Raw genomic sequence first — 144,179 nt, forward strand, 5'->3', positions numbered from 1 at the left:
ATGTTTCCTTAAAAGGCACCCTAGGTGGTCAGGCGGTGTCATTTCTGAATATTTACTTTCCGCCAGTACAGTCTAACGACTTTATTGCTCATACTTTCTCTTCCTTTTCTGATTGGGTTTGTGATAATTCTGTGATAGCCGGTGATTTTAACTGTTATTTTTCTACAACTAAGGACAGATCCCCTCCTAAACAAATTCAAATGTCTACAAGGGCCAAAGCACTTTTAGATACTTGTAACGAACTTGATCTGGTTGATACCTGGCGGACTCTTCATCCTAACGATAAAGAATTTACTTTTTTTTCCGGTGTTCATAGAACAAGTAGTAGGATCGATCTCGTTTTCACCCCCAAGCGATCACTGGGAAACATTTTGAGATGTACAATAGGTGATATTATTATATCAGATCATGCGCCGGTTTTTGTTCAGCTAAGTGATCTAAATCCTGTCCCTCGGTCTCATACCTGGAGATTTAACAATTTTTTGATTCACGACCCAAAATTCAAAATATTTTTAAATGATCAGCTTGAACATTTTTTAAAGGTCAATGCAACCCCTGAAGTTTCTCCAGGCCTGCTTTGGGACACCCTGAAGGCTTACACCCGTGGACTGATTATATCATATTCAGCAGGCCTGAAGCGGAAAAATCAGATGGAACAACGGAAATTGGAACTGGAATTGCACGAACTGCAAGCTAAACATAATGAATCACCTTCAGAGCAATTAAGGAATGAAATTCAGGTGGTTAAAACAGCTTTGGAGGCACTATTGACAAGAAAGGCTGAGAAATCTCTTTTCTTCATGAGGCAGAGGTTATATGAGTTTGCTAATAAACCTAACCGCTATCTGGCCAATCTTCTTCATAATAAGGGTGCTGGTTGTAATATCCCATGTGTTAGAGACTCATCTGGTTTACCTAAATATGACAATTTAATTATTAATGATACTTTTAAAACTTTTTATAAGCAGTTATATACCTCCCAGTTTAAACCAACATTGGAACAAGGTATGCATCACTTCTTCTTAGGACTAAATTTACCTAAAGTTACTGAAATCCAAAGGGATGATTTATGTAAACCTATAACGCAAAGTGAAATTTTGAAAGTTATTCAGATGCTTCCAAATAACAAAGCCCCGGGTCCAGACGGGTTCACGGGGGAATTCTTTAAGAAATTTAGTAAGATTCTGACTTCCTCACTGTATAAGATGCTTCTGTCCTCTTTTGAGGCAGGCACTCTCCCCCCCTCCTTAATGGAGGCTAATATTTCGCTAATTCTGAAGAAGGGGAAACCTCCAGAAGAATGCGCCTCCTATAGGCCTATATCTGTTTTAAATCTTGATTTGAAGATACTTGCTAAGGTCCTGGCTGTACGTCTTGAGCCAATACTACCTTCGATCATTGAGAATGATCAAACTGGTTTTATACGAGGGCGGTATTCCACACATAGCGTGAGGCGCCTACTTAACATTATTCAGCACTCATCTTTGTTTAACCCTGAGGCTCTAGTCATCTCACTTGACGCTGAAAAGGCCTTTGACCGTCTGGAATGGCCGTTTCTTCTTTTCACACTTCAAGAATTTGGTTTACGTGACAACTTCGTTAAATGGATCCAGATCCTTTATACTTCCCCTCTTTCGGCAGTGATTACCAATGGTTATAGGTCAGACAATTTCAGTATTGAACGTGGCAGTCGACAGGGCTGTCCGCTGAGCCCTTTGTTATTCGCCCTGGCTATGGAACCCCTTGCCACAGCCATTAGGAAGGATGCTGCTATTGAAGGACTCTGTTTGAACAATTCTCAACATAAGATTTCACTTTATGCAGATGACGTCTTAATTTTTCTAAATTCTCCTGCTCACTCAATTCCTAGATTAGTTGCGTTAATTTCCCAATACGGCTCCTTCTCAGGCTACAAGATCAATTTTTCTAAAAGTGAGGCTATGCCCCTCTCTGTTCTAAATGAGGTTGATCCAAACATTTCTCAGCCTTTTCGTTGGTCTCCCTCCGGTTTCACTTATTTAGGGGTAAAGATTTCACCGAATCTAAAAGAAATGTATAGTCTGAACTACACCCCTTTAATTCAGACCATCAATCGCGATTTGGGTAGGTGGTGCAGCCTCCCTCTGTCTCTCTTAGGTCGTATTCATCTGGTCAAGATGAATATCCTCCCTCGCCTCTTGTATTTATTCCAGATGTTACCGCTTGCTCTGTCCAAAAAGGTTTTGTCAAAATTAAATGGTTCAATTATTTCTTTTATATGGCGTAAGAAAAGACCTAGGCTGAGATACAGTTTTCTGTGTTTGCCTGTTCAGAAAGGCGGTCTTGCCACTCCCTCCTTCCCACAATACCTCTTGGCTGCACAGTTTAAATTTCTTACAGAATGGTTTATGGACGATCCGGATTCCATTTACCTCAGCGCTGAGTCCGCTTCTTTAAAGGGTATCCGTTGCGGAACCTGCTATATATTTCCTCAGGTAAAGCCACAGTTCTAACACAAGATAATATGGTGCTAAAGAATATGCTCGTTATTTGGCGCAAAGTCAGGCGCCTGGAAGGATATTATAATTGTTTCTCCCTTCTTACTCCTATTCATGAAAACCCTGACTTCTTACCTGGTCTTCAGGCTGGTTTTGCGGACTGGTCTCAAAAAGGGATTAATACAGTGGGTGATCTTGTTCATGAGAACTCTCTTCTTACTTTTAATCAACTGAAAAGCAAGTTTGGTCTGACCAATAAGGATTTTTTGAAGTACTTTCAGGTAAAGCACTATATTACTTCTAAATTGAAGGATTTGAATGGAGGGTTTGGTCTTTCTCCTATAGAATCACTCATGGTAAAAACTACCCAACTAAAATGTATCACTAAAAAGATTTATAACATTCTCTCTGATCTTAGAATGGATAACTCTAACAAAATCAAGGGCCAATGGGAATCAGACGTAGGCGCTATAGATGCTGAAGCTTGGGATGAGTTGTGTTGTCGTCCTTTTAAAGCCTTGGCATCTAATTCTATTTGGGAAAGGCAGTTTAAACTTATAAATAGGCTTTATATTACACCCGAGAAGAGACACATAATGTATCCAGCTTTGCCTAATCTCTGTAACAAATGTCAGTCTGCTGTTGGTTCCTTTTTTCATTGTCTGTGGAGCTGCCCTGTTATTCTACAGTTTTGGAGATCACTTATAGACAAGCTATGTACTATATTTAATTGCCGACTGCATCTGGGTCCAAGGACTTGCCTGTTAGGACTGAACGATGAGCTACCTGCCGGCTTTCGCAGCAAAGATCTCCTTCACATACTGCTGCACTACGCTCGAAAGTGCATTATGGTACTGTGGATTTCTGATAAGGCCCCATCTGTCAACCAGTGGCTACAGTCTGTGATATGTATCATGCCAATGGAAGCCTTCTCTACAGCACTTAAGGACAAACCTTTCCTTTTCTATCGCATATGGGATCCTTTTTTGGCCCACCTGAACACTCCTTCTGCTCAGAGGTTGAAATCGGGCTTACGGGATTTAGCCTGGCAACAAAGGGACGATTGTTAACCTTTTTCATTGTTTATTAATATTGCTGTTGGCTTTCTCTTTCTGCCTCCCACGTCCTGCTATACATGTAGATGCATCTTTGTCCTGTGTATGTATATGCTGGTGACTGCTGTTTTCCTGCTCTGCAATTAAAAGTTCAAAAAAAGAAAAAAAAAACTGAGCATAAAAGTGTGCTTTACTTGTTTAACAAGGAGTAATGAGTACGTTTCAAAATTGTTTTTGCCAACCTGGCAAGAGTTGATTTCTGTATTTGAAGTTCTCACCTTCAAAGGCGGTTTTTGAGTACATTAAAGTAGATTATAAACCAGTGCGATCTGCAAAGTTAAACCATGGTCATCTCAAGAGGTTTTAGACATGATTGCACAGTGATTATAGAAATCTCAGAGTCCAACTTTTAATAGTTCAGCTGAACCAGATGTTTTCTGTTGTTTATTTTAAACTAGCAATTCAATTTTGCGGAGGACTGGAATGGACTCCAGTTCCCTTGGATAAGTGGAAGAGGGTGGATGGATGGATGGATGGATGGATGGATGGATGGATGGATTTTATCGGATTTTACCAGCAATGGTACAAATAAACACTATGAGACGAAAACCAACCTTAGAATAAGGTTAGATTTTATTATACATCTGTCAACCTTTAGATGAATCATGATAAGAGATCACCAGCCCTGCAGCGAATCCCCAGTTTTCCTTGTAAAATCAGGTGGCTTTTCTACCTATCCAATTTCCGTCAGCCTTTGAAAATAATCAACTTCCTGTAATACAAAATGGACCAATTTAATTCCACATGGGCTTAATCACTACCTGCTTTTATACTGGTTAGAATATTGTAAGGTTAATAATGAATGACTGAGTTGAGTACATATTCAAGCTTTAAGCAAAGAGATGTTAAATTATTGTCACGCCATAGCCTAAAGCCATTTTTGTACATGCACTGCAGCCCAACATTTCTACATGGGTACCACATTACCCTCACATGCAGAGATGCGTGTGAGACCATAAACATCCAGTACAGAGCCTGCCAGCTCACTATTGCCAGTTCTGTGTTATGTCTGATTGTGCCAATCTGCGATGATATGAGAGCCGTCTGATAACAGTCAGATCTGTTCACAGCAACTGAATCCTGCCTCCTGTGCACTGCCTAAACTTAACTAAAAACTACCAAAGTTGCAACATTTGACAATGAAAGCTTTCAAATAATGTCTCGATCTGATTCTCCTGAAATATTGTGAACAAGCTTATATTAGCTGCACACATCCTTACCATCCACAGAGACAAGCTGACTGACCAGTCTGATATCGTGGCATGAAAGGGCAACTTCCGATTGGTTCACATTGATGTGCACTGCAGTAGACTAACAATTAGCTGTTCAAAAGACTTGCAAAGCCGTTTGCAAAGACAGGGGCCTTCCATTACTTACTATCACGTTAGAATTAGATGGAAACCTTGGGCTCTAGTAGGAAATCAGTTGTGTCACAAGGTAGAAAAGGAGTGTGATGCAATGCCATTTCAGTGTGATGTCAGACTAGCTAATCAGTAAACAACACTTATGAAGCTTTAATAGGGTTTTTTGACCTAGCTGTAGTCAGGAGCTGTTATAATGAAGTTATAGTACTGCAAAGCCTCTTAAGAAGGAGATCAGGGATGGTGTGTGATTCAAGAAGTAATTACTGTTTGCATAGTGTTGTTGGTCTCATTCTAATGTTAAAAAAAATAAGGTTAGATATGGAAAAATCACCAGACTTAAACCACTGATGTAGCAAATCACAAAGTTTTCCATTTCTGGCTGTCATTGTTCTTCATCCAGCAGGTGTTAATTGCCGTGTTTAGTGCCTTGTTAGCGTTTTAATTGTTATTTGTGTTTCAGGGTAAATGTAATCTTATTGGTGTCCAGTCAATGTGGGCCCCACAGACTGCTGATCTATGGTGTGCACTCTCCACAGAAAGCCACCGTGCTGTCAATTACGTTGTTTACCACAGCTCGATGACCAATTTCATTGAATCTAGTGTCTGTTTCTTTGCGCTGGAGAAGTTTAATTGCTTTATTATTACTAGACCATCTGTTCTTAATAATTAACAGCATTAATATGTTAATCTCCACTGGATCGGGAAGGGATGATAAGGCAGAAATGGTGAAGTTACCGATTTGTCATAAATTAGACCTGCATGTTACCTCTGTGCCACACTGCTGATTCAATCTTAAAATCCTACACCATGTGGAAACAAGACAAACATCCCCGATCCACAAACAGCAAAGTAAAGCTCATTAGTTTCCATCGGCGGTGGTGCACGAGGCAGTGTCAGCCGACTCCTCAGCCACCTGTCAAAAAGTTGGGGGGAGTTCATTTGAAGTTTGCCTTTTGTTTTCACTCTTCCTTGTCTCGCTGTAACATTTCAGTGGCATTTTGACGGGTTTATCTGTATTGGAGGCTGATGAGGCAAACCTTGGCGTGTTTGGACTTCCTGATTAGTTGACACAAAACAGGGAGATTGTGGCATGTGGTGAGAAAGCTCGGCGCTGTTATGGGAAATGCACCTGTTCAAGTTGAGTGAATTTCTCTCTGGCTTTGCCTCTGCCTCGCTTGTTCCTCGCTCTGTTTCTCCCTTTTCAGTGGAACTTGTGCAGCCTTCATGTTGTGGTAGACCTATCAATACCATTTTTTAAGGAAAAATAGAGAAATCCTGATAAAATGGGGTAAAAGGTGTAACAACTTACCACATTGTGCGCATTGAACTCTTTGCTCATTTTAACCTTGTCCCTGCCTCTGCAGAATAAATAAGTAAAAGCAGGTAGTTGCATTGATTACATGTAGTGTGACACATGCAGGCGCGTGAGTCTGAGCTTATAAGAGCAACAATGCTTTAGTGCTCGAACGCTGGTTGAGTACCTTCGGTGTGAGTAATACGCCCATCACTCCACCAAATGATATGTTGTCAGCGATCAGTCATTTCGCTTTGTCCTCAGAAATATGATCATATAAGTAAGTTTAAAGGACTTAAAGGGAAAATATAAAGCATGCAAAGACCTGATGAAAGGATGTAATCAAAGAATTCCACGTGCATCACCCATTTTTCCCATGTGAACAGGACACAGTTAAATGCTTGCAAGGGCTGAATTGAAAAAAAAAATACATCCATGTGCAGTGGAGTCGCAGGCTTTGAGTTGCCACGCTCGCTTCCTCGCTCTCTATCTATGTAGGGCAGCCCGTGGATCAGCTGACATCCCCATCCTCCCACACACCCACACAATCTTGTTAAAGCATGCAGTTAATCTGAAGAGGAAAAGGACTCTCATCACAACCAAGCTTTCATCACCCTATTGTATTGCCCACATCAAGCTGTCACAGGAATATCGGATTCTCCCCAAACTCAGGTGCTTAGGACGAGCGGCACCCTCCCATTGGCTCTGTGTGATGTCATTTGCCTGGGAGTGACTTCGTAAACCGGGCATTATCTAGTACTAGAAAGCATAAATGGCAGAATTAACATCCCAGTGGGAACTTTCTATTATTATTTTCTCTTCTTTTCTCTTAAAAGTCGACTCTGCCTTTGATATTTTGAACCGAAGCGCTGCCACAGAGGAAATACGGCAGCGCTCTACAGGAAGTCCTCCAGAGGTGGCCCACAGTCATCGTTTTAGGGAATCTTTCCTCATAATCTATGCATTGGACAACAGAGGGAGGAAAACACTCAAATGCTCTCTTCCACTCTCCTCCAGCACTTCACGGTTCTGTCGCTCTTTCATCGAGAGCTCGTTGAAAACAAAGAGTCCCAACTCGTCCAGAGCCCCAACAGCTCCTATCATCACCTTGGAGGCCAGGTGAAGTGCAGCAATTTGATGAAAAACAGATACGGGGCATGTGCTGGAAAGGCCTCTGATTGAATTGCCACTCTATGCCACAGCCGCTCTTCATTCTCAACCTGCGCAACACAGCGTTGCAGGCGCGGAGTGAGAGGGTCATCACGGACCTCGTTCCACAGGAGAGGCAATGTCTGAATGGGAGGTTTGGGGGGGTGAGGAGGGGAGGGGTGCAGCTGTTTATCCCCCCCTACCACCACCGTCAACCCCCCAGCTTGAAGTGGCTCGAAAACCTTGAGACTCTGGGCTTCAGCTCAAACATTTCATTGTCCTTTTAGGCTCTCAAAGAGCAGTCTCTCTTTTGTGGGCTGTGGAGCAATATCTCAAAAGCACCTTCCATCTCTCTGTATAGAGAGAAGGCGAGAGCAAATCATGTTGAACTCAAACAACTCCCACATAATCACGAGTGTGCTTTTTCAGACATAATAAAAATGCGCCGAGCTCTCAAACAGACTTCCATGGTCTGATTGTGCTCAAGAGGAAAATGAAACCTTGAAAAGTGAAGCAAGCCTCTTCACTCTTTATGAAACGTCTCCACATCGACTGCATTTGACTATTAAGTACAAGCCCGCTGCCCGAAGGTGCCTACATCTTTCTAATTCATTCATCACGTGCAGTCCTGCCACCATCGAGCCCTACAGAGAGACTCAAAGAAGACGATATTATACCAAAACCAGACAAATGCCTCCTGCCGCTGCTGCTGATGCTGCTGTGGTGTTGCTGTCTCACTGTTTTGGTTTTTTTTTCCCTCTGTGTAACTATAGCATGTATGTTACAGTCAAGTAAACAAAGCAGATGCTTGCTGTGCCTTGGTTGACTTGGCAACACTGCCATCTCATGGCGAGCAGAACAAAACAAACAGCACTGTGCTTTCCTCATATATCTTTATTAGAAAATGCTCATCCACCAGCAAGAAAAGACACATCATCAAATTTAAAAAAAAAATTATTACATAGAACATCGAATGCCATGATTACCAACCTTATTTGGTTAAAAACAAGGACATATCATGATGCAGTCATACTATTCCATATACTAAGCTCTTGTTTATTGAGACCAGTTTGTTGAAGTGTAAAGTTCCCCGATGTATTTATTTTGTTTCAGCTACCTTGTTATTTGCTTCATACTATTAAAGAGATTGACAGTTCTTTGGAACTGATTTTCTCGAGCAGAGAAAGCTCCCGTGATGGAAACACCACTTTTATCAAAGGGAGTTGCATAAATTCATCTCTGATCTTTTCAATGGGGACTTACTCTCTTTTCTTGTGCTCTGTTTCTAGTCGCTGAACCTCCAGAGAGCTGAGACTGTCTCTAAACGAGGCTGAGATGTAAGAGATGGCAGATGGGTTTAGACTTCATTCTTGGTGAAAGCTATTCCCTCCCTCCTGGGGGCCGGAGTCATGCCTCACGACATTTTGAGCCTTTCTATACCTGAACACCTTTCTGATCTTCCTCCCTCTCGGTCCCCTTCTTCATGTCTATATGACAGCTCTGCTCTTCCCAACATTCGTCTTTACCCACTTCTTCTTCCACCTCCTCCTCCTCCCTGCTGCCCCCATGTGCTTGACACTGGAGCACCAGAGCAGTGCATCTCTCCAGCCCAGATACCTGCTGCTCACACTGCACCACAAATATTCTGTAGAGCTCCAAAAGAACAATGAGGATATTCTTGCAGGTGAAGAAAATCATCAGCTGGTTGAGCACCTGCTCTTGCACCATGAGGTAGAACCGGTAGAGCAGGAACGGGCCATCTTGGAGTCCCACTGTGAGCAGCAAGCTCCAGACTTCGCTGGAGCAGCAGGAGGTGAATGAGGGTGGAGCCCTGGAGCAGCAGAAGGGACCACCCTTGCTGTCTTGAGAAGGCCCCGCCTTTGGGGGTCGTGTCTGAGTGAGAACCAGAGGAAACTGCATGAGCGCCCAAGAGAACAGGGCCAAGCCGATGATGACAACTGCCTGGTTGGTTTTGACTTCGGGCTCCTTGAAGGTGTCGAAGATGTCCAGGATGTCAGCACCCAGTCCCACATTCACCATGAGAAGCTGTGAGAGTTGGTCACGTGACATGTCCCCCTTGGGCATGAGCCAGCGACCCAGAACCAAGACTATCAGCATGGTTTGCTCCAGGCCAGCTACCCAGTTCTCTGGGTCCAGATCCTTAATCCCCTGGATAAATAAAACAGTGGAAGTCTAGTCATGTTGAAAGTGTTTGCAAGGGTTCAGTGTTAATGAATAATCAAATAAACCAGCCATCTCCTCTCTGTTTTTAATATAAGTCGACTGTTTTGTGTCAAGGTTCATTACGTTTATCCTGAAAGCACCCACCCTCCCCCTTGATATTCTACAATATTCCCAAAACGGGAAGATCTTCACGTTTCAAAAGCTGCCACCCAGCCTTGAGTACAGCCATGGGGCAAAAAGCTCCCAAATCCTACGTGAAAGAAATTTCACTAAGACCATCTCACAAGGGAAGAGATCTAAGAATTTTTCAAGCAGGAGCCTATCTGGACTTCATCTCTGTGTGTCTATTACACATTTCCTGCAACTAATAGTTTATCCACCCCCTTGCTAGATTTAAATCTTATCTGATATCAGGTGTTGCTTTAATGTGGCTGCGTGGAGGGTTGAGGCAGGCAGGGCAGTTTTGTTGGTGGGACGCCTACCGCTGAGATCGGGATGTGAGCCAGCAAATGAAGCTCATGGCCCGAGGAATTGTTGAAAGGCAGCTTGGACTGTAGCAGGCTCAGCTCCAGAAACCAAATGGACGGGATGACAGTACTGAGGTACAGGAAAACCATGGGGGAGAACCTAAAAGAGGATCACCAAAGGAGAGGGAAAGAGGGGGTTAGGTTATTTATAGAAATTTGCTTCTTCTTTTTTTGCCACCCACTAAAGAAGAAAGAGTCCCTTTTTCCCCATAGGAAGCATCGAATTTCAGACAGGCAATTATTCTCATCATATATGCAAATCCCACTTGACAGTGCAAAGCCTTCTCCATGAGGACAGAACTTCAAAGTAAGACTCAGTGAGAAAGAGAGAGGCCCGAAGAAAGCTCGCATCTGACGATGTTCAGTTCGTGAGCTTTTGAATAAGACATAGCTTGGTGTTGAATGAGGTGTGACACTAAATGCTCATATCCATTTGAAGTCGGTTGATGTTTTTTTTTTTCCTTTCTTTCTTTCTTTCTTTCTTTAAAAAAAAAAAAAGCTTGTTGGTCAAAAATGAGTCGAGCCAGAAGGAGACATTTACTCCGTGAGTGGATAGGAGAGGCTGTGACATTGATGTGATGGTAGGCTCATAATACAGTTCAGTGAAAGACAGCAGTAATACAGCAGAGGAATATGTTTGTCTTTGATGGACAGTGAAAGAGAGAAAGAGCTGCGGATGATAAGAGAGAATTTAGTGGCACAGAATATCGCAGGCCTTTACAAAAGCCGCCTCGGGCAGATGGGTTGTAAAGAGTTTGCAGCTACAAGTTTAGGAGTTATTTACTCCCTAACACCAAACAGGTTTATAAAGTCTGCCTGCATCTCACTCACCATCCTCCCAAATCTGTTCTGTGCTTTGTACAGTGACCTTGGGTTTTAGAAAGGTGCCCACAAATTAAAATGTATTATTATTGTTATTATTTAGGAAGAAGCAGAGGGCTAACATCTGGCTTAAAATTGACTGAGCCTCAGTGTGTTATGCAGAAAGGAAAATCATGTCAAATGTGTTTTACCATTTCCACTCTGCATTACGGGTGCATTTCAGAGTGATGGCCATTTCCACACCCAACAGAGCCACGCCTGTCAGCAGCAGCCAATAGAGCGGCTCCTCTTTAACAGCTACAACTCGCCACACCGTCACCACCCCGTGGACAGCAAATAGGAAGCGGCTCAGCAAGGCCAGCAAGACATTCAGGAGGCGACACATGGTGCACCAGAGAAAACCTGCAGAGAAGATCACTTTAGAAGCACAGAAGTGACTTTATTATCATATGTACATTTGAATATTACTAGACAATGAATATCGTATTTTTTCCGCACTCCCTTCACACGTTGTTATTTATTACATTTATTATACATCATTAGGTTTTCTGAAGATCGCTCTTTGTTATTATGATAATTAAGGGTTTAAATTATTAGCTTAGATTTAGTAACCTGGGGGAAAAAATACTGTAAAAATTATGTTATTAAATTGAGACATAAAATGAAATAAAATAAAATGAATCACAAAATATACAAAACAGCTGCAAGTGAAAAATCAAATCACTTTGACCAAAAGAAAATTTACATTTGTCTATTTACAAAAAACTAAAAGCTTACAAGTTTACAACAGCGAGTCTTTAATGTTGTTTCAAACCTTCTACAGTGTTGTGTTTGCATTATTATTGCATTTTTGAATGCAATCATAGTCCCACATGGTTCCTGCAGAGTAAAGAATGGACTACTTTAAAACAATTTGATTTTTGCAATGAAAAATTTGCGAAATAAAAGCCACTTAACCACACTCATCATTAACCGCTGCTCATCATCACCCAGTTCAGGCTTCATTATCAGTAACTATTGCACGATGTGCGCAAACAGCCCTCGCTGTCAGTTAGTTAGCCAGGAGGATGAAAGCCTCTGAGCTTTGGGGGAAATCAAAGCAAGCAGTGATTAGTAAGGAAGAGTTAGACAAACTGATCTGCAGTCAATATTAAAGCACTCCCAGAGGCTTTGCACAGGCTTGCTGGAATTTGATCCCTGAATCGCCATGGATTATCGTGATGACTTGAAAGTGGTACCAAAATGGGAGCACCCTGGTTTTGTAGTTATAAAGATGCATCATGCCATACCTGCAGGTTTAACTCCGACCCTCTCTCACACCCAGTACCTCCCTTCCACAGGCATATATATATATATATATATATATATATATATATATATATGTATATGTATATGTATGTGTGTCAAAAACCGAGCCGTGTGTGTTAGTGTTTTAGAGTTTGAAAAAGAATTCATGCACTATGTATTGTGCAGCTGCATGCAGTACAAACCTACAGGATAAGCCGGGAGTCCTTCTTGAGATCAGTCTCTTCAGTGTATTTTCCAAAAGTTTTAGATGCTGTGCAGTGGAAAGTGACAGTAACCCAACAGTCACCCACAGTGACCTGCCCTCTGTGTCTGATTTATGCCTTTTAACTGACAGCCACCTCCTAGACCCTGCGGAAGAGTGAACATGTCAGAGGTGTGTATTCCCGCACGTACGTATGTGTGTTCAGTGGGGAGTGACTACTGTTCGAGTTCACTGGAGTATCAGCGAGGAGCAGTGTGATCCACAAGTGTTTATGTGCATGTGTGTGTCTCCATCCTCTCGGTGCCATCATGTGAGATAAAGCTTCCTGCTCCTTGCGCCCACATCTTCATTGCCATCCGTCATGATGTCATCTCCCCTGGCCCAGAACAAAGTTATCTCCTTGGGAGAAGCCAGCCTGTCGCACTCCCTGTTCGGAGTGCACGCAGCCCTGCCCTGCTCCCACCCATGCCTGCTCTGTAACTGCAGCGCTGGTCCTGATAACTGCCCCACTCCGTGGCCTCTGTGCACACAAAAACATGGAGCAACAAGAGGAAAAGGAGATGCTGATGGGCCTCTGAACAAGCAACTGCAGGAGTGTGTGGGTATGTTACTGCGGTTGCATCAGAATGAGGATGCTGCGTGGGTGGAAGCTGTCCAGGAACGTCAATCTACTAAACCAGCGAAGCGAAGACAGATGACTGACAATCATAACAGAGAGGAGATTGCTCTTCCCTGCAAATGAGGCATTTTTAAACCTGCAGCATTTGGTTGGTTTTGTTTGACTATTTGGGGACTGAGAAAGCTATTGTTTTAACATTAGCACCACTTGGAGTTTCATCATCATCATCATTAAATCTCACATTTGTTCTCTGTTCAAGCTCTACCATCTCTATCCAAAATATTTGCCTCTGAAGCTGCTGCCGCTGCATTCAGCAACAGCTCATCAGCTTTATTGGTTGGGTGGTCTGAGTAGATGCCTTTATATGAGGCTATCACTTTTGACTGAACTTGTTTTCCTGCGGCATCTCGGGTGGAAAAAATGAAAAATGCAAAGTTAGTGACTGTATGACCAAAATAATGAGCTGAAAAGAAAAAAAGACAGATTGATTGAGTCATTGGAGTGAATTTAATCATCTTATTTGATATTTATTAATGTAAAAATACTGACTACTGATGCTACGAGGTGTGTCCCTACTGATTACTACGCACAAAAACACAACTAGACCGCGTGCTCTTGTTCCAAAACTGAGACGAGATGAGTGATATTCACACTTCTCCTGAGGCTTTGCTTATTGCATTGTATGAACATCTATAGTGCTGGTGGTAAGCAGACTGATGGAGTATACATTGGAGGTGGCTGCTCAAATGTTTTATTTTCATTTATTTATTTATTTCAAGCATTTATTTTTATCTTTATTTATTTATTTTTATCAGTTATATCCGAGAGCCTCACCTGAGATCGTCATGGAGAAGAAAGTCAGATGAGCACAATGATGGGCACGACCTAATTCTCTTCCCTAGGCTGGAGCCTATCCTAGCTGCCATAGGGCCACACACCCTGGACAGGTTGCCGGTCTGTTGCAGGGCTAACATTTAACACGTGTCAATCAAAATTTTGCAGAAATATATAAATATAACCCAGAATCACGGCAAAACGTGTAACAGACACGCCGGTCCATCGTGTCAATTTCCCGCTTTGCCTCTCCAAAACGTCAAAGGGACACATGCAGACGTTGCATTACCAGCAGGGGGAGATGATAAATGTAAAGGCAAGAAGTCGATAGCAAGCTAAACGCGTGAAGTACGTTCAAAGTCCTTAATCATCAGAAGCGATTAAGCTGGTGGCTTTACGTGTAAATGTGTTAATAATGTCTGTTTAAATGCTTTGCTGTGATTATTTTCATGTTGGCTTGAAATAAAATATTTGTACTGCCACTTACTGCATGTGAGTGTCGTTTTCACACTTTAGAAAGGCAACATGTGAAATGGATATTGTGGACCATCGTGTCTATCACACACTTTGCAGTGATATCGGGTTGGTGTTTACACCACTCTTCGGACTAGGAAGCTACAGTAATGTGTAACAGTGTTGAGCCAACCCTCATTTCCTCTGCAAGGAAAATGGGAAATATGTGCAGTGTTATTGAAACATGTACAAACATACATGGAAATACAGTATATATGGCAAAAATAGAGTTTGTACAATCCTAACGAGCCTTTATTCTCCAACTTAGTCTGAACTCTTGTCATTTCCTAAAGTTTCTTCGGGAATAGTTCTCCAGGCTTCTTGAAGGATATTCAAAGCTCTTCTTTGTATGTTGGCTGCCTTTTGGTCTGTTCTCAGTCAATGCTTCAATAATGTTGATGTCCAGGCTGTGGGGAGGCTGATCCATGACTGGCAGGCAGTGTGTTAGGGATCATTGTCATGCTGAAAAATGAAGTTGTTGTCAATCAGAAGCTTTCTAAATGGCATGGCAGATCACTGACTGTACTTTTCTGTGGTCATATTTCCATCAGTTTTGATTGCCAACACTACCGGCTGAAATACAGCCCCACATGCTGAATTCCTTCTGCCACGATCTCAGCTATTAGCTCTCTGGGAATCGCTTTGTTGGTTTTGTGTCTGTCAAACTGTGTTACTGTTGGTATTTTTTTTTGTTTTTGCCACAGGCTGCTAGTAATAAAGTCCCAAAAGATACAATTTAAAACTGCTATTTTGCTTGGTTGTCTCTTATCTGTATACACAACATTGGTTCATCCCTTGAGTCAGGTGCCATTTTTGTGCTTGAATGATTCCTAGGTTAGTGTTAAGTGGCTTAAGAAATCAAAAAACTTTCCTCTGACATGGTCAGGTACAGGTACTTGAAAAAGCAGCCAATATCCAAAGAAAAACTTTGAAAGACCTTCAGAAAACTGAAGAACTGTTGCTGTTAATTAAAAAAAATTACTGGAAAGTCTGGCTCCTGGGAAGGAAAATATAAAGAAATGAAGTGTGGCTTGAGACTTTTGTACAGTATTGTAAATCTGTGGACACCACACTTTGTTACAACTGATTACAACATTCAGAGTTACTGGCTGATGTGTCCACCTTGAACCTTTCATCAAAGAAGCAAAGAAAACTGATGACTTAATCAAAGATGCAGTTTCATTCTGATTCAAGAAGCTGAAATGCTCAAACTGGAGGTCACATAATACACTGTATTTAATGTAGTGACTGAATAAGAAAACTAAAGAGCTGTGGTGCCTTCTAATCCACGAGTCTCCTGAAATCAATTTCCCAGTTCAGACAAAGGACGGGCACGAGTAGGAAATTATTAATAGAGCAAAGTATAATTGATAAGTTAATTATTCATAACCCCTTAAAATTTTGCATGTTCGGACCTGCCAGATGGGATTTCAAGCAGCTTCGTCTTCTTTTGAATATACCTAACCAACATGGATTTAGCTTTCAAGAGATCATTTGGCGCTAAGATAGAGAAACACAAACACACGCACACAGGTAGTGGAGGAAGTCCTTTAATGGCAAGGAAACAGGCAGAACTGGCAGAGGGAGATAAGACCCTCCAGTCGGTGTCCTAAACGTGAAAATAAACAGGAAAAAAAAAGGGTGGGGGACCAAAGGAGAGGGAGAGAGAGAGGGGATAGCAGTGGCGGGAGGGGAGAGGGGGTAATGAGTTCTCAGCCATGCAGAATAGCAGTACACCTCATCTCGTTATCCTCTTGTCTGGGTGGTGTTTTTGCTTTGTGAGATAACAAGTGGTTCACTGATTGTGGAGTTAGACAGGCTAAGTATGCTTATTTGTATTTGTTTAGAGGAGAGCTTGTGGTCAGTGCGGCTGTTTTGGTGGACGTGAGGTCTGGTGTCTCGTGTTAAGTCGGCTTATATAACAGGTCGATGTGGAAGTGTTTGTTGTTAGTTAAACTGTATTAAATGTGTGCTGTATGTCTTCCACAGGCAACATAGTCCTTCGCCTTTGCAGGACATTGTTTGTGTTTAAATATATTTTAATCCTCTTAAAACTTCTTAAACTTCTACGTACTTCCAGTAATTACCATATTTCCATATTCACAGGCCATTATACTTTATTTTGTCTTTTGTCTGACGAGTTCTCGCCTTTACTGAAGGCTGCAGTATATTTCTGCTGCACCAGTCTGCCAGCATTAAAGTGGCACAGCTCCAGCAGTTTCTTATATACAGCTCTGGATGGCAGCCAGTCGCTCAGACCCGCTGCCTCCTCTTCACATGGTGTACGCCACCCAGTAGATCACATTCACCACGGCGAAAGTGAAAGGAAACACGGCCCTGGCATAGATGTCGATGGTATCTGCATCAATGGGCTTGCAGACACACTTGGAACAGCACTTCTTCTTCTCTTCCTCGCGCTCCTCCGGTTGCCTGGATCTTCTCCGCCTCGGCTCCGTCTCCTCCGTTCCACCCTCCCCGGGAATTTCGCTGCTGGAACGCTGGGCTCGACCGTGGCGGCTGGAAATGACCACGCCCTGATTCATGCCGGTGACTGACAGGGAAAACAGAACCATTGCCTGTTTGCCGTTCTTTACAATAGACTGTGGAGAGGAGGAGACAGAGAAGCATCTAAGCATTTACCTGACAGAGCTCTATTCTGGCAAATTTGGCAAAAGTGACAATTCAACCCCTTTGCATTCATGAGGTCTACTACTATAACTTATAACTACTTTATAAGCAAAAGCTCTTAAGTATTTGGTCCATCCTGGTACTTTATATTTTATAATGCTTCATTTTTTTTAAATAAACACACGACTAACCCTAACCCTGTCAGTGGTTAAGGTAAGGGTTAATTGTGTGGTATTAATGATTATCATCTCTTTTGGCAGTTTTGATTACACCGTACTCACTAGAGCATAAGCGATCAGACCAATGTTGTCAGCTCATTTGCAAAACTATTGTTTCTGCATTTGTAATAGACAATTAATATAAATGTAAGTAAAGAAGAGGCACGTCAACCATTTTTTGAGTGTTGATGTTGCATAGTTTGTCCACCAGAGGGCGCTGAGCTGAGTTGAGCGGAAGGTAAACAAGTAAATAAATAACTAAATAAAACAAAGGCTTGAGAAATCTGTTTATGTTTCGTATGTTTGAAAGAAAATTACATCGGCCATTTTATTGTAATATTATATTTTAAAATACTTTGATATCTGCATCAGTATCAATGTAAAATACCCTATATCAGTTTGGCTCCTTTTTTTCCACAATCACTCCACTGCAACATTTAATTTTAATCGCTTCACTGCTCTGACAGGTAATCTGGTACGTTTAATATTTCTGAACTCATAGTTTTATAGCAGGTGCGGCCACTGTTATTCTGAAGGTTTACCTCAGTTATGATGGACACCAGCAACTTAAGAAGCTGACAGTATGATGAGAATCACTATTGCTTCCTGTGGGGCGATCATCTATTTTCCCATTATGGTCTATAGAGATTCATGTCCTGCTGAAGGTCAGTGGGATGGATGCTTGTCAGCACCAAGGCCTGATGTCCGGCCTAGGTTTATGTTTAAGAGGTGCGCACAATTTAGTAGCAACACCCCCACCCTACCGCCCCGAAGCTCCAGATTGAAAGGTCTGCTGACAGGTGTACATGACGGAAATGATCGAATGAGTGATCCTCACCTCGGAGCTGAGCTTGCTGGCCTTGACCTTGGCTTTCTCTTTGAGTCGGTAGTCAGCGTTGTAGTGAGCAAAGGCGTACTCGATGAGGGCCGCGAACACAAACACGTAACAGATCCAGAAGTAGACATCTAACGCCTTGATGGCTGACGCTCGGGGCAAGGACGAGCGAGCGCTTACCATCAGCGTGGTCATGGTTAGAACAGTTGTAATCCCTGAAAACAAAGCAAAAATTTGACTTCTGTGGATGTGGGGCTCTTGATTAGTGTTCTCAGACTGTAGGTTGGTTGGTCCCCTACTGTAGTCTAGACAACAGTATAAACTGTCAGTTAGGTGGTTAATCTAAGGTTTCCTAAGGGAACACTATCCCCTTTCTGTTGGTAGCTTTAAACAAAATGAGGAACAGGATTTTCAAAAATATTTGGTGTACATATTCATCTTTCTCTCAGAGTGAATGTTGCTCATGTCCCATCATCTGGTCCAAATCTTCCATTTAAACTTAAAAAGACAGCCTCATCGGGCTGTCTGATGAGGCTGTCTTTTCTTGCTTTAACTAGAATGTTTGCAGCTCATCAGTGATTCTGTTGGCACATTCTGCAGAATTTTAGTCTTGAGAGGACATGAACGTTTGACTTGTCTCATCCTCATGCGTCAAATTCAAGGCCGGAGGGCCCGATCCCCCAAAATTTTAATTTAGCCTGCATGCAAATTTAGCATTTTGATATATTTTGGCCCACCAAGTTGTCTAGCTGTTGTCTGCATAGCATGTCCCCCAGTGTGTGCAGCCAAACAGAGGGGCACAACTTCATTGCACCTGCAAGTTAATAAGCTGCTTAACACTGACTGAAACAGACAGGACCATCGAGAGAGGTGGGAACTGAGAAGCTCTTTAGCTGTATCCATACTACATCAAGAAATATATATCTTCTTCTTCTTTGAGTAAAATCTCAACATGAGCAAGCAGAGGGGATGGTTGAGGCAGGTGGGCAATTTTCAGACAGGAAACTGCAAAGTTCAATTGCGAAATTAAGGCTTACGTGCGTCTGATTTCATAGCAGAAGGTAAGGCTGCATGGCATATGTAAAATACTTAATCATAAATCCTTTTTAATTAACAAAAAAATAATAATAATAATAAATACATTTTATTTATAAAGCGCCTTTCAAGACACCCAAGGACGCTGTACAATAGGATAAAATACATAATAGAACAATGACACAATGAAGGACAATAAAACAAAAGCACAAGATAAAATGAACAAACAGTGGGTTCACAGTGAATATGCAGATTTGAACAGATGGTTTTGAGTTGAGATTTAAACTGGGGGAGAGAACCAATGTTTCTTATATCTGGGGGGTAGAGATAACATATTCAGGCCTGTGAGGACATCTGTGTGAGACCTGAAGAAATATGTGCAGGAACTGAATTAAAGATTTATTATTTTTGCTTTAACATCAGCATGTATTGAGCTATGTTGTATCCTGTGATGGTCATCAATAGGCTGCTATGAGTTCCTTGTAACCACAATGCATTAGTTTGAATGTAACCCCACACGCAGTAAGACTCTAAGAAAAGAAAACTGTCATTTATGTGGTTTAACCTTTCAGAGGACGAACGAGCACCAACCTTCACTGAAATAACCCCTTTCGAAATGTTCAAATATACTTCATCCAATTAATACTAACCTAAGGATACACGAGCAGGAACTGCTGATTGGCTGATCCAGAAGGACACCCAGGACATTGCAACCAGTAATATCGAAGGCATGTACGACTGGATGATGTAGACACCTCGATTACGTCTCAGCTGGAAGCGAAGACTGAGCCTCGGAAAGCGCCCCGCTGTGAAGCAGACAACAAGTCACTTTGTTTCAAACCAAACATGCTAATTATTTATCATAAAGAGGCCATTGTTCTTCACAGGCTCTGACGCTAGGCAACATCTTTTGCCTCGCTTTTGCCCCTAGTGGCACAACTTCAAGATTTAACGCATAAAATGGTGTTGCAGCTGCATCTTCCCAGCAGCTACTGCTCTCATCTCCTAAATCTCCTGCCTGGCTCAGCAGCAAGTCTGCCTTGATGCATTTCGTCTACGAATAGAATACAACCACAGAAGTGCCTCTGGTTGAAAAAAAGAAGTCATGCTTCAAGAAGTATGTGTAGAGTTCTCCAATACAAGAGGGACCAAAGTCCAAAACCACCACATACGTGTAAAACATAATACAGGCACAAAACAACACAAAAGAGGGATGCTCACCTGATTTGAAATTCATCATCTCAGTGTCAAAGCGATAGTCTGTGATGGTGAACTGGGAAAGCTCTAATTTGTCCAAACCGTGAATGTGTCTCTGACTCTCCGACCAGTGATACACAATGTCCTCTGAGGAGTAACCATCTAGAAAAACAACAACAACAACAACAAAGACATTTACCCGTCCAGCCGACACAGATGTGCGAGGTTCGCTCAACATTTAGCATTTTCATCCTGTCACAGACACTGTAACCTTTCACAAATGTCACCGTGCTCGCACAATGAAATGTTTCAGCAATAAACTGAAATAACATTTTTAACCCATAAAGATGAATGTAGGAAAGAAGAAATGAACATTTAAGATAAATCCCAACTCACAGCTTTCCAAATCCAGCATGCATTCCTGTTCGTCCATGGGATACTTGGTAAGGTCCATGTCACACGCCACTGTCGAAGTGATTCTAGGAACAAAACGGCTCGCTTAATCAAACCCTGACATAGATGCTATTACAGTTTCTTCAATTTGTCATTTTTCAAATAAAAACTAATTTTCTTTTATCTTCTTTTTGCATGTTCATCAATACATCCTTCATTATTTAACTCCTGGTATAAAAATCTGACTCTTTTACAAAAAGTCCATTTAGTTACTATTCATGCATTCTTATTTTTATTTTTTTGCTCAAAACAGCCTGCATCCAAACACAGCGCTAATGAGAACTGTTATATTTAACCAAAACAGTGCAGTCTGATCAAAACAATGACGAAAGACAGTGAAAATTTCTGGTGTGCTAAGATGAAACTGCAGAATTGTCTTATAATTTTCTGTAGGCAAAAGAAAGAGAAGACAATGATCTGTTTGTTTATACCGGCTACTATATAGAATCACTCCGTTAGGCTGCAGGCGGATCAGCTTGTTCTCTACGGTCACATCGTGAAACCAAGCAGATTTGGCGTTAACGATGAAGGTGTCGGGCAGCCACAGCTTGTCCACAAACCGACTGTCCAGTCCAAGAGTCTTGTTAGTGTGATTGTAGGACAGGCGGTCATCGTGCCAGCTCTGCCGCAGGAACACAGTCATGGTGTATTCCTGTCAGGAACACCACGGAATGTAAAACGGGAGACAGACTGTTAGGAATATTAGGTTCAATTATATTTACTTTGTATTTTTAAAAATATATTTAATTTATTTCATTATTCTGGACGGTTTTGGGAATAACTTATTTATATAGGAAAAATCGTTGGTGAGATTGTGTCAAAATATGAAATTATTTAGAAAAGAAAAGTAATTACTCAATAAGAATTTTTAGTAAGAAGAGATTTTGGCCCTTCAATTAATGATGAATGCAACATTTAATTAAAGGGTCCAAACACATTTCTTTTCAGACATAACCCTAAAACTGATATCACCGTTAAAATGCTGTTAATTATTGTTATAATCGCAAAATTGAAAAAGAATAATAACTCTTTTGTCACTATATTGTAGATTTGAATTAAATATTTTCTTCCTATTGCAAGAGATTTCAGCAAAATGTGACACTGAACTTCCTACCAAACAGAAATATAGAAAGAAAAGAAAACACAAAAAGCCATCTTCAAACGCCTGGTGAGCCACACAAATGCAGATCTGGCTGCAAATGCAGAAAAACACAACCAAAGAGTGAAATACCGCAATTAGCATCAAACAGCATAAACCACCAGAGAGGAGGCTGAAAAAGAAGCAAACAATGCTGGAGCACACATGCCGCACTGGCTGGTGACGTGAGTAACTACTGTGGTGCTTTTTTACTATTCTGCTTGCATAATTCAGATATTACTGCAGCAGTTCAGTGTCCGGTTGTGTTTTATGTGTCCTCACAGCATAAAAGCAATAAAGCACTTGGCTTTATTGTCTTACTTTGCAGCCTTTCCCTGAATACTGTGCACTTTGTGTTTGTGTTTTAGTTTCATTGCTCTTTTGGCTACCACACTTTGGACTTTATTTCAGATGTTAAGCAAAAAAAAAAACATATTGAATTGAAGCGTTTTAAGATTAAACTCCTTCTTTCATGATAGACATGGCGCCGCTCACGATTACAAGGTTACGCAAAATGATATTTGTGCAAAACATGAATTGCCCCATTGGATTTGATATTTCACTTTACAAAATCCATGAAAGTCTGAAATTATCCAACAACTCGCCCGATGTGTCACAAATGTTCACACTGAATGCGTTTAAACCTTCGAGTGGGATATGTCAGGATTATGCAAATAGTAAATCTTTGATCGTTGCGACAGTTGTGAAGTGATGATAGAGAATCTCGGTGCAGAAAGAAGGAGCGAGTGTCTGTTCTTTACCATGTTGGCTTCAGAGATGTGGTCAATGCTGGCTACTTCTATAGCCATGGCCACGTTCACGGGCGGACCTGCAGAGGAAATGGTGAGAAAAAAAAAGGGCAAACCTTTGCCCTCCCCATCTCAAACACCCACCCACGCCACTTCTCTGATTCCCATTCTGGTCCCTCCCATCCTAACTCCATAACCCATCTGTTTTTCTCCCATCCACCTTCCTCCCACGTCCAAACACTCCTACGGTGCATAGAGATTAAGCATTATCCAGTTTAGCCATGCGAAGTGGCACATCACACAATGGGCATTCATAAACAACACTGGGCTTTCATGGACTTGCACAGAGAGAGCTTCTGCCAACATTCACACGCACGCACACATACGCTGTAGCGTTCACTCAACAGTTTGCCATATGATTAGCATGGAGCGTGCAGCAGTCATCGAATGCTAGAGGGCAGAAACTACAGGGGGGGGGGCTCAGTGATGCAGAACAGAAAGGCTATTTAAAATATATTAAACATTAAGGAATCATTTCCCATCATTCAACACCTCCCCATGCCATTTTGGGTAATTTATATTTTCAACACCAAATGCAAGTGAATGGGAAAAGGTTTTCAGTTGTATGCTTATTGTATGTTGATGTAAATGGGAGAGTTTAGAGGGCAATGTGATTCTATTCTCCAGCGCAGGTACAAAGATGACTATAACATTTGTTAAACAGCTATTTTACCAACTCTGGTTAGTAAATATAATAGAAAATATTTCGCTGTATATTAGAATGAAGCACAATGTGTAGCATTACCATAGAAACGTGGCATTGATTTTGTTTGCTACCACTCTAATTATGCAAATAGATTAAAATTCCAGAAAAATGTTTTACAGCATTATCAGTTCAGAAACTTTGCATTTGCAAATAGGCTTTGCACTCTGGAAACCTTGGCAGCACATATTGATGTTTACAGTGGGAAAAGTTGTTACTGTATATTAGTTTCTTGCATTATATAAAAAGAGACTCCACTTCCACTGCAGAACTAATCCTCCCTTACTGTTAAAATGATGTGAGATTGGAAACATTCAGACACTTTGGTTCATAATATGGTTTTCAACTTTCAAATCAGGTTTTGTGTAGTTATCAATTCTTCTAATATTCAGTGTTCAAGTGAGGCGATAACAAGATCCATAAATTTTATGTAAAGAAAAAAATACATTGTGCTTTTTTTATGAAACAATCTGTCTGTCACGTCTTTTCTTTACATCTTGTGCATCACTATCCTTACAAATTATATTTATCTTGCAAAAACATTTTTCATAATTATCATATATTTAAGGCCCTGTTATTGCTCCATATTAATAGCATGGGGTGGGATTTGAGTGAAAGAAACTGCCCCGAAATAACAGACATGATTCCCCAGTGGTCACAACAGCCTTCCATTTAGCTTCCTTTTTCAACACATTAAAATGTGACATAAATAGAAATGCAGTGACCACATGATGTTGCATTATGATTCTCTGCATCATGCACAGGGTGGTATGTGTGTGGCGATAGCGGCACTCTTGCCCCACATTTTCACCTTTCCTCAGCTGAGTTAAGCTGTGAGATTGAGAAATCTATTGCTGTGGTCATTGAATGTTTCACATTTGGCAGCCATTCTTAGCAAATTCTCCAGAGCAGCACACAATGTTTGTGCCACCGCTCCACTCCGGCGTGTCCTCCTGCAAAGCCTCTCTTTAATAAATGTTTTTTGTGTGTGTCCTTAACAAACTGTTCACCTGTCAGCATATGTATTTGTTAGGGGTGCAACGATACACAAAATTCACGGTTCGGTTCGGTTCGATACTTTGGTGTCACGGTTCGATATTTTTTCGATACAAAAAAAATGTTCATGCCTTTTTAATTTGTCATTTATTAAAATTATAAATATATATTTTAACTCAAAAGTACAGTTTTTAAATTTAACCCTAACCCTTGTGCGTGTTTTTTATTTTGACAGCGAATGCGCACCTGCGGACCACTTATGTGCAGCCCTGGTTATTTAGCTCGTCATATTGCAGCCACAGAAATTATTTTGTCCATGAAACCATAAAGCTGCACTTTCTTTTTGCCTTATAGTCTGATTTGTCATAACTTCTCCGTTTTGTGGTAAGCTTTTCTTTGGCTGTCACTTCTTCACCCTGACCTGTCTTATTTGGCTCAGCAGAACTAAAATATATATCTGTCTGTGAAGGTTCTCAGTCATCCAGGTCATCGTAGTCAAATATAAATCCTGCTGCTTTTACACACGGACTCACATAAGCTCAGCGATTCTCTGCGCGATCAACCTCTCACATGTTTAACCTTCCTGCCTTCTTGGGACCTTTTTGTTCCACTGCTATGTGTTAAATGGCTGCCATTTCCACTGTGTTCAGTGGAATATAACCAAACTTGCCACAGGATAGTTTTTACCTGTCAATGTTAATATTCCAGTGTGAATTCCTTAAATCAGCCTAAAATGGCTGAGCAGCAGAAATCCCCACACCCATCACCCTGGGGACCATTTTCTGCCCATTGACTTCCATTATAAATGCTATTTTTCAACCCCAAATTATCATCATATGATTTTATTTTTTCTTCTTTTCTTGGATGTCAATGAAGACTCAGGGCCTTGAAGTTTTAATTTTTAAATTGCAAAAAAAATGCAAAAAAATAATGGCAGGTCAAAATGTATGTTGGTGCCAATCTTTGGTCCATCTAAAGGCCTACTTATAATGACAATCACATATTACTTCAACTGGTTTTTTGTGGAAATATTTAGTTTCGTTTTTTGGTTTTTGGGGCTTATAACACAGGGCGCTCATGTAATAACACTGGGATTTGAAGGGTTAAAACAACGAAAATATAATTAAAACTTTACATGAATATTTCAGGGAGAAGTAGTTTTACAAGGTTGGCTAATTTAAAGTGGAATAAGATATGGATATATGGTCTTTTTATGGCGTGGCTGAGAATGGTCCCTAGGGTGATGGGTGTGAGTTTTTTAAAGGATGGCAGGAGGGTTAAGCTGCGGGAGATTTCACTTGTCATGTTTGCATAGTAAGCTAACGATTAATAAGACGATGTCAGAGGAATTGGTGCACAAATTATCATCACTCACAGATCAGTGCTGTCGCTCTCTATACACAGTTCGCACATTGCAAAGTGAAAGCAAAAAACAAGCGCAAATTCAAACTCGATTTCAATATGTCACATATTGACAGTGGCTCACCGATGCCAATGACATAATTACCCAGCTACATTTCTGAAAGAATGCAAAAGCATTGACATATATTTTTCCTTCTTACAATAGCCCGACGGGCAGGGAAGAGATAGATTTTGGTAGCCCGACTGAAAAAATCGCTAGCCCCAGGACGTCAGGCTAGCGATATTGCAAGCCCTGTATCTGATTGAGGAATCATGCATCTTTGGAAAAGAGAGTTTATTACAGAGAAATGTCTCTTTCCAAAATAAAAGCTATACTATCTGCTTCTTCTGGGCTATATTCTCAGCAGCATAAGGAGAATCACGTGCTAACAGCTGTCTAAATGACTCGGCTAAAGTTAGTAGCATGCTTGTTGTTTTTGTCTTTGCACTAGGATGATGTCGGCGTAAATGTGCAGTCATATTCGTTGTGTTCCCACTAGTGCTTTCAGGTTAATCTCGTTGAAATGACCTTAACACCACAACATGGCAAATCTCCGTTAACGAGCTACCGCCGATCGCCCCGTGCATGGGGCTAGACGGCCAACACGTTAACGAGCTAACTGCGCTAACACACTAGTTCCCACCCATGTAATTGAGCATTGCATGGCACATCCAACATACTGTTTTACTTTAGTCCATGACTCGCTTACCTTCAGGGTCATACGTCACATGAAAACCAAAATAATTCCAAACGCCAGATCTGAATGAGGGTGGGGGAGGTGCCCTGCGCTCTTCCTTCTGACTATGCTGTCTGTGTGGAGCGCTCAGTGGATCTGCGCTTGACAGTGCAGCCTAGGCGGAGTAGTCGAACGCAGATTCACTGAGCGCCCCACACAGACAGCATCGTCAGAAGGAAAGTTGATAAAATAAATTACAAATGTTGTATTGTTCGATACATACGCGTACCGAACCGAAAGCACTGTATTGAACGGTTCACTATCGATACGAATATTGTTGCACCCCTAGTATTTGTATGAGGTAAACAGAGCCTTGTTTTAATGTCGTACAGGAAAAGCCAAACCAAAGGCGCCTCTCGGGATAATGGAATTGGAAGATGAAGTGCAATCCATGCTCCTGTACTTAGGACTTCGGTTGGGTGATGCTAAGGATGGCTGTAAATGTGAGGCGGTGAAATGTAACCCAACGCCACAAGCAGTAGATCTCATACTCACCTCCTATCCCAGGGCGAAAATTTCTGGCATAGCCCTTCATTAAATCATCCAGATTAGGTAACCAGGATATTTCAATGTCTGTACCTACATAGTCCCCAACGTCACTCAGCATGGCCCTAAAGAAAACAAACACAGCAGCCTTCAGTGGTTGTCCTGTCACACGTCCACAGGAAAAGCCTGGCAGAACTTCAGATAGAGTTAGTAGCATACGTAAAAGTATCTCAAAATTTGACACAATAACCACTTTTTCAAACATAAATAAGATTCATTATTTAAATCGTTAATTTTTCCTATTACGGAGTTCCACAGGATTCTGTGCTAGGACCAAGTCTATTTGGATTACACTTGATTCCCTTAGGCAGTATTATAAGAAGGCATAGTATACATTTTCATTGCTATGCAGATGATACCCAGGTTTGTCGATCCATGAAGCTAGATGGCACACACCAATTAGCTAAGCTTCTCTTCATTGGCTGCCTGTTAAATCCATAATTAAATTTAAAACCCTTCTTCTCACTTACCAGGTCTTAAATAATCAATCTCCATCTTTTCTTAAAGACCTCATGATACCATATCATCCCAAAAGAGCACTTCACTCTCAGACTGCAGACGTACTTGGATATTTCAAAGTAGAATGGGAGGCTTTCAGGCCCCTCTTCTGTAGAGCCAGCTCCCAGGTTGGATTCAGGAGAGACACACCATCTCTACTTTTAAGATTAGGCTTAATACTTTCCATCTTAAAAAAGCATATAGTTAGAGCTGGATCAGAAGACCCTGACCAACCCTTAGTTACGCTGCAATAGGCCTATACTGCTGAGGGTTTCCCACGAGGCACAGAATATTTCTTCCTTACTCACCTTTTTTCTTTCGCTATGTATTTATACACCACCTTGCAAATAATCATTATTTATTATTAATCTCTGACCATCTTCCAAAGCGTGTTGTTTGGTCATGGCAGATCGCTGATCCTCGCTAAGCCTGGTTCTTCCTGTTAAGAGGGAGTTTTTCCTTCCCACTGTCACTAAGGCGTCATCTGATTGTTGGGGTTGGCTCTCTGTTATTTTGGGTATTTACCTTAGAATATCAAACGCCTTGAGGTGACTGTTGTTATAAAATTAATTGAAGTGAATTTCATTTGATTAAAGTAATTTAGACTCAGGTCACACTTATATCAGTGTTGGCAACAGAGAACCTTAGGGATCTTTGTGTCTAGTGAAGTGTACCCACACTTGACTATGCTGTGGAAAAATCTCGAGCAACCTTTCATCTCTTTAAAGTTTGTCAGAAAAACGTAACATAGGTGCACTTAAAATGTACACGGAAATATAGTATATAAGGTAAAAATTGAATGTGTGCGATTCTAATGCTTGAAAATTAATACTTGGTATGACCACTTTTATTCTTCAACACAGGCTTGGACAGGCTTTCTCATAATTTCTTTAGCTAGTATTCAGGAATAGTTCTCCAGGCTTCCTGAAGGGCGTTCTGAGCTCTTCTTTATATGTTGGCTGCCATTATCGTGGAAGTCTTTGTCAATCAGATCCTTCCAGATGGTACTGGTGGTGGATCCCTAACACCACTGGTTGAAATGGAACCTTAGCCCACAATACAGTTTCCACCATGTTAGGTTTTTGCTAGATTTTTTCCTGTTTGAATTTCAGATAGTGGTATTCTACTGTATATAGATTTTAGACGTGCAACTTCTTCTTTTATCCTTCACTTGTCTAGTTGTCTAGTAAATTTTTAACAACACACTGCACTCTATGCTGAAATATGCCAGGTTTTCATGTAATAGCTCTTTGGGAATCAGCTTTTTAGTGCAAAAATGCAACTTCGTGCCTTTTGAACTGTGTTAGTTTATCAAAAAACTGGGAGCAAATTATATATTTTGTATAATCCTGACACGCTACTAGCAAGAAAATTGCCTCTTTGCTAAATTTTATGCTCGAATGATTCATAGGTGAGTTTTAAGTGGCTTAACAAAAAATAAGAAAGTTCCTCTGAAAATGCTCAGGTCAAGAACTGGACTGAAAATGAGTCAGAAAGCAGACAGTGCAAAAGAAAAAAAAAGGATCAGAAGACCTTCAGACTGAAGAAGAAGCCTGAAGAATTGTTGCTCAAGACCAGTTTAAAAATGACTAGAAAGTCTGGCTCTTTGACAGCAAATTATAAAGAAGTGAGGCATGATTCAAGAATTCTGCACAGTATTGTAAATGTCTAATTGTATCTGTGATCTATTGCCACTGTGATCTTTGTGTTTCTTTGTGCAACTCTGTGTGTGCCTGTAATATGTGAGAGACTTTCCCTTGACATTCATACAAAGGCTCCTTGAGGAGGAGCCCTCTCTTCTGAATTGACGACAATATAAAATGATGAAAGCCCCCCTGTTATGGCAAAACATAGATCAAATGTCACTCTCATAAACAATTATGCTGAGCAACTCATACAGAGCACGAGATTTATGTCCAGTCATAATCAGCAGTTCAGTTTTGTGTTTGTAAATGTCACCAGGTCCATCACAGCAGAAGTGACCAGGTCGTGCATCCAGACATGAAGCTGAAATGTTCAGAATCTGTCAGATTAATGGAAGGAATTCATGTTAGCCGTTGACTATCCTGTAATCGAGGCCGGCCAGTATACAATTTGTAGTACCAGTACCTATATGGGGTGATTTATAAGCCAATATTCCAATATATAGCCCAATATTTTTTATTCTTTCAGACACACAAACCACAAATGCTCTTTTTCTGACGTTGTATTTTTAGTTTTACTCAGTTATTTGTATTTTATAACGAATAAAACGTGTGTGTTTTTTAATATCTTGCTGCATTTTGTATAAGTTGATACTCAAGTTTTAAAAAAACAAGCAAAACTAAAGCTATTCTGTTATACCTGTATGCAAAAAATACACTGCACCCAAAATATTTCATAGATGAGCAATACTGATCAATCTAATAAACTTAAATCCTGAACATCCTCCCTATTCTGGTATTTTAAAGAGTACAACCTAACTAATAGGGTTGCCAACTCCCAGCCAAAACAAAAGGGGAACCACACCCCACCCTCCACCTAATAATGCTTAATTAACGTAATCGACTTTAATTTAATGCACGTGTTAAAAAATTTTTTTAAATGCACAGAAATCAATTATTTTTCTACAATAATTAGATTCAACATCTTTCTTCAACAGAACTGCAGACTGCACAGATGGTATCTTCCCAAAGGAAAAAGTACTATAGCTTACTAGGGTATATATTAGACTTAATAGTTACTATATACAATAACGTATTTCTATACATTTTACATCAGATGAATACTTTGGTTGTAAGATTCAGATAATTATTTATTACAAGCTAGACATGAGAATAAGAAAGAAAAGTATTTCTTTGTGACCCCCTTTCCCTGTTAATGCCCTACCTGCCCCCCTGGCTAAACCTTGCTAGGCCCGCCCCTGCACAGTTACCATTCTAACAACAGCTTATCAAGCTTAAAGGTGCTGCTGTTGTGTATCCACTGGTTTCCTCTTTCTGGTGCAAAGTGGGCCAAAAACAAACAAGAGAGACGGGAGTCACGACAGAAAAGCCGATCAGCTGATCATTGATCAGTTTCATGATTGAAGTAGCAGCAGGAGAGGGAGAGAGAGAGGCAGTCGCTCCATATACAGTATCGGTTGGTAAGCTTAACGTGGGAATGCTTTAGAAACATTCAGAGATTAACTTACAAACTTGCTTTACTTCTCTGGGATAACTTTCTCGGAGATGAAATGCTGGTTTGGTAGCGAGGCTCTAAATGCTCAACCAGACCGCCAACTGGTCTCGCACGTCACATCCGCTCTATCACGTGATGCTTACTCCTCCGACGTGCTAAGGTTATGAGCTGAGTTATGCCATGTCGCACGTTTTGTGAGGTGCTTTTGTGATATTTAATGGATATTATTACATTTTTTATTTCTCTCCGATATCTAATCCAGTAATTTAGGTCAGCATCGCACCGATACCGATATGTGATATCGGTGATATCCATCTCTACTTTTCAACTGTATAAAATTGGAGGGAAAATATTTGATGTAACAAAAGGTCCCCAAAAAAAGAGCAACGTGAGCTCAAATTGTTAATCGTTTGCAGATGTTTACACATTTACATGACATAGAGTAACAGGGTAATAGTCAAGCCCCAGCAGCTACCACCAGCTAAAAACAGAAATAGTTCTCTTTTTAGCTGACTAAAGCAAACAATAGGGAAACAAAGAGGAAAAAGAGAGAAGGAAAAGGCTAAGGGAGTTGAAAATGAAGTCATCCATACCGGCTACACCTTCTACTTTTAATTTAGTGCTTTTATAAAAGACTGATGCTGCTTTAAATACAGTGTTTATTTATGAAAATGAAGGAACCTTCACTTTAATTATCATTTTTAGTCCTATAACTTGTCAGCATGTGCTTTTGAAAAAGATGGAGCGCAAAAACACGACTTTTATTAATAACATGTTTTCCAAAACTCTCCTGCATCCTTGAATTATTCATCGCTGATTTAGGAAATCACATTTTCTCAAGATTCAAACATTAAGAAAAAAACGTGTGCGTGCAATTATTTGGTCATTCATTTTCACCCAAAGCAACTCGTCCTTTGTTTGTTTGTTTTGTTTCCTCTTTGCATGAAAATGATTAAATCCTGAATGTCAAAGATGCTGAATGTCAGCGCAAAATTACATCTCTCAGGGGTGTCCTTTCAAAAAGTTTTTTTTTTAAAAAGTCTGTGCTTGTTTCAGCATTCAAAAGCCACGCTGATTAAAGCCTGGCTGACATATTTTTCCTCAGTCGTGTTTCCACAGCGTGCTTTTGTCCACAAGGAGTCTGACAGCAGATCCAAATCTAACAGCGTAGCCTCAGATTCCACACAGCGCATAATAAACAAAATGCTGCGCCTCACTCCACAAACCTCCAAATCGCTGTATTTCACTGAAAATAGGCTCTCATTACACTGTGGACTTTTATTCTGAACAACATACCTTTGTGCATGCATTGTTTTGCATTCAATTCAAACTGCCCCCATGCACTGCCACCTCTGTGTATGTGCCAGGAGCGGAATAACAGCAACATTTAAAGCTATTGTCTGTTTTAAGGATCCGGAAATCACTTAGTGCTGCCTGAGGGCAGAAAGGTAACACTGTGAGCAGCAACAGCAGGAGCCTCTGTGAAGGATTTCACAAACGTAGCACAGCTGAGATACCACCAGGTGGCAGTTTTGTATTCTGAAACACTCATACACAGATCCATACACATAGATTTAGAGGGGAGTTTAAAAATGAGAAGTCCATGTTGAAAAGAGGCATGGCTTGTTAGACATCACCATGAAAAAGACACATGGAGATGAATCAAATGTTAGAAGCAAAGCTATCGTGCAAAATTGAAGGTGCTGACTGTTTTTGCTACAAACAAATACGATTTTTCTGACATCCAAAGGCCGGCGGTGGGGGTATCGACAGGGAAATGGACCGCATGGGGGGTTCGTGGAAGGTGTTCAGATCGTTCGACAATGAAAAGCCGCGAGCTGACCTTTGAAATCGGGCTGACATTTGAAGAAAGTCGACGTGCCCGAGAGCACAGCATTATGCCATACGGAAACTATTCACCAAAATGTAACGGCTGGTTAACTGAATATGAAATAAAATAAATAAACATTTCTGCCATGCCATTAACATTTTCTCGGTGGATCTGTTTTGCAGAGGCAGATGTATTTTTAGTCTGGCAATCACTGTCATGACTAAAAAAATGGGAGCACTGAGTGAATTAATTAATCACTAAGTGACTCCTGGATTTCTGCGCTAATTGGGAGTTTCTAAATCTGGAAATAAAGAGCGTTTCTTTCAAGTCATTTGTTAACACACCAAGGTCAAACAGACCTCTGTCTGGAGAGGAGGAGAAAGCGGGTGGAAATGTATATCACACAAATCCTATAGTAGAACTCTATTTATTGCAATTTAACACTCATTTTACAGTTGTTAACTGTTTTAGGATTTAAAGATTTAAGGCCCTGGTGCCTTTATTCTCTGCAGTTCCCACACAGCTGTGAATATTTAGTGTGAAGGAGTTGTATGTAATAACTAAGACTCTTTTCTGTCATGGTGTGGTTGTTGCACAGCATCTTTTTTTAATTTTTCTCCCTCTTTATATGATGGGGGCTGCTCGTGTGCAGCGCTGCTTCGATTTACTCTAAAACACATGCGAAGAAATGTTAATCCAAGGGTCCAAAATCCCGACTAAAAGCTTTTATCGACTCAATTAATCTGGCTTTACTGACTTTCACATATACATATATAATTTTTCACATTTGCCACAGATTATTGCTTTTATTGCAAGCTGTTCTCTTAACACCAAATGTTCTCCTTCTCTACAAACATATCAGTTTGCTTAAGGAGGAAAAAACAACTTCACTTCTTCTCCAAAGAAAAATCAAATGTATTCTGTTGAAAGACGCACTGGTCTGAACATTTGATTGCTTTCTTGGATTTACGAAACATTTGCGCCTCTTCATTTTCCCACCCCTCCATCCATGACAAGCAGTTGAGAGGGTGTGCATTTGCAGACGCTCCTAATCCTTTTATATTTCGCTTTCACTAAACGTCTCTCTCAGGGCTCGGATCTGCCGTCTGTTTGTGAGCTAACATTAAACAGTTGGGGAGAAAAACAAAGAGAAGCGGCTTCACTCAAATTTATGGTGTCTTTTTGTGTATGCAAAGCACAGCACACACCAACAACCCTAATCAGTATCGTATAATCGCTCAAATCGATACCTGGACTACCTATCAGCGCCCTGATCTAACGGTTTCTATTAGTTCTGTGGTGAAATGAATCAAACTGGGATAAATATTAAATAAAACATGAATAAATAGATAGTTAAATCACTGAACAGCTGCTTCACATTTATAGGTGTGGGTTTCTAACGGTGTTCGCACTGCATTAGCAGTCATAATTAAGGGTCTGTGCTGCGCTGCCATGCGGCAAACAGATGTTTTATTGACCAGATTTGCACTCAAATAATGTTTGTCAGTCTTAATCGCATTCCAGAGTGCTCCATTTCCTTCTGCACATCCATTTTTTTTAATACAAGTATCAATAGATAATGTAGAGTACATTCAAAAGAAAGAGTCCCAAATTTAAAAACAAACTTCTCTTTTTTTTCTTGTTAAAAGTATTCAAGTTTCTCCCAACATTTGTGTTTTTAAACATTAAAGTTTCTAATGTCTAAGAATATATATTTTTATACTAATAATAATTTGTGTTAGCGAGTGTGGCATTGTTTATTTATTTGCTTATCACTGTGAGCATTTTGAAAGCTTAAAAATTATTCTATCATTAAAACTATTTCTTCATTATGATGGTAAAAAGCAACATTTATCCCCATTAGACAGAGTTGGGCTTGGTGGGGCGGATTGTTGTGATAACTGGGGGTTAAATTAGGGTTTGGCAGGTGGAGGAAACACTGAGATCAGGTGTAGTCATGCATCACGGGGAAAAGAATTAATTATAAGTCACAAAGCCGTCTTTCTGCAAGGCTGTGATTGGCTGACCTGTGCACCAGTGTCACTGCTTTTTGTGGAATTAGCCAACTGAAGCTTACAAGATGTAAACAGTTGTTTCGTGAGCTATATGTGCTAAAGTGCCTGCTATGTTCATGCAACCTTTGAATAAAACAAAATAAAATTAGTATACTTGACAAAAAACATAATTCAGCAACACGTCGTGTATAGATCGTTCCTTTAACCCTCAATGATTAGGTAATGCATGGACAAATTACTGCTTTATCTTTCACTTTATCTCTTTCCTGTATGATGGTCTAGAACTGAAGTTTATCCAAGCTAAAAAAAAAAGCGAAAGGAATAGAAAAAGAAGAAAAAGATCATTTATGGTAGACTAAATTTATGTCTGAAACAAAAAAAAGATAAGTTGCTGTTTCTAAATCTGTGAGCCTTGCACCCTTTCCATTTCTTCTCATTGATACCAAGACATGTGTTGCTCTCCTCCCTCTGCAGGAAGCTCAAAGGTCAGCTGCAAGACAGCTGGGAGGGATTCGATGTCTTGCTCAAGGGCACTTCATATGTATGAATCCTGATACTCTAGTTACATAATGGTGTCTCTAAACACAGGGCTTCAGTCTCTGCCTCTCATAAAAATAAAATAAAAAAACTGTGATGGAGTCTGTGGGATGATCATGCTGTACAGTGCTGCTGTTAGAGAGGTCCTTATCTGAACGGAAAATGCTGCAGGACTCGCGTTCAGGTCAGTGAATATCCTGCGCTATTTTAAAGAGCCCGAAGACCCAGAACATCTCCAAACTCGGATAGTTTGTCACGGACTAGCTTTCGTCACACATCACGTTGCCGACACATCACACCTCCGCTGGATAAAATAAAGCAAATCATTTTGACATTTGCTTTGAATATAATGATCATAGAAGGAACTGCAGGAAATGCACAGGAAATTCTGTTACGCACTGGTTTCCAAAGCACTCACATTAAAGTTTGAGTGTAACCAGTGCAAAATACCCAACGCAGAACTGCTGTATCACAGCCTTGTCCATTCTCATGGGGATTAGATACTGCTGGTATTTATCATTAGGTTAATTTCATTGCGTTTAACATACTTATCAAAGTGACATGCAAACTGCTAAATAAATTCATGTATAATTATCTAGAAATTAATGAAATCAGCAAAACTCTCCTAAACTGTTTCCTTTTCCCATTTACGTGTGATATGTCAACATAAATTGAGTAGGCGGCTTCTAGCTGAGGCGCTGAGGTGTGCCTGCATCACCCTGTAGCCAGCTCACAGTCAGGCTTCGGAGCCAGCTCATGCAGCCGGGGGAACATGATCAAAACACAGCGTTACTGGAAAATGTAGTCTCCGGACGGTGGGGGGATTTATCCGCTGAGTCAGTCTCTCATGCGGATTAGTCAGGACAAGGGCTTCACCTGAGTGCAGGTTTAAGGACAAGTGTGACAAGCCAGAAAAGATGATAAAATGTGGAGTTTAAATCCTCCTGCATGAAGCAGGGGCAGCCACCTGCTCCTAAACTACACGTCCGCATGAAAACAAAGGTGGGGAGTGACCTCCTGTGCATGTCCTTCTGAAAAGGTAAATAATGACACTAAAATTCTCTTCCCGGGTGTGCTCTAAGCTAAACTGCTCGACTAGCAGTTAAAATAAAATATGATTAGCTGCATCGTGGGGCCAGGTTGACCTGCAGCAAGGCCCCGAGAATAGGATGGACCCACACTCCTTACAATCTGTGCATTTTAGTCCATAAATGCCACAACTGGGCTCTTAAAGAGTGCTTTAGACTCAGCTTTGCTCTGTCAGTAATCCAACACTTTTCCCCGGGGGGTTAGTCAGCCTGCAGGTGAGTCTCTTGTTCTATTTGTGTTCAGTTTTTAATGCATTTCGTTTACAACAAAGGCCCTATTTAAAGGAGGCCTTATATACTTAATAGACTGGAGCTCAGGAGGTAGAACAGGTCATCTGCTAATCACAAAGTTGTTGGTTTGATCCCTGGCTGCTCCAGTCTGGATGCCAAAGTACCCTCAGGCAAGATACCAAAACCCAAGTTTCTCTCTGATGCGTTCAGAGTGTGAATGTTAGACAGAAAAGCATTCAGATATAGAAAAAAGTGCATGGGTATGAATGAGTGAACAATGTGTGTTGTGTAAATCACTTTAAGTGCTTAAGTATAGTAGAAAAGCACTGCATGAAAACCAATCCATTTACCATTTGCTCATAACTTGGAGTTTACTAAAATGGCTTTGTATTTACAACTCAAACTAATCCTTACATCAGATCCTTATCATCCATTTTAACTCACTTCCCACTCTCTTTAAGCTAACTTTTATACAATTGGCTAGGTTTGAACAGCATGTCAGCGGGTCTTCTGCGCTCACAGCCAGCCACACTGTATTAAGGATATCCCTCTATGAGGACATTAAACTCTGAGAAGTAGAAAATCTGAGAAGTATCAAGCCTAAACTTTGAGTTCACAGGGATTATGTGTGCATTACTTCATTATTTCATATGAGAATCCACCACAATTACCAGTATAAATAAGAGAGGAGAAAATGTAATGCATAATAGGACTGCTTAAATCTCTTTTGGTCCTCATTTCTTTCAAAGATTAGCTTTGCTGGACTTAATCAGTATTTTTTTTCTCCCCCGCACTCTTATTGTCACATTTCTTGGTCTTTGAGATATCGCTGTTGTAGCGCACAATCTGTGAATCTCCTTTCAACCTCCAGTCAGCTGGTGATAACCACACACCGACATGCATGAAAGTATTATGTGTAATCTGGCTGTGCAGCCACCTGTGTCGGTATGTTCAGCTATCTTTAGTAGCACCTGCGTGTCACGGGAGTCGGGTCTGGTTAGAGTTTTGATTTATGTTCCTGTCTTTGTGACCAGATAGCAGCCTCGCTGTTGACTTATCTCCTGCAATCAGAGCTGAATGAAGTCTAATTATAATAACACTGCAGACTCGACACTTTATATAGCTGCTGCGTCACAATAAAGTCTTACAACTGGTAAACCACTGGAAGTCAGGTTAATCATGTATATGGATTTTTTTTTTTGTCAGTGTCAGTTCTGAAATAATGACCTAGCTGACCTTTCAAGGTTTCGTTTCTTTTTAAAAACATGATCTTTGGCCCTTGTGATAGAAATCCACTGTGGACTGTGACAGCAGCAAGAACACGGGTGGAATTAATGACTAGACATACATATAACAGAGCCACCATTATTATATTAGTCATACCTTTGCTGGTACAAAAAAGACTAAAACACATTAATCCTTTTTCATAGTGACAAAAGCTAATGAAAAGGCTTAGCCTGTGTTTGAATCAACTCAACCAGTGTAGTGCGGTAAATTAACTCCCTGCCATCTTGTATGAATGTCAGTTCTGTACAGTTCCCTTAATGTTTCCCACACTGGAAGAAAGCAATGCATCGCCCATTATGACAGGTTCACTGCATTTTGCTAACAAGCCCGATCCAATAAAAAATCAAAAATCTGCAATTTGTAGACATGAAAATTTAAACTGTCATGCAACACTTGCAGAAAATTATACAGTCGATCATTTGCAATATTCGTGCACTGAGGCAGAGGTGAATGAGGTGGGGATTAGCGTTAGTCGCTTTCTTAACTCACTCTGTATTCCAGGTGTCGTGCCAAAAAGTGACTCCTGATGTTTCGGTGTGGTTTTTATGTCTAATATATTTGCTTGTATTGGTACATATCTGTATACAACATGACTGACAAAATGAGTTAAATATAAAATAAAGAAGGAAAGAAAAAAATGAGCTGTTTCGCAGGTATCTTTGTGACTGTGTGTTATTCCAGCGCTTTTTGGTGCCTTAAAGTACGTTTATAGAACTGAAGTGTTGTGTTTCTTCCTATTTCTGCTGCCCTCTTTGTCAAATCTCTCTTGAAAACAACACTTTTAATATCAGTGACACTTTCATCTGCAGAAATAAAAAATGTGTAAAAAAAGACATGTCACTTTAGTAAAGTGCAGCTTCTACATTGTGACAGCAATGTTCTCCCTGGCTTAAAGTGACTTGATATTATTAATGAGAGATATGTGTGAGAGAGTACAGGCCAACAACTTATTTGCAATGGTTTAAATACTACCAGGCACTTTTTGTGAAATACCCGAAGACCTAAATCTTTAAAAACAAGTTGTACATTATAGTTTTACTTTTCTAAAACGACTAAGATCATCCCTGAAAAGATTAAGCATGATAGATTTTTAAAAGCATTTACTGGGCAGTACTTTCAGGGATGGATTAACACATATCTGGCACTCTATTTAACAGTTACCATTTCAAGACAATTTTTATCTCGGGCTACTGATGACCAAAGGATGATGCTTTTCTCTACTACGCAATAGCATGTTTTCTAGCCCACTCCTCTGTTACAGACATTATACAGTCCATTTAGATGCAGATTGTACTCTGTAAAGTGAAGGGTAAGTGACACTTCAGCTGTAAAGAAAAAACTGTGAAATTCATGCAACACCAAAGGTGGTGAGGCGCAACTTAGCTAAGCAACTTTTGTGAAATGGATAAACGAGGAGCTAAAAAAAGAGAATCAGGGTGATTCTGTGCAGAGCAGGAGCGAGGAAAGAAAGCGGCGTGCAGGTTTCCTCTGCAAAGTGTGTGTGTGTGTGTGTGTGTGTGTGTGTGTGTGTGTGTGTGTGTGTGTGTGTGTGTGTGTGTGTGTGTGTGTGTGTGTGTGTGAGAGAGAGAAAGAGAGAGAGATGACACATAATGAGGTGCAAGAAAAAGCCTACACTCTGCATTGTACTGAGAACAAAATAATAATAACAGCAGTGACTGGAGGCAGGAAAATCCAATTACAATAGCTATTACTCCCTCTACTGGTGAACAGCCAAGAGGGACAATAGAGGTGATTTTCCCCAATTTTCCTCAGAGTTTCACCCTTTGCCCTTTTCAGTGTGAAAGCAAGTACTGAAACTGAAGCTCTGTAGTAGATGCTGATTATCCCGTGAACTGAATGCCGATGAATGCAGGCCTCTGTCAAAAACGAAGCACTGTAAACTAGTTTAGACAGACCTGACCTGCTCCTTGGTGAGAAGGTAATTTATCCTCAGAGTCAGCACAATGGTCCTGATAAATCTTTTCAAATGGCTGAAATCTGAACCGCTGCTGAATAGGACTGGATCACTCTTAAGAATTTTTTTTTACCTTATAATACACAACCTGGAATAATCCTACTTCAGAGACGCATTCACGACTGAAGCTCCCAGCAGCACCTACACCTTTTTTTTTTATTTAACCTCCCAAATTGAGCACCTTAGTGATATTCTATTTAAATGTACTGTGTTTACTGCAGTATGAGGCCTGCATCATGGGATCATCTGATGTATTTGATCCCTTACGTGGCAGATAATGTCACCCCCTGGAGGTTCGTGACATTATCTGACACGCGCGCGCGCACGCAAACGCTTCCACTCAGCTGGTATTCATCACCAGGGGAGGGGGGGATAGAAAACAATCACCTCTTACTATGCATATGCATTATGCAAATGGTGTCATCAGGTTCATGCAAGCGGGGAAGAAAGCAGACTTCAGATTGTGGGTGTCTATAAGTAGTTTTATGTAAGCCTGTAGAAGTCCGTTTATCCACGAGTGAACGTGAACGTGAGTTTTGCTAGCACTGAGTCGTGGGAGGCGGTTGCACAACAAGCAGGACTTCAACTGACGCGAGACTTTAAATCAATAAGAAGAGCAGTTTATTGCTCCTAAATAGATGATATCACAGTGCCTTTCCTTGTTTTATCGTTCTAGTTTGTTGCTTTCTTATTATTATTAATACCGTTTATAATTTGACGGCTAACTTCTTCCGGAATATTCATAGCGCTCCGCAGTGGGAAGCACATAAGACACCTGCAAGAAGTTAAAAAAAACAAACAAAAGCACAGCTGATCTCACCTGGTGAAAATATCTCCTCCGACGAAGAGCAGAGCGAGACTCGAAAACAGGAAAGTTGGGATCTCCATTCCACACGCTGTCAGATTAATATATGCGTAATGCTAAGAGAAAAGTTCCCCCGCAATGTAATTCGACGACAAAGCCCACAAGAGGATTTTTTTGTTAGCTTTTTTTGTTTGTTTTTTAGTTATTATTATTTTAGTGCGCTCTCCTCCAGATCCAGCGCCGCGGAGAACAAAGTAAAGTGTGGTGGTGAAGGTGATGGTGACCCCATGGTCGTGAGCTCCCCGATTCCTCCGCGTCCAGGAGCGCACAAGAGAAGAGCGCGCTTATGAAAAAGATGAAGACAAAACTCCGGGTCCGACCGAAACAAGGAGCCGATCCACCGCCTGACATCCACCAACAGCGCAGAAAGCGAGTGAGAGAGAAAAGGATGGAGAGAGGCAGAGGGAGAGAAAGAGAGGGAGGGTGGGAGAGAGGGAGGGAGACTCGCTAATCTGTCGATCCCTCCGTCGCTTGGCCTCTAAACGTCAGATTGAATCTGGACACAGAAGGCGGGGGTGGGTGGGGGGTGGCAGGAATGGCATCATAAGCAAAGGACTTCAATATATTATGTAATGTTTGACACATTTGACTCATCTCCATTAGGTAATTAGTGGCTCACATAAAGTTGTGATTCTTTCTGTTGGAATAAGATCAAACTGGGAGGGGGGCTGCCCAAAGTGTGCGCAGAGGTCCTTTCTTTGGAGGTGGACAATAGTGTCGCTAGTATTGTTACCGAGTCGATACTAGCGCGATAGGACCGATACTTTGTTTTTGTTTTTTCTTTTCTAAATTCAGCATGAAGCCCACTCAACTGTCTTAAATAAATTATTTATTCTTTTTTTAAATGTAATTAATGTTTTTTCTTGGAAATGAACCTCAAACATGCACTATGAAAAATGTCTGAAACTTTTTGTGTTGACTGTCATGTCTATTTTAGCCTGTAGCACATAAGCTGAACTAACATGCTTTAGAGACAGAAACTTTAACATTCCAGGTCTCCAAAAACAAAAACAGTTTTAAAAAATGAGCTCACAAATCATGACCCATGCTCTCCTCTACACAAGCTGCCTTTATAGCTTAAATATATTGGTATATGCAATAGACTCTGTACTTACTTGGTATCGGACCAACACCAAAATTTGGGGCCTTCCATCAATTCGCTCAGCATATTGAATTTATGGTGAGTATTGCCTCTCTAACTGTGAAATTTAAAAATAAAAGACATATTGTATGTATAGGAGTGACAAAAACAAAATGCATGTACTAATGCATAAAAGAACAACTGTTTAGTTTAATCTTGTAATGTCCTCCCTCGCAGTGTAAACGTAATCACAGACTGTGTTTGTTGTGTTGCAAACCCAGCTGTTAAAAGCCTTATAGAGTGGATCTGGAATATGCCCTCCAAAACCTGGTTGCATGTGTTGCTAGGTTTTTGTGAAATAAGCCTACAGTATGTACACTTTTACATCCACGCCTCCACCCCAGACTGTTATATAATTCTTTTCTAAAGCACATGCAGATCAGACTGTTTCTCAGGGATCAAACATTTTCTGGTGTATGAGATCAAAGGCCACAGTTTCACGAGATTTAGCCTCTAAAGGAACTGAATAGAGATTAGATAAGACATCAGTACAGTAAGTTGACAGAAAAGTCATATTAGAGAATACAGGGATGGGAGGGATGAGGATTCCTACACTGGCACTCCTCATGTCTTGCTCCTCCTCTACTTTCCTGTCATACCTACTTTCGAGTAACGCATTTCTAAAAATTCCTGGAAAAACACTCATTATGTCTCATTAAGCAAAGCAGCAACTGTGAATATGGTCAGGCAAAGCAGATTCGAATGTGATGCAGTAATCCTCGCCATGCAGACAAAACAGAAACAATGCTGTTTAAGAGGATAATATATACATCAAATACAAGTTAATGAAGTTGAACTAGTCATTAGTTTCTTTCTGAATCTGGTTGATACATTTTTCCTGAAGTGTGGTTGTTTTTGTTCTGTGAGTCCACTTTTCCAAAGTTTTGTAACTCAATTATTTTTCAAGCTCTCTCCATTAGGTGGGTGCTTATATTTATTGTCAACCGCACCATAAAGGTCAGCATGGCCAGGGGCTGTAGATCCACTCCACCCTCCTGGCCACCCCTTCTCTTGGAGTTGGACTGTAAGGGCTTTTGATGTGGAAAATGTTAGGTTGTCGTACATACTCCAGTGCATTTAACAGGACTGCATTTGTTGGATTCCTCATCCACAAACTCCTCCTTTTTCCTGTTAGGCTCCTTTTTTCACCATCATGTATTCTCTCTCTTATCTTTCTGTTTTTCTCCAGCTGATCCCTCCTTAATATCGGCCGAGCTCCTTTTTCTACTCAAGTCACTTTTCTTCCCTTTATCTCAAAAAACAAAACAAAAAAAGTCTCCCTCCCATTCATCACAGTCACGCATCCTCACACTATTTATTTACCAGGCCTCCTATGGTAATACAACTTATTCCTCTAGGCCTGTCACATGACTTCAGTGTGATATACAGTAAGAACACACATTTCTCCTTCCTCTTGTGAATTCCACTTCAAAATTATGATGAGCTCGATGAAAGCTTAATAATGGCAAAAAGAAAAAGAAGCCTTGTGATGGTGCAATAACCCACCAATCTACTAGAAAATGCACGCCTGTTTCCCGTGGGGTTATGCATGCTTGACAAAAGACTTTGCATAACACAGACATATCATTCTCTCTAAATCAGCTGAGATGTTTTGTGCTCTCTGGCTTCTTGACTGTTGTCAGGCCAGAGAAAAAAAGACGGTGAATGGCAATGTGCAATGTTGTAAGAACGAAAGAAAGTCATTTTAGATATTAAAACCTTTACATTTTTATATTTCGTGTTGAATTAAAGTCTTATAATGTCTGTCACAGTTTGCCATGTCATTACCGTACAACGACAGACTTTTCTTTTGGATCATTTCGACAGGTAAATCGATTTTTGATGCTGTCGGTACTATTTTGCCACCAACGGTTAATTTCTGTCGCACCTGCAAGGTTTCAGCGGGCAGTACGACTCCGCCCCTCGCGTCACGTTTCCTTGGAAACACCAGCAAACATGGCTGCTTTGAGAAAAAGTGATGTTGAGAAGCCGTTTTTATAAGAGGAAAGACGAGCTACAAAAGGTAACCGTTTTTTTAATGTTTTGTTTTTATCGTAAGAGTGACACAGAGCAAACACTGTATTATTATTATTATTTGCTTTAGCTGGCCCCACTTTCTTGCTCTTCAAGCTAGCTCAACTCGAATAAAAGACAGATCAGTTTTCTTTTAGGATTATTCTGATTGAATGTTATGGTGGTTGGGACAAATGTCACACTGGCACTACGGAAATATAACCTAACCCTACTAAACCGCCAAAAAGAGCCGCTTAAAACTACATTTAAATTTCAGCAATAGTGGCCAGTTTTTAATATTAATTTATTTTCCTGTTGCGTGAAAGAACTGGCTCTCCGTCATTGAATGACTTCACCTGGATTTAACAGATTTGCTATGTCTATTTCTGTATGCCGTTATCATTAAGGCTTGCTCGGTAATGTAGTCCTGTGCCCTTCATAAGTAAGGTGACATGGAGGTAGAAGACAGGAGAAGCCCCGCAGAGGTGGAGCCTGACAGGTGTGGACAGCTGGATGTCCACCTCAGTCCAGGTGAGGAGAGTAAATGGTAAATACCAGATCCTGCTGCTTCATGTAGCTTTCAGAAAAAAAACCTTTAAGTCTCACAGATATACATTACTTTATCCATAACTACACCTATATAAAACAGCCCTTTTTTAGCTTGAGACTGAGATATGCTGATTTATTTCAGATGATCCAAGTGATGAAACCTTTAAAGCCGAAGAGTCAGATGTGCCTGCTGATTTGGACTGGTTAGAAGAATTGTCTGAGTGGGTGTTTGCTATTTTTTTTTTTTTTTTTTTTTTTTTGAGAACTATTGGGCAGTTAAATCCAAATGGCAGTGTGTCTTGTATTCAAAACCACGGTGCTTGTTTCGGTCAGATATTGTTATACAAAGCAATAAAGTTCAATTTCTGTTTTTTATTTCAGCATCTGTTGAAAGTCTGTTACATCATATACTTCCATACATGAAAGACAGTCTGTGAATAATAGTGTGTGTATCTAAGAGTTTGCATCACATAAGGAGCCTTTTCTAAATGTAATTCTGCATCTGCCCCAAGAGAGGATGATGGTGTTGACGATGGTGACCTTGCGGCTATGGCTGACGGTTGTAAGAAGAGGAGTTATGCCGAGACAGCACGGATGTTCAAGCTGAGACGAAACCTCGACCAGCTGGACTGCTTTCACGGACAGAAGGAGCATGACGTGCTGAAAGCCAGGTCTGAACCTGGCACTGACAGACCTCTAGAGCTACAGAAGCTCCTTACCTACATTTTGTGAACCTTTCTAGACTCCACACAAACCAGTACCAGTAGAAAAGCTTTTTTATGAGAATTTTTTTTAAAAATACACAGGCTTTTGCCCAGTCTTTTCAAAAATGTTCCCCTGTTTTATTCCATTTTTTTCTGCTCCTGCCCTTTTCACACAAGGCCAATCATATCTGTTCCAACTGATTCGGCAATTTGTAGAAAATGATTTCAGCCGAGGACAGAACATTTCTTATAATGTCCTTTCTCCCCACTTTCCTTCCGTCTTTTTATTTGTCTGGACCATGAGCCATTGAGCACCTGATGAACTGTGATGCAGTTCCATGGAAAATGTCTGTCATCTTCCTTTAGCACAGAGCATCAGCGGTCAGCGTGGAGTTATACTTCAGCCACAGTAAACGTGTGTTTAATGGGAACCTAAATGCACCTATCTTTCAACCTGTCTGCAGGCCTTGTCATACCACGTGCCACAATTTTCTTTTTATGACGGTCTTTTGCCACAGCCGCAGATTGTTGTGTTGCACACCATTAGACTGCAAAAGGAACATTGGGCAATTCAAAGCTGTTACAGTGTGTGTCCACTCTCAGCTTTCTAATATCTTCATTTGATTACCTTGTTAGGACACAGAATTACCTCCCTGTTGTTGCAGTGGCCTCAAGGAAATCCATTAGCCAGTGCTCTGTACGCATCCTATTTTAAGTGCCTTGAAAATGTTCACGTTTTTGGTGTTTCTCTATGTCAGCACTGCAGCTTGTCTTCTTTATCCTGTGTTTTTTTTTTCTTCAGAGAAAAGCTAAAACTCTGTCAACAGAATATTCAAAGTTTGTTGGAGCAGAGGGATAACTTGGAGAGAGAGATAGAACAACAGAAAGTAACAGACAACAGGTGAGTTTAAAATAAACCAACTGGTCTTTGGTACTTTTATTTTGACTAATTTTTTTTGTCTTTCTGTTTAAAATTGTCAGCGTGGCTTTGTTTCGACTGCGAGCCCAGCATAAGCACCTATGTCAAAAGCTGCAGAGTGAGGAGGAGCTCGAGGGCCACGTCAACATTGAGCTGAAGCAACTAGAGTGAGTCCAAGAAGAAAACAGGTCTTGATCTAAGAGGCATTAGTACTGCTAGAAAAGGCCAGCACCCTTATTTGCCGCAATTATACCACTGCTTTGACACTGAGAGCAAACACAGAGGGTGGCAGATAATTTTGTTGCAAGAACAGTGTATTTGTGTTTTGGTTTTTTTGCAGTTGTCAGCATGTAACCAAACGGATTTGCTGTGTTTGGGTGTCTGATAAAGCTTCAAACTCAAAAATGTATTTTTCTAACTGGTCTTCATGGATTGTATTTCAGCACTTCAGTGGTATCCTAGAAAACACACCCACAGCTCTGCAGCCCCTTGTGGGTTTTTTGTGCACTTTTTAGTCATAAAGCCTGGTTACTCAATACAGTAATAAAGGCTGTGTAAAAAATCTGTAAGGAATCCTTTCTCATTCTGCTGTTAGGAAGTGTGGGTTTTTCTAGAGGGAAATAAAATACTGTAATGGTTTCAGTGCAGGTTTAGAAGCTTTTTAAACAATCATACAGCCAGGTTTAAGCTGGCCTCTTATTTGAACGAGATTTATAAGATTAAAAAAAAATAACAGTTTAGAAATAGGATAGAATAGGAATACTTTGGGTGTTTCACAGTGCAGTGCAAATCTCTGCGTGGTCAAGCTGACTATAAGCTTACAGCTTGTAATGAGAGTATTTCAGTCAGTTAAAAAATGTCAGTATGAAATGTCTCAGAACAGTGTGAAACTGTTAAAGTCAAAACTTTGTATGAAAAGTGTCACCTCTTGGTGAAACTGCCATTGAAAGAAAAGGGCGTGTTTATAGTTTAAAGTAGAGGGATCGGGGATTTTTAATTGCATGTGTTTTCAGGGCTGACAGCTGGCTGATATTGAGGTGGTAATATTCATCGTATTGACTCTACAGATACTTAGTGTTTTTAGAGTTCTCCCATTCATTTTATTCCATCTGCATGCATTTGTCCTTGCTCCTCAGACTGGAGCTGAGTGAGGTGGAAGTTGAGCTTGGCAGATGCTCCTTGCTCCGGCAGGAGGTGCAGGAAGAGGAGCAGCTCTTCCAGGTTCTTAAAGCCCAGAAGGCAGCAACGAGGCTGCAGCAGGAGAGGGAAGCCAGCCAAAACCTGCAACTCAAGATGAAGAATCTGAGGGAGTATGGAAAACAGCCATATTTACCCTCCTAAAAGCTTTGCTTTTTCCCCTGATTTGTTGTCCTTATTATGCATAGACAATTCAAAGCGATTTGTCATTATGTGAATAACTAAGAGTGATGTGTTGCACATAACCTGAGTGAAATGACTCTTGTAGGCACATTTTGTTCCTGTGTATCCATTATATTTAAAGCATGTGATTATTTTCGTGAGAAGCCTCTATCACAAGCCAAAAATAGCCATGTGATGATAACACTCTGTGTGTAAGTGTCTGTGATTCTCTTCTGATAGTAAACAGGCAGCCATGCTAAAGAAAGAGAAGACTGAATGTCAGACGAAAATCGAAGAGGGCCGAGAGAGCCGCAAAATAGCTGCCAAGTACTTGAAACAGACTGTAAAAAGGTAATCAGCTTTCAAACCAATAAACAGTGTCAGAGGGGTAAAACAAAGATGTGAATTATCTCAGAGGACTCATTGGAGAGCTGGCACGTCCTATTGATCATTCGCACATCCTGGCAAATTGCATTACAAGCAGAGTAGACATGACACTTGAAAGAGCTCAGATTTATACATCATTGATCTAGCTGAAAGTGATCTGAGAAGACAAAAAATCTATTCAAATCTTGATTTTTCTAAAAATCACTAATTACTCAAGCCATTAGAGTCTGTTCTGGTGTATAATAATTTTGCATGATATTTCACAAATGTAAATTTTAGCACAATCTACACTTCAATTGAACCCATTGTGGAAATGTAGTGAGACCATCATAGGTCCTATTGTATATATTTTTTTATTTGTTAATGGAAACAAATTCTACACAGAAATAGCTGGTGCCTAGAAAGCCAAAAACTATAAAAACTCCAATAAGCCAATAGTTGACCTTGTGGAAATCCCATTTATACATTATGAACACACAATTTTATTAAAGGTTGTAAAAACTACACATACAATTGTATGTATGCTTACCAAATATGTATTTGTCTGTGGCTGAAGATAATCTGAAAATATTTGCTGTTACTTCCAAGTTTATTCCACCTATAAGTTGACTTGAATTCTGTCCTTTTGTACTACTTACGATGTCACCAGTGTAAATTTGGCTCAACCTTGGGTTTTTAATGCCAGGCAATAATAGCACATTTGCTGTTTTCTCTCTGTGCTGTATTTGACATTTTGCGTGCTTAGTTGGTGTCCCCATTTCATTCAGGATGAATCAGCAGGAGGCTGAGAGGGAGCGGCAGAACCGAGAGTTACTGGAAAAGAGGTTACAGGCTGTAAAGTCATTGAAAACTAACATAGAAGCAACCCAAGTAAGCAAAAGAACAGCATAACATTGTGGTTGTTTCATTAATGATGAGATTAAAAAAAAGCCTATATGTTATTATTTTTTTATATCACTACTGTGCTTTTTGGTTACTATAACATCATTTTAAGTGCCTAAATTAACATTTGCATTATGAATTATTTAGCAATGAAGCTATGAAGTCATAGTGATCCAACTAGGCTCACTTTGAGTTGTGTGTGGATATGTACTGTTGACAATGCTTTGTTTCTGTTTATTGCTGTATTTTCTGATTAAACATATGATTCAAGGCAAATTGTGTGTCTAAAGAGAAAATGTCTCTTTGTCTGATGTCTCTGCCTTCAAACAGTCAGTTCAGTCTTAAAGCTGCATGTGGTCGAGTATAGCTTTATTAATCTGCCGTTGTTTCCTTAGGAGAATTTACAGGTCCAGCAAAGCAGAGCCAGAGCTAATGCCCAGAAGAAGGAGCAGCTACAAAGACAACTGAGAGAATCCCTGCAGGCCCAAGGAATCAACAGTATGAAACATATGTACCAGCAGAAACAACAGCAGGAAACAAAACGTAAAGAAGGGTATGTCCTCTCCTCTACTCTCCTCTCCTATCCTCTCCTCTCCCACACGCATGTCCTCCACTCCCACTCCATGCAGCAACGTGTGGGTGTTTTCTCTCACTGTGTGCTGAGGAATGCATGACCCCATTTCAGGATAATGCAGTGTTGTCGATTTACCCTTCTCAGGGAATTTCAGGAGAGCCAGAAGTCAAAAAGAGTGGAGATTGTTTCAAAAATCCTTCAGGAAGAACAGCTGACGAATAGGAGGCAGAGGAAGCCGGCACTGCTACTGCCCAAACCCTCAGCCACTGAGAAGTTCCTATCTCTGAGGAGGGCAAGTGAGAAGCTCCCGTACTACCTGGATTCTGTTCCCCCATCAGCTGCTGAGGAGAAAGCCACAATCGTGAGGGGGAATCTAAGATCTGAGATGCCTACTATGAAATGATTGCTTGGAGGGCATTTTGAGCAATTTATAATGAATCGTTCGTGTGTGTTTGTATTTGTCCAACAGTTCAGAGATTTCAGTGACACCAGCAGCTCCTCGTCATCGTCAGCTTGCTCTGATGTTGAGGACCTGGAGGGGACTGAGGATAACGAGGAGAAAGTGAATCACCAGATCCCTACTGACAGCCTGGCTGAGCCTGAATTCTCCGGACTGTGGGACCAACACATCAAGGTTGACTAAAACAACAGCCGACCGAAAGCAAACCTATGCAACCTGCTAAATTTAAATGGCCATAAATCACGTACCATTCAGCAGGCACATTAATATCCTAAAGATTGCACTCGAGACTCCTGCTGGTTGGAGCATATGCATTAGACTGGAATGGGAATAACTCAGCATGGTCACAGTGAAGCTTGTTTCAGGCAGGTGAAAAGAGACGCCATACACATACACATAAACTCTGTACAAAGAGTCAGCAGTCAGGCCTCAGTGCTGAGGGAACAAGGTAGAGCTCTGTTTTTGAAAACTTGTGTTATTTATTTGGCATTAATAATGATTCTGAAAGCATTAATGTGATTAGTCACATTAAAGAGAGCACTGTTTACATTTTAGAAATCGACAGCTAGCCAATTTTTTCCCATTTGTACATAAGCAATTGCAAGACTTTCCATCCATCATACTCTAGACAACAACTACAGCTTAGCTAATATTTTAATATAGAGATCATTTATTTCAATATATATATAAAATAAGTCAAATTGAGTTGTGTTGATCATATCAGCATTGGCCTACAGTGACAATTTTGAGATCGTTCCATGGGAGTTGACGTTAAAGGTGAAAGTTTCTACACTAGCTCACTGACATGAAGATGAGAAGCCTCTGTGTCTAATCTGGAGCCCCAGCGCTCTTGAAATGTGGGGCAACGGACATCACTTCTCATTGTGCCGGTGCCTGTGAGCCCAGAGCGAGCGTAGCGTTGCAGCTCAGAGGTCTGAGCGAGTGACAAGCCAAGTGGAAGTGATCTCTCCTCCTAAAATACAGATCAGACTGACGCCCTCATCAAAGGGTACTTTTCAACACAGCCAGCACAACAGCAGAGCAGAGCGATACAATAAAGCTAATGAGATGATTCATGAGGGGGAGAACAGTGATTAAATGTCAACACGTCACTTTGTAACAAAGTTATAAAAGCGCTCTACAGTGCAGAATAAAGCATGGACGGAATAAAAATACAAAACGCTGAATAAGGCAGCCTTGTAAACCACACCAATACCACTAGTATCAAATCCACTATCTTGATCCATAATGATACAGTATCTATCCGTTTTCTACCAATTATCTAATTCAGTGTCAGGGGGTTGGGGGAGAAGGGTATTATTTATGACATAAAGCTCACACACTATTTTTAGACAACTGTGATAACATGTAGTAAGTATGACTCTTGAAAATCAAGTTTTGGTTAGATATCCTTTATTAATCCTGACAGAGCAACTCATTCCCTCCATTTAATCCATCCTTACTAGGAGCAGTGGGCAGTGCCTCTGCAGCCAGTGCTCCAGCTGTAAGCATATGGTCAAGGGCACAGTGACAGGAGAATTAACTTAGCATGTTTTTGATGGCGAGAGAAACTGGAGCCAGAGTGCTGTGTACATGCCTGTGCCCTAAGGTGAAGGTATTTTAAAATAACCTTGTGCCCAAGTTAATTTCTGACACTAGAAAAACCTGTTCGCTATACAGTATGTTGGATGTGTTAGACCAAGCCTAAAAATGATTTAAACTTCCAACTATTGAATAACAAAAGCACCTTAAGAAAACTTTTTGGATGATGAAGTTACCTGTTGTTTTATCACCATACAAACTCCTACATGTTCTATTCCAGGAATGTCAAACTCATTTTACATATTACAAGTGGACGGGACCATGAAACTCCTCTATCTGTTGGTGTAAATGAGTTTAACTCCACATTTAATCCTTCAGATAATTTAAAATAAGAAAAAGAAGAGCAATTTCAACAGTAGTTTCCCAGTTTTTCTACATGGCAGAGAAATGAAGGACGACTCTGGGTTTAAATTATAAGAAATTATGATCCAGAAAAATGATCTCCCTTTTCTTTTTTTTTCTTTTTTTTTTGTACTGTGGATCCATTTGGCTGCAATCTTTGAGTATCTTATAGTAGATTATTACTAATTAGCAGTTGTTGCTTTGCTTGTGTGGTTACAGAAAATGCCCAATGAGAATACTACACTGGTGCAAACACAACTGAGGCAAGAAAAACCTCCAATAGCGAGTGGAAAGCTCAATATGACTGCTAAAAGAAATCGTGGAAAAGAGTTAAAAGGGCCTCCATTCATTAGTAAACCAGAGGTCATCCTCTTCAAGGTATGAGGGTTTTTTTCAGTCCCAAAACACAAAAATGTATGTCTTTATTTTATTGTAGAATCTTTACCTTAAAATATAAAGTGCTATAAGGTAACTGCTGTTGTGATTTGGCACTATATAAGTAAAACTGAACTGAACTGAATTATTATATTAAATGTTTTGGTCTATTTTAGGACTTTGATGTGGGAAAAATGTACAAGAAGAAAATTGTCCTGACTAATATCAGCTACGCAGTTATTAACTGCAAGTTTCTCGGGGTCTCCCCTCACTTGAAGAACTTTTTCACCATCAAGTAAGTTTTGTGTTTTATTAATTATAACAGCTATAACAGTAAACAAAGACCTAAAGTATTTGTTTTAGGCAACAATTTTAGGAAAATCTTTCTAAAATTCTCAATAGGCAATATTACCATATTGAAGTTGATTCAGGAAGAGCCAATTACTCCAGTTCTACGAATCATGACAGACAAAGTAAATATCTCTGAAGGAAAAACCAACATAGCATAGCATCACGCAGCCCACTAGAACCCCTACTGAATCCCAGCTGAGGACAAAATAGATATATTTATCTCATAGAGATGAGAGAGACACCGGGGGGGGGGGGACTGCATTAACGCAGCGGTGTTGCTTCATGGTTGTGCTCGTTTGCGGGTTAAAGTATTGAAGTGGTCGGGAAATCTGGTTTCAGACATCTGATAGTGTGGCACCAGAAACGGATAAAATTCCAGAAATCAAACATTAAAGGTCTGTTGTGATAAACTCCCATATGTATTAAACCGCTTCAGTTGTCACATTGAAACATCTGGTCGTGCATCACCATTTAGCAACCACTTCTTGTCATTTTTTAAAATATGATGTGGAGTGGTCGTGAAAGAAAAGCCTATCCTCCCACATATGGATGCCAGCTTGGATCACCACGCTCACAGCTCCTCTTACGAGGCTCAGCTACATGAGTCAGTCCATGTCTCTTCTATCTCCTCTCTATCAGCATGCCAGCAGCCCACAGGCCGAGCAGAGATGCATTGTTCTCCAGGTCACTCACTGTGTATCACTTTCCCATCAGCTCTCCCATGGCTTGATGTGGTTTCTTCATCTCTTTTCTTTCTGCCTGACTGAGTTGAAGAATCTCGCAGGCTACAGCAGGGTCAGCTTGAACACTACTGATGCCGTTCTTGAGCTTTAGTGCAGGACCACTTGTCTGAACGTATCACCTTCTACATGCGAGTTCTCAATTGCAAACTCACATGTACAAAATGCACTTAAATACCAAATGGGTAAATGCACGCATACTGTATACAAAGCATAACACTCACTGTTTTTCTAGTATCTTCCTTTTATTTGAGAGAAGTAAAGTTGGTCGTCTCTTTGATTTTATTGATTTTACTTGTAGGTGCACATATTATAGTTTCACATTAGCTTCACATTTGCAGACATCAGATTAGTTCTACAGCACTAAAATAATAAATGCTGCGCCTGCTTTTCGTTCATTTTAATCACAACAAAATAAAAATAAGAATGTGTGAAAATTTTGAATTCATAAATTGTAACACAAAGCTCTAGTCAATTCAGTACATTCAGGCTTTCTGTTAATACAGCCTTACAAGGTCTGATATGCTCTATTACTCATTGTGGCTAACCTCCCATTAACCATCATGATACTACATGTCATGCTGTTGGATGACCATCCCCCAAATCCTGGACATTTTAATCACTTGATGCCTCATTAAATTTGTTACAGGAAGACAGCTGAAAATCTGAAATAACCAGATGGTAGGCAATCCGCATAGCAACCTATTGTATAAAGTGAGGAAAATGTATTCAGGCATATGCAGAGCAATAATAATATGAGCTCTCAAGGTTTAAAAAATAGCAGTTACTTCACAGCTGTTTGGTGTTGTTTTTGTGGTTTTACAAATAGAAGAATGCTATGTGGTTATAAGGTCCAAACCTGTGTTACATACTCGGAAAGCCCTGGATCAGGAGTTGCTGGTTGGTGTTTGCAAAATAATCTTTGAATCTTTGAATTAGAAAAATGTAAATGCTCTTTATAAAACTACACTCAACAAAAATATAAACGCAACACCTTTGTTACTGCTCCCATTCCCCATGGGATGGACGTAGAGACCTAAAATTCATTCCAGATACACAATATAACCATCCCTCCCAAACAGTGGTCACAAATCAGTCCAAATGTGTGGTAGTGGGCACATCTGCTATATTGAGATAATCCATCCCACCTCACAGGTGTGCCACATCAGGATGCTGATCTGACATCATGAGTAGTGCACAGGTGTACCTCAGACTGCCCACAACAAAAGGCCACCCTGGAATGTGCAGTTTTTTGCGCTATTGGGGGTCTGGGGACCCAGAACCGGTCAGTATCTGGTGTGACCACCATTTGCCTCATGCAGTGCAACACATCGTCGCATGGAGTCTATCAGATTGTCAATTGTGGCCTGTGGAATGTTGGTCCACTCCACTTCAATGGCTGTGCGAGGTTGTTGGATATTCGTGGGAACTGGTACACGCTGTCGTATACGCCGGTCAAGCACATCCCGAACATGCTCAATGGGTGACATGTCCGGTGAGTATGCTGGCCATGCAAGAACTGGGACATTCTCAGCTGCCATCTGCCCTGAACAATGTGAACCATGATTCATCTGTGAAGCGCACACCTCCCCAACGTGCCAGACGCCATCGAATGTGAGCATTTGCCCACACAAGTCTGTTACGGCGACGAGCTGGAGTCAGGTCAAGACCCCGATGAGGACAACGGGCATGCAGTTGAGCGTCCCTGAGACGGTTTCTGACAGTTTGTGCAGAAATTGTTTGGTTGTGCAAACCAATTGTTCCAGCAGCTGTCTGGGTGGCTGGTCTCAGACGATCTTGGAGGTGAACCTGCTGGATGTGGAGGTCCTGGGCTGGTGTGGTTACACGAGGTCTGCGGTTGTGAGGCCGGTTGGATGTGCTGCCATATTCTCTGAAACGCCTGTGGAGACGGCTTATGGTTGAGAAATGAACATTCAATGCACGGGCGACAGATCTGGCTGACATTCCTGCTGTCAGCATGCCAATTGCACGCTCCCTCATTGCTTGTGGCATCTGTGGCATTTTCCTGTGAGACAAAACTGCACATTCCAGGGTGGCCTTTTGTTGTGGGCAGTCTGAGGTACACCTGTGCACTACTCATGATGTCAGATCAGCATCCTGATGTGGCACACCTGTGAGGTGGGATGGATTATCTCAATATGGCAGATGTGCCCACTACCACACATTTGGACTGATTTGTGACCACTGTTTGGGAGGGATGGTTATATTGTGTATCTGGAATGAATTTTAGGTCTCTACGTCCATCCCATGGGGAATGGGAGCAGTAACAAAGGTGTTGCGTTTATATTTTTGTTGAGTGTATATTTAAAAAATTCAACTAAATAAAATAAGTTTACATTATATTTGGGATTTGTAGGCAACGGGGTAGAAAGTGAGTAAAAGTATATCATGGCCAGAGTTTCAGCAAAACAATAAAAATACTTGGAGTGAGGCTCTGTACGAATTCATTCATTCAAATGTTAACCCTAAACCTACAATTCAGGAATAAAATGCATTATTATTATTATTAGATTACTTTCTCTCTGGCAATTTAATGATACATGCTCAAAAGGTACCTTACCTGTGAAGACATAAATGTTATCATACACTGATCATCCGTAACATTATCACCACTGACAGGTAACGTAAGTAACACTGATCATCTCTTCATCATGGCACCTATTATTTGGTGAAATATATTTTGTCCAGCAAATGAACACTTTGTCCTCAAAGTTGATGTGTTAGAAGCAGGAATTGTACTGGATAAATGACTGGGTCAGAGCATCTCTAAAACTACTCTTGTGGGGTGTTTCTGCACTGCAGTGCTCAGTATCTAACAAAAGTGGTCCAAGGAAGAAACAGTGGTGAGTCAGTGACAGGGTCATGAGAGGGGAGTGGGCTCGTGTGGTCCGATCTAACAGACAAGCTACTGAAGTTCACGGTGGTTCTGATAGAGAAGTGTCAGAATAGACAGTGCATCACAATTTGTTGTCTATGGGCTGTATAGCTACGGAGCAGTCAAGGTGTCCGTGCTGACCCCCGTCTACTGCTTAAAGCGCCACCAACAAAAAAATGTTCTTGTCTTAGTTTTTATGACATTATAATAAAAATTTTACTACAGCACTGTTGGTTACATCATACTGCAGTCACAGTAGTGATATCAAATGGTTGGAATGATCGTTAAATTTAATATCAAGTTTACATGGTACTACTGTAAATTGTAAGCACCCTGTCACTGTATTTATCAGAATCACAAACTGCACCAGGATCATAAGCAAAACAGCCTAGAAAAAAAATGCTAAGTGGTGTCAGAAATCCTCGGTTTTACAAACTGAGTCACGCTCATACATCCTGACGAATGAATGCACCTGTTATACACCTTCCCTGTATTTTTCAGTGCCTGTTGTGTGTAATTATTCACACATGAAACCACACAGTATTGAGATCAGTCGTGACAACTGAAAAATCATCATGGCTCACCCAGCTAAAAACATTAGCACAGCTAGAGAGAGAACCAGGAACCAGGAACACACTAGACTTTTTCACACCAGCCCATGGTTCCCTGTACGCCCCCTGAATTTCTAAAATTGGCTTCGTTTCCCCCGACACCCCCTGCCCAGCGTAGGTGCATTTGTGCCACAATGGGCTCTGCTGTATCTTTTCACTACTGGTGCAAAAACCACAACAGCCTGGGCTTGCCACATTTGGTGAAAAGCCAGTGCATAGAAGTTGTGTTTTTGCAGTTAGTGCCACATCCTAGCATGTTACTGCAAATGACTGGCTTAGAGGAAGACACCCCTCTGTGGCGTGTATGTTCCTGAGATCAGTTGTGAGAGAAAGCCGTGGACTGTCGTAGAAATGGTGGTACTCGGCAGATACTGAGGGTGTGATCACACGTACGGTTTGTTTCATTTGGTTCAGTCGTTTGGAAGTTTGTTACTGACAAAACTATTCACAGTGGTGACAAAGTAAAAGAGGACCCTTTAAGCCCAACTGCAATTACATTTAATGTCGAGATTTCCTCAATCCTGATAAACCCAATCTGATGAAAACACTGAAAACCATATCAAACCTAAACTGAAATTTGGTCTATTTAAATCAAGAACTGCCATAAATACAGAGACAACATTATCACTTGCACTGCTAATTAATAACCAGATCAAAAAGTACTGCTTTATATGTCATTTGACCTTTTTTTTTTTCCCAATTTAGACTCAAACTGTTTTTAAAAACCTGAAGTCTCATTTACACTGCATTGTAATGGATTTAACTGTACTATTGTTTAACTGTATATTATGCTTTTGTCTTGTTTGCTTGTTGTCTTGTTCTCTCCTTTTTTCTGAAGCAAAGTTTGCTTTCATGCTGTTTAGGAGGCACATGTGCATCTTTGTCTTCTATCTTCTGTGGAAAAACCAAAAAAAAAAACCCAAAATATGAGAAAGTCCAGATGAGCCAAATTGGGCTTTCCCATGCATTGAAACATTAGCCTTAATTTTTCTCTTGTGCCTATTATCATACAGCAGCATACAATCAGAGCTATCATTCAGAGTGAGAGGGAAAGTTATTACACAGGAAAAATAGGATCCTACCGCAGTAAGATCAAATTCAGCGCAGTCCTGGTCCATCCAGGCTTAAATTTTATTCACATTTTCTAAGAAACAAAAAAAAGATGATCCAAGAAAAAAAAATCCTGGCTGTCTGAGAAAAGACCTTAATAAATGAACTTTACTTAATAGATGTGATATGTTCTCTTTGGTGTATTCAGTGTTATTCTCTTGCATTTTGTTTCTATAAAATATGGTCCTTTGTGGCTTCGGTTTGATTTCATTTGTTTTTTGTTACTATATTTGCATTTAACAGTAGCTCTCAACATAACGCATATGACTGACATTACCCATATGGAAAAGAAACTTATAAAAGACTTGCATAAGATGTGGCCTACTTCATATAGTGAATCATGTAAGGCTTATATGATTTTCTCATGAAAGTGGCCACTTTCTCATTACTTTCATATATTGTTTTAGTAAGTATCCAAAACATAAGAATTTCATTTATATAATTTTTCAAGGGATCTTATATCTGTTTTCACTCTTGTATGCTTTTCATACAAGTTTCACACAAGACAGATGCAAACTTTATAAGATTTATATATATCTTTTCCATATGGGTAACACTCGCTAACAGGCTGCAGCCTGAGACACAACACAGCAAGACTAACATAGAATCCTGTTAACAAGTAATTAATCAGTCCTGCTGTCAACGCAGGCTACCGAAAGCATATTTTTACTTTAGCCTAGTTTTCTGTCTTTTACACACACAGTATATGCATGTATAGGAGCAGCTGCGGTTCTAAGACCTGTGCATAGTCAGCAGTACTTATCTTTGAGCAAATACTAATAAGGTCTAAACTAACCTGCTGATGGTAAGCAAGCAAGTAGTAGAAATGTCTAATTTGCAGAAGTTAAGGGTTTTTTTGGTCATAGTATTTAATTGTGGCCTGGGGATGGCACTGGAAAAGTTACTGAATCGGAGAGCCAACTCATTAGAGACATCCTGCTGTGACAAAAAATGTCTGTGGACTTAATGGAAAATCATCCAATGGTTCTGGGGACAGTTTATCCAGACTCGGAAGCAAAAACTAGTCCTACACCCACTGTCACCCATGAATGCCAAATGTATGGTGACAATGGGTGTGAAAAGTCACAAAAGTCAGTAGGTTTTATCTTCCAAGGACGCTTAAACGTTTGTATGCCAGAACAACGTTTATAGAATGCCGTCAGTGTCAGTCGAACATTAACGTGGAGTCTTTCTTATATTTAAACTCAAACTTCGAGTTTCACCTGCTCTTCTAAAGGGCTCTATCACCCGTTTGATTTCTGTAAAAGATTTTTTCACACTGTATAATTGAAGATCCTTAGACAGCCTTATGTATTATGCTTGTATCCAATTGAAACCATCAAGTTGACAAAGTTAGTTTCGTCTTCTCAACTGCCTGAAAACTGTCAAAGTTCATTTCAGTGACTGACATGAGAAAACCACACTGCACTTAACTGAGTCTGTTGTTTTATTAATCGCCCTCTTGGTAGTCTGTCTGTGTCTGTCCATTTAAAAACATCCAAATATGAGCACCAGTCAGCGCTGCAGTTAGACTTAAGTTCTGTGACAGGCCCATATTTATTTCAGCCATCTGCCTGAGTGTCTTTTCAAGCAGCTTCACTTTGGTTTTTGATAGATTAAAAAAGTATAACCTGCCTCGAATTTCCCAGAGGAACCCACCCGAGGGATTAATAAAGTTCTATCTAATCTAATCTAATCTAATCTAAAGATTTAGTCAGCCTTAAAAAGTTGCAGCTTTTATATGTTGTCTAAAACTGTGAAAAGATTTGTGCATTATTGTACTTTGTAGCCACCTGATATAAAGAGAACCAGATCTCACTTCAGAACAATTAGCACGAGAGAAAGATTATTCAAGTACTATTGACACACATGAGACAGAGTTTTCATGCTTCTCAGTAAATTGCTTTCAGAAGTGGTTGAGTGTGACTATGAGGGTGTTTTAGCTATGCTGAACTGAATTATGGACAGAGACTCCTTATTGATTTACTATAGTAGAAGCCAATGAGGACAAGAATGTATAATTTAACCGAGAGTATAGTCAGTACTACTGTATAACAAAGCTTCACCACCTCAGTCCTCTTCAGTAGATATTAAAGGATAAAAACTGTACAGTATGGCCTCATTTGAAGCGATTTATATAGGGCTGTAGCAGGCTTTTTCAAAGACTGCCTCATTCAGAATTTAATCCCAAGTGAACTGTTCTATTTTCCTTCATATCCCTTCATACCAGCTGTCTTGAAGCTAGGAAGAATAGCACCAATAAAGTAGGAAATCTGACCAGGGAAAAAAAGATGAATGTGCAATGTGACATTTACTACCAGATTTACTCAGGTGGAGTTCTTTCATAGATTTCCAGATCACAGTGGTGAGCTGGATGGCAGCTTCAGCCAGGCTGCTCCAAGTTTTTTACCTGGCAACTGGACCAACAACTTCAAACAACTGCCTTAAGCTAAACTGAATGTCCCTTTGCTCACTGGAGTTGATGATAGTGCACATTATTATACTGTGGTTATAGGTTGTTTGCCGTTTAACTGTGTTTTTTTGTGTGTAGTATTTTTGACGTGTGTGCGTGTGAGACAGTCAATCCTACAAACAAAAACACAGATGTTCTCTTTTTAGTTCATCAAATAGAAGCTGAAGGGCTTGAATGCTTATGTTTCTTATTCACGAAGCAATGCAACAACCAAAACAACATGAACATATTCTACAAAAACAAAACAGTAACGGCACATGAAACTTGCTATAAAAACTAGAAGCTCAACATAAGCTTATTTCCATATTCTTTTCTTATTGTTTTGGGTCTGTATTCCTCGTGTCAACAGAAAGAAAGCTGTAATGTTCATTCTGCTTTTTAACAGAGCTTAAAAAAATGGATGTGAGGCAGAGCGAGAAAAACTTGTATGAATCTCTTCAGAGACTCAGCTCTTCTCTTTTCAGACAAAGACGTTAACTTGGCACCAAGGTGCTCTCATCTACAAACAAAAATCCAGCTACGTCTTTAAATGTAGATTAAAGTTTACTATCACAGCAACAGGATCATAGTATTTTTCAAGCCCAACAACAGTTCGTTTAGGATCTGGTATATATTCTGTAACTGTAGCTGACTCCTAATTATGCTCATAGTTGCGCGGTTCCAACTTCTTGTTTATTTATTGAATTTTGAGAATTCGCCTTGCTTCCCTGGCCGCCTGCCTGCTATATTTATATTGATCGGGCCTCTTCTCGTGTCTCTCAAAGGGCAGCAAGTTATCAAGCTCCTCGGGGCAGCATTAGGGTTTGTGCGAACATGTGCTGTGAGATACACATGTTGGTTTGAAATAGCTCACAGTCCTCATGTTTGTTTTCTTATTTGGAAATAGAATTTTTACTTACTTGTATGATTTCCCCTGCAATATAATAAGGATTAACTGCTATATTTTGTCTAACTATGGATTCCACTTTACATGGCTTTCATATAGAATAGTAGATTTTTGTTTCACTTTGTTTTCTTTGGCTTGTCAAGTGAGCATCAGGTTTACTTTTGACATTAGCTTATTCATTATAGTTTAGTATTTTATTTAGAGCTGCTAATTGTTTGTTGAAAACAGCAAATTTGCTGTACTATATTATTGCTGTCATACTCAGCCAGTCACAACAGATGGCTGCCCCTACCTGAGCCTTGTTCTGCTGGAGGTTTCTTCCTGTTAAAAGGGAGTTTTTCTCTCTCACTGTTGCCAAGTCCTTGCTCAAAGGGAGTCATTTGATTGTTGGGGTATCCTCTGTATCATTGTAGGGTTTTTACCTTCAAGGCAAATGCTGTTATACTTTAAATTTTGTTGCTAATCATACACTTCTTTATACCTCTACCAGAGCTTTGCATTAAACAGTAATATCCAATATCATGTTGTAATGTGACTCACTTTTTAAGCTGTGATCAAGAAATGAAAATAATCTTCAACTTTCTGGCATTTGTGTTTCAGCTTCCAGCCTCCTACTTTGTTATCCACCGGGATGTCATTTGACATGCAGGCTATTTTCCAGCCAATGGTTTGTAGCATCACCACTGCCTGTAAACATCTATACTTATTTTTTTCTTTAATCTTTATTTTCATCAAAAACTATTTCAGTGGTTATCACCTGTTGTTTGTTTTTAACTTTTGAAATCATACTTACTGTACAAATACTCAATAATAGGGATGAAATTAAGTATTTCTCTGAAGATTAATTGTGTGGTATCTTCCCTGTTTTATCACATGGAATAACTTAAACACAACATGCTAAATAATGAGTCTTTTACAGCAGGTGGATATTTTTTGCTGGCCAAAGTAGCTTCTTCCCGATTTGCCATACACGTAATGGCGTGAGGTTGTTAATTATCCTATCATTTTTCCTGCAAAAGTGTTCTCTGTAAGTGTCTTTCTTAAAATGTTGTGTTCTTCCTTCAAGATGAGTCATCTTATTTAAGATTTGGTTCCACATCCTTTGCAGCAAACAACTCATACAACTCCTCCACTGCCCCACTCTTTGTTTTAGCATCAAATTTTCTGCCGCTTGATCAAACATGAAGCCTTTGTTTTTGCTTACCACAAAATCATTATCTAATCTCTGCAGATCAACGAGGACTTGGAAGGAGAGCTCCAGTTTGCATCAGCTCTGGGTCCCTTCTTTGTGCCCATCAGATGCACTGTAAAGAAATGTATTGTGAGTAGTGAGCTATAGCCAAAGTTTTTGGTAATTACAGATAACTGCTAATTCTGATTTCATAAGCTTGCGTCTTGTGTGTATTTTGTGATGTGAATTTCTTGTCCAGTCTTGCTGTAGCTTTTTACCCTTATAAATTTAGCTCTAATAATTATTTAGGGAAATGAATTTGTGGCTAAACCAATCACACTGCATGGTCACACCACAGAAAAAAACACTGACTGCCTTTTTATTTTTGCTCACTGTCTTATTTAATCAGCTTTCTGTGAATTAATGTATGTAAAACTATGTACTTTGCCTGGCAGCTGTTCACTGACATTGCTAATTACAGGATGTGACTATACTCTTTCTCTAGCTGAAGGTTGACAGCCAGTTTATTGACTTTGGTTCGCACGTTGTGGGCCAGACTATTTCACGGACCATCACACTGACCAACAAGGGTGCACTGGCCACGCATTTCAGCCTGGACAGCTCCACATGTCTCAGTCCAGAAACGAGCTACGTCCAGATGCCACCACAGGTCTCTACCAACACATATGAGGTCAGCTGTTTATGTGGACTGTAAGAGTTAATGTTTCTTGGATACATTAAAGGAGAAACTCCAATATAGCTAATAAAAAAGTCAATTGTTCCTGCTTTTTTTCCATATACATTATACTGCTATTTTGTCTGTAGATTGAACAAGCAAAAGATTTTGAAACCACTGAAAAAAATTGGCATTCATTATTTTCACATGAGAGAATTCCAAAGCTTCTGTCTCAGGATGCCCATACCAGATATTATGGGTAAAAATAAATGAATATATTTGCCTGTTTGTTTATCTGAATAAGGCATCCAGTCAAAACACAGCAACTAACAACCAGAACAGCCCTGAATCCATTGATGCTGAAGATGTCCAATCAAAGCTACAGAGTCGGGAGCTCTCTGCAGGAGAACAGCAAGAACAATCAGGTAAAATATGGACACACACATGACATGATTATCCATCACAGTTTGTGTCCTGAACTAGAAAAACTGAAATCTAAACTACAATACATAATAGCATGAATTCAAAACTGGGCACTCTGTCTTTCTTTTCCCAAATGATTGTCAGTGTGTTTTACTCATGATAAGCACAGGACATGCTAAAATACCAGAATAGCAGTTTTTGATTCTTTGAGTAAAAAGTGCCCCAATGTTGACTGGAGAGACTGTAATGATTTTAGTTAATTTGGTTAATTTGTGCTCTAGTCCTGCTTTTTGGTGATAAAACTTCCCCTAGTGTTATAATCAGCTCATTTTTTTTGTCTAATGCATTTGTTTATGATCTTATTATTATTATTATTATGTCCTTACATGCAAAGTATTCTGACTCTGATTATTAGCCACAGAGTTAGGCTAATTTGTATTTAGTACTGTTTTCGCCAGGTATTAGCATGCTAACGCGCTAAACTAAGATGGTGAACAAGGTTAAATCAGTATATTGTATTCTGTCATTAGCATGCTGTGCAAACACAGCACCACCTTGGTGAGTGATTATAATATGTGGGAGACAGAGAGACAGTGTTACCCTGAAACAGTCTCTGGAAGGAAAATGAGGACTGACAACATCTCCTCGTGGTAGATGATTTCTTTTTTCCTCTGTCTCTCTATTCCTGTTAGGACATTGAGTCCTTGTAAGAACGAAAATAAAAGAACACACACACACAAAGCGGAGGGTTCACCTTGCTCTTACAGCTGGTGGCAACAAGGCATCTTCTCTTTCGTGTTCTCGCGGATCTGAAGTCTACATCACTGCACTCAGCACTTCCTGCTGCTGATGCTTTGATAAGCTGCTCAGTCTTTTGCCTCTGCTCTGCTGGCTTTGGAAATTCTGTGTTGAAGTGGCTCCGACTCTGTTTCTTTATTTTATCTCTATTGTCGAGAAAGGCTCTTGGATGTTGGACCAATTTTGAGGCTGTTGATGTTCCTTTCTGAAGCTGACTGTAGTACATTTTGTCCAATATGTTTTCTGTGTCACAGATTAGTAAATAAAGGTCAGATTGCAGATTGGCATAAAAATGTTCCACACGTGTCCAAGAGGAAAAACAGTGTTATTTGTCAGAGGGCCTATTTGTCTGGATTTAAATGATATTTCTAATTTTCCTCCAGCGTACACTAAAAATACTGCTACAATGAGGCCAAGTATTACTTCTTCTTACTTATGACTTATTACTCTGCTCTTCCATCAACCAATTACAGGTTCACCATTATTGTTTTAGTGTTAGTCCGTACAAGGTGCCCACTTAGAGTAACTGCTCAACAATAAAACTTTGAGATGACTTGCATTTGTGACTTTTATCTGTGTGTATGGCAGTGTCAGAGGGTGTGAAAACTGTTCCTGGAGCTTGTCTTTCATCTGATTTGGACACTCAGACAGACCAGACCCCCTCAGACTCCAGTGACATAAAACTAAGAGATGTAAGTTTTCAGTCCTACTTCAAAAAGGACACCGGCCCTCATGGACTGGGATTGGGGACCGCTGTTCTAAAGTATTCTTTTATCTATTAAATATCCAGAAATAGCATAGACTGGAAAATGCATAGACTTCTGTTAAGTAAGGTAACTATACAGAGTTTTGCAAAGTCATACCCCAAAAGCTCATTACGAGGTCGCAAGAAGCCCGGTCTTTTGTGCTGAAACACATTTTGCCTGGGCTAGTTACAGCTATACATTAATATTTATAGTCTGGTATACAATTGTTGCTAGTAGTAGTACTGTTATGTAATCTAGCTTTGGTGTTTCTGTGGTTTCATAGAAAAAACCCTCATGACTATGATATACTGGTAGTTTTTCAATATGTTGTTTTTTGAGATTCAGTAAACAACATATTGTATATTTGACTGCTCTTAGGAAGATAGAACAAGACTTGAGGATAGTCTTGTAGGAAGAAAGTCAGCATGTCTGTTCTAATAGCGACAGGCTGAATTAAATTAAAGTATTGAGTCAAGGGTGAGGGCTGTGAGTCAGTCAAAAATGGTCCATCTTCTTTGGAGCATGAATCTTCTTCTTGTCAAATCATAAAGGGACTGCATTTTTATAGCTGAGGTGCCAGAAATCTGCCCAGATTCTGAAAAATTTTGAGTGGAAAGTCGACATTTTGTCACTATTGTGTGTCGTTGAAAGACTCTGCTTCTCTGTTTTGTTTTTAGCAATGATGCTGTGTGTGCCTTGTGGCCCATGTGAAATTCTAGACTTTTCAGGGTTCATTACGTCTCTCTGGTGGGGGGCTAATGGTGCATCACCTCTCCCTCTGCTATTATTGCGACTGTGTGTGTTGCGTGTGCCTGCATGCCCTCGGCTCGATCGTTGTCATTTTGACTGATATTTCCACATTGTGTGGTTGAAGGCTGGTGTCTTAAATGGCAGATTATCCATCAAACTATCATGATGCCACAGTACTGAGGCACTTGCTGCATCATTGGTTTATTACTCATTTTCGTTTATTACGCTCTCACCACCTTGACAGTTTGCCTTCACTGTATGTACACGAGTGTATGCCTGCATACCTTTTAATGTTACATAACTGCACCACAGCTTTCACTTTCTCCTTCATGTATAGGAATACCTTTGTGTCATCAGGTAAAACTAAACTTTTGTCAGTATAAAGATGTGTAACTACACATTTAATGTAAGAGAAGTGCAGTATCAACAGTATGTCTGTCCATGTTCAGGTACGCGGGGGAGAGATCGGGTCATTTGAAAGTGTCAAACTGGAAATTATTTTCACTCCAACCATTCCAGGAGAGACCAGACTGGACTTCTCCTTTAAATTCTCTGATAAAACCAGCAAACCAGTAAGAAACAGCTTGTTTTTTAGTCTTGTGAATTACTTAGGAAGCAGACACATTTATAGTTTACAAAGCCATAGAGTAAATGAATCAAATGATATGTTTAGTGCATGTGACTGAGGACTCATTCAAACAGATACCCATCCATGTGAGAGGTGTGGCAGTCAGCATGCCTGTATGGGTACTTCAGCCCAACATTGACCTAAAGATCTGCATGTTTGACCGCCTTTATCAAGACACCATCATTGTCCAAAGCAGGTAAGTCCCAGAGCCTGAGATGGTTGTAAACCTTCTCATCTGGTCAAGCTGATGTCCAGCTGTTTCACATTTAGAAGGAGCTCATTACTTTGATTCAGAAGGTCTACACATCAACCTCTTATGCACAAGTGACAGTTTATTACAATTTGTTGAATGCTTACACAATGTAGTGGTCTTTAATGCTAAGTATTGGAACAAAATGTATAAAACCATTCGTTATCACTAGTTTCCAAGGTGATTTGCATCTGAAGTTAAAACAGTGACCAATTCAGAATTCATTAGATTTACATTATATCTTAGTTCTACGTGTATTTAAAAAAAAAGCACAAAAAAAACAACACATTTTTTGTTTTTTGTTTGCAAAAAAAATAACTTAGCTACAACTTTCCCCACTCTCTTTAGAGTTTGTAAGAATTAACAAGGAAATGTTATAGAGTAGTTTCATAACTGAATACATTTTTTTAAAGGATAATAATGTTCAGTTAAGTACAGGACATCTCAAATAGTTTTGTATCTGAGACATTTAATGTTTATAGAAAACTAAAGCACCCTTGTATCTAGAGCTGGGCGATATGAGATTTTTTCATATCACGATATGTTTTTTTCATTTCAGGCGATAACGATATCTATCACGATATAAGCCAAATAACTATATTTGTAAGATTTAAATGTGCCGTTGCTCACAAGTAAAATGTGAAATAATCAGCAGCTTGTTTTTATTTAAATATTTATTTCCCATAATAAGTTCAACAGGGTAGATGTACTTAAGGAACATGAGACTTTTTCAGATAAATAAAGGCAAATATTGCAAACTACACAAAAGGCAGCCGCTAAAGCGTTTAAGTTTCAAAATAGAACAAATGAAACAGACTACTAAATTGTCAATTCCACTTAGAAACAAAATATTAATTCTAAAAATAAATCTTAGTTTGTTTTACAGAAGAACAGACAAAATTGACTAACTTTTGTCAATATCAAATAAACTGAGAACTAAAAGGAAATTCTCAATCTCTCCTTGTTGTATAGCTGAGCTTTTCAAACAGTTTTAACAATTATTTTAGTCTGACAAAAGCCGAATGACGAATTAGCGCTTCCAGTCAGAGACTGAGGCTACGTCCACACGTACACGGGTATTTTTGAAAACGGAGATTTTCCGTTTTCGTTTTAAAAAATAATCCCGTCCACACATAAAGGGGGAAATGAAGGAAAACGCTGCTATGAACATGCCAAAGCAGCAGGTGGAGCTAGATTCCTAACCGTGCAGAAATGTTGGCCAATCAGAAGTCTAGAAGCCTCGGTGGGAAAAAGTAAACAAAGCTGGGGCATAGAAGCAGAACTGAGTCGTATGTGTGGAGGGACAGTAACTGTGTGTATATGTAAGCATTTAAACACTGCAGAGAGTAGAATTAACAGTAACAGTATTGTAGAAATTCATTTCACCGAAACAATAACGTGGCGCACAGTGTGACGTCAAAAAATGCGCACACCTTTGACGCTGCGTTTTCTCCGTTTTTCTGGTCCACACGTAAATGCAAAAACTGAGTTTTCAAAAATCTTCGTTTTCAGTGACCAAAAACGCCGTTTACGTGTGGACGAAAGGTGCAAACGCATAGAAAAATCTGCGTTTTCAAAATACCCGGGTACGTGTGGACGTAGCGCATGCACCAGTTTATTGTATTTCCAGACTTGCTTTCGGCACAATTTACAGTGCACGCTACTCTGTTTTTTGTCAGACTTGAAATAGCCGAAATACCTTCACACTACGGAACTTCTATGGCTCTTCCGTTCGACAATCTCTCCGGCATTGGAACCATCATCTGTTTTCTCTTCGGTAACCTTCGGTCACGCTCGGTTGATTTTTCTAGTCGGCACACTCATTTCCTCCATTACCCGGGCGGTATGGTGGCTGGCTGCTTCCCAAACAAATACACATGTGCAGCTTGGCACTTGTGCTGTACGTAACAAGTCACGTGACGTGACGCTGCGGCTGTGATTGGTTCGGCTCTGCGGTACGTAATTTGGATTGGCTGCTCTTTTTTTTTTAAGAGGACAAGAGCGGCGATGTCTATCGCGATAGTTTAATTTTTCTATCGAGAAAAAGTTATATCGCGATACATATCGTTATCGTTCTATCGCCCAGCTCTACTTGTATCCATATCTTTGTAATAATCATCAGCGTTATGTGTTGTATTGCTAACAAGGCATGCTATTCTGCATGACCAATGACAACTAGAGTCTCAAGAAAAGTTAAGTGTAAGAGTTGTGAAGCTGACCTCAGCGTGGGATAAACAATGGCTTTTACCCTTCAGTCATAAAAGGCTGGTGTGTGTGTGTGTGTGTGTGTGTGTGTGTGTGTGTGTGTGTGTGTGTAATACTAGTTTAAGTCATTTTAATTACATGAGACTAAAGCCTAAACACTGTGTGAACAGTGTATAACAATAATATGACAGATTTAGACATACAATAGTAATATGACAATATAAGGTACCTGTCTCTGGGTAAAGTGCAATATGAAACAATTTAGTACCATGTTTATATGCATGTCAGTTAAGAGTGTTATTATAATAGCCACTTTTGTAGACATTTAACCAATGCAACATTATGCAACAGGTGGCCTGTTAAAGCGTCTTCATCACAATAAAATGTCTAATTTGGTAGAAAGACTATATAGATAGCCATGACAGCATATGGCAGAGAAACAGATTATGCTCTGTTCCAGTATGTGATGCAAGAATACTGCTTAAGGCTTGTTTAACATTATGGTGGCATTTAATACATAGAGGGAAAGATCTGTGTTTCTTTCTTTAGACGTTTTTCAAATATATGCCCAGACTGATAAAAAAAAAAAGCACGTGGAATTTATCTTTTTGAAAGTCAGTGGATGCACTATATAAGCACATAGCTGTCTTTGTAAGAGCTGTGCAAAGTCAGTGTGATGTGAACCAATGCTTTTCTCTGTACTGCAGCGTATTACTGTGAAAATTGCCTAATGCACAGCCAGTAGACATGTGTTTCTAGGAAACAAGTCATGCAAAAAGAAGTACACTGCCCGGGTTTACAAAAACAACATAACTTCAGTAAATTCATGAACACCAAATCCTAAAAAGTGGTTGTCCCCTCAGTGTTTTACAAAATACATACAAGAGTGAGGCCAGCAGGGTAATGATTTTTACTAAATAGCCCTTTCATCCACCCAGCCCATATAAGTCTCTTAACTGTTGCCTATATTGTTAGAATATTATTTTAACTGAAGGAATGAAATGCATCTTAAAGTTTATATTTTTAACAAGATATACGAAACCCTCAACCTAGAAATGAGTGGTGCATGTCATATTCCCATTTTATTTGTTGCTATGCTCAGAAACATCCTTGAAATAGAGTTTGGAAAGTGGCGTGGACTGCTGATGTAGCATGCTGGCTTATCTGCTGAATGCACTACTAAAACTCCCTCATATACTCAGTCTCTGCCAAAACAGACATTTTCACAGCAAAACGGCTCAAGGAAATCCCTTAAAATTGACAGGGCCCGCTTACTTTTCAGTCCAACATCAAACTCTCCGCCTAACTACGCTTACAGCCAAGTAGCGCTTTGAGACATTTAACAATTCAACGCGTGGATGAAATATAATAGAGATGAATTAACGGATAAATGTTCCTAAACAAAGCATGGCATCGCCACAGTCCTCTTTGACCGATACTGTAGCACAGAACAGAAGTAAATCCTCTTTGATTATGGATGTGATGCATTATGATGAGCACATGAGGTTAGGAATACACCAGGGGCAGTAGCATTTGCAGCAGTGAGGTCCATCACCTAGCCAGTCATTGTGTCACATCATGTGGGGAAGGTAGTGCATGTGTGGGGGTAGGGGATTTGTGACAAATGCCATCTGGTCCGCTGGCACACCAGCACGTGTGACAACATGACGATGACAGTGTCAGTGTGAAGTGCAGCTTTTAAAGTTAAAAAAAAAAATGCTAATGCTTGCACCAGCAAACCGTGCAATATGTCACTCTGCCTCCAAGACAATAATTTGAACACAAAATAGCTTGGCAGGCTTTTGGGGGGAAAACAATAGGAGAGCTGCTGCTTTCATCATGGAATTTGTCACTTTTTTTTTCTTTAAGTAGTTAGTAGATATCCCACAAGTCCTCCCAAGTTTGTGACAGATTTTTTAAGAGAAAAGCACAAAGCATAATTGAATATGTCCATCTTGTCTGTGAGCCAGTGATTGGAATATCACTCCTACTAATTGAAAGTATTTTTTTAGGAAGCTTTAAAATGTGCAGTGTTTGACTTTGGCTTGTGAGCCGGTGATTGGAATACTCTGAACACAGTTGGCAGGGTGTTTTCTTTTTTAATATTTCAAACACTCAGCCCCGACTTTCAAATACTCCTTTGCTGGCACCAGATGGGGAGTTGAGCGCTCCTGCCCAAACCCAGCCACAAAAACACAACCACCCTGCTTCTTTATTTCACAAAGCCTTCTGTCCTTGATTTTTCTCCCTTTTCTATATTTCTAATGCGCCAACTGTACCTTATCTTATCTTAGTCTCAGTCTGAGACCTGTTTAGTTTGGCCCGAGGAATGAGATCAAGTTAACCTTTTTTCTTTACTTTTTATGTGAAAATAGCAACATACAGTAAATACTTATAAAGAAAACAGTTCTTCTGGCAGGTTAGTTTTATTTATATATAATATGTGGGATAAAAGGAGACAGTGCTGCATTATGGGGACAGTTGCCTAGAGCGCTTGCCATGAAGGCTTGGTCTCCCATGGGGCTTTGGAGTACATGTGGAGTATGCAAGCACAGCCACCTGTCTCTTTTAAGAAAAGGCAGAGCCACTGCTGCAGCCGTGGGCACTCGGAGTCCAGGCACTTGGTTATTCAGCACTCTATGTAGACTCAGCATGAGTAACCTCTCTGCAACATGACCTGATATCATTCCCACTAAACCTTGATGATTGTAATGAGTAGCATTATTATGTGGCTCTAATAAAAGAAAGTTTAACTTTTTAGGACTATTTTTACGGAGCCCCCAAAGGGTCACAGTGGGAGTTTTTTACAGACGTTTCATAGCCTGCTGGAGCTTCTGTGAATCACTAAGGCAGTAAAAGGTTGTGTTTTTATGTTGCCTCTCTTTGCTGCATTATTCTTGATAAGAGACATGAGCTCTTTTGTCCATTCGCCTAACCTAGCATTTGCTTAAAGTTTTTGGCACTGAAGAGTAGAAACTGATGTTAAATATAGTGAAAGAACGTGAAAAAAGTTACTAGCTAGATTAATTTATATAGTAACTGCCTAAAACTAGCCCAGGCAGGCATCCAACTGCAAGTAGTTCCAGTGATTTTTATTTAACTTGTTATAAAGAATGCATTATTGTTAAACCCACAGCACATGCATGAGACCACCTGCATAAACTAAACCAAACCCAGAGGAAATATCATATCTATAGTCATATATTCAACACTATTTTCACTTTGTCTTCACTCTGGTGATGTTGTTTGATAGTGTGGAGGTTAGGTCTGTGCGTCAAGTTCTTTCACGCAAAATGGGAATGCCGTTTTGTTATGGACCTTCCTTCACTTCTTCAAACTGTTGTACATATTTAAAATTGATCATGTGCATCTTAAAGTTGCTGTTATGCAATAACATGCAAACCTTTACTTCTTTTTTGCCTAAAATATCACTGCATTACACAGTATTAATACTTCTGTGGATTTCCACTAAGCATTGCTTCAAAAATAAACTGGTCACTGCCTGCCAGTAAAATCAAGACAGGTTGAGTTAAATGCCCATGTTAATTAAAATCCCTAATTACCCTAAATTGTTATGTAGCCATGATTATGCCTCTGCCAGCAATTTGAAGGCTGTCATTTAGCTGGCATAAAGATAGCAACTTAATATCCCCCAAGTGTCCCTGTGAGTCCTTGCCTCGGGGAAACAACCATCTGGCTGACCTCCCTGTTCAAAGTGGGCCAGTTCTTTTGAGAGGAGAATCAAATAATGACGGGTCCCTCAGTCTATTTGGCCACAGCTCGCTAAAGGCTCACCTTTGTGTCTTTTGAAGATGAAAGCAAGCACAACAAAATATTATGTATACACGTGTCACCTCCAGCAAACTGTGTTTTCAGCTTGTCTGTACTGTCATTGTTTTTTGAAGGTGTGGGCTGTATTGGATGTGTTGGAGAAATTCCCAAGATGACGAGCCATTTATATCACAAGCCTCAGCTATAACTGAGGCTTGCAGCCACGGGCACAACCATCTGTTGAAGCTTGTGGAAATTAGGTCACTTAAATTATACTGATTTGGGGTAGATTTCTCCATAAAAGACATTTTCTGTGGGTGTCACTGAGACCAAATTCTTTCAGTACCTGCTGAGTCCTCGAAGGATAGCAGGTTTAAACAGGGTTTCATCATACTTTTGGTTATTACACTTGAAAGAGCAAAAAAAAGGGACTCATTTGGAGGCATGTTTGTCTGAGGAATCCAAAAACTAGAAGTTATAAAATTACCTGACAAACTTTACATTAACAGACGATACAATACAATCTGGATTCCTTATTATGATCAGCCCAGCCTAGTCTTTAACTTCAGTTTTAATTCATCTGACACCAAATCATACAGGATATCTCAGTGCAATTCACTCCATTTTTTAGAGAGAAACCCAACAATTCCCCTTTGAGCAACCACTTGGTGACAGTGTGAAAACAAAAAGAATCTAGCTTTTAACTAAAAACTCAATTAACCTCAAACAGAAGAAGTTTTAGGGCGAAATGTAAAATATATGTACATTTCTTTGCCATACAATAAGTAAGCTACCCTTCATTTAACAATTAACTTGAGAAAGTTAATGAGAAACAGGGAGTGTTGGGGAGGACTGAACCAATAAGCTCAACTCACTTCTGCTCATTATTAATTTTACCTCATTATAAGCTTTTTAATGTGGTCCTCCACAACAGCCCCTGCTTCTTATGTGGACGCTCAAACAGTTAATTGTCCATTCTGAGTATTTAACATCTGAGATCCGCTTCAGATAATGTGGAACTGCCATCTTTACCTTTATGTCAGTAAAATAAAAGTATTCTTGTATATTGTTGCCTGTGTTTTATATATCATGGATTATGTATTTATATGTATATTTTTTGCATGGCAGAGCCAGCACAGCTTTGAAACTGACCTTTGAGGTATGTAAGGACATGAGGAAGCACATGGAGATCCTACCAAAGACCGGCTTCATCCAGGCTCAATCAAGCTTTAGTGCCCAACTGAAATTCATCCCGAGGTAAGGAAGGACACACAGAGGATGCAATGATAATGGAACCACTGGAGCAGTGATAATCTTATTTTAGAATAACCTTGTTAAGATTCTCTCAGCCTTCTATGAAAGTGCAAACTGTTTCACCCCAAAGAGAAGTTGTAATATATTTTGATCCTGGCTTACAGTTTTGTGTAATCTGCTTCTTAAAAAGGGTAAACAGTTTTTCTGTGGAAAAGCTGCTGTAGATTATGTACGCTGCACACTTAATGTTTTAAAAAAAGCAGGTGATTATAGTAAAGAAGAAATCGATACACTGTTATGACAGGACAGTTCATGTTCATTTTAAAAGCTTCTAAGAACAAAAACTACAACTGTTAACTTAGCTAACTTATCATATTAGCCTACTGTTGGTGTTAGCCATTTTGCACATACGAAAACAGTTCAACAAAAGTCAACATGCATATCAATTTCTGTGAACCAGATAAATCTTATTACTTAATACTGCTTTACCTGTTTAGCTGATATCCTTCCACTTATGCCCACTGACTAGGGATTATAGAAAGCTAGATCACAGGTTGTTGAAGTGAACAATGTTAACAGTGCTCTCTTGCTCTCCAGGCTGCAAAGTGGGAAATAAACTACCGGTTTTCTCTCACTCTGTTTTATCAACTACTATCCATGTACCCTGGGCAACTTAGCTTCCATCTGTGCCTCACAGTCAGTGCTATAGTGGATTAATGTGCACTACAATTATTAAGTATAACACAGCCCACCATCTCAACCCTCATTTGCCAGTTTAAGCCGCCTGGTTTAATAGCTTTTGTGGCGGAAAACAATGAACAAAATAGTTAAAGAAGCTGTGATGAGCACTCACTGCGTCGATTTTACACAACAATTTATGCTAGCTTACTTTTTGTCTATAAATCGTGTTTCCCTGTGTTGTGGCTGGCTACAGAAATCTGTTGTGATATTGTTACTAGTTTACTACAACGCTTTTTTGACACAATTCCCTTTTCCAAAGCAAGTAAACGGAGGAGTCTTACAGAGTTACAAAAGGCAACAATCTGAAGCCTGTCAGCAGCCAGCAGGTATAAAAGAGTTTGTACAACACACCTGCCCTCTAATCGCAGGGGCATGAAGGCTTGTGATAATGGTTTCTAATGACTTTGAAGGATGTGGTAATTCTTTCAAGAACAATACAGGCTCTATATTTAGATGGAGAGCCAGGAGCTGAACTGTGGTTTGAATGCCAGGAGAGCGGACAAGGGGACCCCCAGGGCAAATATGAGAGGCGTGCGGTAAAAACTCTGTGTGGGTGTCAGTATTCTTCTGCCCACACTCCTTTTTTTTCTCGTTTCACAGTTCAACAGCCTTGCGTATTGATAACTGAAAAGACATTTGTGTATGCATAAATAAATAAATAAATAACAGGAGGTCATTTTCGTTGCAAATGACAAAAGTTAAGGGCATGCAGTGGTCATCGTACAGTAGGGTGGCAGTAGAGGAAAGTGGGAAAATGTCAGTAATCTGGCTTAGCGAATCAGCAGAGGTTTTTAATGCGAGGATTAGAGTCCAGCTTTACTTGTGCTGCTGCTGAGATGGTGCATCCTTCATGAGCACTAACACAACTACAGCTTCACCCCCTCCCTACTCGCTCTGTATCACACTTCATCACTCCATCTCTCTCTCTGTCTCTCTCTCCTGCTTCTGTGGCGTCTTCTCCCACTCGCTCACACATACTTCTCTTTTTCCTGGCCTATCACCTCTGTGCTTAATTATACTTCTTTCTCTTTGGGTTTTTCTCTCTCTCTGCAGTCCTCTGTGTTTCTGTGCTCTTTCACTTCTCCAGCTCTAACTCTGCATTTATTCTGCCTCTTTTTGTTAGTATCAAGCTCCTCTCATCCCTCAATGCATTCACGATTCACCACTGCTTATATGATGGTCCTGAATCTGCTTATATAACCTAAGACACCAGACATAGATCCGTGTGCTCTGAGTGGCCCACACTGTTTTCACTGTTCTCATAGTGGTAAATCTTGTTTATTTGTAGATTGTAGATCCATTATTAGAACATTAAGCTCAGCACGGTAAATTCTGAGAACAGAATATCACTAAGTGTAAGTCTGGCATTAAATTGTTTTGCTGTGTTGCTTCATTTTTCAGTCTAACATCCTGTGTTTATTATCCTTATTTTCTCTCAGGTAATTATGTCACAGTCTGATACACAGACTGTATATTAACAAGGTAATATCCTGTTTAGAATCAGTTCTAAATGTGTTTATTTATTATTTTTGTCAAGGAAAAAGGTATATGATCACAGATCAAGACAAAATGAATACACCTTTTACTGAATGTACACTTGTATTATATCATTGATAGGTAGCAGATGGTATGTGCATTTTTTAAGATTTTGCTGCATAGCCAAAACCTGACTGCCAGCTGTATACAAGGCATGTTGTATTGTTTTTTGTAGCAAGAGTGTGGTGCAATTGGAAGCGGCAGTTTCAACCAAGTGGCCTCAATTAGTTGTTTTTTTACAGATCTAACAAGGACATGTTTGGTATAATGTGCAAGTAGATTGCAAGTTGAGTGAAGTACAAAAACAATTTGTGGCTCTAACCCTAAGTGTCACGGTCTGGCTGGCAGACCGTGGGGATATGGGGAAAGAGGACCCAGGCGCAGAGCTCTGTGTGCAAACAGTGCATTTATTTACATTGAGAGCTGTAAACACAATAAATCCCAGTTGCTCCCTTGACTCCCGTCTGTGCTCGTGCTCCCTGCTGTTGTGTTCTCGCACACCCCGTGCGTGCCGCCGTTCTGATCTACTCTTCCACCTGCGGAAAAACCACAGAAACAGCCGTTAATACCAACCCTGGCAGGCATACACGAACTGCACCGTCATACGCTGACTGACACACACACACACACACACACACACACACACACACACACACACACACACACACACACACACACACACACACACACACACACACACACACACACACACACACACACACACACACACACTAACTTGAGAAGACAACCCCACACCAGTGGGAGCTCCAACACTCTCCTAAGTAGCTCCCCCCTGACGAGCCCTGATCAACAACAGGTGTGTGGCAGGAACTTCAGGTGTGGCCAGTCCTCCTGCAGGGCCACACCCATCAGGCCTGCATGTGGCCACACCCCCAGTAATACATGTACACACCCACACCCTGCCTATACATATAATGAGTGGAACACAGAATAACACAGCATAGTGCAGAAAAACACACATCCCCAAATAATAATAATAATAACAACAAACTGCTCACGGACCCCCGAGTCCTCCAGAGCCGGGTCCGTGACACTAAGTTTCATTCGAAGTGGCAAAAAAAGTGCCTTAAAAAGTCTTAAATCTAATATGTAGGAACCCTACTTATGATCAGATCAATCAAAAAACTTAATGAGGTGTTGTGAGACATATTTGGACACATCTCTTTTTGTAGTGTGAACTGTACTGTGCTATGATGTGTTGCCAACAAGGACATATCAGGAAAATATCTTGTTTTTTTGTTTTGGCATGTGTCACAAAAAGTCCTGACAATCTCAGCAGTTGGAATATATGTCTATTAGTGCTTAGCCCTTACTAAACAAATCTGGAGCTTGACCAGTGACAGATGGACAAAGGGCTGTGCGTGGAGGCCCTTTCACTGGAAGTGACGTAGACAGACTGAACACGAGTAGTCAGTTGGACACCTTGGACACACGTGATAGACACAGGTGGAAACAGAGATATGTCTCACTTCCACTTGTGAGCTAAATGCATGAAATACAATTTTAAACTGAGTGTTTAAGGGTTTTGTATGTATCTTCAAAACACCAGTGAGTTTTATTAAACGATGATCTGGGTTTTTAAAAGATTATCAGGGGTTTATGTCTCTCAAAGACATAAACCCGTTCTGTAGGTAAGTATGGTCTCAAAAGGTGGCTAAAGCTTTACAAAATAAGATTTTAATTCTCCTTTAAGATACCCCAAGGACCCAAACAGTGTCCTTCATCCACAGCAGAAACTCACATGATTCTCACTGGGATTGGAAAACAAGTATGTTTCCAGCATGTCATCAAGCTGTGTCCCTGTATGTGTCATCTCTGTCATGGTTGGATCTCGCCTCCCAATCTGTTGATTTTTGGTAGGTTTGCTTTTGTGTTATGCAGTGGCGGTGTGTCATTTAAGATGGCATTGCCAATTCCTTCAGCCAGGGATTATCATTGGATTTCCAAATCCTCATTAGAAGCACTGCTTTCACTCACTGTCTAATCCGTGCACACACTCTGTCATGGTCCTGGGCCATGTGGGCCCAGTATTCTTAGTTTTCATGTATTTTTGTATTTTGTTCTTTATTTAGGCCATGCTTCCTGGGTTGATCTGTTACGTTGTTCCTTATGTGTTTTCCCTTCGTGACTCTCACCCCCTGTGTGCCCCTCTGTGTATTTATGAGCCCTCGTCTCTCTTTGTGTTTTATTCTATGTTTTCCCCAGCCCGTTATGTCTGCGTTCTCCCCGTGCTCTCTCCCCTCCTGTTTGAACCTCTGTGTACTTCCTGTTTTACTTTGCCCATCTCCCATCAGTGTTACGTTCACTCCTGCCGTGTCTTGTTATGATTATCAGTGTCACCTGTGTTCCCCGTGTGCATCCACTTCCCCTGATCATCCCTCATGTGTATTTAGTCTCTGTGTTTCATACAGTCTGTGTCGCGTCGTCTGTGTTACCACCTCTGTGTTCCGTATTCCAAGCCATAGCTTTTCCTTAGTTTATTTCCAGTTTAGGTTTTCGTTTGAACGGTTACTCTTATGCTGCCTTCACTCTGTTTTGTTCCTTTTCATCAGCCATAATAAACGGCTCGCTTTTGTTTAAATCCACTCCTGCATCCTCGCCTGTGTTCGCACCTGGGTCCACCACACACGTTTCCGCACGGTCTGCCTCCGCAGACCCTGACACACTCACACACTGTTAAATCTGGATTCACAAATGACTCATAGCTTTCATTCTTTATACAGGTGTTTCCTTCTTGCCTCCCCTCCTCAGGCTTTTGGGAGAGGGTGAGCACATTCTTGCTTCCTGCTCCGAGGGATTGTGCTTAGCCTGCCCACATCATTCAGCATCTCTTCTTGCTTCAGCCCTCGCTGCCTGTCTTCCTCCACCTTTATTTGTCACATCTAGCCCACTCACTCTTTTGCCTCACATTCTTCCATGTGCAGCATAATCCCCTCTGTACTGTACTAAATCTAATGGTTCACATGTTTGTGATCCCGCTCGATGAAGAGGAATGCTGCTCGTTTGAATTCAGATGGACGCTGACGGAATCAGAGTGATTGCCATTTTGTTTCGTGACATTTGTGCCGCCCGATATTCGGTTCGTGTTAGCTCATTTCTGTTCGGCGGAGGGTTGTTTAGTCTTTTTACTTTGTCATTTACTGCCAGCACAAAAGCTACAATCAAAATTGCTTTGAATTTGAGAGTTTCCCTTTCTTTTACATATTGTACTTTATTGTAACATACTAAATATGTCTTGAAACGTTACACGCCGCACCGTTATAGATGCATTACCATGCCATGTGAGCTGGTTCTTTTGGTCCTAAATTTTGGCTTCTTCTAAAATCTGTCCCACAGAAAAGGAAAGCACATTCTTAGGTTGTGCCTGTGGAGAATTTCAATCTAACTCATGGAAATTTGTTTCCCTGTTTTTGCTGATGACAGGATCATTTGAACAGGACTACTCGAATTAGTGGTTTTAGGTGTAATCTCTGAAGAGCAGGCAATGTCTCCAACCCTGGCAGTTCCAGCTGATAAAAGGGAGATTACAAGGATAGATTACTGCAGATTAGACTGAATGGTTCTGCCAGCACTTTAACTGCTAACGCACGACTCTCATCAGAAACGTTCACACTGCAGTGGGTTTCAAGATAACAAGCAAACATAACTTCCGTAACTTATTTCTTTCCCATCATTGTTTTTTTACTTAATGGTCATTTACTGTAATTCTCGTCCGCCCGTTTTTGCACAGTGAAAAATCCTTAAGCCTCTTAATCTGTAATCCCTTTCATAATCACTTTTTTTAATGGTGAAGAGAAGTCTAAATACGAGTGCAGACTGAAGAGGAATGTATATATTTTCTATGTGAATACATTATTTTTACTCAAGCGAAAGGAAGCGCTGTGTTGTAAGCTCATAAAGTCCCCTGAAAAACAGGCTTCCTTCTGGTTTTTTCCTCCTCACTGTTATAGATTAAAGCTGGTCATTAGAAAAACCACCTGCTGGATTGAACAGGTTATATCAGTAGTTTCACTTGAAATACTCTGGTTATTTGCATTGCGGCTCGGAAGTTAGAACAACCATTTGAGTTTTACTGCATCTACTAATCTCTGAAGTACCATAAAGGCTATAGAGGAGAATTGCTTTTGGACTGTGGATAATCTGGCTGCAGAGAGGAAGAGCACACAAGCAAATCTGTTTAGGACACTGACAAATCTGAAAGCCTATCCATCGACAAAATTCTCCCGAGCATATGGGCCTGGCGACGCCCCACCAGGCTTTTCCACTCTGCCCTGCCAAGCTAATTCAAGAGTGACTCTCCAGCAGCGATTCTATTAGCAGGCAGAACAAGAGTGCTTCCTTAAATACTCCCTCTGCACTCATTGGTCAACCTATACAGGGGGAAAAAAAGGACTTTGTAATTGCAGAGATTTAATTTTGATGGGTGAGGAGGTGACCTTTGTGGGTTTTGAGTCATGAATGGGGTTGTCGTAGAGCAGTTTCTGGGACGTACGAAATACAAACCTTTCCTCGAACTTGAAGCTGACAGATTTGCTGAAGGCGAGGGTGGTTGTAGCGCTTTGAAAAGGCACACTAGCATCTGGGGAGCCTTAAAACCAATGACATTTACAGCATTAGCTCTCAAGCCTTCAACCGGCATTAAGAGTGTAAAGAGGAAAAGACAGAGGGAGGCAGTTGAAAGGAGAGAAAGGGAGGGAAAGCGAGGAATAGCAGAGAAGAAAATTGAAGGATGTTAGGAGAAGGAGAGAGGAGGTGGTGGGTGGATCTAAGACACAAACAGCATTTGACATTTGACCACTTTTCTTTTTTTTACATGCTAATGAATTCTGCATACGTGCATATATGCAGTTTTTTACTGGTGCTAGCACGAGAGCAGCTCTTGACACTGAGGGATATTGAGGGACTGGAGTTTTACATAAGCCTGTGCATGACTACTGGTCCTCTTTGAATCATACTTACGTCTCCCATCACCATGGCTACAACCTACAGTAGTGTGGAGGCGCGCTCTGCATCTCTCTCCTGCTTTCCCCGGCGTGCCGATCCTACAGTCGTGGGTTAAAGTAAAGTAATGGGTCTTCAGGGTCTGAATCTTTCTCTTTCTTTCTTCACTGGCTTGTGGCTTTTGACAGATGGCATTTTTTGTATTTTAACAAAACAAATAAAAACGCATCAAAATCACTGTTGCGATTACGTGTTTGTTTTCAGCCTCTACTTGATGTCTTTGCTCTTTTCTGCTTGTGAACATGAAGATAAAGCTGTTTTTATGACAAATGGCGACTTCCTCACGCCTTCCTTTTTGCTTTCTCACAGACGCTCCCTGTCCAAAGATGCAAAGTTTTTTGACAGTGACACAGGAGTCCTGGAGGTTCCAATGACAGTGCAAGTAGCAGGCCAGGTTTGTGTCATGTTACGTACTATACACGTATACTGCAGATAAGAGCAATGTGATCCTGAAAGCAGTGGGCTTGAACGTGTAGTGCAGTGCTAGTGTCCTACTTTGTCCTAAACAGAAGCGCAGCTAGCGAAGGTTGTAACCTATTTTGCTTGTAACAAGCTAAAATTATCTCCCACCCCCAAGGCCCAGTTATTCCATGGACACTAATAAGCCAAGCATAAAGGTTATCCCATATAGTTTTGCTGAAACTGTCTGCAGTAGCACAAAAATGGTAAAGTAGGTTTCAGATGTATTTGTTATCCCCTTCTTTTATTATGGAGTACCTGTTGTGCGCAAAATTTGACTACCTTAAAACCTCTTGCCCAGCAGCCAAGGCAGTTGTCGTCTTTCTTGATTTCATCACATACATATAGAGCAGTACACATGTTGATGTAGTACTCTGATGCTTTAGGTCAGGGGTGTCAAACATAAGGCCCGGCAGCTAGAACTGGCCCAGCAAAGAATCCAATCCAGCCCATTGCAGTGCTTTGGGAAATGTGAAGGAGGGGAGACCTCCCATATGGTAATTGATACAAAAACATTGTAATTAAGTAAAAGCAAATAAGCAAATGACAGAAAACTTTTTCATTATCTAAAAGAGAAATTTCTGTATATATTTACAGTGATTTCAGAGTAAATTAAAAAGAAAGCTTTTTGTTAATTAACTTAGGCAAAAACATGCCAGTGCTTTTTCTGTCATTTTAAACATTTATTTCTTGCAGTTTAAGTCATGCTGACAGATTTCTTTTACTGACTACATCATCTACAAAAACTAAGACATACCATTGAAATTACACTTCTTTTTCTTATATTAAATATCTCACCGATTAAACACGTAGTTAAACATCTTTCAACTTACAGAAAAAAAGTTGGTCCAACCCACTTAAGACCAAAGCAAGCTGTATGTGGCCCTCAGTGTAAAATGAGTTTAACATTTCTGCTTCAGGTTCTGCTCTGGCAGCGTGTTTGAATAAATGAATGTTGTTTGCTGGGAAATATAGTTGGTTTAGTACATGATTCTACATACTAAGACGGGGATCTCAAACTTAAATGAGCTGTGGGCCACTGCTGGCCCTGTCATCTCACTGAAGGGCCACTTTAGTGTCCAAGTAGTACAAAACAAACAAGAAAATACCCACAAATATTTCCGAACATATAGTGTTTTGTTTGTTTTTTCATTTCAAATATTGTATAATAAGACAAAACTGCAAATGTGAACACATTTTTTTTTCTCACTCTTAATCAACTGAAGCCTTTCATTGAACTACCAAATAAACACATTGGTACTCTCTTTCTGGCCAGACACGTGGCAGCACTTCTGCTATAACTTTGTTCGTATTTAACAAAATAAAAACGCTAACACAGCCAATCCCTCAACATGTTTGTACTCTCTGCTCATATTTCCTTCATGTTAAATAAGTTTTTGCTTTTTAAAGAACTTATTTGTAAGAACTTCAACAACAAACAAATCCACCCTAAAAAAAAAAGTAACTTCATGGGCCAAATTGAATTCGATTTTTTTACATCAATATATGGGCCGCAAGTAGGGGTGATGTACTAAGATATTCATGAGCCTCAGTGATGCTCGCTACAGACAAGATGCCAGCATCTTATCTATTGCTTGTTTTTTGTAACTTAGTGTGATGCATAAATGAGACTCAGGTGTCTGTGATTTTGATTTTAAAATCACTTATCTGGCAGTATTTGACTGGATCTCTTGGCCTGTTTTGTCACTCTTTTGGGGGATTGTACTAAGACATTAGTTCATAAATGTATCATTATATATTCACATTAATGCAGCTACTGTTTACAAGGATATAAGTGGAAATTCTGGACCATTCCTCTCAAGAGGAAATGAAACTGCAGCTGAATTCCTTCATATCATCAGACAGTGTTTATTAAAAACACAGAGCAGCTGCTTAGACATTCGTGCTGTGCTTTTGCCAGCTTTTTTTCAGTAAATCTAAATCTGGACAGTCTACTTGCCAAATTGTCACCTTCCTCTACCTCCCCAGCCAGCGACTATTCACTGACTTTACTGGGACGTGGAGAGGAGAGGGCTGGGGCATGGAAGGGGTGTAGCTCTGACGAGAAGCCAAAGAGCGGGCCAGGATGTTCCTGTGATGCACCAAAGCTGTTGCCCCCAGCCCCTAGTCATGAGCTCCTGGCATTACACCATGAAAACACACACACATTCATACATACACCAACTGGTCACCAGACATCACAGCAGCCTGGAAATCAATGGTGCAGTAAACAAGCTCATCTGCTTTATACTGCTGGGGGGAAAAATTCACAAAACCTGACAAAATTTAACAAAATTGCCTCTTGTCTAGTACAATTCACATGAATTAAATGCTGTCAGAGAATAAGGCTAACGAGGCTAATGAGCTCCAAAACTTAGTTTTCTGCATCGAGGAGCTCCAAATTCATACACATTGATTTGTTCACAAAAACGTGACACCAAATTTTATTTTGAGTGGATCTCAAACACATCACCCTGCCTCCATGAATACTCATTGGAGCATGAAATGTGTATTAATCCACTGCTTAAAATAGTCTTGAACAAATGTTCTGTTTTACTCCTGCCTGAGAAACATTTCCTGTAAAAGCTAGAGAGCTCAGCTGTTCATGAAAGAGAAATAAAGACATGACCAGACCTCAAAAATTATAGACTAGGACTAACTAATTGTAAAAAATGTACTTAGGTCGGTGCTTTGTAAAGCCGACTCTGAGCCACAGCCCTGTTTTGGCTTGCACACACACACACGCGCGCGCACACACACAAACATAGACGCATTTCTATCAGTGCAGGGTAATGAAAAATGACCGAATGCACAAAAATTGCTCGATTTTAGCCATGACTGATGTTAAACATCAATTTGATTCTTTCGATAATTCAACTGCATCTGTCTGTTAATTCACAGACTTGAGAAGTCTTTGTAAATTAAAGCAACATCAGTCTGTAATATGCCCATGTTTTTGACTCAGAATATGATAATGTATAATTAAGATTTAAAAAGTGATACCAGAACAGTTTTCAGGACAGCCCGTGGAGTTGTATTATATAAGCCAAACTTTTTCTGGGGCAGGTTAGCAATATTATGATAAAGTGAAATTAAAAGAAATTCCATGTTGTACTTAAAAAAGAAAGACAGATTTACCTTCACTGATATAAAGATGTTTGTCTGGAGAACAAAGATGTAAAGATGCTTCATGTTTGTGCAGGTGCAGCCTGCCCATTTCACCGTCCATGCCATTGTGACCTCCTCAGACCTGCAGTTTGACCACAGCGAGGTGGACTTTGGCTACTGTTCCATTTACCAGTCAGTCAAGAGCAGCATTCGCCTCACCAATCTGTCCCTCCTACCCCAAGACTTTGGCTTCTTGGGTGTGCCTGAGGTACTGCATGAATGATGTGAAAACCTTTTCTTCTATTAAGTGTTAATGTGTTAGTGAGGTAGAGTTGCGTGGATCCAGATACAAGCATTGCTATCTTTGCAGATAATGTTATGTTTATGGAAGAATCATATTTAGTCCACATCCCACTTTCACTGTTTGTTCCATTCCACAGGGTTCCTCCTATTATTAAAATTTGTTAGGTTTGCATAAACAGTAACTTTATATAGCTCTTATAGTGTAAAGAGAGTGAACAGTAAACAGAGAGGCTGTTATCCTACATTGTTTCCTCGTAATCCCCCGTGCTTAAGAAGACAATGTGCATCCTGTGTTTGGATTGGCAGATTCTGCTGCCACCAATAAAAGCAACAACAGACGGAGGGATAATTACTTAATGTAAATGCTTTAAATGGCTACAGCAACCAGCATCAGAGTCTAAGTTAGATTTCATGAAAACATCCTGAGTTATAACTTTAAAGCTTTTGTTTTTTCTCTAAATCAAGTTTATTGAGGTTCAGCCCAATGATGGATTTGGTACTCTGCTCCCACAAGAAACCCTGGAGGTTGATCTGATTTTTAGTGCCCAAACTGCCAAAGAGTACGTCTTTCAGCTCAGCTGCAAGTCTGGAATTAACAGGTTAGTTTTAAATCCTACACTGTGTGTAAATGAAGGACATTTACTCTTTATGGCATCATTGTGTCTGCTTAAACATTCAGTCTTTTGTACTTATCTGTTGATAGGACAATCACTGCCTTTACTGAATGTTGTGATCCCGTTTATTCAATTAAATCCAATACCTACTGATCCATAGCAAAAACATTCATTTTGTCATCAGAGATTTTCTGCTGTCTTGCCGAGCAGTGGGTGTCCACCCACCACTGGAGCTCTCCCATTTTCTGGTTCAGTTTGGAGCCACAGCAGTAGGTGACCAGTCCACTGCCATGCTGTTCCTGAGCAACCGTCAAACGGGCCGTGACCAAAATAGACAACCAGTCTCTCCAGGGGTCAAGGCGCCTGTAATGCCCCGTTTGTTCTCCTTCGCCCTGCCAGAGGACTCAGACATCGACATCAGTCCGTCTGCAGGACGCCTTCTTCCTGGAGAGGTGCGGTATAACACGTCTTATTAAGCTTACACTTATGTTAAAGGAACACACCACCGGTTTTATACATAGAAGGTTGCTAGTGTGAAGAAGACTTCAGATTTATAACAGTTAGACAGTCTATTTAAATCTACTTAGTAGCTTATTCTAGAGTTAGCTGAAAGTAATTATTAACTGAATAATTTCATGTTATAATATCTGTAAAATAATACAATGTGGGCCATCTGTTTTTTTTTGTCCTTACCACTTAAGAGTACACATCATCCAGCTCCATCCATCCAAAATCTCACATCAGCCCCAAAAACAGATTAATCTCCTTCTGAATGCATTTATAAACCTGAATGGACAAGATAGTGTGACCTTTTGTTTCTATAAAGAAATTAAACATTAGAGAAAGCGGTTAGTTTTTATTTACTACATCTTGGTTAAAAATGATCTTAATAAGCACAGAGCTAAGGAACCAAACCATCTGTGCTCAGAGGGAATTATAAGTGTAATGATGCTCTCTGCTGGACACCTGATGGAAGTGAACAAGCACTATTTATAGATATAAATGGGGGAAAAAAGCTCAATGAAAATCACTTCTATTGGTTCTGACAGTCTAATTTTAAGTCTTATTTTCCAGATGACCACTTACCTCCAGACTCCAGTATTTTTTTTATTTAAACTTTATTTTCCAAGCAAGATATTAAGAATAATATATTTACAGTGACAACTTCACAAGTGCTAGAAGGCACAGAGATCCAGGGTAATATATCAGTCCGCTTGAATTGTTACAAACCAGTAACCCCAAAACAGGACACTGCTGAAAGCTAATTTCAACCTTAATATGAAGCAGAGGTTTGAAGTTAAAAAGTGATATGGTGTAGGAACACTGTAGCGTGAAAGAAACACACAGAAATATCCCGTGTTATCCTCTAAATCTGAGCAATTTCAGACATATTACCATCTCTCCTCTACCCCAGAGATGTCTTGTCCAGGTAACGTTCAAACCCAGACTGTTGGACCAGGAGATCAAAGAAGAGGCGCTCCGTCGTCTTCATCGAGCCAAGTTGCTCTATGAGAGTGAGCTCGAGGGAAACAGACTCGCTGAACAGGAGGTACAGCTTCACACCCACCTTCCCACTCCAGCCACTGTCCGCTTGTGCCAGGGTTTTTAAATGTGAACACATCTTAAGTGACTAAATGGGTTTTTTTTTACTTTCATAATCACACAGAACATTTTTTTTGCAAGATGTAGTCCCTTCAGTCATCTACCTTAGTATGAACCCATCACTCATGTTCATGTGCATTGTAAGGCAAAACTGGAGATCCCACTGGAACCTAGTAAGGGGAAAAAGGCGTCAGTGAATCCAAAAAACAGCAAGGTGTCCAATGAAGCAGAGAAAGGAAAGCAAAGTGAATCACCAGATCCTGGCAACATAGTACCAGGGTAGGTTTCTACAGATTATTTACTCAATCTAATCAAACAGATCCAGTTTGCTGGACTGCAAATAAAAAATGTTTCTCTAATTGCACTTCCTTTCAAAAGGCTAAATCTAATTAATACCTTCTGAGATCCAACAACACTAGAATATCAACTACTAACAAAGCTTTTCTTTTTCTTTTTGTTGTTGTTGGTTTTTTCTTCTTATTCCAGTGACTAATTGATTTCAGCAGCATTCCCATTTCTTTTCATTCACGGTGATCACAAAATATATTCATTTACAAAATTCATGAACCACCCATCATTTCCTTACAAGGAGTCAGAATTTCTTGTAATTTTTTAAAGTGGACTTGAGCAGTAGTTCTCCAGGCTTTATGAAGGTCTTTCAAAGGTTGTCTACAGACTTTGGTTGGTTATTCACTCATTTTCTGTCCAGTCCAAAGGAATGCACTTGTGTTTGTTAAGCCACTTAACACTGACTTATGAATCATTCAAGGATAAAAAAGCCACTGAACCATTGTTGTGTCTACACAAAGGATTAGTTTTAAATTCTATCTTTAGGCACTTTGAGAGATGCATCTGGCCCTTCAGCTGATTCGTCTATTGTTCACCCAAACCTCATCAAAAATGGTCTCAGTGGAAGGTCCGCTGTCAAGATGTCATTCTTAAGAGAGGGAAACAGGGGGAATAGGTTGCACAAGAACTGCACTGAGAATCAGGGGCAACAGATCATATGGAGTGATAAATCCAAATTTTAAATTTTTAGTCCAAATATTCATCAGTATATATGAAGGACAACAGGAGAGCAGTACAACAGTAAGTGTCTACAGCCATCTGTAAAACATGGTGGAGGCTCCGTCATGGTTTGGGGCTGCATTTTAGTCTGTGATGTTTGAGCTCTTGTCAAAAACACGCTGCCAATGGAGTAAAAGGATACACAGATAGAAAAACACACAATATAACATTATCAGTCATGGATTGGTCTCCCCAGAGCCCAGACCTCAAGCAGTGTGAAATGATCTTGACAGAGAACAGAACAAAAAGCAGCCAACATCCAAAGAAGAGCTTTGAATAATAATAATAATAATAATAATAATAATAATAATAATAATAATAATAATGCATTTTATTTGAGGGCACCTTTCAGAGGGGTTGAGGAGCTGTGGCTAGATGGAAGGTGGTCATGGACGGCAGATGAAAAAACAGCTGGGTTGATATTACTAATTTTCCTAAAAGTGATATTACGAGAGATACAGGTTTTGGAAGCGGTTATGTTTGCATCAAAAGAAATAAACATATGATCAGACTGGGGAAACAATGTGGCTTTACAATGGGTGGGGGTAATGCCAGAACAACAGACCAAATCCAGGATATGACCTTTAGAATGGGTAGGAAATTCTATGTACTGTAGAAGCCCAAAACTTTCCAGGCAGGAGGTAAAATCTCTGAAAAGAGGGATTTTATCATTGTCCACATGAATATTGAAGTCACCAGCAATGATCAGATTTGGAGAAAGTACAGAGAAATGAGTGAGAAGAGCAGAAAATTCATTTAAAAACTCCTTATTTGGCTTAGGTGGCCGATAAACAGTACATATGATGGTGGGGGTAGATCCAGGGAGCTGTAGTGCAATGTATTCAAATGAATGGGAGGGAGGGGCAGAGACAGGGAGTAATTCCCAGTGCTTCCGGTGAATTATCGCGAGACCTCCGCCCCTCCCCGAGATGCGAGGTTGACAGGTGTAAACAAACTCAGACGGAGTGGAGTCATTGAGAGAAACAAAGTCATTGGGCTGTTGCCATGTTTCAGTCAAGCAAAGAAAGTCCAACTTACGATCACAGAGGAGATCATGGACCAGATGTCCCTTACCAGGGAGAGAGCGGATGTTTAATAGACCAAACTTGATGCTGGAGTTACCATGCCTGACAGTAGGCTTAGTTGATCTAGCCAGGTGGGCCAGCACACTGTGGTCAACAGCCCGGTCAGTCTTGCAGGGAGGACGACGAGTTTTTGACCAGATGGAAAATATTGAGTTAGTGTCACTGATGTTGAATCTCCTTCAAGCCTGGAGAACTATTCCTGAAGATACTTAAATAAACTACAAGGTTTTCTAAGAGAGTTCAGGCTGTGTTCAAGAATAAACGAGGGCATACCAACTATTGACTTTAAGGTTTGTTGGAATTGTACAAAAAAAGTGCTCGCAACAAGGAGTCTTTTTATATGTTTAATTGTTACTCTTTTCCTTTTAAGGTCAAGTTGGTACGAGGAGGCCAAGGCCTCTCTACTATACTCCTTCAGGAAACATTATAGAGAGTACACCATTCCCTGCTTTGTGTCAGATGGAGACCCTCCAGAGGACGACAAACTAGTCCAGCCAGCATGGAGGTCAATAATCAGCTTCCATATACACGTGTACAGCACACTGTAGGCCCCGTCATGTTAGGTTTTTGTCATGTAGAGGTGGGCAGATCCATCCAAATATAGATATCAGATTAATACTAGTGCAATAGGATCGATTCTTTGTTTTTATCCTGTAAGTTCAGTATGTAGCCCACTGAAATGTCTTATGTGTTGTTTTTTTCTAATTAAATGACATACCACCTCTTCAAAAACCTAGTTTCAAAATGCATGAAAATGTTTAAAGTTGTGTTTATTTGTATTAACCATTTATTGTGGAAAGAAAAAATTATTTAGTGGTCATTAAAAAATTTGCAGATTGATGATGATTGGTCTCATACATCATCACACACTGGTCTCCACTATATAATTTGCCTTTATAGGTTAAAAGTATCAGTATCTGTGTTGGTATCAGCAATCCTGACCCCGGTATTTTACTTGGTATTAGATTCATACCTTATTTTGTATTATCAACAAACCTTCTATATACAACTGGCTATTGCATATAAGGAACACTTTTTAAGCTACCCACAATATTAAACGTCAACACCAGCCCTCGTTTCGTAGTGTCTCTGATTTAATATTTGTCAAGTTTGTTGTCACTTATTTTTTGTGTTGTGAGGGGTTTGATTCTGCTCCCCCCACCTGACTGCTTAAAATGACAACCATAACAACAGTTAGGCTCCCAGTTTACCTCTGTTTCTTCCTATTTCTGTGACGGTGACATTACCTTGAGATAACTGTGTTTCCATGTGGAGTTTTTGATAAGTTGAATAACCAAAATTATTTGACATCTGACTTCAAGCACAAGACCTGACAAAATGTGGTTGTTGACCTGTGGAGCATTTACCACTTTTCTTTTTATACAAATAAGTGTGCGTAACTAAATGCCTCTAGAGTTTTAATAGTCTATTAAGGGAGCATGTATGTCCAAGAAATAGAAGATTTCTTTAGCTGGTATAAATCTCAGAAATAGTTCAAAAAAGGTGCATTTCAAAAAAGTTAATACTCCACTAAAAAAAAAGTTTGTTAATGGCCCCATCTCAGTTTTCTAGGTTGGTTTTGTGCTAGAATAATTATATTACAAGAAGGTATTCAGCTTCTATGGTGAAGATCATATTACACTTCTACATCTCTTATGTCATTTAAGCTTCATTTTAATAAAAAAAAACAAAACAACAACAACATATATGGATCTGCATTCATCAGATGTCCTTTACCTCCTCAGTCCCTTCAATACGCTCTACTTGAAGCTTCAGTGTCCTGCTGTACAACCCCCTCTAGTGGTGATATCCAACAATGGCTGCAATATCATAAACTTCCATCAGGTGACAGTGGGTGAGTCGTTTATAAAAAATGTATAGTTACATTAAAAACGCTTAAATAATGCTGGATTTTTATTCTTATCTACCTTGTTGTATTTGTGTCTTCCATTTGTAGGAGAAAGAGTGATTAAAAGGTTTACAGTTCAGAACATTTCACAGGAATCTTTGGATGTATCCTTTCTTTTTCTTTTTGTTTTTTACAAAACTATTAATTACCTTGCTGACAGCTTTAAACATTTGTGATACTCATGATATTCATAATACATATGTATGTGGTTTTTTTCCCTTTTCTGAATTTATCTGTGTGAAGGATTTTTCAGTAATGTGTATTATGTGCACACTGTGTTGCTTTATACACAGCAGAATTCAGATATTTGGTGTTAAAGTTCCATTTTGACTTTCAGAACTAAATAATTGTGCATGAAAGAGTCAGGTCACCCAAATTAGACAAATAAAGCACATTTTCTTTGTTATCTCCAGAAGAATTTATCATCACAGACAGGTGGTGATTTGAGGATATCAAAATCTGGAGAAAGGTGCATTTCATGGCCCATCTCTCAAACTCTCAGACACCATGGTATCGCACTGATTACAAGGTTTATAGACTGTGGTTTGGAGAAAACTATTTATAGTGCGCACTGTGACATTTGCCAGCAGCATCATAAATGAAATTCTGTTCACCATCATTGCATTAGGATGGAAGCAGGCTGTTGGTGTGTCTCTGGGGTTGAAGATGCTAACTATTAATCTCAACATCCACATTTCTAGTCTGACTTTGGGGCTTTTGTTTCACTTCATTTCCTGTCTTAGTTTCACCATAATTTCTGTTTGTCTCTACTTTCTGCCAGAGACAAACAGATCTTATTTAGCTCATGCTAAATAAAAAAGAAATTGCAAAAATCTGGAAAAGTCCTATCAGGGATGACATGTGAACAACAACAAGTTGAAGAAAAAGATGTTATGTGTTCAAATGGATCACCACCGATAGCACAGATTACAGTGGGGCAAAAAAGTATTTAGTCAGCCACCGATTGTGCAAGTTCCCCCACTTAAAATGATGACAGAGGTCAGTAATTTGCACCAGAGGTACACTTCAACTGTGAGAGACAGAATGTGAAAAAAAAATCCATGAATTCACATGGTAGGATTTGTAAAGAATTTATTCGTAAATTAGGGTGGAAAATAAGTATTTGGTCACCTCAAACAAGGAAAATCTCTGGCTCTCACAGACCTGTAACGTCTTCTGTAAGAAGCTTTTCTGTCCCCCACTCGTTACCTGTATGAATGGCACCTGTTTGAACTCATCATCTGTATAAAAGACACCTGTCCACAGCCTCAAACAGTCAGACTCCAAACGCCGCCATGGCCAAGACCAAAGAGCTTTTGAAGGACACCAGGAAAAGTATTGTAGACCTGCACCAGACTGGGAAGAGTGAATCTACAATAGGCAAGCAGCTTGGTGTGAAAAAATCAACTGTGGGAGCAATCATCAGAAAATGGAAGACATACAAGACCACTGATAATCTCCCTCGATCTGGGGCTCCACGCAAGATCTCATCCCGTGGGGTCAAAATGATCATGAGAACGGTGAGCAAAGATCCCAGAACCACACGGGGGGACCTGGTGAATGACCTGCAGAGAGCTGGGACCAAAGTAACAAAGGTCACCATCAGTAACACACTACAACGGCAGGGAATCAAATCCCGCAGTGCCAGACGCGTTCCGCTGCTGAAGCCAGTGCATGTCCAGGCCCGTCTGAAGTTTGCCAGAGAGCACATGGATGATACAGCAGAGGATTGGGAGAATGTCATGTGGTCAGATGAAACCAAAGTAGAACTTTTTGGTATAAACTCAACTCGTCGTGTTTGGAGGAAGAAGAATACTGAGTTGCATCCCAAGAACACCATACCTACTGTGAAGCATGGGGGTGGAAACATCATGCTATGGGGCTGTTTTTCTGCCAAGGGGACAGGACGACTGATCCGTGTTAAGGACAGAATGAATGGGGCCATGTATCGTGAGATTTTGAGCCAAAACCTCCTTCCATCAGTGAGAACTTTGAAGATGAAACAAGGCTGGGTCTTCCAACATGACAATGATCCAAAACACACCGCCCGGGCAACAAAGGAGTGGCTCCGTAAGAAGCATTTGAAAGTCCTGGAGTGGCCTAGCCAGTCTCCAGACCTCAACCCCATAGAAAATCTGTGGCGGGAGTTGAAAGTCCGTGTTGCTCGGCGACAGCCCCAAAACATCACTGCTCTCGAGAAGATCTGCATGGAGGAATGGGCCAAAATACCAGCTACTGTGTGTGCAAACCTGGTAAAGACCTATAGTAAACATTTGACCTCTGTTATTGCCAACAAAGGTTATGTTACAAAGTATTGAGTTGTATTTTTGTTATTGACCAAATACTTATTTTCCACCCTGATTTACGAATAAATTCTTTACAAATCCTACCATGTGGATTCATGGATTTTTTTTTCACATTCTGTCTCTCACAGTTGAAGTGTACCTCTGGTGCAAATTACTGACCTCTGTCATCATTTTAGGTGGGGGAACTTGCACAATCGGTGGCTGACTAAATACTTTTTTGCCCCACTGTATGTAAATACTTCACCACCAACACTCTACAGTGAAACCTGAGATTATTCCATCATTTCAGATGTACCTGGACATTTAATCCACTTCACCTTATGAATGGCAGCTCTTTACATGTTTTACTTTCATGTCCACAAATCAAAGATTACAAAAAACAAAATCAATGCACTGCTTCTACTACTATAATATTCACCGTAGCTTTTCTTTAACCCTTTATAAGCTGAGCTCGTCGGTGTTGGACATGTACAGTCCCTTTTCCCTGCTCAATGCTCTTAGATCCATAAGACCTGGAGAAAAACACACTCTGATTCTCGCCTTCAGTCCAACTTTGGAAAAAAAGGTGGGTTAACTATGTAAATATTATAATTTAGCTTTGAGTGACAAGCCGACCATCTGTGTTAATACACTGAGTCTTCTTTGTACCTGTTTATGTAAAATTAATCAAGTATAATGATGAACACACTCATCTAACCTGTACTGTTCCAGTGCTGTGACATGCTGGAGGTGCGGTGCCAGAAAATTACCCTGGAAATGACTCTTCTCGGGGAGGGAATAGTCCCTGCTGTCACCTCCTCCCACAATGGAGATGTTCTTGACTTTGGCTATGTGCTGGAGAAGGAGACTGCCTCACAAGTCGTGAAGGTGTGTGAAAGTTAATACGAACAAAAAAAAAAAAAAAAACTGTCGCTAGTTACTTTTGAAAACTAATTTCTTAGTGGACTGAAAAAAACTCACTTGGTTAACTTTGATGTAATTTTATTTAAGTACATTAACTTAAACATATTTTATGATTCATGTAAACACTAAGTGGAACGAGTAAAAATGGTAAAAGGGGCCATTTTCATGTGTTAATCATAGTGAGGAGACTCACAGGTTTTATGGTTATAGTCATGGATGCGTTAGTATAACTCTGAGCCATATGAAAACACTCACAGCTAAAGCTGATGCTAAAAACGTGTTGGGTGTTTTCTATTTCTCTTTCAAATGGGTCGTTCCATATAGATCTCTCCTTAACCCTCCTCTACCTCCTTTTTCTCCTGGTCTCCCATCCCTTCTTTGCACTTCACTTCCTCTCAGATTGTTCCCGTATTTGTTGGACTATTTCATTTTCATCATCACGTCACCATTAAGAAAAACAAAGGCAGCACCATGCAAGATATTTTTAGACTACAGAGTAATGAGGGAAAAACAGCCTCGGTCACTGGCATTAAATCTCGTTCTCCCTGCAGTTGCAGAACAGCTCAGCGGTGGCAGTGAGCTTCAGGGTGATGCTCGCTAGTCTCTCTCCCTTCAGACCTCAGGGTGGAGCTGACCGGGTGGCCTTTCTGCTAGAAGAATATGCAAACTCCCATGTCCACCCTGCTGTGGGTAAGATTTGTTTGGAGCTCCAGAAGGGAAAACAGATTGCAGCTTGTATTTTTAACACTTTGTCCGTATTTCACTGCTCACGTAGACGTTTTTGTAGTATTTGACTACACATACTACTAAACTTGACCTTAACTTGACTTTAATACAGTATTACCTACTAGAAGTATTGTATAAGAGAGCACAAATGTGCACCAAATAGCCCAATAGTTTAAATTTCCACAGTTTCATAAATTAAAACTAGCAGTTTTTGCATAATCCCACTGACAGACAAACACATCTGAAACTGTAATAATGCTGTAAATGTCAGAATATTTGCTTAAAAAAAACAGGAGGGTAATGTGCTCCAACAGTTCAATCCTTTCATACTGACCTAGCAACGTGTTTTCTGGCTTGTGCAGGGACTCAGAACTACAGTGGGTTGAGTGTGTTCAGTGTGGTGCCAGTAGAGGGCAGCATTCCTCCAGGGCAGAGCCAAGAATTCACGGTCACCTTTCAGCCTGACCACCCGTCTGTCAACTACTCTGACAAACTCACCATAGAGCTCATGAATAAGGTCAGAGGGGCACACACGTGTACAGATTTACACGCTCTTTCAGCTGTGAATGCATGCGTGCTCTCACCCTGTCCTTGTCCTCAATCACTGCTTATAAAAACTGATCGCATGGCCAAGGTTAAAACACTGTTCCTAATGCATTCATGTTATTTAGATGTCCTTACTGCAGCCTGGACGTCCTCTCTGGTCTTGATGATATAACAACCTTAACCCTGTGCCATTTCTGTCTCTCAGAGTAAAGTGTGTGTGATGGAGCTGAAGGGTGCAGCCTCTTCACATAGCATGTATCTGTGTGGCGGAGATCCGCTGACAGTGCCTGTTGAATCCCTGCTCCCTCCAGTCATAACCAGTGAACCTCAGCTCACAGGTGGCATGATTCAATTTCACTGTTTTCTCTCCAATATGCTCTTAAATACTGGGAAAATCTTACACTGACACTGTAAAGATGACTAATATCTTGCATACACTTTTTATGATTTACGCGAGCAAGGCCAGCGTATGTGATGAAGTAATTTATGCTAATCATAGCTTGCTGACAGCCCGTGCGCTTGTCACCAGCAGTCAGATCATATTTTACCACCGAATCCACGTGTGAAATAGTTGCACCTCCTCAGTGAGGTAGTAGTAAACTGTACTGAGTCCAAGAGGTGTTGGTGCATTCTGAACGCCTCTCACTGACACTGAGCAAAAATTGACTTGATGAAATGTGCATATTCTAAATGTCTTGAATAAGGAAGTAGCAATTTGCCATGGTGTAATTTATACAGTTTCATCGTTTCCAGCTATGTGTTTAAATAATTTTCACACATATGCTATTTGTTTTCTTTCTTTTTTTTCTTCTTTTCAAGTAAGTAAGTAAGGTTTATTTGTTAAGCACTTTTCGTAGACAGGCAGTCACAAAGTGCTGTACACAAAGATTAAAATAAAGAAAACATTAAGTAATAAAATAGACAATATAAACAATGCAAATTCAAAGCAATTCAAAAGTGTTGATTAACAGAAGGCCAGTTTAAACAATAAAGTTTTTAACTGCTTTTTAAAGGATTCCACAGAGTCAACCAAACGTAGTTGTGGAGGTAAACTGTTCCACAGCCGTGGTGCCACAGACTGAAAGGCTCTGTCCCCTCTCGTCTTCAGTCCTGTACGGGGAACAACGAACAAACTCTGAGCCTGTGAGCGAAGACAACGAGCAGCTGTGTATTTTATAAGAAGCTTGGATAAATAATCTGGGGCCTGGCCATTTAGTGCTCTATATGTTGAAACAAGAATTTTAAAGCAAATTCTAAAATCTATTGGGAGCCAATGTAAAGAATATAAAATGGGAATAATGCGAGCACGCTCACACAGCATGTTTTTGCTTTTTAAAGAGTGCAAGAGGTTTTATATTTTACATTTTGTCATCTTTCTGTGCAGCAGAAATACAGTATGTGCCAAAAGTGTGTGAACTTGCAGTGTGGTTTCTTCGCTTTTTGCATATTTGTCACACTTAAATGTCACAGATTGATTTCAGCATCAGTCAAAGATAACCTGAGTAAATACAAAATGCAGTTTTTAAACAATGATTTAGGGAAACATTTTATCCAATCATACCTGGCCTTGTGTAAAAAAAAAAGTAATTGCCCCCTAAACCTTATAATTGGTTGTGCCACCTTTAGCAGCAAGAACTCCAATCAAGTGTTTGTGACAACTGATAGTGTATCTTATACATCGCTGTGGAGGAACTTTTATTGGAGGGTTTTTCAGCATGAGCGGCTTGTTTAAGTTCATACCAAAGGATCTCAACCTCAACCTGATTTAAGTCCAGATATGCAAAACTTTAATTTTGTTTAGTTTTTTTTAACCACACAGAGGTGATTCAAGACAGAAAAGTTTATGAGTTAATTCTCCCTGATGGTTGTATGATCATTAAAGAGATGTAAGAAAATCCATGACTTGTAGTTAAAGAACTAAAGCCTCCAAAATGCCTCTCTTTAGCAGAGTCAGAGGTGACGGAGAGCCCCACCATTCCTGTGTTGGTGACCCTGAAGGCCAGGTGTAGCTCGGGTGCCATCACGCCTGCAGTCAGGGAGCTGCAAGTGGGCTGTATCCGCTCCACACAAACCAGTAAGAAGGTAACGTGCTGATGTTCAAGCATCCTGAAGCTTTCAGAAACAAAACCGACTGCTGCCACAGGTTTCATTGTTTAACACGGGGATTGAATTTACATTAGCACAGCATTCACTATCATGGTTTAAAGAGACATTTCTGTTTTTACCAGGGTGGTGAGTTTTACTGGGATAATGTGGCATCCCTGCAGCAGCAGGGCTTTAATGTGGAGCCGAGCAAAGGCAATGTGGACACAGGCCAGCGACGCGCCATCAGGATCACATGGACACCCCACACTGGATACAATGTAAGGAAGTGCTGATTTTGGTCTTTGGTTGTCTTTGGTGATCTGTGTTGCTGTTGATCACAAAAAAAAGTCATAAAAGTTCACTTCCAAGGAACTCAATATGTAGTTGAATAGTACAGCAAAGTTAAAGCATGGTTGTGAAAAATGGGTTCCAAAATGTGGAGGGAATATTGTTGATTTCAGCACGAGAAAAAAGTGTTATTTAAGACTTTCAGCAGAATTAGGTTTAAAATGTCTTCCTGTGTGAAACACGTGTATATACTTGTATGTATATACTGTCTGACAACATGTTTACGTCTGTGTGTTTCAGCCTTATGAGGTGGTGCAGATGTGCGTGCCTCTCACTTTAAAGGGCGACAGGATGAATGTTTACAGAGTCACCCTGATGGCTTTGGTCTCCACGACCGCCGATTGACCTCTAAAGGACTTGGATGATGGCCAGCAGGAATTCTGCTCACACATACTCTGACTAACCACAAATACACATATTCTGTGTGTGTGCAGAGCCAGCATTAACAAATAATGAGATCATTAAAGGTTTTGTTTGAACATTAACTTGAGCGATTTCATTTTGCGTTGAAATGGATGTAGAGGACTGAACCAGTATTGACTAGATTATTGCAATTTCCACTTTCAAATGTTGTCATATTAGAAAATAAAAACACAGTTCTCAGTTTTTTGTTAAGTTTTTGTGTTAAGAATCTCATATAACTTCCAAAAATAGAACGTCTAATAAAATATAGACATAAAAAAGAAGGTACACCGCCCTCTTCCAAGGTTTTACATATTAGAGCATATTAATAATCATCTGTTTCTTAGTAGGTCTTAAAATGGGGTAAATACAAACAGCAGATGACACATTGTACTTCACACATATTCATTATTTATTAGCACAGCTTAGCTTTGCAAAACTACATCTGAACAACCACAAGACTTGTGACCCTTGGCACCTTTCAGTCGTAAACTCCTGTCTATACAGAAAATTACAGAATATCTAATATAATATTTAAGGTTGTATTTTTTACTCACATTTCATGACTAATTTTGACAGACAAGCTAACAATCAAAAAAGGAACAGGAGTTGTTTTGAAAACTTTAACTTTTTCGTCTGATTATACTACATCAATGTAAATATGGACATTCCAGATGTACAGTATATATTTGAGAGAATAATATCTGTATGAGGGAAAGTTTTTTTGTCCACTTGCTTTTGCTTTTTCTGTTATGTGTATATTTTCCTGTGTAGAGTACCACAGCAACAACATTACAAGTTACAGCCCCGTGTATCTTTGTCCTGGACAGCTACAACTGAAATTCTCCTTAATATAACATGGAAGCAAACCTATCAAAAACAAAGTGCAATAGAGCATAAAATGTTGCAGAGATATACTGTATCTAAACGATTGCTTTACACCTGAGTGTACACCTGTTTTCACCACTAGGGGGTGTATGTAACACGAAGTAAGCAGCTGTGTTAAAACCAACATGGTAAAGGGTGTGTCAGCAGATGTAAGCCAGCAGATGTTCAGTAACACTGCTGGTATTACACCCATGAAGTGAAAGGAGGCCAAGTTCACACCGAGGTCACACAAGGAGCATATTAGGGAAAGTGGATCTAAATGGGCACACATTAATACATATGAATGATAAAATAGGATGAAAATGATACTAAGAACTGGGCATGTGAACAGTACTTGAAGAGTTAACTGATTAACAGTGGTTGTAACAATAAAAGTGAATGTAGCATTGCTATTATTTGCCAAGTGTATATAGAGGCATCAATCCAAAAATACACGACATGATGAAAAGTGTTCTCTCAATCATCCAAATCATTGAGTTCAGGTGCTCTATGGTCACAGGTGTATAAAATCAAGCACCCAGACATGCAGACTGCTTCTACAAACATTGGTGAAAGAATCAGTCACTCTCAGGAGCTCAGTGAACTCCAGCATGATGACACTGATAGGATGCTGCCTGTGCTGCATCCTATCCAGTCATGAAATTTCCTCGATATTAAATATTCCACAATCAACTTTTAGTGGTATCATAACAACGTGGAAGTGATTGAGAACACCATCTCAGCCATGAATTGGTAGTGGGGTCAGTGGATACTGAGGCTCATAGTGTGCAAAGATCGTCAGCTTTCTGCAGTCAGTCAGTACAGACCTCCAAACTTAATGTGGCCTTCAGAGTAGCTCAAAAGCAGTACACACAGAATGTGATTTCATGACTGATCAGCTCCTGCCTTATATCACCACACCAAGACATTTGTTGCTACTGTTACCGCACAACTTTGCGGTAACAGTTTGGGGATGGTCCTTCCTGTTCCAACATGGCTGTGCACCAGTGCACAAAAGCATGGTCCATGAAGACATGGATGAGCGAGTTTGGTGTGGAAGTACTTGACTGGCCTTCACCCAACCCCACAGATCACCTTTAGGATCAATTAAACCTTGTGGAAAGCCTTCCCAAAAAAATTGAAGCTGTAATAGCTGCAAAGGGCGCAGATATTTATATATGCAACAGAATATCAAATATAAATATATTAGATGGTGGGTTTTGTCAATTTTGAGGCACAAAATTAAAACATGTCATGATAAAAAAGAATGTAGACCGAAGAAAACCTGAATCTTCGACCAACTTTAAACTTAATGACAGGCGGTTCTATTTTCTGGAAGAGGAAGAGCAAGTAAACTCATTTTGCATCAGGATGGCTGGTCAGTCAAAGACGATCAGATTACAGGTTTGATTTACTGCAGAGCACCAACTCCCACCAGCTCTTCTAATACAATAACATCTTCATGCAGTTAAATTGTCAATGTTTAAGTCGGCTCTTTGGCAATGTGTTTTAAACATTTATCCACCAACAGTGTATCAAATACTTGTAGCCAGATATTTTAACCGTTCATTCATTATTTTTTGGAAATTGTCCAAGTAATTATCCATCTTAATAGTAATATGTGTCTTTGTGCGGGTGAATGCCGTGCCTGAGCACACAAGTAATAATATCAGTGTTGATATTAGTGCACTAGCTATGATTTGCTCACCGATTCTTTAATTATTAAATGCTGTGTATATTTCAGACCTAATCCATAGCAGGTGCCTGGTTTGTCCTGCGGCTAGGCTAGTAGATCGCACAAACCCTGCAAACATTTTCTCCACTTTAGACTTCACAGACTTCATTTGTGAAATATACACGAACACTTACTGTATGCATCCACGGGATTTCAAAATCAGTGCTAGTTGAGACGCAGGTAAACGGGCTCAGTGCAGTATGAATAATCAACACTCACATCGGTCAGTTGCTCTGTTACAGTCAAGTCAAGCTCTCTCTTGATAAACTACACAGGATGTTGTACAGTGTGAAGTGCAGGCCCTTTGTATGTGAACAGCAGATGTCAGTAATGCCTCACAGTGGACCAATAGGATTTGCCCTCTCTGAGAGATACATGCTGTAAGCATTTATCAGAGATTGTAAGAGATTATGCTAAATCAGATTACTGTACCCCAACCTGCCTATAAAAAGCAAGGTCATTATGAGCTTAGCCTCATGTAATGTCACCCGTTTTATGAAATGCATGAGATCATATTAGGCAATATTTGTGTTGTTATTTTGCCTCTTTTTCTAATCTGATTTCTCCTATGATCTCTTGTTAATACTGTGGGATAGTGCTACTTACAGTCCCTGCTCTGCTAACGGGTGGAGTTCATGTGTCCCTCTTTGTCTGTTAATGAATGTGACTTTTTGTTTTTAATCAAATCAGAAGCAGGACAGATCACTCTGTCCTTAATTACAATTTAGACTACATTAAAACACCACAGAAGTTATTTGTAACCACTTTAACAAGTGTTTCTAATGGGCTTTAAAGGCAAATTCATGCCTTCATAATACACTAAAATGTCTATTATTTGTCAATCCTTGCACTTATCAGCACTGTTTACCATGTCCAATTTATCCCAATTAAATTAGAATTCGTTTTGAAACAGAAAGCACATCCAGCTTTGGACTGTTCGCCTCATCAAAAGGCTGAATGCAGACAATAAGCTTTCTCCCCTGGGTGCTCTGAAGCACTACTAAAGAAGCTTCACAACACATATATGCAGAGACAGGCAGGGGTGTATCCAGGGGCAACTAAATCTCAGCAGCATTAACTTGGGTAGATGAGTCCCAGTGGAATCCCACACCCTGAACACTACCTGACAGACAGTCCTCTTTGCCAATGCGTTTTATTACATAAAAAGAAATCTAAATGAAGATATCAAATCCATAACCTTAAGATAACAATTAATACCAATATCGCCCTTTTGTACACCTATGAACTTGAAGGAAAGCTTTTGGTGGGTTTTAAATCACATCTCTATACAATACTGCATGGTTACTTTGGTGAAATTGTGAAATTAATGTGTGCTCAGAGAGCAGAAAGTGTACACACAGAACAGCAGGCCTGTCCCGCCACCACAGGTTTTAGGGTTTACAAAAGTGAGATGGAATCAAATACACACACTAGTGGAAATTCACATTTTTAAAGAGCATATTTACTGATTTTTTTAATAGACACAACTACTCTTATAACATTTCTAACTCCATCAGCTCATTCATACAAAAGAGTCTGTTTTTATGTAAAAGTATACATCAGTGTTTCAGAATGAATGTGACACATGCACACATTTGTCCAGCTCACATTTTAATTAAACTGAATTTAAACTGAACTTAATGTGCATTTGAAAAGACAGCACTAAACAGATCTGGCACAAACAGAGAGAGTAGCTCTCTCTAGGGAACATTTCTCTTACAAGCCAAGTAACAGTAGCTGTTGTCTTCCCCTGTCGGACCGAGCCCGTGCACACTTTGTTGTCTCAGAGGACGACAAAGTGTTCCACGTCTCCAAGTAACGCCTTAACCCGCTGAGCATTAACCCCCTCTTCTGAGCACTCTACCTAGACTACTGGTGATAACGATCAAGTCATCTCTGTGCTGCAGTGATGGCCCACCCATAAGCACTGAGCAGAAAGCAAACCCCCAATGATTTCAGTTTATATAATTGTGGTGAAGTTAATACCCAGAGAATATAATTTGTCAACAAGATTTTTTCCAGGACCAGCTTATACTAACCATAAGACATTACTGATAGATCAGCAGAAGAGAACATATTACTTGATACTTAGTTTTTGTTAAACACACAAAAAAATACAGGGTCAAATGTACATGTTAAACATATATAAACATCAGATGTTGGTGTAGCAAAATCGTGATATGTACTTAGTCACGCACGCTAGCAGGAAAGTAAACATAACATTTGCCTGTTTTGGATTGCAAATGAAAGCGTGTTGTTCATTTGAAACACTAGCTGCTTTACTGGCATGAAGGTCAGATTTCAATGGAATTTGATAACATTTTCATATTGCAAATACATGACACTTTTGGATATGCATCCGGTCTAATAAAATGCCAGGGGCACATTTATTTGAACTTTTTACATTGCTCATTGTGTATAACAACATAGCAGTGAATACAATAGTCACTTATGTTATTGCTAAAATGTATCCATTAATTTGTGGTCAGTTTTCAGTATAAAGCAACTAATAATCTGTACAAGTTTGTATTCCAAAGTGACAGATCCTCTGGTACAAGCATGGCCTGGCGTGTAGTTGGTTGTTCGCCCTGCCAGATAAACACTGCTGTATTGCTGTTAATGCCTAATCGCCTTAAGTTAGCATTTACGTTATTACCAGTAAGACCAGTAAGTATAAATGCAATCCATTATTATTATAAGTGTAACTGGTCTTTTAGCCATTATATATCCATCATGCTATATTTTGTTTTCTACTTCAACAACACATCAGTTATTATGAAAGGTATATGTAATTACATAAATTTTCAATCATCATTTTTTCGCCAATAAATCTAAGATTATTTGTATTGTTTATAGCTTTTAGAAAATAATCCCTTTAGACATCATCTGAAGCCTGGTTAATCTTTCAGTCATTTCTTTTAGTTAACTTTCTCTTTTGCTTCCAACTGTAGTGTTTTAAATTCACTCGAAATGTATGTTGTTGTTGTTTTATGACATTTTCAAATGTTACTTTTTTCCAAAGTACTTTCGTTTCTCTTTATGTACACTCTTTAGTTGCCCCACAACTTTCCATGTACCTTTCAGCAGCTGCATTCTCTTAGGGTGAAAATCACTATTCAGCCTTGCCTTGGTTTCGAAAACTCTCATTCGCTTTTCCAATTTTATCTTAAGTTTTCACATTAATCGAGTTTTAGAATTAAAAGCAGTGTTTTAGCAGGTAAACTTCCCTCTAGGTACGTTGGAGATACCAAAGATGGCAGCATTTCCTGATCTGAAGTGGTCGCCGACCCCTCCGCCGTGCGTTGTGACGCTGCCGTAACGTGGGGTTTCCCAGACCTGAATGCAGGGTTACCGCGCCCATCTCTGCTGTTTGATGGCCGGAGGAAGAAGCGACTGAGATCCTGGCGTGAAGGAAGAAAAAGAGGGACGACGACGGTGGGAAAGACGAGAAGGGATTTTTTTGCTTTGAGTTGGAATTTGTGTTGAGACGGAGGAACGTTAAACCGGGACTCTGACACGCCTTGTCTGGGTGAACACAGTCTTGTCTCTGCGCCTCTGTGCCGGTGTGTCTCCCCCCTCGGCGGGTCAAAAACTGGGTTCGGGGAGTGCCGCTCCTCGGTGGCTAAACAAGCTAAATCTGAGCGCCTGGGCGGAGAGAGGAGAGGCAAGAGTTTGCTGTTTCCAGTCAATGTGATATAAACAACGGATACCCTTGATTGAAAGCGGGTAAGGAAATGTATTGATATTTGAAAATGCGCTTCAGGAAATACAGTAAGTCTGCAGTTCACTAGCTGCCAAGCAGGGACAGGGAACGAAAAGGGTTAAACTGGGTTGAGTGGCTCCTTCGTTAGAGTTAGCTGCAGCTAGCTAGACGTTTCTGCCAAGACGGTGAGTGGGGGTCACTGGTTAAGTTTCTCAAACAAAGTGTCGTTTAACCAAATAATATATATCTAATGGCTTTGTCCGGCAATGTTGGAGTTAATGGCCAATGCTAACCTTAATTAGCAGGGTGAATTGTGACAGCTCGTTAAGTTAGCCCGCACCCCCTCTCCAACGTCCGGGTATCTTTCGCTCTCGTTGAAGAAATTAGCTACCTGCGTTAACCTGCTTCAGCTTTACTTAAGTAGCAATTTTTCCCTCAGCAATCGGGATGTAAAATTTATCAGTTGTTACCAGCATTTTTAAGCTCTTAAAGGGCCCTTTCCCCCCACCTATTTCCTCTATAGGGTAGCCTGGGATTACCTGATAGGCTAATTGGTGGCACACTTGCTACTATCAGTTTATTGTTGATGAACCCTTGGCCAGCTGTTTAAGAAGAAACACAATGCTACTTCTCAAACTTACACAACTGAAACGGGCGTGAGCAGATTTTGGATTTACCACTACACATACTGCAAATTCGTAGCATCATGAAACTGACAACGAAGGGAGTCTAAAAATGGCTACTTCACCAACAGAATCACTACCACCCCCACTATTCCCTAGCCAGTCCATACAAGTAAGCCAGCAGTGGCCACAGCCTACGTTTGCAGCCTGGTATGGATCATCTGGGTGTGTGAATTACGAATATGGCAGCGACGACAACATGCCTGTATCCATAATGAATTTGAACACTGGTGCTGTTGCTGATTTATGATTTTTAAAGCACATTGGTTGTATTTTAGAGGCAACATTTACTGTTATTTACATAATGTAACAAAAATTAAACACAGTTACTTGCAAAGCTATGTTAAAACGGGGTAGTTGAACTAAAAGCATTTATGTGAGTGAATCGAAACTAAACCGCCGGAGATGATGGCAACTGTATGGCACAGATATGTTAACAAATTCCACGTTTAATCAACAGTCAGCCACCCAGTTCTTCAGCTTGGCCTTTCGTTATAATGCTCAGCGCGTTAAAGTAATATGAATTTGCATCGATTACCAAGCCGTAGGGCCGCTGTATGATCGCGAGGAAAAGGGCAGGCACGGCTGTGGATCTGATTGTGGCCATAGCCATTTTAGTTTCATGAGAGTTAACCCAGCGTCAGTTAGGTTGAACACAGTTAGGTTGATTTTAGACTTCTTCTTTTAACGGCGTGGAAACAAGATTGACGAGATCCAATTAGACAATCTGTTTATCTCAATCACGGCTCCGTTGCAGTGCAAGTTGTTAGCAGCTACAGTAACCGTGCCCAGCCGGGCCGCGCCGCTCCATAGTATCTCAAGCTCTAGCCCGGAAAACGGGCATGCTTCCTCAAAGGTGAAGCAGCATATCCCAGTCGGCACACTGTCGTAGAGGGTTAAGATAGAAATGAATTGGAACAGTTGTATTTAGCGGCGGGAAATGTTTCGTAAGTGGGTTCAGCGGCGAGGTTGGACGTGCTGTCGCAGGAAGCTGTGCTGTGCGCCTCCGACAGCACCGAGACGAGCTATATGAAGCCTGGCGCTTATACGGACTTTTGAGGCCAGCAGTATTGAGATACTGCATTAGAAAAATCCGTGACCGCACGTAGACTATTTTCAACCGTTTTAGGAAAATTGGTGGTGTTTCTTAAGAGAGCTAGCCGTTTTTAATGGCTCACAAAGATGAATTCATTTTGCCAGTGTGCCCCCTCCCTCCGCCTCCTCGAATGAATGGGTTCCTGTATTCAGGGCCCAAGCAGCTGCAATGAACAAGATGGCGTTCAAAGCCTTTTTCATCACCGCTTTTTCTCAGACAGGGAGAGGCAGCTGCCGAGCATCGGATGGGTTTAGGCTTGGCAAGCTAGATCTCATTGATTATCCTCATTCTAAAAATGTGCAGAATGTATTTTCATTAAAAACGTTTTCATTCTCATAGCATTCCTGGTCAGATTAATCCAGTATGTGCACCTCACTTACAGGACAACATGGTGGGGAAGGGGTGTTGTACATCTTGACTGTGAACCTGAACATCAGGGGATCTGAAAATTACATTATATCTTTAAATACTGTATATGAAATGTATTTTTTATTTAGATTTTAATATTATACTTATTTTCTTTTTTAGAATTTTTTAACCACACCTTAGGGAATGGGATGTTTCTTCTCAATCCTCACAGCTGCTTAGGGATGTGATAGAACAGATTACATAATTTAAAGAGAGAAAGATGTAATGGCTTCTTTAGATTTTTAAGTTATTTCTTTCACATTTTGTTATTGTTGCAGTAACAGGTATTCTGCTTATTTCCAAAACTTATTCTGTTTCTGTGTGCCTGTATATCAGACACATTTTGTCTATTTGTTTTTAATCATGCCTATTCATTTCTTAGTCACAATTAGATTTATTTTAACACTGATCCAAAACTTCCAGTTCTAATCTCTTCATACTAATCACATCATACCTCACAACTGATTTGATGGAAGTTAAGTTTGGGAGAAATCTATGGCATTATTTGTTTTTGTATGAAGTGGTCTGGTTTTCTAGGCTTGTGGCCAGACCTGTAATAAACTACAAATAAAAGAGGAAGTTTATGCAGAACAGTATACTGTGAATAGTTAAGGTTTTATCTGTAGCACTTTTGGGTTAAGCGCAACCTGTATGCACGCCCAAAAGCATCCAGTTATCAAACCAAGCATAAAACATTGTTCTATTTATTGTTAATCAGCTCACATGACCTGGATGTGACCCACTCTATATTGGCACCCTGAATATATCCAACACTGTTTTTCTTTGGCCCTGTTGGAAAGCAATAGAAAAAGCTGCATGAATTTCTCCAGCATTTTATTGATGACTTTGCCTTGAAACAAGTCATATACGACAGGCCTGCCTAAAAGCATTAATTGCAGAATTGTCTGTTTGAGACTGAGTTTGTGCACAGTGTAGCTTGTCAGTAGCTTAGCTGTGAGTGAGTAGCACCACAAGATAATGACCATGTGTTTAAAACCTGAATAATTATCCTGTTGGCCTGGGATTTGGGTGGGTGGGTGGGGGGGGGGATTGTCATCCAGTTTATTTTTTCCCTCATTTAATCTGGGAGTACTGTATATGAATGGGATTAAATTCTTAGATATGTGGATTTCAGTCTTTGGGATTATGTGGCTTTGGTTAGTGATAGTGCTTATTTATTTTTATTTTTTTCACATCAGGCATGATCCTGCTTTTCACTGTCCACTGTAAAAAGCAGATGTGCTGAGGGGCCAAATAAATATGGGCGTACATATAAGTACATACAAGTGATTGATACCTTCACAGGATTACCCCTCTACCCTCTCTTTGATAAAATACCTTTTTCATTCAAGTGTTGGATACCTGAACTCGCAAGATGTGTTGTATGTTTGTGACAGCCTTGGCTGTAACGTAACTTCTGACCAGACCAAAATGATGCAAATTTTATATACTTGTGGCTCCAAGAGACCAAAAAGCAAGAGTGGTTGGATCCAACGTGGTGGTGGTTTTGTCTCATTGACCATTATGGTATATTATGATTTCTTAGTTAGTGACAGTCTCCACATCTTTGGTTTGCATCTGGTAGGTTCAGGTTTTGTTTTTGTTTTTTTTGTTGTTGTTAGTTTTTGTTTTCTTTTACTCAATGAAAAGACGCATGCACTCACAGATTAGTATAGCATTAATGGTGCTGGACTGTGGGAAGAACCCAGAGCCCCTGGAGTAAACCCACACAAGACCAGGGAGAACATGCAAACTTAAAACTGCTTCAGACAAGCTGGTTCAATCCAGAATTGTAGCAGTGAGTGTGAACACCATGACAACATAACTTTTCTATTGAGGTTCCTAATAGATCTGTAGTATGAATATATACCAGTCCCAATTCAGTGCCACAGAACATGTTTAATAATGGTTCTTTAATAACATTTATGGTTGGTAATCAATACATTTAGTCAGTAAAGCCCTATCACATCTAGACTGAAATAAAAGGCCTGCATTGAAATGAAATTGCCTTGGTTCAGTAGTTAGAGTTATGCATATCAGCCCCAAGTTTTTTGCATGTTAATAAACAAGATAATTTTATATCCTGTTAATATAGGATATATAATGCTTTTGAGCAATTCCCTGATTGTTGTAGCTGATGGGTAATGGCTGAATGTTCAGGAGTTTTGGTTTTATTGAGTGGGGAACTCTTCCGACTTTGTAATGGCTTTTTCACTGTTTTCCAGTGGACTGGTCCTGTTTAGCATGGCCATTGCAAGTGTTATTCAAGTAGTCACAGTACTGCTGCAAAACTGAAATTTTGTTTCCTAAATTCTGTACAAATTTATGATAGTTTTTTAAAATAAAAAAAGTGAGAAAAACTGCCCCTTTTTTTTTATATAGTTATGGAGTTATAAGTATACAACTACTGTAGCCTGATCCAACTTCAGATGTTTTCCAACAGCCACACAAGTATTACTACAAAAAGGCTTAGTTGTGCAAATGCAAATTCAGGTATACTACAATGCTTGATAGAAAGCGTAGGATACATTATGTAAAGTTTGAGTTTCAGATTCAAGATAAGAACGAAATAATGCATTATTTGCACTTAATTGAAGATGCAATTTTTGGGTAAATAATTATTTCCTGTTGCATAACAACCCTACATTTCTATCTACCTATATCTGACTTAAAACTTCACTGTGCCTGTATATTCATCTCAATTTCTTCAAAATAAAAAGGAATCATGACACATTTAACGGGGTCTGTGTAAAATGTTTCCTTTAAGGGAAACTGGTAGCATGCCATTTAACTGTTGGTTACAAGCCACAACAAATCAGTTTTCTGCGAAGCATTTTGGGGTTCTGGTTTCTAACACAGACAGTTTCATGTAAGAGTTGATGGAAAAATACTCAACAGTATGGGCATGGAACTTGAGTTATCCATTGTACTATGCCAAGCTCTTGAATAAGTATTTCTCTTCATCCACAATAGTGACTTTATCAGCGACATTATTTGTGAATATTAATTTTAAAAGACCATTAGTCGCAGCCTCTGCAGTATGCCTTCATTACTATACTCATAGGTCTTGTTGGTTGAGCAATCTAAATCCTTTCTTCTTCTTTGTGTAATACAGCTCCTGAAAGCAGCACAAGCGCAGTTTCATCAGGGTGTGTTGATCATCCATAAGCAAATGTGCAGCTAAAGACTGTGATGGGATCGCTGTGCTAGTACAGCTTTGTTCTAACAATATCTTTCAGAAGATAATAAGTTTCTTAGCATCCACTGGTGCAAGTTATCTAACTATTAATTGCATGCACACCACACATGTGTTTCAGCCATATACATATGAGCACAGATGCAGGCATACATTAACACTAAGTGTTAATAGAAGTCTCAAGGCTACAATGTACAACTTCCAAATTCAAATTTTAGAGCTATTCACAAAGATTATGAAACTTGGCACTGAGTGCAAATGCCAGCACACCCACAACAACAGCAGGGCTTTCCCTCTTTACCACAGCAAGGTTTATAGTGAGGGAGCCCAACAGTAGAATCAAAAACATCTGCATTAAAAGTTCCTCGAATAGTTCAAAGAGGAAAATTTTAGCCTTTTCTAGTTGCAGGAATTTTTCATCAGCCATTAAAGCCTTTTTGAAACTTGGGCCTTTTACCCGCATGTCATCTGGAGGAACCTAGGTTTATATTCAGTTTCTGAGCCAATTTTCCTGTCTAAAAAGTCCCTGCTCAAGTTGTAGTACTTGGTAATGGCCCAGGAAGTAAGTACGGTAGTCGTTGATTGTTTATACACAAAACCCAGATCTGTTCTGTGCTACTCGCCCTGCTAGTACAGCTGCTTGCCAGGTATTTTCAGTGAGCTATGCATCTAAATGTATTGCCATAATTAATGTGACTGATGCATAGCAGAGAAAACTGTCAACATGTAGAAAATGTTTGCGTTAAGAACTGCGATGGCAACATGAAGCAAATTCCATGTCATCCAGAGTCCAGTTTCCTGTTTTATGTACAGAAACAGGTCACAGGTAATCCAGTGCCTTATCTAATGTAGCACTTGTAACTTATATCAAACATCTGTTTTGTTTTTTTGTTTTTTCTTGTTTGGTTTTTTTTGCCCATCATTGGAAACACACTACTGGACACTCAGTTATAATTTAAAAGGCAATTTAAAAAATGAATTTTAAGACTGCAAACTGAACATTTTTGTGTTTGTTTGTGTGTGTGTTCTGCTACCTTTAGTGGCAATGCAGGCCAGCTCTCTCAAAAGTGTCACTACCCTAAAGTGGCAGCTACAGTGGTTTACACCAGGATGTTACATTTCCTGAACACAATCACAACTTAAACGCAAAATGATTTGCTTTTCTTGAGTCATGGTTTAAAAATAAATAAATAAATCAAAGGCATATTGGAGTTGGTTTTAATGCCTTACATTGTTATAGGTTATACAATTTAAAGTATTCTATTCAGTTCAGATCTTCCTCTCAGAAGTCTCATACATTTTTGTTAACAGAATCATTGACATAGGTTGCCATCTGCTAACCTCACTAACAGAACTGTAAAATTTTAAACATAACAAATTTATTATTATTTAAGTTATATTGAACATGATCCGTTATATAACATTCACCAATTGGATAAAAGAACATTTAAAGTTTATTTGGTACTGTAATTGATTTATCAGTAAAGATTGTTTTAAGCAGTGGCAAGAACAGATTACTTATGAAAGGTGTGCAGTAACAAATAAAGATTTTTCTCAATCTGTGTCTTGGCAAACATTCTTAGTCTTTTTTTATAGCTCCAGGCACTCCCAAGTGTCAATATTACAGCGAAAATTCTTCCTAAGCCTTTCCCACTGTTTAGATTTGTGTATAGTTTGACTGTAGGTGCTGTTATGCTTACATAACTTGTCACCGCTGGCCCAAAGGTCTTAGCCACTGTTTTGAATATTCAAAGTAAGTGGCACCAGAGCCGCTTGGTGACCCACACACTGGCCATCACTGTCATCACTTACACCGTAACCCTCCCACAAGCCCATAACAAACTCTGGCCGTCTTTTGCATGTGGATTTCACCGCCTGATCTGGTTTGAATAGAGACCATCTCTGTGTCTATTTACATTCTCGCCCTTATATTTGACTGCAAAGGGAAAATGTGACCAAACCTGAATCCCGAGATGACTGGGAAAGACAGCTACTATTAGTGAGTGTTCTTCCTCTTCAAAGCAAGAAAGGCCACAGTCACTTGAGCAAGAGTGGGGTAGCTGTCATGTGACTCTTCACACACTTGTTCCTCTCTTGGAAGCTTGGGGAGAAAACACAGGGGGAGGGGTGTGATTATTAATGCAATCAAAGGAGTGTATTTTATGCTTTAAATAAAGTCATGCTTTTGGCTTTGGGCTAGCCTGACCTTCCCTCCCTTTCCTTCCCTCCCTTTCCTTCCCCCCCCCCCCCCCCCCCCCCCCCCCCCTTACAGTTTTAATTAACTATTAACTCATTTATATCCAAGTATGAAAAGATGGTTGTGCAGCTTTGTAGCAAGTAAATGTTAAAATGCATGAACTTTCTTTACATATACAATCTTATCTTTTTAACAGGCATATTTTTTTTTCTCTCGATGCTATTGTCAGAAAAAATGCTGAGCATTAGGAATAGCTTTTTTTTTTTTTTTTTTTTTTTTTTTTTAAAAGGTTGAGCCTCATGTTAGAATTCTGTTTTCTTGTTAGTAATGATCAGTTATATTGCAGAGCAGCTTATGTGCATTAAGTTTTTGTTTTGTTTTTGGCTAGGTTTGCCTTTTGAGAGCATCTTGTTCTGAAATGTGGTCTGAAAAATGCCTGCTATTTCTACCAACAATGTTTTCTGTCTAGCAAAAGAGCACACAGCATCATGGAATGTTTCACTAATCAATCAATTAAACACTACTGTCAGTCGCATTGATGTTATGTCCCCTATCATCAGACATTACCAGCACAGGCCAACCACATTGACGGTGCATGCATACAAAATCGTGTCCAGTAAAAGGGATGGTTCACACAGCATATATAAAGAACACTCAAATGTAGGGCTGGGTAATTGGTTGAGTTGTATTGTTGTAAATTTTTCATTGTAATGATTGTGCAAATAAGATGAATCATTGTAAAAGGAAATATGTTTTCTTATGCCTTGCGATTTTTCTTTTCTTTTTTTAATTTAGGCTTCCCCTTCCCTTTTCAGCACTGCACCCTAAAACCACAAACCTCCAGTAAACAGTGGATTGTTCACTCAGTAAGGTTAGGGTTACCCCACTGATGTTTTTTCTTTTTTTGCAATAGTAACTTTACCAACAGACATTGGCAGCTAGCCAATTATGCTAAAGTTTTCTCAGCTGATTCAAATTAAAAATAATAATAAAAATAGTTCCTTTACAATTTTTTACAAATTATTACAGACGTCATAGTTGCTGTTGTTGGGTTTTTTGGGGGGGGTTTTCAGACTTTTATTTTGTGAAATTTCAATTAGATTTTGTCCAAGATCTAAAAAAAAAACAAAGTGTAGGATATTAGACAAACCTTTTTTCTACAAATGAAATAAGGTTAGGCATTTTATTCAACATCACTCTGTAATTACACCTCCACAGCGTTTGTTTGCTGTGGGGTTGTTATGTGGTGATGAGCTTTTTCTTCCAGTTCAGACATTGCTGATCATGCTGGAGTTGGAGCCAATAATCGAACATTAGTCTAAACTATTACAATGCAAAAAGGTGTGTTTATAAAATTTCATTCATATCCAAATTAGCTTAAAAAATCTCCAAGTGCTCTTGAGGATTAACACTTTGACTGCTGCATTCAGGCTGAAAGAAAGCAGTAGATGGGGCTAGTATTTAGTTTCAACTAACTTAACTGTGTTTTGTTGTTGTTGGGGGGGGGGGGTTTGCTTTAAAATAACATAGCTTACCTAGTAATTAATTATGTTGTTGGACATAGCATCCTGAGACATGGAGTGCTTATGGATTTCCATCTCATGTCATAGAAATGTATCATAAAGCCATCTGTTTTTGGCAGCTGTGCAGAGTCACACATGTTCATCCCCCTGTGATTGATGGTATTCTTATGTCTACATGCCAGAAATCCAGGAAATAGAAACTTGAGTTCCACCCAAAATGGGTTGGTAGTGCAGTGGTCATTTTTATCTTATAGAGATTAAGCTGGATAGAAAATTTGTCTGTAAGATGTTTGTTCACACTACCAGAGCCTTCACTTCTCCAGATTGGTCACAGTGTAATGCTCATGCAGAACATAAATTCCATAAAGTGTTGGTTTTTTGATTGCATTGATTAGTATACTTTGAGTAACAGAAGCAAGGAAATGGTGCATTGTGCCATTGACAGTATTGGTGGGGGAGGGTTTCTTAAAATAATTGATATCTAAAATTGGCTTTAGTGGACTTGGTACATATTATAATTCTAAAGCATACATAGAGAAATATCTTGTTTGTGGGGATATCAGTCTGTGTACGTCCAGTAGGGCTGCCACAAACGATTATTTTGATAGTCGACTAGTCACCGATTATTTATGCGATTAGTCGACTAATCAGATCATCATCCACTGGACGTAAAACTACAGCTTATTGCACCAGCAGCATCTGCTCTTATATAACTATCATTAGCTTACAGCTTTAAGCTTTTAAGGTGCTAACTAAAAATAAAGACAAGATGATAGTTTATTCAATTTTAATGAAATTTGCAGATTGTTTCGGTGAAGTTTAATAAACTCCTTGCTATCTAAAATATAACAGGACACTGGAGTATATTCTGGAGCATCTCACACTTCTGATAATCAGCTGTCTGCTTGACTTTATTCAGCTGTGTAAAAACTATAACTTTAATCTCAGACAAACCGATTTACTCAGGAACAAATAAAATACAAAAAAAAAAAAAAAGCCAAACAACAACATTTTTAATTTATCTAAGTGACTCATATATTTAACCTGAGTAGCGAAAGACGGCGGTGGGTTTGAAAACAATTTGCCGGGAGTCCGGTGTTCTCACCGCGCTAGTGACCTAGCCCCCGGCTAGCTATCGAGCTAGTGGGTAACAGACGTCTCCGAAAACGTCGGAGCGCTTTTGAAAATATGTGGTGTCCTGATAAACTGAGCCGATATTTGAGGTTTACACAGCTACATTCTCGGCTGAAAATATGTTAAACGTTTATTTTGTGACCCAGAAAGAATAATAAGAGTAATATTAAAACTAACTAGCTGCCGCCATTGTTGGAAACTGAGCTGGGCCGCGCTATGAATTCTGGGACACAGCTGCTTCTTCTTCTTCGGGGTTTAACGGCAGCTGGCATCCTTGTACATGCAGTGCTGCCATCTTCTGTTTCAGTCCGTTATTACACTCTTAAATCCTGCTACTTATTCCTGCGTCTTTTGGGATCTTACAAAGCTTCAAACGACGCGTCGACTATTAAATCAGTCGTCGACGATTTTGATAGTCGACGTAATCGTGACTAGTCGACAAATCGTGGCAGCCCTAACGTCCAGTATGAGTGTTTCAGAGGCGAAAAAGTATGGATAATAGTGAATAGTTGAATTTGTGGTACATTTCCAAAACTGTTGGGGTAACTGAAGTCTGTGTACTGTACTTCTTTTCTTTTCAATAAATCTTACAGTTGATTTTTGCACCTCCACTTGCTCACTTAATCAGAACTGTGCCATCTTATGCATACTCATTTGTAGCCTCAGGACTTTACTCTACATTCATTGGAGCAAAATGGGTTATGAGGCCCAAGGCTATTCATATTTAGTTCAGCCATTCTTGAGACTCAGAAAGATTTGCAACCCACCTTCTCAAACAGTGATTTAAGTACTAATCCCCATCTTGTCAACCTTTCCCCGTCATCTAATTTATATCATTAGTGGCACAGTATAAAGTGAAAGTGCAGAAATATCCACAGTTAATCTTTCATGTTAATTTTAGTTGCGTAAACATAAAAAGTGGTTATGCTCCCCCTTCTTTTTTCTAGTACCAAGTCCTGTGTTGGTCGTGGGTTTCACTATAACTGCTTAAGCATTTTATTCACTTGACTTTATTTTGGGGTTTTCTCCTCTTTCCCCTAGTGACTCTGCTGATGTTTCAGCGGTTTATGTTTGTATTCAACTTCAAACATGCTACATGACCTTCTGACTTATTTTCTAGTATGTTCAAAAAATGGTAATGGCAAAGAAAACATTAACAACTTAAAAACTAAGGCACTTAAGGTGCTTAACAGTTTGTGTTAACCAAGGAGTGTCCCTTTACTGTTACAAAACAGTGGGCTATATTGGTAAAAGTAAAATGAATGGTCATAAAAATGCAAAAATCTCACTTTAGTTTTTCCCAAGTCAAATTATCAAATGTGATGTCAGTACAGTTATATACATTTTATTAAATCCTTGAAAGTTGAATGTGGCATATAAATTACAACAGTGCAGTAATAACAGAAATGGTCTTAAAAATAATAATATGGTATTGAAACTCTGGTATTTCGTGTCACCGGTGTGAAAACCATTTCATAGTGCATTCATTCATACTGATGCTAGCTAGTCAGGGAAGGGGAAGGAATCACTTCCTGCTCCACAGTGCTGTAGCTGCCTTGTAAACAAGCCGCTCAGAGCTGAATGGTGTGTTGGAAAATGACAAAGTGGATGAGATTGGTGGAGCTTTTAAAAAATGTCCAGGAGCGATTCCCTTATGTCTTGTGTTACTGCATCATCACCCCCTTTGTCCTTTCTTCCTTTGTGACCTGGTTGTGTTTCAGTTACATTTACAATGGATCACTACCTCACAGCACTTAGACCCTCGCCCACCAGTAAGACTTAGAAATCATGCACTTACTGTATCTTTTGCCTGTTTTTATACTCTAACAAATTGAACTATAACATATTTAAATATAGAAAGTTTTACAGTTATATACGTATTTGAATTGGTATTCATAAAGTTTTGTTTTTTGGTTATCCAAATGAAACAAATGTTCTAGAAATAATCAAGATGTACTGTGATGGTAGTCAGTTGCGACAATCCTCAAATATTTTTCAGTAGACATACCAGTCACACAAATGTTTGACTGTTGTGGAACGTTAAAATTCTCAGTTTTGCTTTTACTTTCATTCTGATATGGCCCAAAGCCTTTAACATTAGTCTTGAAGCATGTCTCAATTATTATGCTCATCTCCTACAGTGTAACCAGTTGTCATGGCTTAACTTGATGTCAAACAGCAAAGGTTTAGGATGTTTTAAATGCTGTAAAGTTTAAAGAATAGACAGGAAGAAATAAGGTAGCTCCTCTCCACATAGTTTTCTAAAAGCCGTTGCTGTTCCTAGAAGTGCATTCCCCAGGTTTTAGGGAAACCATCTGCCATTTTCGTTTTCTGACTTGAACCCAGATAAAATACCACATAACCTTTTTTTTCTTTCTTCCAGATATAAATGTCGAAATCAGAGAGGGATCTAATCACATTTTCGGGGGGAGTAGGTTTGGTATGATATGCATATTTAGTGTGTATTTTCAGGGGGAAAAATATTCCTTTTTTTTTTTTTTAACTTTCAGATTTTTAGTTTCACACACTTGTGCAGAAGCAACGGTGACATTCTTTTACACAGCCTGCGTTTTTAAACCAGGTGTGATTTTTTAGCAATGTAAAACTATCCGCAAACACAATGATGCAAAGCACATAACTGGAAATGGGTTGTTGGCGTAATGTTGCATGTGTTTTCATGCAAACACTTCAGTCTGTTTGACTGTAGTGTAACATTGTCACCCAGTAAGAATAAAACTGCAGCAAAGAAATGTCTTAATGCTCTCAGCTACACATTCTACTGTGAACACAAATGTTGTAAAATTACAACGTTCATTAGTATTTGTCAAATACCACTTACATATATTGAGTATCGGACTAATTAATCTTTCTGTCCAGTTCACACTAAACATGTTGGATATTGTGCTGAGGACCTGGCGTTGGATTTGAGGATTTGGGCATTGTTACTGTGAATTGAAGTTCACTCGGCTTAAATTCTTTGAACAGGTTTGGGAGCCAGTCTTTTAAATGCTTGCTAAAAATATTTCCTTTCCTCATCTGAAGTACTGGATAATATCGTTTGTATATTGCCTTTTTGAATCGGTTGTCATACTTTCATCACCCCACCACCCCCCTCCAAAGCAAAGTCCCTCCATAGACTCTGACTTATCAATGAGTAGAGCTATCTTGGCAGCTGCATTCTTCCATGTATAGTTTTTGCCTGTGTGGTTTCTCCTCCAACAGCTAAGGACAGACTTAGAACACTTGTAGCCAAATGTCTTCAGTTCTGGTAGACTTGTTGCCTATATGCTGCCTACAGTACCAAAGGAAATGAGTACAACACGTTTAGAGAATTTTTGTATTGAATGGTGACCACCTTATTCACAACTACCATACCTGCATGGGAAGTGTTTGCAAAATGTGTGAATTATAGCTGCAGCATGCACCACCATTACTAAATTCTCTTTTTGTAGGAAACGTACTAAAATTCAGACATAATTATTTAAAAAGGGAAAAATAAATGGACCACACACAATTCAGTCCTTGGTTGGCACATTTCCTTTGCGATTTTAAGCATTAGACTCAGCGGATGCTAAAATAATCTAGCCCAATCTTAGGTCTTTTCTTTCTTTTTTAGAAGTCTTTATAACACATATTAATTTGTATCTGTTTGTTTAGTCCTGCATGTGGGATGTTTAATGGCCATTTGTAAATTATAGTTACAAAAAATATCCAGGTTACACTATTCTAAACTAGTAGGTCTTATAGTGCCAGTTAACATAACATTAAATGTAATGGCTGTTACAATAATAACTCTGTGACATCACATGGAAGGGTCCATGGGCTGCCAAGCTAAGAGTAAATACAGAAACTGACATGATGGTTACAAGTGACCTGTCCCACTGCATCCTCGGTCTTGATTATTTGTTTACGAGCATGGGCCAGGTCTAATCTAAGTCAGACTGACCTAATTCTGTGTGAAGTGCTAGCCTATCCTCTGGTGTTGTAACTCTCAACACACTGCCTCCTGCTGGATCTCCACCCTCCCCTCGGTCTCTTTGATCTGCTTCTTTTTCTTCTTCGATTTTATATTCACCTTTAGCATAATGCTGCCAGTTATTATTTCCAGAGTAACCTGTTTCCATAGCCTGGTTCAAAAACATAAATGGACAATGGCAAACACGATTGTAATAGAAGAAACCACCGAGCAAGTGTATTTGTAAGTGTGTGTGTGTGCTGTCGCCACATCCGCTAAATGTTTTGACAAAGGGAAGAGAGAGACGAGCACAGCTAGGGAAACACCCTTAAAAAGGAAACGCCTGCTTAGAGAATCTATGCATTTGTATCAAGGTGGAGGCTGCATGCTGACACAGATGATCAGTAGCTAAGGCACTGCAACAGCTAGACAGCTACCAACTGGCTTGCGAGCAAGAGCAGCCCCCATCCATACCGTGCTGCAGCTCATACGGTTTGTTTCTACTAGCAGCAAATCTGCCTCAACCTAAGAGGCACATTAAAGGTCAAGAATTTAAAAACAAAAAACCTTGAGACAAGTTGGCAGGAACAATCAGACAAGTGAGATGGGAGCAGCCCCGAAGGAATAAAAGGGTGGGGCAGCTGGTATCGAGGCAGGAGGGTGTAAATTATTTAGCCCACCACCCTGCCTTTGTGCCTAATACATGGCTTTTTGTCTTGGTCTCCGAGCTGGGCAAGAGTTAGAAATGTAAAAAATAAATATATATATATTTTTTTTAATATTTGGAATACCTGTTTATTCATTTTTAAGAAATTAGAAGAGGTATTTTGTTGTTGCACCAGTGTACAGGCTTTCCACTAGGGCTGCTCGATTATGGCAAAAATGATAATCACGATTATTTTCACTGAAATTGAGATCACGATTATTTGACGATATTTATTTAACCCTTTAAGACCTACTATAGAACCAAGTCCACCAGAGCTTATATTATTTTTTTACATGCTGTAGTGCCATTTGTGGGAGCATTTCAAGTTGCTATACATCAATACAACTGTTATAGCCCATATTTTAATAATATGTATGCATTAAGTGCATAGTAATTACATAAATTGCAAAAAAGTGCAATAAACTACAAAAAAAATTGAAAATCGCTTTTGTTTTGTTTACATATATTTCTACTTGGAGAAATTTAAGAGGCTTATCCCTCAAAACTTTAAATACAATAAAGTTGCAAAAAATAGTTTCCCACCACAGGAAATTTATTTTGAGTGTCTTCATAGTTTTATTTTGGAGATACAGCAATTTTTATATACTGCAGGAAAAACAAAAAACAATCCTATGATGCAAATTTGCAAAGAAAACAGCATGTGCATCATTTCACTGTGGGAAGTGTTACGAACAGCTGATAGGAACGGCAAAGCGTGTTTCTGGAATATTATGTTTTTGTTCCTGCAAGCGCTTTTTATGCAATTTTTGCAAAGCTATATGTGGAACGAAACCGTGACCGAGGACAAGCTGATGGCATAAGATGTAAGTACAACTCCTCCGGTTTCATATGCAAAACAAATTATTGCGCTAGCTTACGCGGTTCAGGTTCTACAGGGATTTAAAAATAGTTACGCAAAACGGAGCGTGCTGCTCTGACCGGCTTTAAAGGGTTAACAATGACTTTAAAAAATAATATAAAATAGTGTGCAACACCACTGAAGTTTTTTTTTTTTTTTAAACTCTTTTCAACCAACGGCAGTCACTCTCCAAATAACTTCTGCTTAGCTTTCCGAGCTTCCCTCGGGTCCTCTTAATCAGCGGTCTCCAACCTTTTTTGCGCCACGGACCGGTTTATGCCCGACAATATTTTCACGGACCGGCCTTTAAGGTGTCGCGGATAAATGAGGGAGGGGCTAATAATCGGCTCAGTCATTTTTAATGATCGTTGAAAGCCCAGATCGTAATCGTGATTAAAATTCGATTAATTGAGCAGCCCTACTTTCCACATTGTTTCTATTTATTTGTTTATATGTGCATTAGTCTTTATTTATAAGATTCACTTGTCTTTTTTGGCATTTTATTTGTGAATGAAAATATGAGGTCTATAGGAATATATCTGGCTTTTGGAAAGATAAAAAAAACAACAACCCAGTGCTGGATAGGGCTGCACGATTTTGCATAAAATGAGAATCACGATTTTTTTTGGCTTAGAATTGAGATCACGATTCTCTCACGATTTTCTTTTCCAGTATAAATATTTATTGCACTTATTAACTGCACATCAACTTCGTAACAGTTGAGACTGAACATAAAAACAACAAATGTCTCACGTTTTGTTGTTGCCGCAAAATGTTGTACTGCTTGAAATTCCGTCTCCACCGTTGCTCGACACTGCGTGCATAGAACAGGTAGTGCAACAATAGAAAAATAGTTGCGGGACGGCACTGTGTAGCGTTTGTCTAGGGTGTTGATCATTTTCCTAAATCCCTCGTTTTGCACAGTGTTGATGCGAGCCATATCTTTGGTCAGGTGATAAGTGATAGCCTCCGTAATTTCTTTGAGTTCGACGGGTATAGGGAAGCGGTGTATAAGGTTCCCGTTATTGATGTTTGGGTGGTTGACCGGAACGGATTTTCTCCTGTCACTTTCTCGTCATCCCTGACGTGCTCTCCGTTGTTTTTTCCCTGCTAATTTTAGCATCACACGGCACAGCTTCTGTATCACGTGGTATAAGGCTCCGCCCTTGTCATTTGTTGAGCAGGAAGAGTGAGCGCTTGTTTTCATGCAGAGTACGTCCCGGATCAAAATGCGGTACAGTCGTCGTTTTGTTTTTTGTTTTTTGTTTTTTTTGTTGTTGTTGTGTTTTTGTTTTTTTTTTGTTTGTTTTTTTAAAATCGTTGTCATTTGGAAATGAGATCGCACATAAGTATGAATCGAGATCGCGATTTTCTAACGATTAATCGTGCAGCCCTAGTGCTGGATAGGTATAATCTTTCTTTGTTAGTCCTGGATGCCATGAAGCATATTGGGCCTTGCTCCCCTTTACCAAGCGGTTAATTAGCAGCTACCCTCCCAATTGTCCTCTGCTTGTTCACTCTCATTAGTTTAATCTGGCTCTGTCCTCCTGTTTGCCTCTCTTGTCTATATCCCCTTGTGCACGAGGACACTGTCATCACACGGAGTTATCTTGTCTACCCCAAAATCTGCTGCCTCACCTCACACTAGACCATTTTGTGCATGTCCCTTCACCTGTGATGCCTTACTTTTTTTTGTTATGTCTTAATTAAGATATACACTTGATAATTTATCAGATGTTTTGATTAGTTTTCTCTGTATTTAGTGTTGTGTCATTGGCATAAATTATACTAGCAACTTTTTTTTATTTTTTTTCCTTAGTATTGCCATAGTCACTTCCAAAAAAATCACAAAGGGAAAAATGTTCAAGAGTAAAAAGATGATGGCCTTTTTAATGAGGTAACTCTTGTATTTAAAATTTAACTCGGACTCAAAATTTGAGCAAACTCAAATTTGCTCTCTGAAATCCACAAATTCGTTCCTTCGCAAGAAATATTTTTGAAATGTTTTGAGATATAGGCTTACCAACTAAAAAGGGGGGGGGGGGGAATCGGATATTATACTGTTTAATGAAACGCCAGCAGAGATGACATCTGATAAAGACCTATAAATGTGTATGCTGTGAAAATGGATGCTGTATTTGTGATCATTGTGTATGGGAAGAAGAAATACCAATGAAGTCTCTGTGTATGGAGTCAAATTACACTTCCTCTCTCCTTGTCAATGTGTTGTGCTCGAGATGTCGGAGCTGATAGGAGTGGCTGGAAAATGTGAAGTCTGCTTCTCTCCTCCTCTTTCTACTCCTCCTCCCCCACCACCTCTCTAAAAATAGCTGGCAGAAAGAGAAGGCAGTGAAGTCGAGGCTCTATCTGTTGGGCTGCCAGTGGTTTCAACACTCCCACCACCAGCAAAAGGGAAAAGAGTCCTCTGAATCACACCTTTTTTATGCTAATTCTAATCTCAACTAGTGCTTGATATTACGTTTTTGCCAATAGACTTCTATAAATTTCTACCATTTGAATAAATTTAGCATTTCAGAGGCTGTTATTTTGGAGCTCAGACACCAAAATTTTAATTCATTCATGCACAAAATTTTCAAGGATCAAACCGTGAAATGTTCATGACACGCTACATTGATCCCCTGACCTCTGGCAACTCCACGTGTTTCACTTGCTAAAGACAGAAAGCCCCTAAAAACAAAGAAAGAAATGACAATAGCTGTAGGCCTCACATGAGAGCAACATCAGGACTAAACTCAAGCTTTTGCACATTTGAATGGTTCTAGCATATTTGTACAGCTCTATATTTTACACATACAGGCATATTATTTATGTAATATGTTATCTGTAGTCTAAAACGGTATACTGTGTAGATTACATGGATGTATTTAAATCTGAACCTGTAGGTTCCTTTTTTAGATTGCAGAAATTTAATATCACTGTAATGATTATGAAAAAAGGCTAATATGTTTACATCGTCTGTGTTCCCATCTAAAAATGTGCAGGAACAAAGTTAAGTTAATTCAGAAACTGCTTAAAAATATGTGTTAAAGATTGACAAAGAGCTCCAGAGTTCCCCCCCGGATTGTCCTCTGTCTTACACTCATTTAAAATCTGGACAATTATTGTAGCTAGAATAGATGTTGTGAATGATTTGGAAGCAAGAAGGCTCGTGTGAACAGCCAACAATGTTTCACACAGCAGACTCACCCCAAAAGTTCCTAGGCCATGGGAAAGCAGTGGAGCTAGTATGTTTTTTGGGGGTTTTTTTTGGTTTTTTTTGTTTGTTTTTCTTTGGGGGGGCAGGATCTGTGGCTCATTGTATTGATTTACAACAATGGTGTTTGACTGTTGTAAAGGAACAAAGGAAGAACACTTTTGTACGCACACAAAAAAAAAAATAGAACATTAAGGGTCAGAAAAGGACGATCCAACAGCAGTGATTGAATCTAAAAACCTTTCTTTTAAACTCAGTGCCCACCATGTTTTACTGCAATAGCTGTTAAAGGGAATTGGATCTTTCATGAGGTTTTATAGAAATGACTAAAATGAGAATAAGTAAATGGAGGGAATTTTTTTTTTTTTTTTTTTTTAAATAATTCATAGGCTTTATAGGAAGGTTAATCGCAGCTGGACTGATTTTTCTTCAGCTGTGTTGCCAGTTGTGCATCCACTAACCATAACCTAGACTTTATCAACCAGTGGGATGCATCCTTTGTCTCCCTCACGCTTTTCAAATGCTTGTCTTACAGTTTAGTTATGCTCAGGTTGCAAAATCTGAACTTGCAATATCTTTGCAAAAAGTCCACTGGTAGTTTTAGTTTCTTTACCTGTGATTACTTAAAGAGTTAGTGCAGAGAAGACAAGAATTAGCCTGTGATATTACCATGAGACCTTTTTATCAAGATTAGGGGGCTAAGAGGACTTGCTTAGATGCAGACCCATTTACAGCACTAGCCAATCAGGTGACAGGTAGCTACTAAGATGTCAGGCGCCTGAAGGGTAAAGTGTTCATTCAGGTCTCGACACTCTTTAGGACAAAGGACCGAAACCCAGATAAACAGGAAGGTAAGATGTGTTTGCAGTGCAGATGGTAGTGTTCGTTAGCTTGTTTGACACACCAGGGAGTAATGATGCTTACGTTGTTGTCTTTAAATATTTAATTTTTATAAAATCTTGAGTTTGTATTTTTGAAGTGAAGATAGGAGAAACCCTAATGAAGACAATCACTTCATATTGAAATATAACACATTTCAATGAAATGGGGTCTTTTTTTGGTTTGTTTTCCTCCCCACTAAGCAGGTGAATTGGTCTGCTGATTTGTGTTGGCACCTAAATTTTTATTGGTGCTGAAAGTAGCAATGATTGTATCACTTCAGTTAATCTTCTGTCAGTGTAGAATTTCTGAGCTAGGGTTCATTGTTGTTATAGTATTTTTCTTTGAAGTCGAATTTGTCATCTTTCTGTGGATAGTGAAAGTGTCTGTGTTAACCAGAGGATTGGGGTCAGCAAGATAGCCACTGCTTTTAGGATCATCAGCAGGTTTTGTCTTAACCGGATTTGGCTGAGGAGCTGAATCAACTGTGTCCCAGGATTACAGGGATGACATTGGAGGAGAGTTTAGAGTCCCGAGGCCAGAACGTTGACAGCTTTGTCAGTCCCAGCCCATCATCTCAGCACCTTGGGGTTTCAGTAGTGCAGTGAAACTGCTGCTTTCTTGGTCTGTCTTGTTCCTTTCTTGATATCTGGACTTTTGATCCTTGCTCCGTTTTGTCAGTCAGTAGGGGGTATGTGTTTGGCCTGCATGGCCTAGTGTTTTTTTTTTTTTTTGTTTGTTTTGTTTGTTTTAATGTATTTTTGCCTTGATTCTGAAGAAATGGTTATCAGCTGCTCATTGTGGCCAGATGTTTGCCCAAGGGTTTGCTGTCGTTTGGGAGGGGAGAGAGAACAAATTCAGCATCATCCTCAAAATTGTTATCTTAAGCCTAAAGTAGCTGCCTAGTGCTTGTTGCTAGGTAACAGTTTCAAGCTGGCGAGGACAAGTCTTGAGCTGTCTAGAAAGCGATTCCCTGAGACTTTGTCTGGGCCTCACAGATTGGATTTAAAAGATACTGTGTGATCCCCGGCTTTTCTGTAACTAACAAAATGATAACATGTCCATAAATACATTAGAGAAGACAAAACGTAATTCCATTTTGGCCAGAATCACATGTAAATTTTGTGTACTAGCCAAAGTAATTTGTCAGCACCATATGTTTAATTCACATGTACTGTATTACAACTGACTGCGTTAATACTGTTTTTGTTTTTTTTGTTTTTGTTTTTTTTAAAAGCAGCATGCGAAATGTATGTTGAGCATCTCGTTGCTTGTCTCCTTCAGATCAGCAAGAGTCTAGGCGGCGGAGCGAAGCGCACCATTAGCTGAGGAAAATGAGTGAACTGGATCAGTTACGCCAGGAGGCTGAGCAGCTCAAGAACCAGATCAGAGTAAGTCCTTCAGTCCCCGAAGTAACCTGCATTTGTTTTCTTTAAGTAGATTTATAAATCCAAATAACATTTGTCAGTGACCTCCAGGTTTTACACTAGTAGTGATAATAGGGGTTATGTACTTCTTGGTTTGTCCTATTAAAGTGCTTCAATACATTTTTACAGGCTTTATCACCTGTAGCAGTACTGTAATGCATATTGTCACATGATCAAAATCAATGTACCGTAAGCACCACTAACACTAGCAAACAAAAATAGCTGTGGGATGACAGTATTTCTGCATTGAGCCTCTACTACATTTTACATGACTGCTGTGGGCAAGAAGTTAAAGCTGCCTGCCAACGCTTGCTCAGGTTCCTCAGTAGCATCATTGCAGTGGGATGCCACTGAGCAGGAATCCAACTTGATTTACATTAATCTCACTTGTATTGCACCATAGTTTCTTATTATTTACTATTATTAAATGGATGTCGTCATTCCAGTGCATTTAAGATGTCAGACATTTATAGTGTAGTTAATTTTTTTTACAGAGTGCTTTAAAAGTAAGGAACCCCCAAACATGAAAGCATGCCATTTGCACATAAAATATGACGTTCTAATTTTACTTGCTGCTTTTTTCAGGATGCCAGGAAAGCGTGTGCAGATGCTACCCTGTCTCAGGTAAGCGCTATAGTTGTTATGATGTTGACTTGACATAATTTATTATTTTGAAACTTAAATGAAGACAATCGGCTTGATGTTTGGTTGGAAGGTTTTAATACTTTGACTAATACATGATGGTCTCAAGGTGACTTTCTCTCTCATCTTGATCCTTTTTTAGATCACAGCTAACATTGACCCTGTTGGCCGAATTCAGATGCGCACTAGACGGACACTGAGGGGGCATCTGGCTAAAATCTATGCCATGCACTGGGGCTCTGACTCGAGGTAATCTCATTCAACTCCATTCTGTCCATTAACTAAATATTTTATCCCATCAGCCCCAACCCCCACTGCCTAAATGCAGGAAATGGATATAAAAGCTTGCTTGGCTGTCTTTGTGCTGCTTACTTCCTCCTGAGGGTCCTCTTCAAACCGTGGCATTCCACAGTAACTCACCCCACTCTGAATCCCAAAGCAAGTCTTTTGCAGTCTGTTATATTACCATGTACTCACGGTTGTAAAATTTTAACAGTGGTGTACTGTACTGGTGCACATGCACAATATTAACACACTCATTACCATGAATGGTTATTTCAGGTGCATCACTGTATCTTGGAGTGCTTCTACTGTGCTGTGCCTGTGTTTGTGTGCACTGGGGGTGTGGTATGTGGGTAGGGAAAATACTCAAAATGGAGTCAGTCTTTGTTAAAAACAAGTGTTGAGCCTCATAGCCATGGCAGATGAAGCAATAGTCCTCACTTCAGAAAGTGTATTCCCCAGAGCTGTACACACCTCTCACCTCAGCAATCAACAAGTTAATCACTGTGGCGCTGCCGTGCGTCAGTCCACAGAGAGACCACTGCAAAGTGCTCATTCATCTCATCACCCTGCTGGTCGTCGTATAAGTAAGAAAAAAAAATCTAACACAGTGTTTTCACTGTAAGAGCTTACTATTTGTTGAATCTCAATGTTTTATCCTCAAGAGGTGTTTGTGGGATTTTACCCAATCAAAAAGATGTTTTGAGCTGCAGTCTAGGCTAGAGTTGGTTCTTCACGTGCCAGACTAGGGTGAATTTTCTACACTTTGAGAAAGAAAGCCTTCCCTTACTTTCATTTACCAGCCAATAATGTGTAATTTTTCAGCATGCAGTCCTCAGTATATTATGAATCTGTTATAAAACACCAACAGTCTGTAAGACAAAGTTTAATATAAGGAATATGATGCTAAATCCCAGAAATAGCATGAATATTTTTTTTCAAAAGCCTAAATGCATCTCAAAAATGTAAGTGTTTTTTTTCTTCAAAATATTAAGGCATTAGACGTTCTTAGAATAACACCTCAGTTATTAATTTAGAGCTAATTCATCCCCGTATATTTTCTTTCTTTTTGTCAGTGCATGTGAGAACACAAAGCACTGGTTTCATGTTGAAAATAAAGTAATTTGTTAAACAACTTTAAAGTAGAAGTTTGTACTGACTTCAACAAAGCAATTTGCGTTTTTTTTATGAAATATCCTGAGTACTCAAATGTGACTAACTCGTCCCACAAGACGATCCTCAATCACATTACCTAAACACATGTTGGATCATTTTGTTGTTTTATGTAAAACATCTGTATTACCCATCTATATTAGGCTCTTTCTTATTGCTGCTCATTGCATTTTCAGACCTCCTATTGTATCATATCAGACAACCACAAAAGTGTATCTTATGAGAATGAGGTGTGGGTACATGACTGGGAAGCCATGAAAACGAAGTTGTTCATAAAGAGTACTAAAAAATTGCCAAACACGTGCACTTTGCTGCATGCGCTTGTCTGCCAGTTGACATGTACTCTGACCCGAAGAACTACGAGTTTCACAATTGGTAACTTTTAAATAGTTTCAGTGTTTTCTTTAAAAACCACGTTTTTGCCTTTGAAAATATTGGTGGCTTCTTCTCAACCCTCAGAACTCTGAGCTCCTTTCAAGTTAGGGCAAAGTCTTGTGTTGCAGTCTGCTAACACACTCAGTGTCACAGCCTGATCTGAAGCTAACATTTTTTTCCCAGATCAAATGTGGTCATTTTTAAGACCAAGAAGCTGGTAATTATTTTTTTCCTAGACTAGAATTCCCAGCACAAACCTTTCGGTCCCCGACTTATTATCTGCTGGTGTGCGTATGTGAGCATATTCCTGCCAGCACAGTAGTTAAGATTTCCATATTCCCAGCAGTCATTGGTGTGTTCACTCTTTTTCCTGGTCCTGTGTGCATTGGGACCATCACTGTGGTTACTCCTGTTGGGTTCACCCAGATAGCAGAGCAGTCACAGAGGTACTGAGGAGCTTTCTCTTGAAAGCAAAAACTGGAATATATCTCAGTGGGGTTTTTGTTTGTTTTAAAGATGCTCTTCTAAACATACTTGAAAGTATTGGTGTAATTCAGCTGCTAGATCAGTCCAGTTGGGATTAGCACCATCCATTCTGCATGTAAAATTATGTAAATGTATTTAAGACGGGTATCACAAGCTTTTTCATTTGTTTGGTTGCTTATGGATCTATTTTTATCTGTCTAGAAAATGTCTATTCACTTGCTCAACAGTGCAACACTTAGCTTCCATGATGGTTCTTGAACAAGCCCCCCCGAATCTCACCACCCACATAATTTACACAGTAAATTGAATCATGTGACCTGCATTGGTTCCTATCTTTTGTCCTGTTTGCTCACAGGAAAGTGACAGCACTGGCAACACTACTAAACATGGTTAAGTGATATCTTTCCTATTGTGTTGGCTCTGAAATGATGGCTCATTGTTACCCCTAATTCCTAAAGCGCAACAAAAATATGGATGCAATAAATTGGAAACGCCTTCAAAAAGTAAATCTAAACTGTCTAAATACCATCTGAAATGTTCCGTTCTATCACTTCAAACCCCTTAAAATAGAATAAAAATGTTCAAGTAAGACAAGCCACATCCTCGCGTACTGTGTGTTAAGCAGTGTTTTTGTATTGTGAAGGTCACGGATAAACATTTTCTGGGTAAAACTGTACTATATATACACATATGCATCACACTCTGCTAGTTCAAATTGATGACAGTCTTTCCCTTTATTAATCTCTTCTTTCTTTTCACCAGGCTTTTGGTCAGTGCTTCCCAGGATGGCAAACTCATTATTTGGGACAGCTACACCACAAACAAGGTAACTGAAACAATTTAAATGGTCAGTAATTTGGGGTGCTTTTTTAAGTTCCTGGTGTTTAACCAGTGAAATGTACAAAGAAAGACACACATCCTCTCTTACGTTGGTATGGGAGGTTTTTTTTTTTCCTTGTGGTTTGATCAGTGAGCAATACATTCTAATAATATTTTAAAACTGATAACACCAAAACACTGTGAAATGATGACATGATGTCATAAAATGTCACGTAGTTGGTTAGCTTGTTCAAAAACCAGAAAGCTAAAACAAAACTTCTGTTGACCCAGAGCTAACCATCCTTTAATCTTGAGCTGTAAACACAGACGGGCAGAAGATTTTAGATGTCACCAGGACATATAAAACCCAGAAAAACACAATAAAGTGGGGCCAGGAGATCTGATGAGGTCGGGGTAGTCTAAACATAAGATGTGTACAGTCATCCTTCACCAAATTTCCAAATGAACTGTTGTCTTTTCCCTTTCATCCAAGATCAAGTCAGAATAGAAATAATGATAACTCCCAGACTTCCATTTGCAAAAGGTTAAGTTCATTGTAATACAATTCACAAGTGTTTTGTGTCAAGTAAGGCTATTTATAGTGAATACTGTGCCCTTGAAATGTTAAGTTAATACTGCAGACAGACTTTGTCACATGCCTGCCCCTTCTCCCTCTCTTCCATCTGTCACTGCATACTATCTAATATTAAATCTTGCTCCTCTCCTTCAGGTCCATGCCATCCCGTTGCGCTCCTCCTGGGTGATGACGTGCGCCTATGCCCCTTCTGGGAACTATGTTGCCTGTGGTGGCCTGGACAACATCTGCTCAATCTACAACCTGAAGACCCGTGAAGGAAATGTGCGCGTAAGCCGCGAGCTGGCCGGACACACAGGTAGGCAGGATGCTTCCATTAGCTTGTACCCATTTACCCGTCAGTCCCAGGATGTTGGGAAAAGTCTCCCGTTCAGAGACACAAATCCCTCAAGGGTTATGTCAGAAAGGGCATCTGGCGTAAAAATCTGACAAGTGAAACATGTGGCCGTACCTGCTGCAGCAACCCCTTGTGAAAGAGTGCAGCCCAAAGTAGCTTTGATTTGTCAGCGTTCTGCAATCTCTGACAAGGGCAGTATAGGTCATGGCAGGACTCAAGTCACTTGATTTTTAAGACTGCATTCCTCATTTAGGTTTCAATTTGGCCCTCCGTTTGAGTAGATGGAAGTTCATATTTCTCACTTTTTTTTTCTTTTTTTTTTTCTTTTTTTTTACTTTTTGTTGCTTGGGCTTAAATATGGTTGTGAGACTGGTAGTTTCATCTTGTGAGTCTGATTCTGTCGGTGTGTGGTCATGGTAACATGCTTTTGAATATTTGGCAAGTCTTTTGTCAAAGCAAGACTTTGCAGCCATATAGGATGTAGCCATACAAGTGTGTGTATGTATGCATATATTTATACATACATACAAGTCCTTCTATAAACAACCAGTCGGTTATAAGCCATTATGTTGCTACGGTAGCCCTTATATAATTGTGGAAGCCCAGTTATTTTTTTCAGATCCAAAAGATACTAGTCATATTGTGCATCTGTCTTCATTGTGTCATATACCAGCTCAAGCTAATGAAAGTGTTGAGCTCTTGGGCGCGGAGCATTCATCTGATCAGTGTCACATGATGCAGGAAGTGTGTCAGCATTTTAGTTCCAGTTCCTTCGCTATTGGGAGGGGTTTATAAACTCTGCCAACTAGTAAAGGAAGAATTATGGAAGCAAGTCATGAACCAGGAGATGCCCTACAGCTTTTTCTTTTCTTTTTTTATCTGGTTGTGAATTAGTCAATTCATCTCCCCCACATCCAGCTCACATAACATTCTCTGAGGGTGGGATGATGATTTGGGATGAGATTTCTTTCTCTGTGCATAGTATAAGGGGAGGAAACTTGTCTTATAGCTCTGCAAAATAATATATCATATTATAGTTTTTGATTCAGTTTCTTTCACTCCTCTCAGGTTACCTGTCTTGCTGTCGCTTCCTGGATGACAACCAGATTGTCACCAGCTCTGGAGACACCACCTGGTGAGTTGGGATATTGCACCCACTGCAATCAGTTCAATCAAGTACACTTTTTTTTTTCTTTTTTCTTTTAAACAGTTGGGTCAGAATTTCAACCTGTCAAGAGCTTCAATATTTTACTGGTTTCAGGGCCATCACATTGGCCTGTAAGTTCTTTAGGTTGTCTACAATATTTATGGAAATACAAGTGTTCCTAATTTCATACACTCGTGTAGTGCTTTCTGCTAGAGAGCTACTGTTTAAATACAAGGTGGCTAATTAATACATCTTTCTGGGCTAGATTCTGCTCATAGGTCAACAGTCACTCTGCAGAGTAAATGACAGTAAATCATCTTTGCGTTTTCTTGCAGTGCTCTGTGGGACATTGAGACTGGCCAGCAGACAACTACTTTTGCTGGTCACACCGGCGATGTCATGAGTCTCTCGCTGGCGCCCGACACCAGGCTGTTTGTGTCTGGAGCCTGTGATGCCTCGGCCAAGCTCTGGGATATCAGAGAAGGAATGTGCCGACAGACCTTCACTGGCCACGAGTCGGACATCAATGCCATCTGCGTAAGGATACAAACAGAAACCTTATATACTAGTCATGTCAGGGTGTCAAGTCTTAAAGCCACTCAGCAGATTACAGTCAGATCTGTCAGCAAGTCTGGGGTTCTTGAGCAAGTCGATTAAAATGACTGGATGACTTGGCTCTGTTTGTGTTGACCTTTTTGCTACGTTTAACTTTAAAGCTCTTTCTAAAAAGGCTGAGACAGAGCAATTTGAAAAAACAATTAACGCTAACTGTTGAGACTTTGTTTTAAATGAACGATCTTGATTTCATAGTACATAGTAGTACTGCAAGTAGTATTCAGTATGCTTTGCTCTAAAAGTGATGACTAGACGGACTAAAAACAGATTTGGTATGTGATATCTGCCCTTAAGTGTAAATAATTAGCTTCACTCTGAAAAATCGCACAAAAGTAAGAATACTTTAGATTCCCCTGCCCTTTGTTACAGTTCTTCCCTAATGGCAACGCATTTGCCACGGGCTCAGATGATGCTACCTGCCGGCTGTTTGACCTGCGTGCTGACCAGGAGCTGATGGTTTACTCACATGATAATATCATCTGCGGCATCACCTCTGTCGCATTCTCTAAGAGTGGCCGCCTACTGCTGGCTGGCTATGACGATTTCAACTGCAACGTCTGGGACACTTTGAAGGCCGACCGTGCAGGTAGGCACCATACAGAGCAAAAGACTGGAGCTGTGTGAATGTGATTATACTTCACTATAATTTGAAATATTCACATTATGAAGCCTTTAAGGAAAAAACAAAACCTAAAATTATTATTGCTGATGATTTGATTCACTGCTGATGCCGAGTTGCCAATATGCCATGAAGTCAATATTTCCACATGTGCTGCATTAGAGTGGCAGCACTTAAAAGGGTAAGGTCAGGACTCCTCATTCACAATATGGAGGTACCTGTTGTGGCATTGCTTCAGTTTCAGAAATATTTGCAATTAAAATTTTCTGATGTCGAGCATTATTCTATGAAAGTAGCCGGCATGCTAACAGCACTTTTGCAACTTTGCTGGTGTGGCCAGTACCTGCACAAACTTGTCAGTTGGTCTTTTACAGTTAGTTCTTGTTGAAGAGTCAGTAATCACCATTGTATTGACATATTCACCGTGTGTAGCAATAAAGTGATTTAAATAGTTTTAAGTTGTTGTTATCACTAGATCAGGCTGTGTGGCAAACAGAAGATTTGTCTTGGCGTCATAAATTTTTGTAGTTTGTTGAAGTTACTGCAACTGTTAGTGAAAACACTGATAGGAGTATGTTTGTTCTTTTGTGTTGCATTAAAAGTAGCATTTGTCTTACAGCTTATACAGCTGCATCTATTCTGAGGGTTTTAGTTCTGTCAACATGGCGGTGAAGCGTTCACTGTGTGGTAGTTGTCAGGGAATGATGGAAGCTACCAAATAACCTTATAGCCTGCAGACACTGTTGAGGAGCTGCTATAAAGGGAGACACTATCATAAGGCCGTTCTGGGGAAACTAGGAAGAGAGTGTATTAAAATGCCTATTAGAAATGACTTTGACTATTAAACCTAACACTATTGGTGCAAACCAGCATAAATGCACTACTCCTGCGCAATGCTTTACTTGTGAAGGTAGATGCTAATCTGGTCTAATTGCACTTGCACATTGTCCCTGTGAAACCTGACGAGTTTAAGCAGAGTGGGAATAAATATTTTGTAGCCAAATGTGCAACGTGTAACATGTTTGTTATTAGTGTATCATATGTCTGTATCGATGTGTATCTGCAGTCTTGGTTAAGCATGTTTGGCTTTATGTGAATACTTTGTGGAGTAATATTTCCCCATTAAAGATCTGAAGCCAAACTGTAGCCCAAGGCCAATAGTAAGCAGCTGAGAGAGGAGAATCATCCCCTGTTCGAGTAGTGAAGAGCCCCCATGGAGGCATGAATACTTGATCTATTGACTGCATACTTGATCTATTGACTGCATAGTGGGATCTATTGAGTGAGCCAACATCTTAGCAGACAATTTTTCTTTTTTTAAATATATCGATCCACTGGTGTATGGAGTATTGATTATCAGTATATTGGGTCAGCATCAGCCTTTACTAACTGGTTTATAGCCTACTCTGCACTTTATGGTTTAAAACAAGTTTCATCTTGCCCTCTTTCACCTTTTCATCATGTAATCAGTTTCCAAACCTGCATCTTTATTCTCGAGTCTATGTTAGCCTGCAGTACCCGTCAGACAGAGCAGGTTTGGTGCCTTGTCTCATCCTCTGCTGTCTTGGCAGGTGTCCTGGCCGGTCATGATAACCGGGTGAGCTGCTTGGGTGTGACTGACGATGGCATGGCAGTGGCAACAGGGTCCTGGGACAGCTTCCTCAAGATCTGGAACTAGAGTCTGAAGGTAGGTGTTAGCACCAGCGCCTCAGAGTTCATCTTTACTGCCATCTGGGGGTTTAGATTGAAACTGCAGGCACCGGCTTACATGATTTTAGTTTTGTGCACAGTCAGTAACTTTGCAGAATAATAACGATAAAATGTTTGTTTTTTCCAGATGGCATCCGGACTCCAAAGTTGAGTGGAAGACCATTCCAACATCACGATGTTCAATTTTATTGCATATCCAATCTTTTCGAAAACACACCATGATACTGACTCCAAACACCCCCTCCAAAAAACTATCAAGGGCAAAAATTCTCTCTCTCTCTCTCTCTGTCTCCTTCTCATTTAAAAGAGCACAATTGTCTGTCACTCATTAAGCTACAAAAAAAGAAAGGAAAAAAAAAAGCTTGGGGAATTTAGTGCTTTCAGAGTGGAACTGAGGGGAAAATTGTGCATTCCTCCTACGACCATGGTCTGGTATTGTTATAACTGAAAATACAAAAACCCTACCACCGCTGCCACCACCACCATCACCAAGCGAAATGTGTCCTGCGTCCTCATTATGCACAGGTCTGAGTGAAGGTTATTACATGGCAGTGATCTAACTTTTGATAGCTTTTTGACCATGTTTATTTTTGTTTCTTTGTTTTGTTTTTCTGTTTAGTTGAAGAGGTAGATCAGTGAACTGTCAGTTAATGTTTAAAATGAGGATCAAAGCTTTTATTTCCTAGTCTTTACACATTTTTAGAGAATGTTTTTAAGTTGGGAAAAATAAAAGAATCTCCAGATCGCGTCATTTTAAATCCAGCTTTATCCCACCGGAGAACAAAGCGAGAGAATTCAGCTTCAACAGGGAGTCCTCAAAGCCACTTCTGGCCCTTCTGTATATTTAGCCCCGTAATACTTTTACTGTCTTTTGTTTGGGTTTTTTTTTTGTTTGTTTGTTTGTTTGTTTGTCCCACACCACACCCCAGTGTAGTCCACAAATCTGTTTGCACAAAAATTAAACTTTGCATATATACTGTCTAAAGGAAAAAAAGTTAATTAACCAAGCACATGCTGTTTATGATGACGAATGCTCGTTTTTAAAACGGAAAACAACAACAACAACAAAAAAAGAAACCCAAACATTTTAACCATTCTTACACCTTTTTGTCTGGCAACAATGTAGAATAAAGATTAACCCATCAGATCATAATCCACCCTGCCCCTCGTTTTGTTTTGGTTTGTTTTCTGTTCATGCCCTCCCCTCCTTATCCTTTGTTTTTCCCCTGGTTTCTGTTGCCCGTGGTTGGGACCGGTGATGTGATTTGGTCAGGTAGAGAGTACCTCCACTTTAGCCCGGTTGCAATCCGGACGTTTTCTCTTTTAACAGAGGTGCCCATTCCGTGCTTGGAAATGCAGTTACTACTCTGTGAATGACATGTTGTATAAATCAATGTTTGAAAATAATGATATTGAAACTTTTTAAGTTAAAAACGAAAAAAAAATTTTTTTTGGTTGTCTGCCATGGGTGGGTTATCTCTTAGAATCGCATGCTGTAGAATTGCTTAAAAGGTGCATATGAAATTAAGTCCTTTTGATGTTTTTCTTTGAGAAAATAACCTGTTGAATATATCAATACGATGGTATTTATATTTTTCTTTTTCCTTTTTTCCTTTTTTTTTTTTTCCCTCTTTGTTTTTGGCTACTCCGTGCATACACGATTCAACTAAAATGTCAAAGCTATGCACTCGAGAAGCAAACCCTGCGACATTAACGGTTACTTGGTCCATACTTGGGAGGGATTCCACAAAAATTAAAGTAATGTAAGTGTTTAAATTGTACACACATGCATACGTACATTCATTCACGTAAACATACACAATCTCCAATGGAACAAAATAAAATATTCATTCCTTCTGTAGCAAACGAAATTCCATTTACAAAGGAAAACATTTTATAACAGGTTTTTTCTGTCCTTTAATAAAAAAAAAAACGGGAAAAAAAAATCTTGCAGCATCTGAATGGCAGAAGTTTCTGTTGTTCCCTTCTTGTAAACAAACGCTCTTTCTTTAGCAGTAGTGACATTTTTTCCATTCTGTTTTTTTCTCTGCGACATTCTGTACAAAAAAAATGTGCTGTAATTGTGCGTTAGGCCTGGAGTTGGCAAAAAATAAAACAAAATAAAAAAAATATTACAAATTAATTAAATTCCCTTTCCTTTTTCTCTCTTTCTCTATCAAATAACTGTAGAGCTCTGCACCCCCACTGTTCCCTTTTCACCTTTTGTATTTAATTTTAAAGTCAGTCAGTGTACAACCGAAAGCTGGATGCAAGATAGAAACTATATTAAAATGTACTGTTATTTAAGATGTAATAAAAAGCAGTTTGAGATGACCTACTGTGTTGAGTGTGATTCACTTAGAGCATTTCCCACTGAAGCTAGAATGTTGCAGACTGTTTGGTTTCCTTGTAATTATGTTCAAGTCAATAAACAATTTCTTATCCACTGTTGAATCAGCCTGCCTCTTCTGTACAGTCATTAACGCACTCACTTAACTCTTTTTGTTCATCAGCACTTACAATGAGTGTAAAGGCACCTTCTTGTAGTGCCACTCTGAGTGTGAAGACTAAAAATGAAATTGCAGACTGACTTCCCAGCTTGAGTAACAGCAGCATACGTGTCCACGCTTGCTGAAAACATCAGCGTAATTATACACGCCGATCTTAACTGGCGTGCCTTGCTAAAGAGCATTTCCCTCAGTGTTAGCAGTTTGCATATTGCTTACTCGGTATATTCTCACACTTGCTGATCCCTGCTTCACCGATGGATGATCAGAGTCCTTTCTAATGATGTACATGCTTTGGTAATAATCCTTGATGTTTACTGCCCTCTACTGGGCAGACATCTGAAATACAAATACAGATTATTTTGTGTGGATGTGGCAGAGAATGCATGACCATGAGCAAGTAGCTTTCCTTCTAGATGGTCAGCACATCTGTAACAACTCCAAAGAAATTACCAAGTCTGGTCTTTCTGATGACATGTAGAACTTGATAAACAAGTGGCAAAAATAAAGATAAAAAAACCACTACATCAAAATGTACTGATTCAGCCTCTTGGGTAAAATCACTTTTTTTTTAAGAGCTTTGTTTTTTCAAATTCGCTGTATTTCCTGTTACTAGAGTCATGGGAGGAGGGGGGGATCTAAAATCGGAAGTAGTGGCTCAGGGTGGGGAAAAAAATCACACCCCACAATAATTTCTGTTGTAATCTCCAGCATTTTCTTTGTGTACAGGCTGTGATCAGCTGAAGTGTGTTGCTGCTGAGGTTTACTGCTCTTTGTGGATTTACACAGCTGAATTAAAGCAAATGTTTCACAAGCTGTCTTGGCTGATTTCCATGGTATACTGTTTATACTGTCTTTTTACTACACAGCACACAGTTGGTATAAAGATTCAGTAAATGAATCGAAGCTTAATCGCTTACATCTAAATTCATCTCTGCTACACTTGATGTACCCTTGATGTAATCTCTGACCATGAACACTACAGTCACTGTGGTGTTAAGTCCAAAGCAGTGCTTTACTTTAAATTCACCACAGTACAGCGAGCCAACCTCTTTATATGCACTAAGCTGCTCAGTCTTCGAATAACACACAGTAGGCTATACACCATAACTTACCATCATATACGGACCCAATATGTGATTAAAATGATGATCTTTAAATCTGGTGTCACTGAGCAGTTCTTACCTTTAAATCTAACGTTTCTTCTGCCTCCCATCCTGTCTTTCTTATCTTTCTCCATCTCTGAGGTTTCTTTGCTTCTTTCTTTTCGCTCCCTGGGAAATGCAGCAGCTGAACCTTTAGCTGGCAACACACCGTGAGTCAAACTGCATACAAACGGCTTGTGTGTGTGCTGATATCTGTCCAGCTGTTAGAAATGTTGCATTTGAAATGACCTGCTGCAGCATGTGTCTCTGTAGTGCGAACTAGATCCTGAAGTACAACACAGGCTCCACTTTAGCCACTGGTAAGTATAGTGCTGTGAATGATGCATAAATAATATGTTGTTGTTTTTTGTATTTTATCTCTGCATATGTGATAAGCTCCGGTGATGGCTACACCAACAACATTGTCTTTTCTGTGTTATTGTTCCCTCCATTTAGGCTCAATGATGTTTGATGGAAATAAAAACTTCCCTCAAACATGTTAAACCTAAGTAACATAAAGTTAGGTAAAGTAATGTGAATTCTAGTATTTGTACTCCGTTATTTCCCACCTCTGTAAAGTTGTACTGATTGACTGAAGCACACTGAAGTGTGTAACAATTGCCACAGTATTCTTTATTTTTTGTTTTTGTGCAAAAGTCTTGAGCCACACCTCATTTCTTCATATTTTTCTAAGAAAATGGGAAATGGGTGCAGCGATTTTTGAAACATGTTTCAAACATACACGGAAATAAGGCAAAACCGGAGTTTGTACAATTCTAATGAGCTTGAAAGTCAATATTATACGTTTTTGTAATTTCTTTAAGTAATCTTCAGGAATAGGCTGAATTCTATGGGATTCTTGACGCACATTCAAAGCTTTGGTTTGGATGTTGGCTGGCTTTTGTTCTGTTCTGTATCAAGTCTTTTCTCCCAGTTTCACTTCCTTAATAATGGATTCTTAACAGCCACCCTTCCACCGAGACCATTTCTCCTTTGCCAGATTGGATTTTTCTATTTGTTAAAGACACAACTTTTAGACACTGTTCATTTGCTGAAGGATTATCATTTCTCTCCCACTTGTCCACTTTCCTATGTTCTTTTAAAGACACCATGCACACCATGCTGCATGTTAACTTTTCATATAATAGCTAATTGAGAATCACCTGGTACATCCCTCAAGTAAGGTAGCTTTTTTTATTGCTGAATGACTATATGAATGTTAAATGGCTAAAAAACAAAACAAAAAATCAGCATCTGTCAAAATGGTGAGGTACTCGGACTGGAAAATGAGTAAAAAAGCAATGCCCAAAGAAAAACCATGAAAGACCAGAACCATTGCTAAAGACCATTTTCAAAAATGACAAGGAGAGTCTAGTCCCTTGTAAGGAAAATATAAAAGAAATGAGGGATGTTTTTTCCCGCACAGTACTGTTTAATGGAAAGAAACAGAATAAAGCGGAATAAAGGTTATTTTGCGGTTTAATCATTAAGAGGGGTGATAGAAATTTAAACCTGGAGGCTATAGTGGAATCATTAATCCAAAATAATCCCTTAATTCATGCAGCAGCTATAACTTTATGTCTTTGCCGTATAATTTTTTACCTACAATGTAGTTTGGTCCTGTGATATAATCTGAATGCTGTATATATAACCTGTGGTGCTGTAGCCTGGAGTGGTAGTCCAATATGACGTCGGCGCAGAGGGAGCCCGTGATTGGCTGGTCAGTATGAGGAAGTTGCGAGGCGATTGTTGATTCCTGAGTAGTGAGATGGTGTAACTATATTATTATCAAAGCGAATAATAATGGTGAAGTTCTGATCCTGCGGGATTTTGCCGCGCGCCAGATTTGCGTCGTCTCCCGTGACGTTGTGAGTAAATAGGTAGCCGTGCAGCTGGATGATGTGACGCTCTGTGATCAGGACGGCTAACTGCTAGCTTAGCTTGGGAACTAGCTCAGTTGCCTAACCGGTGATATATCTGTGGTCGCCACCATTCATCCGTTTAAATAGTCAGGCAAGTCGGTGGAGGTCCTGTTGTAGACCACACGGGACAGTTCGACCATTAGAAAAGTGATAAAATCGCAAAGACGAGGCTGTTAAGCGCAAAATAAACATTAACCTGTGTAAGCTAGGTTGCATCTTTTTCTCTAGCTGGCTGACGGTAAGGAAAAAACTTTAGCCAATATAATTTAGTTGAAGCTTAATTTTGGCTTAACTTGAAGTTTTTACTGTTTGGACAAAAACTTTTATTTCAATTTAATATCGACTTAGAAAAGAGTGCATATTAACCCTTATGTAATTTGGTGAACGCCGGTTACTGGGAGATGTAATCTGTAAGATCGATAGAAGTAAAATAAAATAAAATAAAATGAATAGAAATATTTGAGCGCGTCAGTAGATTTTATGTGACCAGAGCTGTAGACTCGCTCGTGTTTTCTTTATGTATATAATAGTTGGAATGATGTTCTGTAAGTTTTTGCCTCTTTTGGACCATCAGTACAAAAGCTGGTTTTATTACATGAAGTTTGGCGCATGCAGCCAATACACTGAGCCGGGGTTGTTTCTGCCAGCTGAGCTGATTAATGGTTGCTAGGGTGTTAATGAACAGAGTGAGCAGATCAGGACAAACTCATTGCTGTTGATGCACCTCATGGGAGGAGTGTGATTGAGGGGAGAGGGCGCAAATTAAAAAAATTGGCATTTAGCAATTGAAGAACAAATATATTTTATGTGTGCAACTTTGCCAGCTCTTTCACTAGGTAAATATTACTAGCTATAGTCTATTTTTAAGTTCTTATGCTATAGTCCCTGTATCTGTTAAGGCTGCGATTAAATGTTATTTCAGCAGCTCTTTTGTGTGATCATTTTCTTTGGGTGTCAGTGGGGATGAATACATAAATTGGCACATTTCTTTTGATTCTGAGCCGATTGTGAGAAACATACATACTGTTGTATTTTTCCCACATTCAAAATAACTTGAACAAAAGGCTTTGAAAATCATCTTCGACCAGCCTCACACAGTTGTGCGTCATCGCCCAGCATTTATTGTCACTTAGTTTTCATTCCTTTGTCGCAGTTTATATCCTGTATATTATACAGATACAGATCAGGTGTCACACTTTGCGTGACACCTGATCGCTCTACTCACGAAAGATTGCTGTGTCATGTCAGTTTACCTCCAGCCTGGCTGTGTGAGATGGAGGGCGGAAAGGACGTGCGAGTGGAATCTGCCCCATACTCCTGCTCCACCTGTGATGGAGGGGAGGTGCCTGCCCGCAACCTGACTCGAAGAAACAGAAAAGTCCGCAGCTTGAGCACTTCCTCAGCCAGCACCTCCTTTGAATACAGGTAAAGCAGTTGTCCACACATGAAACTTGATTTTATCTTTTTTTTTAAGGTGGTAATGAGCCATGTTTAAAGTGCAAAGTCAGAAGAACAGTATTACTTATAACTTCAACCCCTCGTTTTTATCTTTCCTTAGGGTTATGGTCGTGTGAGTGTGAGTGAAAAATTGCTGATTCACTGGTCAAAACCTCCTGCTTATCAGAGACGTGACCCTGGTGCAGACTAACCTTTAAGCAAACAAACCAGGGCTTGCTGGATTTACAATATGCTTTAAGTTGTTGTCCAGTTGGTCAGCTCACTTTCATACAGAGCGTTGCTATAAAGGTCAAGATATTAATTCATTACTTCTCACTAAATTTGCAGTAACTCTGTCACACACATACACAGATACAAACAGCCACGAAGAGGCCCGCTACATGTAACGATGCCAAGTGTTCAGCCTGAAACATCCAGATGTTTTTTTCTTTTTTTTTTAAATGGTCCATGTTGCCATGACTATAGTCCAGTAATGCAATCGGTTAACCTGATTGCATTACTGCGCTACCACCTTGTAAGCAGATTGGAAAATGTTGAGACACAATCACAGTTGCAGCAGCTGAGACTTTTGTGAAATGGATTTGTGTGGGTATCTGACTTCACCTCTTTGGTTTGCTAACTGTTCATGTTGCAAGGTTGTTTTTTTTTTTTCAGAAGCATTAAGATTTAGGAGGAATTTATCCTAATTGGGAAAGGACCCTTTTCATTGTAGCAAAGCAAAAAGTGAAGTGGACCTCCTTGGCTGAAAAGTAACTAACGTGAGTTTAGTTAAAAGCTTTCAATAAGACCAGAGCTTACGATAAGCGGATCACAGTTTGATATCTGTGTATTATTTTACTAATACAACGCAATACAATATCTTCTGTTGGAGTAGTTTTAAAAAAATGTTGTGACTCCACCTGCACTGTGATCCAGTGCTGGACTGAAATATTGATACATTCTCAGATTGCTTGAGAAGTTACGCAGAAGTAAAGCTTACGTACACAGCTGGTTGCTTGGGGACGTTGTAGGCTCTGGTAACCTAGGTGACTGTCTAATGCAAGGATGTCAAACTCATTTTACATCGTGGGTCAGATACAGCTCATTTAGATCTCAAGTGGGCCGGACCAGTGAAACTGCCCTTTAACTAAACATTTAGTCAGAGGTCAAGTACAGTTTTAGCAGCAAGTCTCGGTTTGGTTAATTCACAGAATTTTTTTTGGACCCACTATAAAAAAAAATAGATTTCTATAATAGAGAACCTTTCTATTATTTAATTGTTTATCTAACACTTAACTAGTTTGGTGTGGTATGAGTGGTCATGTGGAGGTCTTTGTCAGTAGGAAAAGCTGTAAAGCATCTTCCAAAGCCTTCCAGGCCAATTCTGTCCCCCTGGCCTTATGTTTGGTCACATGTCAATCAACGATATACTTAAGTCTCATTGGTAGTCTCGTCAGTCTCTCACCTGAGACTGACCTGAGCAGTCTTTTTGCCCATAGTTGCTTGAAGTCACTAAATGCCATTTACTTTTATGCTCTCTGGTTGCTACCACCACAAATCCAAAGTACACACAGCTTTACTCTGTTTTTGTACTTTAGTGTCAGAGCTTCATCTTTTTATTTCTCTTCTCTTTTTTCCTTTGCCCATTTGGTGAATGTAAAAGTCTTAAAGTTGCATTACTTTTTGTTTTTTCTCCACTGGAGGGGAAAAATGACCCTAAAACAAGCTCACGACTGCTTATCGTTGATCGAACTGCTGTCACTTTAAAACATTTGCCTTTTCTCCACATCATCCCATTGGACTCCAGTTTTTTGGCGTTCTGACAAATACCAAAGCAGTGAGCGAAACAAGAGCAGCAACAGACTCTGTAGAGTTGCAGACTTGGTGATAACTGTCAGTGCTTTTGTCAGTGTGAGCAGCGGCTCTGGCGTTGCGCGTTAGTTTCTTTACATGTTTGTATGAAAATATCGTTCAGTGCAGCTTGAAGAGCGCGTAAACGGCAGATGGTGCATTCGCAGAGTGAGACGGCTAAGAGGATTTGATTGAGTGATTCAGCATGAAGGCTGCGTTTGCGCCGTCAGTGAATGCCACCGCTGACCTTTTGACCCCACACTCCAGTCACAATGCGTTAACAAAGCCTAATACAGACAGGTGCTTAAGATTTTCATTTTTTCCACTGCGCAGAAAGCAGATTTCTGTGAGCTCCAGAGTAAGTAAGTGGATAAGTAAGGCTTATAAAACAGCTTGTCAGGCTTAATTTCACCGATGCACTGTTAACGCTGCACCTACGACAAACAGACGCCCCAAAAAAGTCTAAATCTGAACAAAGAACATTTCAAGCACTGGGCTGTAGCGCCACAGTTTACACTTTCACCTATCAAATGAAA

The 144,179-nt window shown here is 39.8% G+C and overlaps 5 protein-coding genes across 17 annotated transcripts in view; 3 read left to right on the forward strand and 2 right to left on the reverse strand.

The window, feature by feature from the left end:
- Positions 1 to 8,286: 8,286 nt before the first annotated feature.
- Positions 8,287 to 12,594, reverse strand: LOC146644953 (transmembrane protein 26). 3 transcript variants are annotated; one of them, XM_085394590.1, is made up of 4 exons: positions 12,427 to 12,594; positions 11,124 to 11,349; positions 10,066 to 10,210; positions 8,287 to 9,568 (listed from the first exon to the last, which is right to left on the reverse strand). In XM_085394590.1, exons 2-4 carry the CDS (start codon positions 11,315 to 11,317, stop codon positions 8,834 to 8,836), a joined length of 1,074 nt encoding a protein of 357 aa, XP_085250716.1. In that variant the 5' UTR covers positions 11,318 to 11,349; positions 12,427 to 12,594; the 3' UTR covers positions 8,287 to 8,833. The 3 variants fall into 3 exon arrangements, with proteins under 3 accessions (XP_085250716.1, XP_085250715.1, XP_085250714.1); XM_085394589.1 differs by having other exon boundaries at positions 11,124 to 11,334; positions 12,423 to 12,594; XM_085394588.1 differs by having other exon boundaries at positions 11,124 to 11,334; positions 12,427 to 12,593.
- A 3,359-nt stretch (positions 12,595 to 15,953) lies between these two features.
- Positions 15,954 to 40,960, reverse strand: gabrd (gamma-aminobutyric acid type A receptor subunit delta). 4 transcript variants are annotated; one of them, XM_085394471.1, is made up of 9 exons: positions 40,546 to 40,960; positions 27,138 to 27,169; positions 22,674 to 22,741; positions 21,206 to 21,426; positions 20,718 to 20,800; positions 20,346 to 20,483; positions 19,775 to 19,930; positions 18,093 to 18,304; positions 15,954 to 17,008 (listed from the first exon to the last, which is right to left on the reverse strand). In XM_085394471.1, exons 1-9 carry the CDS (start codon positions 40,611 to 40,613, stop codon positions 16,682 to 16,684), a joined length of 1,305 nt encoding a protein of 434 aa, XP_085250597.1. In that variant the 5' UTR covers positions 40,614 to 40,960; the 3' UTR covers positions 15,954 to 16,681. The 4 variants fall into 4 exon arrangements, with proteins under 4 accessions (XP_085250597.1, XP_085250596.1, XP_085250598.1 ...); XM_085394470.1 differs by having other exon boundaries at positions 27,054 to 27,169; XM_085394472.1 differs by lacking the exon at positions 27,138 to 27,169.
- A 2,712-nt stretch (positions 40,961 to 43,672) lies between these two features.
- cfap74 (cilia and flagella associated protein 74) lies at positions 43,673 to 98,550 on the forward strand. 6 transcript variants are annotated; one of them, XM_085394415.1, is made up of 39 exons: positions 43,673 to 43,754; positions 44,152 to 44,291; positions 44,436 to 44,514; positions 44,806 to 44,964; positions 45,800 to 45,898; positions 45,979 to 46,083; positions 47,053 to 47,226; positions 47,516 to 47,626; positions 48,430 to 48,532; positions 48,940 to 49,097; positions 49,263 to 49,479; positions 49,588 to 49,752; positions 51,742 to 51,900; positions 52,074 to 52,192; positions 61,565 to 61,631; positions 62,196 to 62,285; positions 62,641 to 62,826; positions 63,116 to 63,236; positions 64,621 to 64,724; positions 65,978 to 66,100; positions 66,231 to 66,352; positions 73,511 to 73,639; positions 81,245 to 81,329; positions 84,597 to 84,770; positions 85,271 to 85,404; positions 85,604 to 85,871; positions 86,834 to 86,968; positions 87,167 to 87,300; positions 89,545 to 89,679; positions 90,920 to 91,029; positions 91,132 to 91,187; positions 93,835 to 93,954; positions 94,101 to 94,256; positions 94,844 to 94,982; positions 95,381 to 95,535; positions 95,770 to 95,902; positions 97,510 to 97,646; positions 97,793 to 97,927; positions 98,238 to 98,550. In XM_085394415.1, the coding sequence occupies exons 2-39, from the start codon at positions 44,258 to 44,260 to the stop codon at positions 98,340 to 98,342; spliced, it is 4,935 nt and encodes a 1,644-aa protein (XP_085250541.1). In that variant the 5' UTR covers positions 43,673 to 43,754; positions 44,152 to 44,257; the 3' UTR covers positions 98,343 to 98,550. The 6 variants fall into 6 exon arrangements, with proteins under 6 accessions (XP_085250541.1, XP_085250536.1, XP_085250540.1 ...); XM_085394410.1 differs by having other exon boundaries at positions 44,152 to 44,275; XM_085394414.1 differs by having other exon boundaries at positions 43,679 to 43,754; positions 44,188 to 44,291.
- A 5,791-nt stretch (positions 98,551 to 104,341) lies between these two features.
- gnb1a (guanine nucleotide binding protein (G protein), beta polypeptide 1a) lies at positions 104,342 to 137,115 on the forward strand. Its single transcript, XM_085392790.1, has 11 exons — positions 104,342 to 104,727; positions 125,839 to 125,945; positions 126,567 to 126,605; positions 126,766 to 126,872; positions 129,702 to 129,765; positions 130,489 to 130,651; positions 131,759 to 131,825; positions 132,173 to 132,374; positions 132,822 to 133,038; positions 134,643 to 134,758; positions 134,909 to 137,115. Exons 2-10 carry the CDS (start codon positions 125,889 to 125,891, stop codon positions 134,747 to 134,749), a joined length of 1,023 nt encoding a protein of 340 aa, XP_085248916.1. The 5' UTR covers positions 104,342 to 104,727; positions 125,839 to 125,888; the 3' UTR covers positions 134,750 to 134,758; positions 134,909 to 137,115.
- Positions 137,116 to 140,144: 3,029 nt separating this feature from the next.
- Positions 140,145 to 144,179, forward strand: part of nadka (NAD kinase a) — a 20,291-nt gene continuing 16,256 nt past the window's right edge. Inside the window, exons 1-2 of one of the 3 annotated variants that reach the window (XM_085393619.1) lie at positions 140,145 to 140,301; positions 141,604 to 141,780. In XM_085393619.1, coding sequence (XP_085249745.1) covers positions 141,629 to 141,780 — 152 coding nt within the window. In that variant the 5' untranslated portion in view covers positions 140,145 to 140,301; positions 141,604 to 141,628. The other 2 variants (XM_085393620.1, XM_085393621.1) reach the window with 2 other exon arrangements.

Source organism: Rhamphochromis longiceps, linkage group LG20 (assembly GCF_057381845.1).
Source record: "Rhamphochromis longiceps isolate RC_006_pf linkage group LG20, R_longiceps_female_GT1.1, whole genome shotgun sequence".
NCBI lineage: Eukaryota > Metazoa > Chordata > Actinopteri > Cichliformes > Cichlidae > Rhamphochromis > Rhamphochromis longiceps.

What these genes read in the sequence shown, in the direction of transcription:
- LOC146644953 (XM_085394590.1), bottom strand. Translation starts at nt 11,317, where the DNA reads ATGTGTCGCCTCCTGAATGTCTTGCTGGCCTTGCTGAGCCGCTTCCTA. An exon ending in CGTAATGCAGAGTGGAAATG is followed by an intron (nt 10,211 to 11,123) that starts GTAAAACACATT and finishes ATCCTCTTTTAG; the next exon opens with GTTCTCCCCCATGGTTTTCC. An exon ending in CTCACATCCCGATCTCAGCG is followed by an intron (nt 9,569 to 10,065) that starts GTAGGCGTCCCA and finishes TTATTTATCCAG; the next exon opens with GGGATTAAGGATCTGGACCC.
- gabrd (XM_085394469.1), bottom strand. Translation starts at nt 27,309, where the DNA reads ATGTTTGAAAAAGTGGTTATTGTGTCAAATTTTGAGATACTTTTACGT. An exon ending in ACATCTCTGAAGCCAACATG is followed by an intron (nt 21,427 to 22,673) that starts GTAAAGAACAGA and finishes TGTTCCTGACAG; the next exon opens with GAATACACCATGACTGTGTT. An exon ending in TCCTGCTCGTGTATCCTTAG is followed by an intron (nt 18,305 to 19,774) that starts GTTAGTATTAAT and finishes CTTTGTTTTCAG; the next exon opens with GGATTACAACTGTTCTAACC.
- cfap74 (XM_085394410.1), top strand. Translation starts at nt 44,197, where the DNA reads ATGGAGGTAGAAGACAGGAGAAGCCCCGCAGAGGTGGAGCCTGACAGG. An exon ending in CAGTGCAAGTAGCAGGCCAG is followed by an intron (nt 81,330 to 84,596) that starts GTTTGTGTCATG and finishes ATGTTTGTGCAG; the next exon opens with GTGCAGCCTGCCCATTTCAC. An exon ending in GCTTCTTGGGTGTGCCTGAG is followed by an intron (nt 84,771 to 85,270) that starts GTACTGCATGAA and finishes CTCTAAATCAAG; the next exon opens with TTTATTGAGGTTCAGCCCAA.
- gnb1a (XM_085392790.1), top strand. Translation starts at nt 125,889, where the DNA reads ATGAGTGAACTGGATCAGTTACGCCAGGAGGCTGAGCAGCTCAAGAAC. An exon ending in AGCTCAAGAACCAGATCAGA is followed by an intron (nt 125,946 to 126,566) that starts GTAAGTCCTTCA and finishes TGCTTTTTTCAG; the next exon opens with GATGCCAGGAAAGCGTGTGC. An exon ending in TTTGAAGGCCGACCGTGCAG is followed by an intron (nt 133,039 to 134,642) that starts GTAGGCACCATA and finishes CTGTCTTGGCAG; the next exon opens with GTGTCCTGGCCGGTCATGAT.